This window comes from Cinclus cinclus, chromosome 5, assembly GCF_963662255.1.
Source record: "Cinclus cinclus chromosome 5, bCinCin1.1, whole genome shotgun sequence".
Lineage (NCBI taxonomy): Eukaryota > Metazoa > Chordata > Aves > Passeriformes > Cinclidae > Cinclus > Cinclus cinclus.
The window spans coordinates 64,419,692-64,563,870 of record NC_085050.1 but is presented as its reverse complement, the minus strand read 5'-3'; the positions used below and the strand labels follow the sequence as shown (position 1 = coordinate 64,563,870).

Sequence of the window (144,179 nt, the reverse complement as noted above, 5' to 3'; positions counted from 1 at the left end):
GTAATGGTGCATGGAATGAGTGTCTGAATCTTGAAATGGAACAATAGACTACTGATCTTTAAAAAAGTTTCCAGCAGCAAAAAAAAAAAAAAAAAAAAAAAAAAAAAAAAAAAAAAAAAAAAAAAAGGAAGGCACAGGAAGAGCAATTGTTTGCAGTGTCTTCCTTATGGGGGAGAAGTCATCAGCTGAGTTTCAGTGCAACTCAAAAGACTCAAGGCACAGCTTTAAAACAAAAAAGCAACCCCAAAGGGAAGGAGGAGAGGGCGGGAACACAAAAAAATGCACTATCACACAGAAATGAGGTAAAAATGCAAGGAACACATCACTTTATCAGAGAAAAACTTCTATGAACAATTTCTTCTGCTTATTATTGTTGCTGATCCTTAGTACAGGACTGGTTGATTACAGTCCTACATTTATGTTTACTTTGTTTTCAATCTACAGTTGAACTGTTTTCCCTGCTTCTGAGGGAGAAGGGACTGTTCTCTCCCCGTCTCTGCTCTGGTTTTTTCTGTACACTAGCAAAAATGCCAAACATTTGCTGGGAGCCCTGTTCAAGTTTCAGTACACACTGTTATAAACTGGAAAAAGAACAAGACCAAGACTGGCAATTAGCTACACCTGCAAATATCACTCCCTTACAGCATCCTGCTGTTACTTGACTTCACTTGAGTGTTAATATCTGAGATGTATTACATTTGTATTACTTCTAGATGCTTTTCTAGATTAATCTTATTCTCCTTGATGCACTATTAAATCCCTGAATGGGCTCCTGACAAAGTGACACATCCCACACCAAGCAGAAGTATTACAAATGAAGATGATTCCAAGAAAAGACTGAACTGCAATGAGCTCAAGCACTGGGCAATAAGAGCACAGTGCTAGAAAAGGGAATTGGAATGCAAGCAGCTCTCTAAAATAGGATTTCCCTCTTCCCTATTCCTATTGTTGAATATGGTTTTAAGAAGGGATTAATAGCACCTGATAAATGAAGCTTTATTTCTGCAGAGTATACACACAACCTACACAGAGAAGCCATGACTCACCTATTGCCTTTGTCCTGGATGCCTGGAAATGGTACAGCAACAGCAACTTCTCATCAATTCAGTCCATTGACAGGGACCCCTCCCTTCCACCCTCAAGGTAGCAGCCACCTCCTGCAGTGTTGGATCTCTTTATATAGTAATAACAGGATGGGGCTGCAGGTATGGAGGTCTTAGAGCTTTTATGTCAGTGCATCAGCCTCATTACAGGGTGGGACATGGGAGATGGTGAAAGCTCTCAACATAACTGCAACAGCCGAAATTCTCCTCCTTGCAAGGTCTCTTTTTTAAAGTTTTCTAGCCAATAAGATAATGTTAAAAGCTTACAGGCGTTTGTTTAAGCCAGTTACTTAAGTTACACATACACCTTGTTTTTAATAGTGCTTCTTTGTTGTTAGCTTAAAAACAATGGATAAAGCTTCATTATTAAACTTACATTTTTCTATTATCTTGCTTAACATATTTTCTAAGGCCTACCTCCACACAGCTTAAAAACACAGCCTTATTGTTTCTTGTCCTTGCATATCTGTATTCTTGCATTCTTCCATTCTGAGTTTTGCTTTCACACAGCTTCTATGAGTTTTCTACCTTTTCTATCTCCCATACTGCAGCTCAGTCACCTGCACACAAACAAGCTGGGAAGCTGGTGCTTGGGAAAGCCAGTGGCTGGGAAAGCCTCTGAAAAGCAGCACTTTAACATCAAAACATGACAGGTCTTTCCCTAGAGTTAAAAATACGGGCAGCTGACTGTTCAAGCGACCAGGATGCAAAGAATAAGATAAACCTGAGGCAAGGCCCAGCAGAACAATAAGCATGCTCTCCCAACACCATACAAAGGTGTGGCACTCCTCACCTCCTGAAGATCCTTCTCCAACATGAACTTTTCATTGGAATTATCAGCAGACTGCAATTGATGTGGTACCTAGGTTATTAAGCACAGGCTCTTAGCTCAGTCCTGCCTACCATGACAGAGAGAGCCCAAGTTATATTGCTGGGCATAATTATTCTGAAGAATTGCTTTTTCTCCCCCCCCCCCTCAAATTTTCTCTCTGTTCAAAACACCTGTTGTCTTCATCCTTGAAACGTGGGCCTTAAGCACCAGGAATCTGCACAACTCCACACAGCCCCAATCTTAGCAAAGCGTTTTAACACATCTTGGTTGTATGGTTCTTCCTCAGAAAGACAGAAAGACCCATTTTTCTGTAGGAAAGTGCCCTGTTAGGAAGCTGGGACAAAGCCATATGCTGCTTTATTGCGTGGTGGAGCAGGAAATGGTGCTGATCACACAAACAGGCTGCTCAGCCAGGAAGTGGTGACTACCAGACCCCACAGAAAATTATCCAAGTGAAGAGAAATCGCAGGCTCTGCTTGCAATTTTATGGGTGAGTATCTCTTGTATTTATTGCACTGGACCAAGTTCAGCTGCAACAAGAGGAATGTGACAGATTTCATCTGACAGCCAAGTCTAATTGTATTTTCTGTACAAAATGACCAAAGACAAAAGTGCACAGGTGTCTAGGTAGTCCAGTGATGTGCCATATGGAGGTCTAGATAAAGGGTTTTTTCTGTTGTTAGAGCTCTCCACAATAATCAGGCATGGCCTGCATCCTGAGTAACTGGAACAGAGAGGACAGATCTGAGGTTTTTCTGGACTGGAGAATTAAGATAAATGTCCCTTTCATTGCTTGGACCACCAAATGCAGTGGAAAAAGTGGTTAAAGTTGATCAGGCATCAACTCTGCTGGTAGACACATCAGTGTCTAACCAGCAATAAACACTTTAATGGTGAAATTCCGTTCCTTATTCCAGCATTTATTGCTGATGTTGTAAAAGAAATGTTCACATTAGAAGAATTTTTTATTTACATTAAATTCATGATTTTCCAAGAAAGCCTCCTCTGGCCTGTCCTGATGAGACTTAAAAATACTCTTACATATTTGAGCAAGGAGTATTTGTGTAGTGATGCAGCAACTAGTTCTCAATACAAAATGATCCCTCTTGGAATCCACACAATCTGATTTCTACTGACATTCAAGACATTATTACAATGCTCTTTTTTGACTTTTTTTGCTTGAAACAGAAGCAAAACAAGAAAAGAGGTATCTGACAGAAGTATTTGAAAGCTCCTCTGATTTTTCCAACAAATGAAAAACCAAACTTCTTTCTAAAAGTCTTTCTTCAGACAACCAGAGCTACAAAAGCACTATATGTATTTAATTATAGAAGGCCTATACAGGTAAAAAAGAGTACTTTATTAATCTCAGATTAATATATCCTTTGAGCGCAGTTTTGATTACTACTGAACTATGAAACATGACTATGTTCACTGTGATTACTATGAAGCAGTGCAGTATATCCAGTAAGCCCATATGAACACCAAATGAAAAATGAGAAACACCTCACATGTGCATGTTCATTGGTCTCCTTGTAACTACAGGTAGCTGCCAGATGAGCTCTGGGACCACCAGAGCAATTAATATTGCAATTAATTTTGTAATTACAGGTTATGGAGAGCAACAAATAACTGCTCTCTGATACATCCTGCAAATAATAACTGTGACTATTCTGGAAAAACACAGAAGGAAATCCCTCATGTGCTAATACTGATGGCTGGCATGAGGCAGATCCTCAAGTAGAGGAAGTCCATCATCATGGAGCATAAACTGAACTCTCCATCTTAGAGCTGAAGATAACACCTGGAGTCTTTAATAAACTTCTGAAAACAGCACTGAAAGAAGTAAGAGTCTATTTAAAACAAACAAACAAAAACAAAACAAAACCCCTGAAGAGTTTAGGATTGCTTGAATTAAAAATAAAGTTCATTTTTAGAAGCCAATAATTTGTTTCAAATACACCTATGTCTTTTTTGCAGTGAAGTAACTCTTGGTTTCTGCACAAGTATTCACAAAGAAATAATTTTAAAAATGTACAACACCTGTTTTACCAATCACAAACTCAGATCTTCTGTTACAGTAAAACTGAACTCACTGTTTTTCTCAGCAGAGAAAGTTCATGAACTCTCCATAATTTTAATTACTTAAGTAACACCTACCTCCTTCAAATTAAACTCCTGGAAAGAGAAGGTTCAAGCCAGCCATGTTGTTTGGGCAGAAATTCACTTTATACATGGGCATCCAGAGAATGACTCAAAGTGACTGAAGCTAATCCCAAAATACCCTGCTAGTGACAGGTTTTACAAAAGCACTCTGCTTCCCTTTGGTTCCCATCCCTCTTTGTTTGGCATTTGGATGGCAGAAAAAGGAGACCTATTTCTATCTGCAGAATACACTGTGTTTTCCAGAAACTGTGCACAAATCCTAAGAGACAGCAATAAAAATGGGCTCCAAGTACCTTGAATCAGTTTTCAAAATACATGCAGGATTTTTAGCTGCATGATTCCCATCTATTTTAACTGCTTCATTGCTGCTTCCCAGAATAGGCACACCATGTCAAATGTGTCCTCTGAGCTTGCCAGCATCCACATCACCACATGCCATCATTTTTCAATCATGGATACCTCTGCATTCAGCCACTTATGCTGTGTAGAACAAACAATCTGATTATTTTAAGACCCAGCTAAAGCTTTAAACTGCACTTCACCTTCTCCCACCAGCCTTCCTCATGCTGAGTGGTATTTTGCTTCATTAATATTGCAACTGATTTCTGTAAAATTATCACTCCACATGAGTGAGATGAGCAGCTTCATCACTTTTCTTGGAAACATAATCAGCTTAGAAAGAGCTGGATTCATTGCACCCAGGAACAAGGGGGAGAGTGCACTGCTCCTTTCCAAGTGTTTTGTTAAAATTGAAGTTGAATAGGAATTAGGAATAAAACACAAAAACAAAAAAAAATCTATTTGCTTCAAAGATGTAGAACACTGATATACTTCATTTAAAAATGAAAAGGTAAATATGATTAGGTAACAGAATAAAAATAAAGTAAAGTAACAGTAAAACAGAATAAAGAAATTCATGGGAATACACATTCACACACAAGATATTGGTCTTGCCTAGACAGATCCAAGTTCTACAAGTGTTTGTGACAAAACCTACAATAAAATCACCTGAAACTGAGGTGGTAAGGAGCACCAGCACCCATCTGCCCTCCCAGAGCCAAAGGCAGGCACAAACACATCACTGAGTGGATGGTGGATGGAAGGGCAGATGAGCAGCTTTTCTGTAAAGAGAGGCTTCTCAGAATTCTCCACTCTGGTTCCACAACCAAAAAACCACAAAACCAAAAAAAAAAAAAAATGGAGCTTGCTAAATGTTAGCACACAATTCTTGCAAATGGATGTAGTGTGAGATTACTTCAAACACTAAGACTTCCTCAAAGATTTAGCACTTTACTGGTGGAACACAGACCATCTCCCCACCTAGTTAACAGGAAACTGAGTTTAAAGGTGCAGGAAGCTCTTGTGTTGCACCATGCACCTTGTTGAGAGTGCTTCTGTGGAAACTCCATTTCTGCAAATCAATTTAATAAAATCAAAAAAATTGAAAAATTCATCCAGCATCCATAAACACTAAGTGAGTTATGTTCAATATAATCTTTGTTTTTTCCCAAGCCAGACTCACAGAGACATCAGCTGTACAATTCTCCCCTTTCAGGACTCACATCTAAGCTTTCACCTTTTTGTGAGAGATGCTGGGATCCCCCTCAGAGCTCTTTCACAATGATCTTTAAACAAGGCAGAAAGGTCAACCCAGAAAAACACAAACTGTCCTCGACTCCATGCATGCTGCATTGTTAGCAATTTTGTGACTGAGTAAATGCTGGTAAGGATAAAAAAACAGATTGGCTGCATGGTGCTTTTAAGAGTATAATCTCTTTTCAAATAGCAAAAATATGGCCTCCTTTAAACCACCAAAAACTGATTAACCTTTCACTTGAATTCAGTTTAGTCCTTCATCCAGCAATAAAAATTAATCTGCTAATTTCATTTGTGAGCAATAACAATCTCAGGCTATTCTCTAGGGAACAACATCCACGTTGGTGAACAACTCCATACAGGTAACAACTCCATATTACAGTCAAACCCCTTTCCAAGAGCCTTCCTGGTTATCTCAGCCAAGGCCATCAAAGTCCTAATAACTTCTCATCCAGATTAGATGCATAAATAAATAGATGGATACTGATGGTTAAATCAAGTGTATCTAAAAGAGTACCTCAATTCTTGTCACTATAGGACTTTTCTTTCACAGTAAATTCACTTAAGGTAAAACAAAGAGATTCCAGAAATTAATTTCAGTTATGAGTTCAGTGATGACTTGTGTAATAGAGGGAAAAAAGAATATTTGAAAATTATTTAATAATTGTAGTGTATGTATTCCCAAATAATTCATTTTGTTAAAAACATAATTCATTCCACACATGATATAAAATACTGGAACAGGAAGCATCATATCATGAAAGGTATTAAACCCTCACCAACAGGGGCACTAAAAATGTATTGCTTCCCAAAGAAATGCTTCCTTTTTTCCTGATCTTTGGTGGATATCTGTAGCAAGTTCATCCACACTAGACAGAACCTATAGACACCCTTATTCCTGGGGCCAAGGCACCCTTAGATCAGCCCACAAAACTATTTTCACTGCCTATAGTCAAAATTTTATTCTACATTTTTAATATCAGCTAATATTTATCCTCTCCCTTCAGTCACCAAAGACAATTCCCTCCAGCAATGGAAAATTGCTTTCATCACTGTGCAGGCCAGTCTTGCTACAGGAATGCAATATTTTTAAAGGGCTTTTTCTCAGGAGAAAATGCCACAAGATATATTTATCTCTGACTAATCCATTTCTAATTTTTACTCTAAGATGAAGGAATTAAGAGGCAGATACAGTTGCTGTCCTTATCAAATTAATTAGTATAAATTGGCAGTCAGAAGAGAAAATCCAGCTATAGTATTCACAGATAAAGAAATTTCATTCAAATTATACTCATGCACTAGGTCATTCTGTGGGGCTTCCATGCTACTATCTGTCATTTACCCTCCACTCTACATGCCCTCCTTGTAGGTCCTGCACAGGTTCATTGCACAGGTCACAGCTGGCCTTGCCAAAACCAAGGTGTGAGTACAAAGAGAATTTCTTAATGAGAGCTAGTGCGAGCTCTGATGTGGGAGAGAAATGCTGTTCTCTTTGTGACCTTTTGTCTTCTGCAGCCTAAAAGAAGGATGTCACACAGCCACTGTCCTGAGACTGAACTAGCAAAGATGCTTCTGACAGTACAAGCCACTGTCAGCTCTCATTTCAGAAACTGAACTTCGAGAAAGACGGATTTGGCTTTTATGAGAGGTGTCATTCTATTTAAACTAAATTTATTTTCAGAGGCTCTATAAACTGGCTGAGTGAAATCTTAACTGCATTAACTTTTTAAGATATATTCGAAAAACTGTATTTCATGGAACTGCTGCAAAACCCAGACTTAGTGCCTATAAATCTTCTCTTGAAAAGGAATCCATTCTGACATGTATTATGGAACATAACTTAATAATAAACTCAGACTCTCCAGACTGTACATGAGGTGCCCAGCTGTATTAGTGCAGGCTTCCCGATGCACTATCAGATTAGGACCTTGCATGACAGATTCAATTGGCTGCTTGTGGAGATTAGGGGACTGCAGGTCTTACTTTTTGTAGAACTATTAAGTGTTTAGCCTACTCTTTCCAGCGAGTCTCACCAAAGACATTCTACACTGTCATTAGCTAAATGGAAGTCCCTGTCATATAAATCACTCCATGCTTTTAAAAGTTTAAATACAGCATCTTATTCTCCAGAGTATGGAAATTTGTTATCCTACAAATAGGATAATCCCCTGATTACGGGGGGGGGCAGCAGTCTTGAGACATGTTCTTCAGTGACCCTTGTTTTTCTATGCCCAGGGAATTTCTCAGGTATCAGCCAACGGTGCAAAAAAAAATTGTATCTGAATGTCAGTCATAGCCCATGTGCTTTTCCTAAGTCAAGCAACTTAACTCTAAAGTGGTTGGTCTTTTCCCTCTGGAGTCAGGTTGAGTGATAGAGCAGCTCTCTCAGTTGTGATATTAACATTTCAAGTCAAGACTCAATCCACATTTCCATCTGAGAGACAAGATACGAGACCTTAGGCCTGCAAGCACTGCAGGGAAGTTTATTTTGATTCTCAGAATCCCTAGTCTTTTTCAGATTGGAAGTAAACCAAGAGGCCACAAGCTAAAATTCCTCCTATAGAACACAGAAATACGCTGTCGAGATTTCAAATCAACACAGCTACTCTGGGGAAGAATGCTGAAACCCTGCTGCTTTTGAGGAGAATCCTAGTGAGCATATTCCAATGGCATGTCCCAAACCCGACCAACAAAAATCCCAGTGGCATCTGAGGCTGCGTGCTGACTGCCCATGGGCCAAGCCTGTGGATATGAGCCTCAGGACTGGTCGTTTTCTTTTCTCTGTTTTTCTGAGAAGCTGCAGCAACCTGCGGTGGCAGCCGCAGCAAAAAGCCCCAAAGGTTTGGGTCACTTTCCTTGGTAACCCTTCCAGCCAATGGTGGCACCTGCAAGATGTTGTTCAGCTGAGTGGGTGAGAGTTTTGCTGCGGAACAAATCAAAAGGTTTTTGGGCTACTCCTTTCCACAGGTCACTCAAATCTATTCTTTTAGCATGACTTTAAGGAGGATTCACTTAAGTTGTTTCAAAAGGTAACACTCATCTTGAACTGTTTCCTAAAAGCAGGCACGTTCTAGAGATAGCTACACCATTTTTATAACATTTCTACTTTCTCAGGTTATAGAGGGCATCAGAAGGAAGACTTTTGTTTTCACAAACACACAAATTGACTTTTTGCACGTTCACCTTTCACTCTAAGTTTTTTAACTCCTTTCAATACTGAAGAAGCTATTCAGGAATTCTTGAGAAAAAAGAAATCAAAATTACTTTCTGCTGTGTAATCTCTGCAAATTTGAGGAGTTATGGAAAGTTAAACGTGGTTATAAATGTAAGAAACAAAAGCTAAGAACACTTGTCACTTGCTCCATTTCACTCAGGAAAGAGAAGGAACAATGTTCTTTTCTCTATCAAGCACAATTTTAAATTTCCAAATTTTCAAGTGGTAGGCCCAAAGCTGTAAAACCAATTGTCTCAAAAATGTCACATTTTAAAAAATGGGGGGAAAAAACTCTCTATATATAACACTGGGCAGACCAAACAAATGTCTATTTTAATCATGTGAAATAGAGACAACTGAAATAGTTGACAGAGCCACAGAGTTGTTTATCTGTATTTATTTACAGTGTTCTTTGAAGCAGGAAGGCAACATGGCCATACTCAGAGGTAGTTGTGGAAGACTGGGAAAAAAAAGAAAAAAAAATATACATAGCCAGTAGTTACCACTGAACTGGTTGTGGCAATACAGTGCTATGGGAACCTGGAAGAAAAACAGCACAAGAAACCATTCTGAAAATCTCTAGTACTGAAATTCAAATTCCAATAATTAATCTTATTATTACTACAGCACTTCAAAACTATAGCAAATTCATTTTACAGGTAGTTTGACATTATCAAAAATTGAGTACCTAGTTAGAAGTCTACCATTTAAAATCCACACTTTTAAAGAAAATTATTGAAGGAACCAACAGATGCAATAGATGCAAGAAAATAAAATATCTAAAATAGATGGTAACCTTGAAATGCCATTCTACCTTAACTCACTGTAAAAAGCAACAATTCACCTGGATGGGTCTTTTATGATTTGATTTCTGCTCACTTGTTATAAATGTGCATGTAGGAAGGAAAGCTTCCTCATCAAGTTTTCTGTGGGACAGGAAACCTCTTAAAGGGAGGAAAGGTAAGAGCAAACATCTCTTCTTTCTTCTCACACTCCTCCTAGCACCTAGAAGTCTGGATTAACATCCCATTACACAGTCCAGAAACACACAGAGGTAAAAATAAAATCATACAATGTAGGCAGGAATTAGGTTCACCTGGGTTTAAACTCTGTCACCCAATGTAAAATATATTAGACAGATTTTGGCTTCACTGTAGTCTGTGGAAATGTTCCCATGAATGTCAAAAGGGGCAGGATTAATTTAATGTGATCACTACAATCACTGATGTCTACAGAGGCAAAGAGAAAATGTTCTATAATATTATTCTGTAAAACACAACCACAGCTGTGGTTTCTCACATAGATGTTGAATAAAAGAGAAGTAGCTTCAAATATAATCCACACTCTTATTTATGTCTTAATGAAAAAAATTTGCTTTTGGAGCTAAAATGTTCCACACTTGCCCTCAGCTGCACTGTGGCCTTTTTTTCTGCAATTGTTTGACACATAGATATCAAAGCATTGTGAATAATAGAAAGAGACAAAGAGAAAATCATCTTTAAAATACAGCTGCATGGGGATATTATAAGAGTGATGTGAATCTGCTTATAACATATAAAGGAATGGAAAAATATTATCAACTCATGTCTTATTTGTCAGATCCCCAAGCTATTGTATATCATCCTGAGATTAGCCCAAAGCAAATAGATATACACTTTAAAACTATTTCTTTTTCTCAACACAAGAAATCATTGAAGAAAAAATTAAGCATAAAAATGCAAAGTCTAAAAATTATAAAAAGCAAATTGGAAGGAAGGCTGTACCTTAGTTGACTCTACTTGTGACTGCAGTGCCTAGGGTCAAAAAGAAGGGCTGTTCTCCACTTCACACCCCCAGTCTAATGTCAAATGCAACCCGACATTCTTCCATCCTATGGACATTATTCTGCCTTCCTGCTCTGCCAAGGCCACCCAAACACATTTGAGCTTGTGACATGGCATCTCTGAACCACACGGTGGGGGAACAATTAACAAGTACTGCAGATGTGGCTCCTGTGCAAGGACGAACTCCCTGACCACTGGGAATCATCCAGACCCTCAGCCATGGCAAGAAGCAGGGAGGGAGATCACTGGGCAGCATCACCAGTGGGAGTCATGATCTGCACACCCAAACCAGTTCTTCCTAACCCCATCAGAGGGGTGCCCTGGCCATTTCCCACACCTAGGCACCCCCAGAATTTACCCTTTTTCCCTCTGGTAAGCACCAGGTGCTGCTTGCTCCTCTGAATACTTTGGTACCAGGTCTGGTAAGGCAGGAACACAACTTTACACATCTAGGCCTTAAGAACCAGAGAGGGAAACAATTAATATTTTGTGCACGCTGTGGCAGGTAAAGAGCTGTGCAGACATGGCTTGACTGCATCATTAAATCAACCTACTTGATCTCTTAAAAGACCTTACAATGTCCCCTTCTTTCACTTTGAAAACAGGAATTAAATCACCTCTAGCTTCCTGTTATATTTTCATTGAGCCCAGCATGCTGTACATGAGTTTCACAACATTACCCACCCCTCTGTGTTCAGAAAAAAGGGAAATTTGAGTAGAATTGGGATATAGTGCACATGGGGTTTGGTGTCATGTTTTCAGACTGCACCACAATCTGTGCAGCCATGTCAGAAAGAGGAGGAAAAACTAAATGCAGAAATCTATATCCCCTGTCCAGAAAAAGAACTGAAACTCTATTTGAAATCCTAATCAAGACTAATACTTCATACAGCACTCCACCTCCTATTCATAAAGAGAATAACAATGGTAGAAAAAATTAGCTGACAAATGCAAATAGCACCATCATCTGCCCTTACCCTCTAACAGTAAACATCAAGTTTTTCCAAAACATAAAAAAAGTGCATCAAAGCTGAAAGGCAGAAAACAAAGTAGACACTTAGATTAGAAATTATTTAAATTGAATTCTAAATTAAGAATGCCCAGAAGCTGGCCTGTTTATGATAAACCTCAGGGTTTCTGCATGGCTGGATTCACATTAGCAGTGGAATGATAGCCTCATGTATTCACTAATCTATTACCTTCAAGTTAGAAATGGAATATTGCATTAGCATGCAGAAGGACACAAGCCAGCACTACAGGGGAAACCAGTATTTCTGTTGTAAGCACTGGAAAATCACAGTGCAGATCTGTATAAATAATTAGGTAATGGGAAAAAATGAGCTTGCACTGTTCTGAGGCTCATTTGCCTCGATTAGAATACTGACATTCATTTTAAATTGACAACTGTTCTGAACAGCCAACCAAAGGCCAATGTTCAACACTGTCCTGATAGGAGCTTCTCCTTCCTTTTCTCTCATTTCCCTTAAAAAATATAAGATAAAATAACTCTCACATGTGCTGAAATCTTTCATGCATTGGTGACTTCCAAGATTCAGATAAAATTCAAAAGGTTTTCTGCAGTCCTCCATTTTAGATATATAATTTACTCAGAGTTGCTCCAGTCTAATTTGCAGTTCAGCAGTGAACTATCATTTTCTGACTTGAACCACCTGAAGCTTTTCTTCTGAATAGCAGAAAAAAAATTCATCTCTTGACACCAGTAAGTTTCCTTTGGGAGATGCTCTAAGACATGTTACCAACAGGTGGTCTGGCATGCCACTTGTCACCTGATGCAAGCTTTGTACCTACCTCTTCTCATCATCTTTAGCAGAAATGAGACAAGTCATGACTCACTTTCCAGGCCCAAAAAATCCAAGAGAGTCTGTACTGTCAACTTCATTGCTCTTGTCTCAGCTGATCTTCAGTAGTTCTGCTTTGAAGGACTGCGCTCTTTATCCTCAGATATTATTACCAAAGATGCTGATTCCTTTGTCAAGCATTCTTTATGTATGTAAGTCTTCTGCTCCCCTCTGGTAAGATCATCTTTTCCAAAAATGTGTCTAGAAACATTAATGCAATTCCTGCATTTTCTGCCTTTGGTGGCCAAAACTCTGCTGGCTTGGGCTGGACCCTTGAAGACTGTACAGGAAGCACTAGGATACATTGATGGCCAACTTTTCAACCACATTTATTGTGCCCCAGAATAGTTCAGAATTAAGGCAACTAGGACTACTGATTAACACCAAATCTGGCAAATCATTTTGGCTGAAAACATATTTTGTGTTTAAAACCTTTTTTTTTTTTTTTGACATCATTGAAATACTTGGAAGCATTTAATTCCTAAACACACTGAAGCATAAACACTTCAAAGCAAAAATATTTCTGAAATGCAAGAGTTCTCAAAGACTAGTTTTGTTCAAAAGAACACCATCTCTTCTCTTCAACACCCCCACCCCCTTCCCCAGCCATCTGATTTTTTTCAGCAAAATGTTAATTATTCACTGGGCCCCTTGGGAATCTGAGGGAGAATTTGGAAAAAAATGAGAGAGGGGAGACAGGGAAAAATACTCAGGCCTCGAGGTAGTTGGATTGCTTTGTCCCATGTCAATAAAGGCAGAGTAAAAAAGGCCAAATAATGAGCTAGCCAGTACTGCAGCACCTCAAGCAAGAGAAACTGAAGAGTACATGGGTCCCAAGACAGAGGACCTAAATAAACATCCTGCTGACTGTCCAAGCAGAAAATCTGCTTTGCTGTGAGGTTCCAGGAACTTCACATCCTCTCTGTTGCCCAGACAAATCACTCCTCCTTTCACATAAATATCACAAAAGCAGAGATCCTCAGTACATCAGCTAATATACATATGATATTGTATAATACACACACAGATAACCCTAAATATAGGCCTAACATGCAAATCCCAGGGAGGCAAGCAAACAGGAGATTCCTTGTTCAGAAGCCACTTAGCCCAGCTGCCAGGAGGTAAGTTAGTACCTCAGGTTGGTGCAGCCCATTGACTTGAGGGCAAAATGCTGACTGATTTATGTTACAGCAATCACTCTTTTATTAATAATTCTCAACCTGAAACACTTTCAAACAACATAGTTTGAAGGGCTTAAAACCAAACTGAAATTATTCCATTTTCCCATACTTGAATACCTGGCAGGTGAGCTACATTCATTCTTTCCTGAGGGAGAAAGAGATATTAGCATAGTAAAAATCAGAGATTTTAACAAAACTATCAGATCAGATCTATCTATTATTTTCGGAGGCATTTGCCCTCTCATGCACATGTGGTTAGGCTGGAATACAATTGTTGAAAAAGGCAATCTTCTAGTATCACTCTGCTGGAATAATGTGTACAGCACTCGCATTTAAATAGGCAATCTGTGAGAGTCTGTTCGGTTTTTATACTGAACATCTCCATTCCAGCATTGGCAGAAAGGAAAGGGAATTGAATAACATCAGACATTTTAAATCCCGGTTCTTCAATCCACTTCAATTTCTTCTCCCTTGTCACTTCTCAAAACTACAGTACCTGTTTTCTCTAAAACTTTGCAAGACTTTAGCTCCAATTGCCATCTCCACTGCTGGCTATTAAACTGTGCATACCCTACAGGGGTGTAATTAAGGAAGCATTAAGATTCTCTCAGCAAAGGACAGTTCATTTGTTGCTGCTGCACTCTTTTTTTTTTCAGGAGGTTAACTTCTTGGCAGCCCTTGCATGTCCTAGACTCAATTTGCATCCAAAAGATGGAGGCTAGTGGGCAGGACTGAGCAGTTTATTTCTCACTTCTCATTTATTACCACATCACTTGGCAGTGCTGCTGACCTTCCTCACCTTGGAAACAGGGACCACACACTATTGAGACCATGGGAACAGAGACAAAATCCCTTTGAAATAATATTCCTAATGATAAAAATATTAACAGCATCATGATACTCTTAAAGTCCCAATGTTAAAGGCAGGCTGTTATTTAATCCACTCTCCAACTTGCCTTCTTGTCTCCCACTAAAAGGTTAAAGTACTGGTAATTGTGCAGCCAGACATAACTATTTGTAGTGACAAAGAAAATACTACACTTTGTCTTCTGCTTGGAGCAGCAGTCGCTTCAGGAGGAAGTGCTGTCACACTCTGTCCTGAAAAGAAAGCCATCACAGCTCAGAATCCTCCTGTGTGCCTTACATTGGCATCAAAGGAATCATGCATCATGCTGTACCATTTCACACACCTCTGCCATGATCCTGAAGCAGAAACAGGATGCCTTTAGGAGAAGGAGGAAATTAAAGAACTGGATGCTGAATCATTTGAAACTGCAACCATTAGGAAGTGGTGGAATTAGCCTGAAGTGATGAAATTCGCTGCAGAAGCTCCTTAAGGGGACTTCAACCCCCTTGTGTACCCAGAGGGAGACTTGCTGCCATCACCAGTGCTGGCTGTGCCTACTGTGTGTGGCCAAAAGAATCAGCATCAATAAAACCACCAGGCAGCACCAGCAGCTTCATAAATGGCAGCAAGAGAAGCTGGACAATGTCAGGGCAGCTCTGAGGGAGAGAAGCAAAAACTCATGTCCCACACTGTAATTCCCTGACTCTTCTCATTTAGGTCTTGGGGTGGGATACAAAACCTGCCATGCTTCCTGCTCTTCTCCCCATGCACCCAAACTCCACCTCCTCCATTTTTCACCGAATAACAGAAAACTACTCACACTACTCCAACCTCCTGGAAACAGCTGCATGGCAGATATGGCAGAGAATAACCCAGTAAAGGATGGAGCTCTATGTACAAGTTTGTATTTAAAGTGCTTCTACTTTAAGAGTGGGACAAATCCTGAGCAGGAGAATGAACTACTTGAGAAAGTTTAAGTGTGCCTAGATCCATGATTGATGGGTATGAGAGACTGTTTCATACTCTGGAGTGACCTTATTCATGTTTTCTCCTCTGACAACAATTCCATAATAAATTGCCCTGACTGATAAAGACATCATAAAAAATATTCTGAAAACCCATTCACTAAGCCATGCATCCATGACTGTGCACTAGCTGAATTAGCAGGCAAGTCAGTCTAGTAACAGCTAATTTCGGAAAATTATTAATTTTTCTTTTAGAAAAGCAATGGTTGTGATGCATAGTGATGAATCAATTTTTATTTTAATATGTCTATCATCTGAAAAATTGCTTTCAAAAATACTTTGAAAATTAACTCTTCCTTCATTTTCATTCAATGAGCAACACCCGAGGAGAACAGAGGGCAGAAGGTGATTAAAAAAAAAAATGCCAGCACTGATGTCACTATGTAAGATGAAATTCAGTGTTGTTTATTTATTTGGCCCTTTTCTTGCCCATAGGTCAATCAAGTTGAAACTCCATGTGCAGCATCTCCCAAAAAGCAGCTTTGAATACCAGACAAATCATGCCAATTGAGTTAAAAATAAATGGAAGGAGCAGATAGAGAAAGAAAAGATCACAAACCTGAAGTGTGAGCTGCTCTTTTCAATCAAGAACTGATTTCACAGTTTCCAATTCTACTTCCTTCTACTTCTTAATTTAGCAGGAATAAGAGTTATCTTAGTGGAACCTTTGCAGCAACTTAGTTGAGTTCTCAGAAAAGCAGGAGAGACAACCTACAGACACAGCCTTCTTTGCTATAGTGGCTTTACAGAGTACCAAAACACCTTTTAAAGCAAGAGAACAACTTGGGTTTTATGCTCAGGCAGGCAGCTAAGAGCCAGTGAGTTTTGTGTGAAGAAGTTTTACTGAGCAAAAGCAATATCTGCACATAGTCACTGTTATTTCCTGAATGGCATTTTAAAGGAGGAGCAGAGTTACAGGATGGGTCAGGTTGGAAGTGAACACATTGGGTCATCTGATCCAACCTCCCTGCTCAAGCAGGACCATCCCAGAGCACGTGGCACAGGATTGTTCCCAGATGGTTCTGGAACATTTCCCATGAGGGAGACTCCACAACTTCCCTCGACCTGCTGGGAATGCTCTTCCTAATGCACCCAGGACACCACTGACCCTCCTGGGCACTGCTGGCTCATGGACAACTTGGTGTCCATCAGGACCCACAGGTCTTTCTCCACTGAGCTGCTTTCCAGCAGGTCACCCCCCAGCCTGAAACAGACAAAGAAATTCTCTCCCTCTGATGAATTATCTACATATATCAGTCAGACGTTAGAAATAAATATTTACAGAGTCCTTTATCAAGCCATTACTAGCCTTAGATGATATAACCATCAACTGAAAAGGAACAGCTCCACCAGCTATTATTTATCTTCTTTACTCAAAACTGTGTCTACTGTTTGCTCCAGGAGCATGAAAGCCTTAAATTAAAGGTGTGCTAATAAAGAATAAAATTCCCTGTATTTCCTTAGATTGACATCCTAGAAGAGAACCCTGTTAGGGTCTAGCTCTTTGGCTCTAGATCTTGGGAAACTTAATTCATTACTGTGAGAAATTGCAGAAATAAGTTATTTCTACAGAAATTCCCCCCTATATGCAGATAAACTTTACTGGATTTTTTGGGGTTTTTTTTCTTTCTTGCTTCATTATAAATGCTAAACTCTGTGGAATATACATTGTAAAGCACCAATCAGGCTACAAATTGTTTGCCAAATATCACACCCTATGGACTGGCCACACGAGCACAGCAAGGAAGGAAAGGAGAGTGCTGATATGGCATGAATAATATATGATACATCCTCAGTTCTGTAATCTCAGTATTTGTTTTCCTTTTTACCAGTGGAAGTAAGAAAGAAAAAATTGTAGGATTTAGCAAATGTATATTTTGTTTCACATGAAGTAATATTAAGACTTATTAACTGGACCTGTGGTTTTTTAGATGGCATAGCTGCCTCAAGTTACTTCAGTTTTTGGCAATGCTACAGAATTCCATGGATAAGTGGGCAGTTCCAGAATTTAAGTACACCCCGTCTTCATTGGAAGATTACTGCAGTGAGATAATAAGTAGTTTTATGTTGCTCCTAATTCTCTTTCCTCTCATCCCTACACCTGAGTGTCCTTTCTTTATCAATAGGCAGGAAGGTTTGTGACTAATGTAAACCAAGCAGCCCTGTCTAGGGGGCTGGGAAATAAAAAAAAAATTATAAACCCCAAATAAAACCAAATAGTCCTTCACCTAAAAAAAAACCTCATTCACATATATGACCCTGGATCCCTGCAAAAATCATGTAGATTATGTACCAGATCTGCCCTGAAGGGCTGGGATAAAGACAGAGACCAGGCCTTTAAAGAGAAAAAGATCACAGGGATTATTTCCTTAGGGGAAAAAAAGATAAAGCCAAAAGCATTTTGTCTGCTTTTTAACCTCAAAAATAACAACAACAACAAAAAAAAAAATCCTCCAAAGAAATAAAAACAAACCCCAAAAACAAAAACAAAGCAAGAGCTGGAAGCAATCACCCAGCATGGAAAATTAACTAAAATGCTGGAAAATTATCAAACCGAACAGAAAATAGTCTTATAATGGGAAATGTCAGGCAACCCTAGTAAAAACTGAAGCTTTCCATTCCCACCTGTAATGACCACCACTGCATTCTTAATAGGTAATCTACAATTAGACACAGATGGGGATAGAGATGGTGCAATATTCTGTTGATGCTTGTGGTTATATCTTTTGTTAAACAAAGTGCTCAGGAAAATTAAGGGCACTCCTGGAGATTTCTCCTTTAGCTCTCCAAGATCACCTCTCAAATCAGAGGGCAAGACTTAACAGATGAAACAAACAGTGTAAAGATAAACACTTAATACAGATAATTTGGATTATTTTAGAATTTTGCATTTCCTATTGTTCTAGTGAGTTTTGAGTGATGAGAGAAAGTCTATTTCACATAAGTCTCTTCTCCTATAAATGACAAATGAACTTACTAAGAATTCTATTTTGGACAAAACACAAATTAAAAATAATCTTATGCAAAAAGTGCATGCTGAGAAGTAAAAGCAATTTTTTTTTACTGAAAAAGAATTTAGTAGGATATTTTAGAAAAGCCCTTTTTTGTTTTTAAAATAAATTGCATTGTGTTCAAAATGTTTCAAGGTGGTGTTTGGGTTGAAATCCATACTTCAGCAGGGTTGATATGTAAATATTAAGTTAAACCAACTTGTTTTATTACCCGTAAAATTCCATTTTTCCAATCAATTTTTTTACGTTTTCTCCTTTTGATATCAAAGAATATTAAAATGCACAGTTCTTTAGAACTTCTTTAATACAGCCACACTGTTTTCTGTTTAATCATGAAAACATTGATTTGCTTCTTTGACATTTAAAGGTGTCTTAACTTCTTGAAGAACGATTTTCAAATAGTATTTTCTAGTCTTGGGAAGAAAAAACTAATAGGGCAGATGCACAAATACTCTCAAGGAAGGAAAGATGCCAGCAGCATGTTTTGAAAATTCAAACAAAGATTCGTCTTCTGTCTAAATTAAATATCCAGGAAGAAAAATAATAAAAAAAATGTCCCAGTGTAAGCAAGCAAGTGGACTCTGCACATCCTTCACCTCATCACTTGTTTTTGTGGTCTTTCTGCAAGCAAACCACTAATTACTAATATTCAGAACAAAGAGCTAGAAACCTGAGCTGAGCTGAGCCACATTTAATTCAATTCTGTTCCTTCACTATCATCAGCATAATGGAGTTAGCTTGAGCAGAGGCAAATAATCATAATCATTATTAAAAAATGCTATTTTTTCAGATATTAAGATGTCATACAGTTTAAGATAACAGCAGCTTTTCCTGACAAAAACCCTTAAGCTTACACTACATTTTCCCAGAAATGTGAATAAACTACATGATGAAGAGACAAATTTAAAGAAAATTTATGATTACTAGGACTAGCTAATTTACTAGTCTTAAAACTGATCTCAAAGTGGAGAAACCTCAGTGGAGTTACCAAACTTCAATTTCATAGAACTTGGTTAAGATCAGTCCCTTTTATCCACTGGACTTCTCACAATAAATGTGACAGAATGACAGTTTGACAGTGTGACACAATTTTAACCTGACCATATTTGCTAAACAAAACCCCTGAGGCAGAGCTGAAATAGCATCAATCAGGATATTTTGAAGCTGTGGCAACTCTGAGAGAAGTTAATTCAACCAGAAAAACAGGCACGCTCTCAGATTATCACGTTGCTTTAAGGATATTCAACTACATACAGATATATATATATAGATATATATACACACATATGTAATTGAGGGGTTTATCTTATTTCCATTGTAATGTCTCACACCAATCTGGTTGTTGCAGCCAAAAAGCTCTTTCTGATATAAACCTTCCAGTCTAAAGGAAACTAAAGTCTAAAGGTTGGTTTCATAGATCTACCAACAAGGGAGAAAGCTCCTCTCGAAGAGCAAACAAGATTCCCCCTCATTCACAACACTTATCACAGTTACAAATTATCATATGCAGCTCAGTATTGGCCAACCTTTACAGTGGCATCGGAGAAAATCAAGGATTAAATTAGCTGAATGTATTTTGAATAAGGAAAATCATTCAAATAGAGAAAAGTTGACCTGCAAAGAAGATGCATGCAAAACTCACTGATGTTGATGGAGACAGAAATAATAATGTAGAGGGTGGCAGAGCACTGCAACAGGGAGGTCTTGGAGTCTCCCTCTCTGGAGACATCCCAAATCTACCTGGATGTTTTCTGTGTCACCTGCTTGAGGGGAGCCTGCCTTGCCAGGGGGTTGGGCTGGATGAACTGCAGAGATCTCTTCCAACCCTACCTATTTTGTAGCTCTGTGATTCTGTGATATTTACAGGATGCTTTTATCTTCAGGGCAGTCTCTCTTGCTCTCATAAAGAGGCTGTAGCACAGTGCAGGGTGTGCCTGAGCCTCAGCAGCCAAGGCATCACCTTTTCTGGGCTGACCACAGGAGATGAAGGGAGCCCCAATGCCCGGACAAGGACTGAAGATAGAGAGGTTCTCTGATTAAACAAACCATTACAGATAAAACTCATTTTAAAATGCAGCAATGTGTTTTCTGACTGCAGCTGCTATTTTTTACCTGGAAGCTGGGAAAAGATCAGGCTGTGGCCCCCAGCAGTCACAGTAGATGCATATTATTTGGAATATGCTTGGGATGACACTTTTAGTCACACTTTCTCCCAAAAAGCACCTAATTTACAAACCAGATTTGATATCTGGGTTTGTTGGTAATGCAGAGCACTCCTCCCAAACACCCATGTGGCCCTGTTACAGAGCCTTGATTACCTCTTTGATGCTAGATCTTCCTTGGAGAACTCTGAAATGAAAGTGATGAATGAGCTCCTGTCAGGTGCTATTCCCTGGGTGGCCTTGAATCCATTCAGTTATCTGTTACACTGCCAGCCCTGACAATGATGAACACAAGGCAGGTAGCTGACAACACCGCCACAGATTCCAAATTAAAAAAAATATTAAAAAAAAAAAAAAAAAGGAAAAAAGAGAGAGAGATGAAAAAGGTTTGATTGCCACCATTCGATGCTTCACTCACCCACACTGCTTTCAGAGGAGCTGCCTGGGGAGGGAATTACAAAGTCTGTTTATGCAATTATGTGGAACAGGATATCCAAAATCCCTCGGTTCCATTCACTAAAGCTGAGCATTAGACTGCTCAGGTGCATTGCCTTTCTTTTGTCTCTTTAACTGTCTGTGGCTCACATTTATTGCTGACAGGGATTCCAGTGGGCTTGTCACACAAACAGTGACCACAGAGAGCCTGATGACACTTCTATTTTCGTGTGCCATGGATGTATCTCTGCTAGTCCAGGAAGAGTGTCCCAAAAGGATGAAAGCTAGGAAGAACTGCTGGCCTGGATTGTTGCATTTATGGCAGAGCACAAAGCAGCCTGGTTTTCTCCCTTATCCAAACATGTAAGGAAAGGTTCTTACACAAGAAGTGATCCTCTGGGGATTTTAGAAATTTTTTTTTGTCTCCTGCAGTCACACATGCCTGGTTTCAGACCTTAAAACAAAATGCATACCACTGCACTTCCATTCTAGAGTCACAAGTGCCTCACTCTAAAAAACTTCTGTTTAAACCAGTGTGAAAGAAAACCAGAGAGTTTTGCTTTTAAACTAAAGTATTTTTCTGTAGCATCTTTTCATTTTCCACCCCTGAAGCACATAAAATCCAAAACTTAGAATTGTTTCCCTCCCCACATGTCACTTCAGTGTTTTATTTTAAAAAGTCCAATATGATTATTTCCCATCCCCATCGTGACTCAGATTTCTCATGTTGTCTCTTACATTTTGTACCACAAAAAAACTTGTATTACACTGGAGAATAAGGAGCTGCAAAATAATTCTAGGACAAATACCTTTTCAAACAAATGCTTACACTTGGATTTTGCTCAGAACTCGCTGTTTTCATAAAAAAGTTTAATGAGATCCTTTTGTTTCTTTTCATTTTGCCAGAAGGGAGAACTTTCATAATGTAGGGTTTATCCAATTGATACTAACACTTTAAACAAAGGCCTTTCCTTTTAATCAGACAGTTGAGTTCTTCCTATAGCCATTGAAGAGAAACATCTCAAAAAAAATTTCACCTTAGAAGTAACTTCATCTTAGAAACCTGCTTTTAGATGGACAGATCCCTCGAGGTGCTTTTCTCTTGTCATTTACTACTGAAAGACTGAAAGTATCTGCTGTGGACCAGAAAACAGAGTTTGGTTACTACCAGGTGAGATGCCAACATAATGAGTAATAAAGTGCACAGGCAATTCCTTTGTTTTCTCACACTAAGTACCAAAACTAGAGTTGACTCTCAAAAAAGAGATAATTTATTTCAGGAAACAACTGTTCCTTCATCAAAAAAATTATTGCAGCTTTTGAAAATTCTGTCTTAGAACAGAATGCACCGACAGTAACAGCTCTGCTTCTCCTGTTCATGCAGGACAGCAGTTCAGGCATAGAAAGAAGCACAATGCAGAAAGTACTGTTGACAAAAAAAATTCACAGAGGCAATGCAAAAGATCCAGTGGCAAAATGATCTGTACATTTGCAGCTAAAATTTTATTTCTTTTCATTATTATGTAAATTTAATACAGAAATATATAATGGTTTATATACACTTTTTATGCAAGATTTTGTTATCCTTGTGGTCTTACAAGTTCAGCCCTCAGTGCTTAGAGAAATGTTGCAACTTTCTGCAGCTGCCAAGCTCTTCAAGCCTGGGACAGACTGATCCTACAGACTGCATTATTCTCTCCTATGCCCACAGCAGACACTCAATTTTCTGCACAGATAGAAAATCATCTCTTATTTAAAGTGAGGAACAAGGGAAAAGGCAGCAATCCACCAGATGGGTGCTGCTGAGAACATAGTGCAGAGGAGGTTCACCACTGGGTTAATATCTGGCAGACATTGCTCCAGAGAGGATACTGAGTAAGCTCCCTCTTTATGGCAGAGGTAATCTCGGTGCTCAGACTGTAAGTGAAAGTAGTAAATAGCAAGACTGTAAATAGAAATGCTAACTCTTTTTTCTAGTTGGAAGGCACAGGAGAAATGGCTTTGACTGCTGAGAAGTTACTGGTTGCAGTAGAATTAGAGAACCAAGTTAATTCTGTTCTTTCAGCCTAAAAAAAGGCAACCAATAAATATTTGTATCTGTATTACTTGGGAAAAAAGAACATTATAAAAAAGAGTTACATTTAAAACAATTAAATCTTTAACTACTCAAGGCAATATACTGCAAGCAGTTCCTGGACTTGCCTGATCAGTAATAAGCAAACAGTGAAGATACAGGAAAAGGGAGAAAAATAAATTTTTAATACGGGTTTTTTGAAATGCCAGAACCATAAATAAATGTTAGGTGCTAATGTCCTCAAAAATCACATCCAGTCCTGACACTCAGCATCTTGAAAACGAGTAATGGTTCTTTGGGGGTCCTCCCACAGGGCTAAATCTACAGACATCTCAATCTCTCCTGTCTAATTCCTGAACAAAAACATATCAGCAGATGCTGACAGGAGTAGAGAGCTGCAATTACACCAGGAAATTACACCTGCCTCGGACTGGTGGCACAGAGAAGCAGAGGAACACACCCAAGACTTCTCCTTGCCCATAAGCCAGCCCAGCTCCCTCCCAGGATCCATCCAAAGGGGGGCTCCTCTCTCCCTGTGCTACTCCCCCCAGCTGTGTCCCAAAACTCTCCCTGGAGGCCTCCAGCATTGAAGAGTTCATGACACACACACAAACAGTATTTACCAGCGGTTAACCGTCGCTTTCCAAATATTTTATCCAAATTTCAGGTTCCAAAACTCTTCTGCTCGTTTTGTTGTCAAACCAGTTACAAAGTTCTTTTACAATAAAATAGTGGCAGAGTAAGGCAGAGTTTCACACCCAACACAACACCAATGGGTTTTTCATACTCCCATGCCACAACCTATGTGGTCTGAGGGACTGCTTTGACAAGCAGACTGGAGAAACCCATATAAATTTTCAACAACAAACCTATGTAGTCTGGGATTTCTAAGAAATACAAAACCTTACAACTTCTAAAAATAGTTCTTTTTGGCTCTCAGGGGAGTTTTGTGCTCTGATAATCCACTGAGAGTGACTTCTCCTAAACTTGGGGATAACTGAAGCCTTTATGTAATTCCCAGAGACAAATTAATGTTTGGTGTAAATACAGAACACAGGGATGAATGGCTGTTTCATCAGCATTTAGAAAAGAAATCAGATTTCTCACTTCATACCTCACAGCTAACTTTTAACTTCATATCTTTTCTTTAAAATAGTCACTGAAGTCTGACTAATCCACACCTCTTTCCATCACCTTTCTATCCACTAGTGATAAAAAAATGTCTTCATTTGCAAGTTTTCTGTGAAAGCGTAGAGCTGATGGAAAATGAAAAATGAACTGTCAGTGTCAATACTGGAGATAAAACTTCATCAGCCCCGATAGGACTCTTCTATTTGAGCTAACCAACTCATGCTGACATCTTAAACTCCAACTGCCTCATCCAGAAGCTTGCAGAGCTTCCCAAAACTTATTCTGATCAATGGACCAGATTAGTTAAAGAATGGAGAAAGATTCCCAGCTAGCTGCTAAATTAAAAGGATGATTCACTTCTAAGAGTGCTAGCCTTTAAAAATGAAATTAATCCCTGCAAAGGAAAGGAGAAAAACGAAAGCTGTAGGAAGAAGAGTCCTGCCAGTGCGGAAGAAGGGTAAGGACAAAAGTTGTTTTTACCCATTTCCAACTCCCACTCCATAAAAACTGAATGTAACTCCATCAGAGGGGAAGTATTTAAATGAAAACCCAGGCTGGTAGCACCTCCTGACAGGAATTAATGGAGCAATACATCACTGCAGCATCCTACAGCATCAGCCATCCCATCCCTTGTGCAAGGCCACTCCACACCAGAAGCTGAAGACCTGGGAACTACACCCTGGGCTGTGCAGAGCTCCTTACACCTCTTTCACTTTTTGGACATTGTACATTAGGCTTGAGAACCTGTTTCATTAGCCAGGCAATGATCTGCCTTTGTTTGTGAATTCATTGGGCCTTCAAAGTTTAGTGATCCTTAAAGCACTGCTCAGCAAGGTAAGATTTGGAGACTAAAACAGGAAACTCTAAAGCAGTTTGTTGTTGATGTTGGGGATTTTGGGGGTTTTGTGATGCTTTTATCCCCTCCCTGATTCTCTGGAGCTCTTCTGTCAGAGATTGCATGTGTCTGATTGCCATTTATGCACACAGAGGTCTAACTAGTGTGCTCCTGCTGAGGAAAATCCCTTACATAAAAAAAAAAAAAAGAAGAAGAAAAAGAAAAAAGAAAAGAAAATAAAAACCCACCCTAGAGTCAGAACAAAGTTCTTGTTTAACTTGATGCCCAAAGTGCCCTTCTTTTCTCATACTCTATGTGCTGCTGTTAACTTCTAGCAGAGGAACAGATATTTCAGGAATCACTTCAGAGTTAGTTCCACCATCACTGAAGACCAGTCAAAAGAAACATCCAGAAAGTAATAAGCTGTAAAAAGGGAAATGCACAGAGCTTGGTTCAGGATCTGTTCCTTTCAAATTTCTTTCATCACTTCTGTGGCTGGAAGCATGGCAGGGTGAGAACAGGAGATGACTTTGTGCAATATTTTGAGGTGGTGATGGGTAATCCATATTGCCATCAGTACTAACCTAAGGATAAAAGATTTAAAGAAATGGCAACACAGGGACTCAGGTGTGGGGATTGTGAAAGGAAAGGAAAAGGAAAAAAAAAAGAGAGAGAGAACAGTGAGATTTATCTAAGCCCCCTGGGAGTGCACTGGAAATTTCTGTGATGAAAAATTGAGATTGCTCTGAGTGAGACTTTATTGAAGAAAAAAGTCAGTGTTGTGTAAAAGGAGAGAGGTGAGCTGGGTCACTTACCAGTCTGTCCTGATTTTCCCTGCTCTTTCCCTGAAAGTGTGTGCACTGCCACACAAGTCTCCAAATCTTGCTCTGAAGTGAAATATCATATGGATGGGAAAACTTTTTGGAATTTGATTAACTTGTGCTGCTGTTAGTGTCAAAACCTAAGGCAGTATATGTATGCAAGGATGAGGGGAAAAAGACCCCAGCACAGAAGAGACGTGGCTTATGTGGAAGCATTTAGACAAATACAGCTCACTACAAAAGGCTGTGCTGTCAGTTCAATACTGATACTTGCAGAAACAAGACTCAGACCAACACCAGCTGAGAAAATGCATTATACTGCCCTTATATCCCTTCCATCAGTTCAATACAGGCAAGTTTTACTCCCAGCCTTCATCCTGATCTGGGTGTGGTAGAAGCATTTATCACTGTGGAAGATAAAGAATTGAGTTCTGACTAGATACTCCTGACACTGAGGGTACAGAAGAGCAGAAAAACAGCACCATGAGCTATGAAAGCAATAATGGAACTCTGATACCATAAGCCAAGCATGTCTGAATTTAGTTACTAAACACATACATCCCCAGGAGTGTCTCGTCTTCTGGAGTGTGTTTTAATGTAGAAGCACATATTTAATGTTTCTTATATATTCTCACTGCAGATCATTTTTGTGGTCACAAGAGGAAGGTAAACTTTGCACTGATCCTTTTCCCTTTATACTAGAAATTGTTGGAGATTTGTGTTAAAAGACACCACAACCCTTGGTGTAACCTCCTCTCAGCAATTTTGATGCTCTTCTGCTATATACACCCACTTCCTGAGACAGCATGAAAGCATCTCATATCAAACAATGTCAAAACCAGAAAAACCTATAACCACTATAAAAAAACTTAAAGCTGTCTGGCACTTGAAAGCAATTGGATCCCTTTGCTGCACTACTAGCCATTAGTGAGCTCATCCACAGAGAATCAATTTAGTTTCCACCCTGCCTAACCCACTGAATCTCTCACTACAAAAGATTTTGGGCAAAAATACTTTGCAAAAGACAGCATGGTTAATGCCATGTCACTCTGTGATAAGCATAAATCCACTTGTGTACAAGTCAGCATGAGCTAGTTTTTTCCCATGTATAGCTGGGGACTGCTTGTCATCTTCATTATTTGGCCTGAATTCATACAGTGTTCAAAAGAAAGAAACCCTTTCTTACCCTGGCTGGCAGAATAATGCTGATAGGAAGTTTGTTTCAATTTTGCTTTGTTTGGCAATGTCTGGTGACAAATCAGGACATCTTCTCCCTATTGTTTCCTAGCAGTGTCTCAATCAAGCTGTGTCTAACAACTATAGTCCCAATTTCCCAGATGACCATACAGCAGAAGAGAGTTTCTCAGAAGGTGCTCTCTGTAAGATGTATTTACATCTTCTTCTGACTTACTGCACAATAAAACACCTATTTAAAAGTTCCTGTTTGTAGTAATTTGTCTGATAAACCTCCAGCAATGTCAAGCATGATATCACTTCAGGGAACACTCTGAAGACCCAGAAGAGCATGTTAAATAAACCACAAATGGGTAGAAATTTCTGGAATATGGACTGTAACACTTGTGCTTTCTCTGTGACACAAGAGACTGGCTACCATGTGTGAGGCAGAGCAATAAATACATTAGCAACACATCAGCATTTGGGAGGGCTCCTTGTATTTCCAACTTGTGTTAATATGTTGCTCTTGCTCAGTTCACAGAGTTTTCACAGAGGGATATCAGCTTTTCAAGAGACTCAAAACAGAGGGCATTCCCTTGACCTTGGATCAGTTCAGCAATATAAGGCGTTATCCATTTTTCCATTTTTTCCCAGTAATAACCCATTTTTTTTCCTGAAATCTCAAAGTATACTTGCTGATCAGCAGGCAATAATAGGCAACTTTTATAACTTAACAAACTTTTTTCCATATTCTACATGATCCTCTAGCAAGTTACATTCTTCTTTAAAAGGCTGCAGCTGTCCAGTTATTGGCAAATTTTGATTACACCAGCCAATACCACTAAAGAATTATCTCCCAAGGAAAACACAGAGAGACTAGTGAAGGAAGCTTACAAGATCTCCTGAAGTACAATCCCCAGTCATGCTCTGGAGTCACATCACCAGCTCCTGACAATAATCCTAGCAGCAAACAGGTACAACTCCATGCTTTCCAACTCACACCTCTTCAAAATGCCTTCACTTCAAGGGGCTCAGGAGTCACCCAAGCTCAGGCAGGCAATGGACTGACGAGACACGAGCAAATTTAAGTCACTGGATGTGGTCCTTCAGTCTGCTATTTCTTTTTGTTGCAGAAGATGAGGCACTGAAAAAAGCTCCTAGTGTTTCTCCCAGCAAGCAGACAGGCTTCAGCTGTGGGAGGCATTAACACCCTGCTGTCCAAGGTAATAAAGCATTAACAATTTAAGGAGCTCTGTCCAGAGGCCTGGGGTTTCCTGCAGGGTTATGGCCCAGACCTTTCTGTTTGTTTTTTTTAAACTATTTTATATCCCCTTCTTTTTCTAATCCTGCAATGACTACTTCCATATGTGACCTCTATTTTTTGCAATGCTTAAAGAAATATAGAGAGGTAGGAAAAAGGGAATTGTATCTTCACACCATCTCAATAAGAAGAGACAGATTTTTGACTGAAAGCCAAAATGCTATGCTACAATGCAGTCCTGGAATTGAGCCCAATAGTCAGTTGCATTTCTTCCATAATGTCATGCCTACACATCAACATCATACCCTTGCTGTAGGGAAAGTGGGGTGATAATAAAACTTTCTTCCTCATTCATTCTGGAGATGGGGTTATTAGAGAAAAGGGATGCTGTTCTCTGGGCGGCTGTGAGACAGACAGGGACTCTCAGCATTATGCTGTGAGAATGTGGGTCAGTTGCATTACCTAAAGTGTCTGCAGTTTACACTTCTCAATTAGAAGGTAATCAGAATGTCATTATGAGTAAAAATTGTTGGAATGACCTTTGGACTGTTTTTTTTGTCTTGCAAATCTCCGGAGGCAGTTTGACTGAAGGAATGAAAGGAGAATGAGCTGAGGTAGCCTCATGATAAATAGGAACAATTATCACACTTATTATCTGATAAATAATGTATCATGATTTGCCATTAATCCATGACAAAACACCTACTTCAGGTAAAAGCCTGCAGCACAACTTCCTTTTATGCTTCCCTACTTACTGCCTGATATTTGCACTAAAGGAACACAAAAGGAATATTTACTTGGAAGCAGAGAGTTGCCTCTGCATCCTTGACCTTTTCAATAAGGGAGGATGAAATATGCCCCTCATAGAAGCAACAAATTGATTCTTCTGACTCACTGCTGCATATTAAACTATCAGAGGTCCATTAGAAGAAAAGGCATTAAAGGGTTTGTCTCTCTTGCTCAGAAGAGACTTCAAAGCCTTCACATATTGCAGAGATTATTCTCCTTTCCTTGGGTAGGTGCTCTAAGATATAGGACAGGTGGACCAATTTTATCTAAACTCAGTGCTTGAGCAGCAGAACCCAGGCTCACGAGCAGGACAGCCTACCCTGAACTTTCTCCAGTGACTCCCATGTTTGCTGCTCCCTGACTCGTGCATCCTCACCTCTGCCACAGACACAGATCAAGATATTATTTTGCACATATAAAGGAAAGCTGCACTGATGACCATTTTCCTCAGGGTACATCAGCTGCTTCTGCACAATCACCTCACCTGTAATTGATGCGAGGAGATAAGGGGCACAGGGATGTAGCAGATAATTTTTGTTTCTACCTAATTTTATTCTGTCTGCATGTATGAATTGAAGCTGTTTGCTTTCTAGAACCCCTACTTGAAGTGTTCAGACTTTTCAGCTAAGGATCACCATTCATATTAGACAACCAGTCTTAAGGGAAGCAGCTGGACTCATACCAAACAAGTCAGTACCAAAGCCAGCACAGAACCAGATGGTGAAGTCCTGTCCCTGCCACGGTTATCTGGCATACAGAATTTTTAGAATGACATTCTCTTGAATGAAGTCAGCATTTAAGAAAGAAATCAATGGAGAAGGAAACAAATGAAGGAAGAAGTGGCCTGAAGAAGGAAACCTGATCTGGCCGAGCACCAAAACATGAGCAGATCCTACGTGGGGCATTCTGTGTCTCCAGGGAAGTTCTGTGCCTCACAGCTCACTCACTGATGGGGCTCAGCTGTAGCTGGGATCTTCCAGTGCACAGCATCTCCTGAGAAACTTCTGTCACCCAGATAGTGAAAGCTGGGAAGTAAAGAGCATGAAAAGCCTCTGGTTTTGGTGTTACGTGCACACACGCACACAGAGGAAGCACAACAGTGCAAATTAAAGGCTAAAGAAGTCTTTCATGCAAAGATGATTGAGACAAATAAAAAAAAAAATAAAGTGTATAAAACAAAGAAGAAGGTGCTAGTCCTGCTAAACCGAGAGCTAGGATCACACAGTTTTTAAAGGCACAGTAGAAGGAAAAGCTAGTGGAAATAACTTCTTAACTTCTTAAAACTGAGAACAGCCCCCATCTTGAAGGACTGCAGTGAAGGAAATAAACTCTCCACCTTTAGGAAGGAAAACTTTAAAATTGAAAAGACCAGAAAATTGGAACTCACATTCCAGTCACTGACAGATGTGCAGCTGCAGCAACTTTCACATATATTGGCAAAACCAGAAATAACAACCTGGGCAGAAAAAAATATATGAGTAATATTGCTTAGTAGGTGATGGGAGGTCCCCAAACCCTTTTACCCTGCCGTCAGGATTCCCATCAGTTACACTAGCAAAAATACCCTCCATGATTCATCATGGTAGAAAATATTAAGACACCGAAAGCAAAAATTATAGAACTCGATCTCTTTATCTTTCTACCTATCCTGTATAAGCCACTGAACATTTTTGGATTATTTAAATACTTTAATATCAATTTTCAATGTCAGACCAGGCAACAGCAAGTTCATTCTAGTTTCATCCTTCTCAAAAGTAATGATGCAGGACAGTTGATAATGCTGTTATCACATGCTCCTCTAGCAAAGAGGTTGGAACATTCCCTCAGACACTTTGGTGTTAATTTGAAGTTTAATTCTAAATAGAATATTACCAGCAAAAGGAAATAAAAAGAAACTTTGATTAGATAAACTTACAAAATTATAGGTAGGATTAGACTGCATATTATCCTTTCTTACAATGGACTGAAAATTAGAAGAAACCTAAAATTACAACCTTTATCGTAAGACTAGGACTTGCAGCAGCTCTCTGCTTCAGTATGCAATTCTAAAATGAGACATACCACTTGTTTAAATCATAATATTGTGCTGGAGAAAATATGGCCAGATGCTAGCAGCTGGGCAATGGTAGGTGTTCCCAAGCTCAGCTGGATGTGACCCTCAAGACTGCAAACACTGAAGTAAAAAACAGGATTTGGTCTGATATACCAACATCCACCTGGTACTCCTGACATCATCTGCTCAGCAACCCCATCAGCACAAGCTCTTCCAGTGCCTTCAGGCTGAAATCCTTATTGCCCTTTTACTCCAGCTTGGACAGTACTAAATGGAAAATATCTATACAGATCTAGAAGCACTGCAGGTGACAATTTGCAGCCAATTGCACTTTTTGCTTCACTGGCTTTTTCTTTCCCTGTGGTCTTTTAACCTGCTTGTCAGCCAGTTTGCTCTGCTTTTGGCACAATGTGCAAAATAGGACTTTGAAAAACTTCTGTCCAAGCATGGCAGCTTTCAAATAATGAAGTAATGTGGAACTTGCAGGCAATATTTAATAAATCTCTCTATGATTTTAACTAATATTTCAGGCCAAATAGAATAGATGCCAAGTGTGAGACATGGTATATTTGTGGATTTCTCCCAGATTGCTGATGCAACCCCAACTCTATACAGTCCTGATTTTCAGTGACAGCTTAAGAGAAGAATCTTGAGATCCACAAAGGGACAGAAGGAGCATGAAAGCTCCAGCTCTGCCCCCTCATCCTATGATGATCCATCTCCTGCCTGGGGCCATGCTTGGAGCACAGTTGCCTCCGTTCATGCCTTGTGGATCTTCACAGCCTGGCTGCACTGGAGATCCCTGTGGCTGAGGGTGAAGAATGGGCTGCTCTGAGCTTCATCTCTCATTCACCTTGTCACTAGAAAAATTAGGACAATCAACCTCTCTGACAGCCAAGAAACACCCCAATTCACTCCATCAATCCTGCAAGAGGCTTGTGTCAAACAAAAGCCATTGCTGGGGTTCCCACTCTGGTTGAGAAGAAACCAGAATCTTTCCCTCAAGGAACACCCACACACAAAGCCTGCTGAAGGGGAAAAGATAAGTACAGACCTAATGCAGCAGCACACAAACATAAATATATGATTTTAATGACACTCTTTTCAACATGAACAATAATGATGCATCACAGAAAAACTAATCCCAGATATGTGCAGCACGTAACTGCACAACTGCTTGAGACCAAGCACCTTGGACTTCTCTTTACTGACAAAAATTATCAGAAAAAGTAGATGGAGAAGGGGGCATCATCTGCTTCTTGTGTGGAAGACAGCTGAAAGAAGCCTGATTAATCAGTTAAAATGTTAAACATTTGAGGGTGTGAAAAATTCTGTTTCCTGACAGGATGTGGCAATAAATATACCATTTATGTTGTCCTATGTAGATATATGTGGGTTGTCACCCTCTGGGACAGCAGCATATAAGGCTTAACTACACGTATATATCCTGTCAGACATAAACCATTGAGCAAGCCTGGGACTAGGATTAGATGCAGTCACACCCGGATTCTCCTCTGAGAAGGAGTTTGGAAAGCAAGGCAATCCTTTCCTGAACCTCATGAATCAGCAGGATGGTCTCCTTGATAAATCTTGCCCAAAGGTTCTATTCTGCCAGTGAAATTATGCAGAGACTGCCCTGGTGTCTTCTGCTTTGGTCTTCTAGTGACACTAGTGACACTATCATCACCTCAGCTCTAATTGCTGCTTTCCATTAACTACCTGTCTTACATTAACTGCTGTGTTTTACAAATTAATTTATCTGTTATGTCTATACTGTTTACACCTTGAATCTGATAGGAGTATAGGCCTATCATCACTGGAAACCCAAAAGTCACTATTCTATTATCTCTCCATTTTTAACAAGGCCTACCAGTGTTAGCGCACACTCCCCTCCATAAGTGTATTGAATAATGTAGAAAAGTTGTCTGCTTTTCAGTCTGACTGTAAAAAAAAAAAAAAAAATGCACGGGATTTTATTTATAGAGTCATTGTGGTTGGGTTCATTTTTCATACTGCTCTCTGCATGTTTGTTATCGAAAACAAACTGCCAAAGCAGAGCAGCTGCTGGGTTAAAAACTGTGGAAAGCTTCTCACTTGGGATTTGATGTGCCGTACCCCATATCTCCAAGATTCTAACTAAGCACCTTCCTTTGATTCGTGCAGGTTGTTCTTTTTTGGTACTTGGTTCCAGACTTTGGAAAATTAGGAATCAAACATGTGATTCATACAGGCTGTAGAGCTTGTTTTCATTAGGATTAGTTTTAATTTAAGAGTTTGTATGATTCTATGTATATCTCCCACAATATACGGAGAGCTGCGTGAACAAACTCGATTGCTTCTGTACGTTTAGAGAGCATCTTACTAAAGCACAGGGGAGCTGCAACAGTACCCACACAACACCAGGGTTTGGAAGCCCTGCTTGCAAGCAGAATCCGCAGGTGAAATCCTCTAAATGACCAGAAATGGATTGACTGACGGACCCTTGAGTTGCTGCAGCACAAATTAGCAGCCTCAGAGCCCCCTGTTGGTGCAGACAGCCTGTTGAATTTCAGCACTGAAATTTCAGCACACTACCCAAGTGTGATGTGTTTACGCACGCAGAACACACGCTGCTCCACGTGAAGGGGCAATCTTGCCCTCAGGTGTGCCCTCAGTGCTTTGTAGCAAGGATTTTTCATTGCTGTCTCACACTGTCTTCTGTGGCCAGTAAGGAAAGGAGTCTTTCCTCCTGAATCCTCTCACAAACCCCACACATTTACTCTGAGGGAGAAAGGCATCCAGCATATTTTAATCAATTCCCCACAGGCACTTCTTCCTACTGCAGGTCTGTGGCTCAAAGCACGAAGTTTAAAGGTTATGCCCATCCCGTTTATTTTCTTCAAGAATGAAAACCCCACTTTTATTGCTCTTTTCCTGAGAAGAAAAATGACCTTTGATTGCAGAAAAATATACTTGTTGCACCATTTCTGCTGAGGAGTCAAGTCCTCACTGCTTTGAAGAGGTGTGTGAAGAGCCAGCCTCCTCTTGCTGCTGGAAAGCTGGAATGCCTCATTTTATGCTGCTTACACCAGTTGTTTGCAGCTGCTCCTGATGCTTATACCAGCTAATGTACATTACAATATTTCCTTTTATTTAAGAGAAAGACGTCTTTCCACCCAGAAGCCATTTACTATTCCTCACCAAAAACTGCCATAGTTCTATATGTACCTATAGCTCTAGTTGTCTAGAAAAATAAAACCTTTTAAAACATATAGTATGTCTTCTTTAATAAAATAGTTAATGACCCTTTTTATGGTACTTGGTTTAACTGATGCAGTTCATTATTACTTTAGCTGCTCTGTTCAGAGATGTTCTTCCAACTCCAGATACATTAAATGTTTGGTCAATTAAGTATATTGAATAGCCAAGTATTCTTTAATATCTGTTCACATACTTTCATGTCTTTATTTATAAAATAAACCCCTTACTATATAGGGGTATATGGGAATACTCTGTTGCTATATTCCTTGTCTTTATGTGACAAAAAATGGACACTAGGATATTAAATCTGTGTATTGTGGTAACAGGTTGTAAGAAGAAAATAATTGTGTACTGTAGGGATGTACAGGCTGTGTTTGGCTTTGGTTTAATGACTAAAGTTTTGAATAAACTTTTAAAGGTATCCCAGAGTATAGAGAGCACTTCACAAACACTAATAATTAATGGCAGGTGTGAATCCTTCAGTCCATCTGGTTTATGAAGACAGGTGTCTGTATCAAAGCAGATGCCTGCAGAAACCCATGGACTGCTGGAGTTTGTCAGGACTGCAGGTTCCTGAAGAGTGGAGGTACCCACTGCTGTCATACATCTGCTACAACCTCAGTAACAGCAGGCATGTAAAGGAAATTTAAAGCCTGAGGTCAAAAAAATTTTATTATCTGCTACCCAAAAATTACTTTTATTCCGTGTTTCAGTATCTTCTGCTCTCTCTCCCTGTCCTGTATGACTGCAACACCAGTGGAAAGGGCTCCTTCTCCAACTTGGATTCATAAAAGTGAGAGTTCTCCTCAACTATTTCTCTAGCTGCTGTAACTCACATCAAATTTAAAATTGTATTTTAGTCAGGTTGGCCTTAAAAATCCTACTGGACTTCTCTGAATGTACCTGCACAGATATTTATGTATTCTGCTTTTCATGATGATATGATTTATTCTATATTTCATTTCCGCTTTTACTATTTCTCTCTTCTGTAATCTGGCAACTCCATAAAGCAAGCAAAGAGTAAAGAATAAAAGTCTGTGAGCTACAAAATGTGAAATAATATTTAAATATCTCCACTTAAAAATAATTTTCCTCTGTATGCTCTTCAAGGTGTGGTTTCTGGAGAGCTTGATCTATTATTAGCTTACATTTTAAAAGGAGACTTTTCTTGCCAGTTGCTGGATGGTCAAGAGTTCAAAAGTTATTGACCAACAAGGAGGGCAATAGCACAAAATATTTTCATGTCCCATGACCCCGTTTCAACAAAATGCATTCTTTTTGAGAAGTCCTAAGGATAATAAATTATATGGAAAAATAGACTCATTAAAACCCTGTGGCTGAAAAGAAAGGACCAGAAAGTGCCATAATGATGATAGGTCATGTTTTTACTGTATAATAAACACAGGTTAGGTAGTGGTGTCTAATTTACTTGGAACGCAGTTTTTTGCATATTCAGAACTCAGTTTCTCCACCACGCTAAATATATGACTCCAAAACCTTCTGACCATTTAATCCCAGGGAAGTCCCATCACACCAATTACAATTAATTTGGGGACAAGGTTAAGAAAATAAACACACAAACAAAAATCAAGCAGGCACTACAGCAGCTTTTCTGTGGTCTCTCTTGAAGAGGAAGGGGGAAAAAAGGGAAGGGCTACTAAGGGACTATCAAAGTGAGCAATCTTAAATTTTTAGGGAATTTCCTATGAAGCTCATATAAAGCTGCAAGAAGAAAAAACTGCTGACAGAGAGCACAATAAGGAGCTTCTTGGTTTCCAGTATCAAGGCTTGAGCACTAATGCATCAGCAGAATGGGATGCATTTGATCTTCAGCCAGGGCAGCTGGAAAAAAATATAAAAGCTGCAGTGGCTTGGCAGAGAGGGAACAGTTTGTGGTGGCCTCACATATCACTTTTCCAGGCATCTATCAACTTAAAAATTGTCATTTCCTAATCTTTGCAGTAGCCAAATTAACACTGCCAAGCTTTCCAGGTTAGACAGGAGAAGAAAAGCAGAAAGGCTTCATAACCTACTATCCCAGGGTGAGAATTTATATGACAGGGCTTTTGGCAGAAAAGCATGGCCAAACTATTTCCAGAGGGAGCCAAGTTCATCTCTCAGACTTTGAAGCAGGTCCACAAGAGAGAGGGTCCTAGAGAGCCCAAAAAAAAAAAATAAAAAAAGATTAAAAAAAAAAAAACAGTCAAAGTAATGTTAAGAAAAAGCCATGGCCTTTTCCACTTCCCTCTCTTCATGCAGCTCAGGGTGACTTGATCTTAGTGACAACCCCTGAAACAGGCCCTTAAAATTCTTTCTTTTTCACAGGATTTTCTTTATCTGTGGATGTACAGAAGTTCTCTTCAAGGGGCAACAAGTCCTAAGGACCCTTTGAGTCTGTTGACATAAATTCATTCTGCATCCATAATGCCAGGCAAGTGCATGAGAATCCTTAAATCCACTTACTGCACACAGTCATAAAAATTAGGATTATTAGTTTAAATACAGCTTTCCAGGTGAAGGCACATTAAATGCCAGACTAAAGAGCTTTATATTGACAGCAACAGCAGGATCATAGTCCCTAGGGCTGGGTGTAGGAGTTTGGTAGCTCAAGACAGTCAGACAGATGTCTTCTGCTTCCCACCTTCAGCCATCCAAGTACCTCTGCTAGTTTGCTGTTCCAGCCACCTGTCTGTTTTGCTGACATGACAAGGCTTGCAAAAATGAAACAACTTAGAGGCATACTTTATCCATTTTCTCCAGGACTGGTTTTGTTCTAATAAATAAAAAAGACAGTTTGGTTTATTACATCAGGGGGGAAAAATAAGAGTAGACATTCAGGGAGAATACAGAGGAGAAATCTTACAGAGTCTGGTCAAGACAGGAGAAATAATACATCACAAAGTGCAGCAAAGTAATAACCTGAAATTTCAAAACTCAAAGGCATATTTGGATTTAATCTATGGACCTACATAAGGTCACTAAAGCAAGCATCTCTACAGAAAATTCCTTCCCTGCAGCTTTTCTGCATGTATTTGACACATTTGTTTTTTTTTTTTATAGGATATGTTTTTTCTCATTATTATGAAGAGCATCAGGACTCCCTGTTACTTGCATGGTAGCTATAACTCAGGTGGTTTCAGTGGAGACAGAGCACATAACCATGGTAACAAGTCCAGAGCTGTCTGTTAGTTTTCTTGGCCTTATCCTGTCTGTATAGACATAAGAAGCAATGAATCTGTCATCAGGATTTACTCATCCCCCTCATGGTCACACCTCAATACCTCATAAACTTCAAAACTTGCCCTCACTCTCTCTGAGGCAGTTTTGATGGATCTGTCTCAGAGGTGTGAACTTGAGGAGACAACTGGACACAGGCTTGGTCTGCCTCTCATTACCTCTCTTCACCATTTGTAAGGCAGAGAAAACTATCACTTCAGACACCTGTAGCAGGTCAGGAAATCAAACCCAACTCCCTCTCCCCAAAGCCAGGGTTGTCCCCAGGCTCCATGTACAAATTCCATAGCAGGAGGCTCCCCTAGACCATGGCCAGGCACAAGGATGGGATTCTGAGTTTTTCTGAAGGAGAGGACCCACCATATTTCCATCTTATTAATTCCCACAGGCCACCAGATGTTGTGCAAAGGGATATGTTTCTCCTCCTTTAGCACCTTCTCTCCCACTTCTTGGTCTTTTCAGACACGAAAAGTAAATACACAGCCCCAGCTCGTTCTGCCTCCTAACAAAATTGTAAATACCATATTCCCAGTCATGTGTATTCTCTGACTTGAACTTTATACCGAAGGAGTTTATGTGCCTTGGCACTGCATCTCTAAGGCAGACCATGTGTAGTAATTAATATTTCTCTATTGACCACCTGGGCTGAGGAACCATTATACCCCCTGCAAGCAGCTCAATAGTTACCTACAACAATCCCATTACCAAGAAGCAAGACTTTAGACTTCAATATTTCTCAAATAAAAAAAAAGTATACAAAGGGAATTAAAAATGTCTAAATAAATTAAACTCTGCTTCAGGCCAGCATAAATATAAATAAAGGGAAAAGGATTATCCTCCACATTACCTAAGATTGACTGTCTCAGTCCATCCTCAAGATTGCACCAACTGCTTCCCAAATGTGGTAGCAAAGTGATACGATGAAGTTTCTACCAGAATGGTCTAAATGCACCACTGCTCCTGCAGAGGATGTTCTGCCAGGATTTTCCTTCCATTTCCATGCACATACTTCTCATCTCCTTCCTCTTCTGTCACCAGTTTCACCCCGAGTTCCTTTATGGGTAAATTTAAACTCTCATCGCTGATTCCACACGAGGCAACTGGACTGGGTGGAGGGAGACATGATGAAAACACTTGGAGGACATGTACCCTCCTGTACCTGCAAGGTCATTTCCTACACACCCAGATCATGGACTTTATTCTATCTGTTAAACCAATAGCAGCATTGCTTTGGATTTCCCTTGGGTGAGTGATATCCCCACAGGATCCCCAGCAGTCAGGCAAATCAGGGTGCTCACGTTTGCAGTCTACCAGCTTAGCTGTATCTCTTATTTCAGTAACTAAGCTAACGTCACATTTGCAAGCTCTCAGCAAAATTCCCACATGAAACCAGGCCTTGTCTTCCTTTTGGTCCTCCTCTCTTTTGTTCTGGAGCCTATGACAAAGATTGCAACAGGAGCAGCTGTCAGTGTGAAACAGACTCATTCTGATGTCACAAATAGTAATGAGAATAAGGCAGGGGACTCATCAGGTCTCTTCATGACAATCTCAAGCCTGGAATTGCACAGTCTGACTCAGAGACAGGAGCTACCACATCCATCATTCCCCACCAGCAACACGTATTCATTGGTAGAGAGGAAAATATTTGTGCTGTGCTCCCAGCACTTTGGCAGTAAAAATAAAGTACAGCCGACTGCTGAATACAAATCCCAAAATATTACTTACCTACTACATTAATCAAAACCCATTTATTTTAGAAATAATCTCAGAGAAAGGGAATGCCTCACCTGTAGCCCCAGACAGATGTTCTCTTGATGTAAGGACACTTTGTAGATTTCTACTCAAGCAGGTAATAATATATATGAAGTGCTACATGTGAGTATATTTGTCTAATCTGGTGGGTTCTTGGCTTCTTCATCTCCTTAGGACTCCTTTAGAATTTCAATAAGGAAATAATAAGTAACCCAAATTGATTTTGGTTTCCCCCACCTTCAGTTTCTAAGCTCTTCATTTTCCTTGCAGTCATTATAAGCCAAAAAAAACCAGGCTTGTCTACCATCTGAACTGGGTGGAAACAGGCACCAGAAGGAAAGGAAGAAATGTTTGCAGTTTATTTACACATTTTGGGGGGGGGAGGAGGGGAAGGGTGGGTGAGAAGAAAGGACAAAGTTGTATAAATCAACTGGCTATTGTGAAAAACTGACAAAAATTAGGGAAGAAATGGTAAAATGGCAGCCAGGAGAAAAGCACATGCAGAAATCATACCCTGAGCTACTGCAGCAATGCAGAAACATTCCTGTGCCCTCAGCATAGTAACAGGTATCTCCTGGCACAATTTCTCTTGTTACTTTCAACTAACCAAGTAATCTGCCAAATCAAAAGCATCATCCCCATCCCTAATATCTCATCATTTTCATTAAAACAGCTGACCCTTTCAGGCAGAACTGAAAGTCTTAAATATAACTCAGGGAATCTTGGAAAATTTGATTATAGAATCTCCTCATTCTATCCAAATGATGTAAATTATATGTGGTGTCTTTGTGAAAGGATGTGAGGAGCTGCCTCCACGGCCATTCAACATCATCCAGGCTGGTCATGAGCCCCACACACTGATGTGGAAAAAGCACAGTAACAGCATCAAAGGAGAGGTAGACCAGGGTTGTTGGAAAGGTATTCCTGTTTCATCAGGCTCATGCCATAACACAGACGGGAATTAGACTGACAATGGTTGAAATTCGTGTGCTAGTATTGAGAGATTTGCATTTTCAGCTCTACTGTACACTCATATCATTGTATTGCCTTGGCTTGACTGTGTTTAATTATTTGTTCATACAATAGTGGCTTCATTATTTCCCTGAGAAGTAAGACTGAATTGTCAGTATACATGGCCACATTTCTGTTTATTTCTGTTAGGTGCTTATGCACTAAAACAACACAGTAATCACAGCTTTCCCTTGACAATTGTTCTCCAGCTTTACACAGAAAAGGGCTGGCTGACCACCATCTCCAAATCTTACAAAACATATTTATATTTACAGTAAGCTCACATTCTGTAAAAAGGCATCATAAATACTCTGATCAGAGTAAATGCAATCATCAGCAAATGGCACCACCAGTAGAATCTAGTGCAATGCATTATTATAATCTGTCCTGCTCACTGTAACCCACAATTCATTTTATTTGCTTGTGCATTTTTTTTTTCTTTCAGGCATAGATTTCTTTTCAGCTGAGATCAAAAGCTGGAAAAGGGAAATTAAATGTTTTCATCTTTCATTAGAGATGTAGTAAGAGAGTCTGTAGCTTCCCATTCCTTCTGTGGCTTACTTGCTGCAGGTATTGGCAGTCATTAGCCAAGGATGCAGCACCCAGCCCCTGGAGCATGTGTGAAGTGTTGGGGCAGGGCTTTTCCTTCGGTAGCAGACTGCATATTAAAGAAAGTTCTGCAGTTTCATTAGAGAAGTTACTTCAGGCAGAATTAAATCTACATTACATCTACTTCTACTGAAATCACACCTTTGTTTACTCCCTAAATATGCTTTTCAAATGTGCCTGTTTATAGGCAATAAACATTACTTCAGCAAGGCAGTGCACATTGCCTCATCCCAACCCTTGGCCAACCCAGCCTAAGGGAATTGCATGGCCCTTGTCTTCTTTTGAGATGATTTTGGAAATGCCATCCCCTTCGTTTCAGAACAAGAAAGCTTTGCTAAGGGCAAAGGCCTGTCCTTTACAGTGTACACACCTATCTTTCTCTTACTTTCTAATCTTATACCTAAATGTGCTTTACCTGTTAAACCCAAACTTAGCTGTATTCTCACTTCATTAAAACCATCCAGAGGTAGAGGTGTATCTGTAGCAATCAGGAACTCACTTCATAGTGCTGCTTCTTGGGATTTGCACTCCAAAGGGTCCTTTATGTATTCTTTTCTTCAGAAGCTCTTGCTGCTCTTCTGGATCCCTTAATGATGTGAACATTCTTCTTGGAGTCTGTCAACCAAAAGCACTTTTTGAGTGGCTGCATTCATTACCTGAGGAAAATAAGTTGTGTATGCAACAGTGGAGCCTTCTAAGTGAAACCCTATGTTTCTTTGACAGAATAGACATCTTAAAAAGATAAGATCTGGAGCAGCAAATCTATGTACTCTCCACTAATGACTTGTTTAACATTAGTTAAGGCAGCACTCTGGTGCTCCTCACAAAAACAGGATAGCACTGTAAATAATATGCATAATAGCACTTCCCATTAAAGTTGCAATTATCCTCCGGGTATCAACCACGTGTATTATTAGTCTGTGCAGAGCCATCAAGCAGTAAGGAAAACAAAACTATCTCTAATGCACTCAGCTGCCTCCATCAGCATTCCGTTTTGCCACATTTCAGAAACATTTGCTCTCACATTGATATTTGGACTCCTTAGCATAAGTAAATCCCTGTGAACATACCACACAATTCCTCTGCTTCTTCCCCTTTTTCATCTTTGTCTTTCCTATCCCCTCACGCATGCTTACAGAATGTTTTCTCCTGTGGTCCTACTGTTTGTCTAGGTTGTCCCAATACCAAGCTAATGCCAGATTAGAGTGGGTTTATTTTGGTTTGTTTGTTTTGCCTAGGAAAAATATATCCAAAGCCTGGGCATCTTTAACAGGAATATCTGAAAAAAAAAAAAAAAACTTAATTTGGTTGAAAAGCCCTTTTGACTTGACTATTCCTTGCACACAGTGCAACAACAATGGGCAACTTTATGGGTGTTTTGGGGTGACTTTGTGATAATATTGTATCCCCTTTATGCCCAGGAATGGGTCTTGTAACTTTAAGCTGGGCCTTAGAGTGGGGGGAAGCCAGTGGAATTCTTTCAGCAGTCTGTGTTCAAACACTCATCCTGCCCCGTGTTCTCCCAGCTGTGCTCAGCAGCACAGACAGGGAGTCCATCTCTGCTTTCAGCTTGCTCCTTTTTTTGTTAGCTGAGGCAAGGAGTTTTCCCAGCACTGCATACAGCTTCTCCAGATTTTTCCTCCTAACTTGTCTCAAACAGGGACAGTGGGGTAGACAGTCAGTCTATCTCAGGGTAGAACACGATATTTGGTATCCTTAAACCAAAAGCAGTCTTCTCCTTCTGTTTCCACAGCCCAGAGTCAATGGAAATGCAGATCAGGCTGGGCATTTCTGCACTTTATTAAAGTGAAAAGACCATCAACACTGGGAACATTAGTGATGGCAGAACAAAAGATTTTCAAGCAGTGTATGAAAAGAAAACTAGTCACCTAAATTGAATTTTCAGCCGAGGACCTAAGAGGCCAGATTTAATCATCCACCTCAAATTATCACACAAGTCAATGTTCCCTATTTTTGTCATTGCAAGAGAAAGGTGCTGCTTCTCCTCCTTGCCTCTGAGACTGCCAAGCTCTGCTCTGTCCTGCCATTATGTGGAAAAACTCTTCAGAGAACTTGTGGAGGTGCTCCCAAACACCAGCCCTTGCTTTGGAATCATGAAACAGTTTGGCTTGGAAGGGACCAAAAGGAGCACCATCATTCCAACCTCCTGGTCATGGGCAGGAACATCTTCCTCTAGGCCAAGTTGCTCCAAGCCCCATCCAACCTGGTCTTGAACACTTCCAGGGACAGAGCATCCACAACTTCTCTGGGACCTGGTTTTTCTGGGTAGTAAAGCTGGGCTTACACATACTTAAAGAAAAGAAAACTACCAGATAGGACAAAAGTATAGCCATGAGCAAAGCCTACAAATTCCTGTACACTCTTTAGGAATTAAACAGGAATACATCCTACAAGCCTGATGTGCCCTGCTTGTCCCAGTAGTGGTTAAGGCAGTATAGAACACAGCCTGGAAAAACAGGGTTACACAACTGAATGACCTTAACACTGCTTTTCAGATGTCATTCCATTCCCTTCTGGGACCACAGACTTTGGGGAAAGGACAGAAGATAGGTCTTGGGGCTCCCATGTCCAGTCTTAGCACAGAGAAGGTTCATGGCTATTTTATTTATGCCTCTGTTTTCATGCACAGCTATAGAAAAAACAAGGCATGACATGAACATTAAGAGAAGAATTAAGTGTAAAATGAACAACTCCCAAAATGCAAGCTTGTTTCTCATAATCCCCCTGTCAATCCCATCTTTCCATCCCAGCCTGCTTTCAACTGCCTTGTGTATGGGTTCCCATGACTGTCACCTTTGCCTCTGCAGGTAGGAATTACACCACCTTCTGTATACCATACTGTCAAATGCTTCTGAACATTTCTGGAGGCAAGAGAAGCTCTGCAGATTTTGTGTTGCAGACACAGGCTAAGGGTATTCATGAGTCACAGGAATTGTCCAAGACTGAGAAGAGTTGCATCTGAGGTAAAACACTGAGAATCAGCTGGGAAGTGGAAAAGGAAAGGAATTGTTCCTTCTACAAGAGGTTATCCAGCTGTACATTTGATGACACATTAACTGAGATGCACATGAAAAGAAAATGTTTAAAACACATATTGTTTCAGCTGTGAGGTGTTTTTTTTCCCTGTCAGTGCAAATCTTCAGAGGAAAAAAACACAGATATTTGTGCAGGCCTATGTAACAAATGTGTAGAGCTGGATTTCCTCACTGTGTCAATTTATGAAAGCACGGAGAAGGTGGGAGGGATAATGGGAAGAGAGTCCATCCAACAGCTATAAATGCATGTCTGATTAGATTTATAATTCGCACTCCAAACTCAAATCTGAGTCTGTTCATAAACTAATCTTTCTCCCCCATCCCTCCCTACAGGGTTGGGTCCTACAACAACATAAAAGTCAAGGAATGGACAGGGGTGAATTATAAAAACAGTTTTCACAGAGGACAAAGTGCCTCAGGATGACAGAACTGAGAATGCACTGTGGTCTCTAGAGATAAATTCTCTCATACCAGCTCCCTTACTGTGTCACAGAAATGTTGTTTGCTTGGTTTTAGGTTTGAAATGAAATCAAGAAAAGAATACTTCAATGAAACTCTACACCACTCATGGAAGGAGTTCTCTATAAGAGCCATGCTTTTTTTTTTTTGTTTGTTTTACGAGGAGAGCCAGAAAAATATGTTGGGAATAATGGAAATAACACAAAGGGAACTGAGAATTTACAATATTAAATATATATACATGGGCTTTATGCATATCTCTGCACCACAACTGTATGCTTTAGCTTTGCCCAAAGATGTACTTCGAGCCTGTGCCCAAAGGTGCAAGCCTTGATTCTGCACAGTGCAGGGAGCTGGCATCCTTGGTATTATCCAAGCAAGTAGTTACAAATTTTAAGAAGAGAGGACAGAGAACTGGTCAGACTGGAAGACAGAGCCTCTAGGATACAGGAAATTTGTGGATGCCTCTGGCCTCAGGCACTCTGAAGTTGCAATATTTAAACCAACATAAATCTTCCACTCACTTGTCTGCCCTTCCCCTCTAGGCAATACATCCAAGCGTGGCATTAATATTTGCCACAACTCTGTGATGAAAGGGAGCTGGGTACAGGCTCAGGTGAAAACTCCCAGGAGAGGAAAAAAACCCAACCAAACAGTTTTACATCTTCCTGAATCCATTTCACTCTGCAGCAGCAAAAAGCAGCTCTGCCACACAGCAGAAGGTGGAAAACAGGAGCAGGGAATTTTTCTGCTGCTGCTGCCCCCAAACTGCAGACTGAGCAGCCTCAGTGATAACTTGCAAGACACCCATTGATGAGCCTACCCAATGCTAGCAGAAAAAAAAAAAAACAGAAGCCTCTAATAATTACTTGCTCATTTCTAATAAGTTATTTGTAAAATACCTGGGACTAAATAGATTCAATTATTTTCATACTCAAAGACATTGTAAGTGAAGACTTGTTGAATGGACTTTTTACAAGGTTGTGTAGTGACAGGGTTTTGACTTTAAACTGAAAGAAGACAGGTTTGGATTAGCATCCCAGCTGTCCATCAGTATGAATGAAATGGCAACTGCCTTTGCAACACAGTCCCTCATCAACTTCATCACCAGCATGTCACAGAACCAATCCGAGGAATCCTAAATCACTTCCTGCACTGTAGCTCTGCAGTTATAACCAATTCTTTTTGGAAAGGCTGTTTTCGAGCAAGTCATGTCCAACATTGTCTTTAACAGCATTTTCCTGTAAGATGATAAGGAGGCAGTTTTGCTAATGGCTTTTTACTTACTTTTCATTACTGTTGCTAAGAAGAAAGTGCTAAAAGTAACTCCCATGATAAGAACAGGATGAAGAGTGGGAGGGAATGACAGACATAAGTCTGTTTTCCCTCACCTTCATGAATATCTGCCATTCTTTCTATATCACATTATCATCAAGGGTGCATATAATGTCACCACGTGGCTGAAAAGAACTTCTGTTTCTCTTCCCACAAGTTTTTTAATTCCAAATTTCTACCTGGTAGGTATAGCTGATGAAAGAAAAGAAAGAAGGAAAGAAAAGAAAGAAAAGAAAAGAAAGAAAAGAAAGAAAAGAGAAGAAAGAAAGAAAAGAGAAGAAAGAAAGAAAGAAAGAAAGAAAGAAAGAAAGAAAGAAAGAAAGAAAGAAAGAAAGAAAGAAAGAAAGAAAGAAAGAAAGAAAGAGTTTAAATTTCCTCCTTAACTATTTTCCCATAACTAAACAGATCTCTGCAAAAAATGGTTTCCTGCATCTGGTCTCAAACAGGCTGAAGTAGAGAAGGCTTCAGGGAGCTCTTATAACACATTCCAGTATGTAAAGAGGCTACAAGAGAGCTGGAGAAGGACATTTAACAAGGGTATGTAGTGATAGGATAAGGGGGAATGGCTTTCAACTGATAGAGAGTAGGTTTGGATGAGATATTAGGAACAAATTCTTCACTGTGATGGTTGTGAGACAATGGAACAGGATGTTCAGAGAAGCTACAGATGCCCCATCCCTGGCAGTGATCAAGGCAAACACCAAAGGCTTAGAGCAACCTGTTTGCCAGTGAAAGGTATCCCTGCCCATAACAGGGAGTGTTAGAATGAGACAAGCTTTAAGGTTCCTTCCAAACAAAATTAAAGGCTTTGCTTGTCCGTTTCTTACAAATAATATTAAACAGTGGGAATATGCTAGATGTGAAAAAAGAAATAGAACAAAGGGGGGAAAGGGCCTTCTCTACTGAAAAAGAAACCTTACATTTCAGGGAACAATACAGTGTTTACTCTGTAGGATGCATCATAAACCGTGGTTTTATCAAGGTCTCTTACAAGAATCCCTAGGCAATAAACAATTTGAGGTACAAAATTCTCTCAAAAGCCTTTGCTGCCATCTCATGGCATATTTGGAGAAATCCAGCCCAGCTCTGGCTTTGAGAAATGCCACAGCTTCATCAGGCATTCACAGCACCTTCCTAATGCAAGGACTGCCCCAGTGTCCTTCAGGAGCAGAGCTGGGAGCACCATGCAGTTGCTGCAAGGTGATTAACCACCTTCATTAACATGTTAATTAATACATCCGGATTGTGGGGAGCACAACTGACAACAGGCACCCTGAGTGACCAAGTCAAATAAAGAAAATTGAGGTGGCTAGAATACAAGACAATGTTGTGCTGACAAGCATTTTCTTCCCATTTCCACGCTCTGAAATGAATGACCTAAACAAAAACAGAAAAAAAAACCTGCCGTCATATAGACATATCTACAGAAATAAGAAATGATGCCATTCAAACTATTAAACACTCCAAAAACCAAAATAAAAATCACTAGAGGAAAGAAGGTACTCAAAAATCAGCTGTCAACTTGTATCTAGGATATATGTACCATACACTGCCCTTCCCTTTCCTGCCACTCTGGCATTTATTGGTGTTTAATTAAGATGTTTCTGTAAGGTGCTGACCCACCGCTTCTCCAAAGGACCTCAAAGCATTTTTCATAGCTTCTGCTCTTCTTGGACAGCAGACACCTTGTCAGCACAGCAGAAAACCCAGATTTCCATCCACGTTGCAACATTTTAGTCTCTACTTCAGCCCAGAAGCTGTGGTTAAATGTGCTGGTGAATTAGGAGGATTTCTCCTTTACATATACACACCTCCCTGAAAACTCAGCCCTCACAAAGCTGGTTTTGAACACATTTTCATGTGAACACTCACACCCCAATGTGACACTAAGTCCTGTATCTGCTGCCCATCTGCCCTATGGCACTGACCACAGCTTCAGCAGCATCATGCCTCCTGGTAAAGCCCTACCCACCATTCTCCCAGGCAAAAGGTTTCTGCTACTAGAACACATTATAAACACATTTCCCTGAGAAAAAGCCATCTGTAGATCTTTTCCACTCAGCTTGCTTTACTTGAAGCTGAGACTTGCTATTTCAGTTGTTCCTTCAAGGCTCACTGTATTTTGATAAAGGACACCAGTGGCTGCAAACCCTTTCATCAGAGGCACCGACTATTTAATTTTACAGTTGTGCCTCTTTTCCACAAGGAATACAGAGAATTCATTAGTAATCACACATCAGAGAGGGCATCCACCTGTTCTCCTTTGGCAATTCTATAATTCCACAATCATTTCTTATCAAAGAAACTTTTCCCTTTAACTTCCACCCAGTAATTGCCCATGGCTTTTCTTCCATTTATCTCGCATGAAGAGAGGGAAAGACTAAAAACACAGTTATGTGGAGGGTTGCTCTGGTTTCCTTTAAACAGCAAGACACAGGATATGTGCAGAGAGAATTGTAATTGCAGTCCTGAAACCATGGGAAATAAAACTCAAGGAAAAAGTATTCCAGTCAGCAAGTGACAACCACATAGTACAGGATGAAGTTGGACATGCCAGGTGTCACTGTTCTCTCTCTCTCTATATATATATGTATCACTCCTTCTCTCATTTTTAAAATCCTGTTTGCCTTTTTGTTATTAGTACCCACACAGTAAGCAACATGCTGCAAATTCTGGCAAAATGGACTACTGAAAGGGTTATTCATCCCTCTGTGAGATTGCTCTGTGCAATGAGAGCTACACATTCTGCATTCTGTGACTAAGATACAGTCCCATGTGTTTTCCCTGTTCAATCAAGTGTGCAAAGAACTGTCACAATAGTTCTTGATGCCAAGGAAATAAAATTTAGGGTAGAATGGAAAACCTGAGTTGTATTTTAATGGCATCATGTTTGCACCTGGGTTTTTGTTGTACTCTTGGTATTTTATTCTTTTTTTTAATCCTTATTGACAATTCATTAAAACCTCATCTTCCCTCTCAACAGAAAAAGAAAAGCGAGTTGTTATTGTAACTCTCTAGATAATTGTTACTGAATTGTCAAACTCTTAGAAGTGGCTATATATCTTTCATGTCAGACCACTGGGACTGATACAAAAACATTTCCAGGCTTCTGCAGGGTTTGGTGGTTTGTTGTTTTGTTTTGTTTTCCTCACATTCAGACAAAGATGAAAAAAGAACAAATAAGTCAAAATGATGAATTATGCCAGAAAAATAAAATCAACATTTGAATTGCTTGATGCAAGAAAGACCATGGGGCTTGAGGAAAGATTAGAGCAGCGTCAAGCAAGAACTGAAAGTTATTTAAAAGTGATAGAAACCCTCTAGGATCTGCAACCCCACCATTGTTCCTGCTTGGAAAATCAGTTATCAGAAGCTCCAATTAGCCTTAATTGAATTCTGCCTTAGCAATACCTAGAATTTTAATTGACTGGGAAGGTGATCATAAATCTCTGTACCAAATAGAGCTGGGCCATGAACAATCCCCAGAAGAGCCCAGCAAAGTGCCACAGAGAGGGACCTGCTTATTCTGCTGGTAAGGCTGCCTCTAGACCATAAAACAAACATTCAGATGGGAAAACCCCAGTAGAAAAAGCCAGTCCAGCCAGTTTATTGCTGGGTGCTTAGCTTCTGCTTTAAACACATTGAAACACCCTTGGCTACTGCCATGCTGGGTTCTCTTATGCACATGCTTGTCTCTCACTCTGCTTGCTCCCTTCTAGGTCAGGTTACTTTCAATCTGATATTCATCTGTTCTGGAGATGTGGGCTTTGCAAATAAAACTCTGCAAGGTCACTGCACTCATGGTATTGAGCTGCAATGGTTTTCACATGTTTAATTCCTTGTCAAAACCTGCCCAGTCTCAGATTTAGACAGGAATGACTGAGTAAAAGTTGTGAATTGGGATGATTTTGCTGACTCTGTGAAATTGCTAGTAAAGGAAGCAGGGCAGCTGAGTGACAGAGCTGGAAAATGTATTACAGGGAAGTTAAGCTTGCAAGCAGCTGCACCAGTCAAAAAGGCCAGCAAAGAATATAAACAAGATTGGGATAAAATTGAGATATTTTAATAGACCAAGGGAACTAGACCCAAAGGAAAACCAGGCACCAGACCTAAATCCTTTTTCAGGATCAAAAAGATCCAAAGAGGAAACAGAAAAAACCTAACTCCAGTCATCTCATGTAGAGAGGTGTCCCATCACATAGCTTGGACTCAGGGCTCAGAGAGAGATAGAAGTAAAATGCCAGCAGTGTGCAGAAAGATAATTTCCAGACCAAAATAAAAGGTATTGCAAGGATGAGCCTAGGGCTGAGCTCATTCATGGCAGATATGTGGTACAGAGGCATCAAGACTCATTAAGGCAAAGTTCCTCTTGGAATTAAGCAGAACTGCTACACCAATCAGTGATCAAGAGACAGGAATAATTTTCAAGTCCTCCATGTCATCTCTTCACAACAGAGGGTTTTCCCTTAAAGAACTGGGGCTTTGTAAACTCCTGGCAATGATGCCTCCACATGTCTCACAAATGATGGATGGCACTGTCATCACATACCATCATTGATGGTATGAGTCAGTGGAGGCAACATTCATTTATCATTTATTTTATTAAATACTTATTTATCATTTATTAAATAAATAGGAAAATTGATGCAAGAAGTGATTTGTCCTGTGCCACCTCCCAGGTAAGTAACCAGAAATCAGACCCAAGAGATGTCTGACAGCAGTGTCAGCCAGGATCCACACAACTTCCTGGACACCAAGGAGATGCTCTGTAATAGACAATGAACCCCAAATATCCACACTAAACCTCAATTTTCCCTTTCCAGAAAGAGCAAGGAAGACTCAAAATGGCCATACAAGTGAAAGCTCTCTCTCTTCAAAAGATTGGATTTTAGAGCAAGGAATTTGGCCATAATGAGATCTTTAGGTCAAGACTGCATGTAACATAGCCAGGTGTACTGGTTTTGGGAGCAAATTAATAACCTGTCTCTGAGGTGACACTATGAAGCAGGGCATTACAGTGAAAGCTCTGGAAATGATCAAATTATCCACAGTCAACAGCTGGAAGATGGTCCAGAGTGAGAGTTTGGAAAGTGGCTCAGGGCAGATTGATGTTACTTGGAGCTCTTGCACTCTGAGCATCAGCAGTTTCCCTATATAGCGATTTCATGTCGTTTTTCCACTGTTTTCCTTTCAGGAATCATCAGTAGCAGAAAGAAAACGTGTGCCCTTGTCAAGAATGCTGGATGCTCAGGAAGCTGCCAGTTAGGTCAGCCCCAGGTTAAGAAGACAGACACCCAGCAGGCTGAGCATGTCACTGCAGCAGTGCCCAAGAAACCAGCAAGCCTTCCAGGGGTGAAGTCCCCACCAAGCTCTGTGCCACCACACCTGCACTGCCCGAGGGGCTGCAAAGCCTCCTCCCAGTCTGAAGTCATGGACCTCTCTGTCTAAGGACTAAGCTGAGGATTGGGAGGATGTCTGCAGCATACTCTGTCCTGCACACATCAGAGCAGTCTGTGTTTCATCCCAAACCCAGGGAAGCAGGAGCTCAAGTCCCAGTGGGAACTCCCACTTCACAGCAACAGATTTTGAGGCTTTTATTCATGTTAGCTCAGCAGCTGGTTTCCACAGCTGGAGAAGGGACAATGGGAAAAGCCAGCCTCAAAGCCTGCCTCCTCCACTGGTACAGGGTGCAACCACGATGGGCTGGAGTGTCCACAGAGGAGACCAGGAATCACGCAGGTGGTGGCAGGAGGGAGGGCAGCAGTACAACAGTGCAGCCTGTGAGATTTAAGTGATTTTTCTGACTCTACTGGTCTGCAAAGTCAGCCTACGAAGGAGAAGCAATTTTCTGGTTGTTTTTTTTTTTCCCTGTGCTGCATAGAAGGGTGCCAGTGATGTCCTCGAGCTTCTTTCAAACCTGCCAATTTCTTCCCAGCTTTTCAATGTGTTTTGATACAACCTGTTTCTCTCAGAGGGCTTTATGGAAAAGGGGCAGAGGGGAAGGATCTGAGCTACTCCTGCTGAGAACCCAGTCACTGTTACTAAGACCATGAAGCATATGTTGGGTGTTCTGTGTGTTTTTTCTCACCCCTTCCCTAAATCCCAAAGACAAGTACAAGAGCTATCTCTGCATACATCAGCTGCTCCTTTGAGAATTGAAACATTTCTCTTTCCTCAAGGGAAATATAGCAAATAGTAGCCTTCATACCCGTGGTGTTTCTGATTTTACAAAGACAGGAGGCCATTTGCAAGCTTTTCCCATGTACCAAAAGAGATCCATGAAAGATGACCTGTTTTCTCCTCCTCTCAAATATCTCTCAGCCCTCAAATATATTTATGTGCAGGACAAGCCAAGGCACACAGAAACAAGTCTAACCCACCATACTTTTCAGGACATCATGGAAGCAAAGGGCCATTGGACAAGTGAACTGGGGAAAATTCCTGACAACATATAGGTGGTGTCCCAAGCATGGGAGGGAAGGGCACAGGTTCAAAAGCACCTGCCAGCTCCACTTTCTCTTCCCATCCCACCGCCCTCTTGCTATTCAGAGCCCTCCTCCGGGCAGCATTTCATTGTAAAATATCCAGATCCAAGCCCAGACAGCCTTCAAATATTACTATATGGCTCCATTTTATACAGTGTCTTCTATAAAGCAAGTTATTATTTTTCTGGTGATTCACTCATGAGCAATGGGCAGATTTTCCCATTTGATGGTAACAGCCATAAATTGACAACACAGATATATCAATTGCATCTCCACAGCACCCAAATATAGACCTCTAGAGGTTTGTTGTTGTTTTCCTCAGTGTACCAAGCATATCTCTTTTAAAATTATATCTAGCTTGTTTGATGTCGTGGATGGCCTATTTCTCCAGCAGCAAAGTATCCACTCTGTCATCAGATTCTGAGTTGAAATCAATCCAGGAGTACAATGTCAGTGCAATAATGACACACTTCAGAGGAATAAATCGTTGCTTACCTCACCACAAGAGTGGCTCATGCTGCAACAATTTGGAACACATCTCCCTATAATCAGTACTGTGGTTCCCTTCCCTTCCTACATGGGACTGTGCATGACTTCTATGTATGCTCCCTCTTAAGTGCCCATGGATATTTGATGCTCACCTACAAGGGCTGCATAATGGAGGTAATACATCTTCAGTGAAGAAAAATGACAGTCAGAACGAGAAGACTAAACCAATTCATCACTTAATGCAAAGCATTATTTTGCTGCAAGCAGAGCGTTGCAAACCAGAGGATTGATTACAAACAGGATGACACCTCCATATGGACTGTCTGCTGCATTATTATAAGTAAATACCCATTCATTTTGGAGCCTGTATTACTGCAGAGAGTAGATTATATCTCAGGTACGCAGTAAATATCCCACTGAGTACAGTGTCTCTTCCTAGCCAGTAAATGAGTTTTGTCTCACATAACATGGTTTTGTAAACAAGATAAGGAAACAGAGAAACACCAAGAGATGGGGAGATTTGCAAAAAGTTCGACTGATAGCTGCTTCCATGAAGGACATGCTAAAAATTCAGTGAGTTGATGTTAGAGGATGGTCGAGGCAGGGGAGGCAGTTACAATAGGCTTGTCCTTGCTCCCAGAAGGGAGAAAGCCCTAAAAGGTTTCCCCAGTCCTCCAGATGTCACTGAGACCAAAGCAAACCTTTCTGATTTCAGAAATCTAGTGGTTCATGATGACCAGATCTACTCAGGCATGCTGCAGCATTCAAAAAAAAAAAAAAATTAAATTAAACCACAGCAGTTTAAAAGGCTTCAAACTGCAAAATGAACATCCTGTGAGAAATTTGGCTTGTCTTTATCTCCTTCCCACTCTCTGCTTGTTGATTAATCATCTCCAGGTACTGCTGGAGAACCCCCTGCTCCCCTCAACAACCTCCTAGACAAGATATCATGTTCAAGTATTAAATACTGGATTGTGATGTGGCAAGCACAACAACAGCTGCTGAAAGGAGCCCTGTGTTATTACCAGTTCCACTCTCTGTGCCTGTGCTTAGGGCTACTCCTGCAGCCCTAGGTTCAGCAGTTCCCTGCTTATGTATTTTCACAGCAAAAAAAAAAAAAATCCTTCTTCATCCTCTGTGCTACTCAGCCTCTGGTGGTCTGCAAGGACTCAGGATTATTTGTCAAATGCTCTGCTAGCCTAACACAGATGGTGACAGCTCCTGAAAGTTCATTGAGAAGGGAAAAAGATAAGAGCATCTTTAATCAGTCTTCCATAGATGAAGGAAGGAGTGACATCCATGCTGGGCCATCCTTACCCACATATGTAGGCTGGGGGAAAATGTCACTTCCATGATTTACAGAGGATCAGCACTGCTGGAAGTGTTGCATAACATTATGGTGCTTGCATCTCCTCACCAACCAGGCAACCTGCCAGGGAGTTTGGTGGACAAGGGACATGCTTCTCTGAAAAAAAATAAAGCTTCTAATATTAATTCTGCCTTGGAGGGACTGGGAAACTCAAAGTTTCCTCACATTTTGGCTACATGAGTCCAGATGAGTCGGTGGATGTGCAATAAATAAAATATGTTTGACATAAATGGTCAAGACGTGGGGTTGGAGTTTTCCCTCCTTTTTCTTTTTATTCTCTGGATTTCCATAGCTATGGAAGAAGCATAAAGAAGAGGCACGCACATCTATGGGAGCCAGCTCAGGAAAGATCCTCACCCAGATCCAACATTTTGCATTTCCCTCAGTGCCCACACCTTCCATCCTTCCTTCTCCAAACTGAACAAGTACAAACATTTGAGATATATGTCAAAAAGAGAACCATCCTCAGCCTTCCTACAAAACAAATAAGGACCATCCTGTTTCATGGATAAGGAGGCTGAAAAAGCAACCCTGATTTTTCAGGGCTTTTTCAAATTGGAGCCAGATAGAACTGAAGTGTTGTGGAAAATCAAGGAGATCCTCCAGATTTGCAGCTGCTGGGGCCTCTGCCTTGCTGTGCTTTCCCTCACATATGTGGAAAAATATCTCTAAAAAGCAACAGTATTGTTTGCTAATATTGGTAGCAGAATACAAAGTGGAAACAAAAGCAGCATTTTTCCTTCCTTCTCCTTTTTTAGATTTTCCTTCGCTTCACCAGCAGGGGAAAAGATTTCCCTATGCAGGCATTCACTTCACAGAAAAAGTGAAGATAATCAAGCAATTTTCCTTCTCCAATCAAAATGGCCATTTCTCCTTTGATTATAAATCCCAAACAAAATTACTATTGTTCCACTTCCCTTGAATACATTACCAAAAATGCAATTGCCATTTTCCGGTTGTGTCTGCAGCCTCCCTCCTTCCCTACACATTATTTTCACTCCAGGTCTTTCCAGTTAATTCGTAATTAACTGCTAGTTAGCTGACACAGAGCTGATCTTTCCATTTCTCTTTGGGTTTAGCAAAGCCCTACAGACCATGGCGTGGAAAGTTCCCCTCGTGGTTCTGTCATGCCAGTGGAAGCGGAATAGAAAAATTGTGCTAAGTGGCTGCTATGAGAACAGGGGCAAATTGTAGTAAAAAACAACGTCAGTGTTTTGTGTCCCTACGTGCTGTTTAGAAAGAGACACAAAGTTTGCATCAGATAAAGGATTTTCCCTGCATTCTAGTAAATAAAAATATAAAGGACAGCATACCTCCTTGTTAAGTCTGCCAATGTCACACTGAGGGTTTTGGTACCTGTCCCCCACCCCAGGCTGGACGGCGCCTTGAGCAACCTGATCAAGCAGAAGATGTTGGAACTAGAAGACCTTTAATGCTCCTTCCAAGCCAGACAATGCCATGATTCTGTGATCATCCCACCATGGGAGAAGCAGAGTAGCTGAAGAAATCAATTAGATCAGCTATGCCCAGGGATAAAATGCAAGGCAAGAAGTCCCATCCAAGGCCATACTGAATGGCTAGGACTGCTTGGTAGGTTGACATTTGGGTAGTAGTGTTGACTATTTCCAAACTTCACATCATGCAAGTGTCAGGACATCGAAGGGCATTCCATGAGACCCACTCACCCTCTTGCTGTGTGTATTAGCCAAGTCACAGGAAAATAAAAAGTGACATACCACAAATGCTTTCTGCTCTGCACCCAGGGTTGATGTATGACACAAGTGAGAGAGGCAGAAATAATCCACTGTCAGACAAGGAGAGATGCAATGCCCTGCTGAGACCTGATAAGGCCATGCAGATCTGGCGTGGCACTGTGTCTGTGTGCTCCATTATCTGCCAAACCTAAAGGAAACATTCCCAGTGTAGCAAAGCCCAGCTGTCCATGATCTCTTCCAAGGTAGAATCTTTAAGGAAGCAAATTCTGTAATTCCAAGGAAATCTGTGAAGCCAAACTCACACCGGAATGCAAATAAAAAGTAGTAAAAGCCAGATTTGTCTTGTTATCAACACTGCCTTAAGCACTATTCATATATGCCATAACTAGCTGGCTGAAACATTCTTTGAATTTATTTAAAAACTGGAGCAAAATGAGGATGAGAAATGACAAGATGCCATACATTAAATATTTCTTCTTTCCAACGAAAACAGCACAAACACAAAAGCTAATGTAGCTAGCAAATCCTGCCCATCACATGCACTTAATAGCTTTGTAGTCTATTTATCCTGTCTGCTTAATTAAAGGGTTAATTAAAACTCTCTTCAACCCAGATATATTTTTTGTAAGAAACTCCAGAAACTAGGTGAAAATTGTTCCTTCGTGTCAAGCAGTGGACTTTTTTCTTATTTTTCTATGCAAGAAGCATGAAGAAGAGGCACACAAATCTATGAGATATATCTTGGTCTGTGCCCCAAGAAAAAGATGAAAACAGAATCAACCCCACCACCTGCACCTTGCAGGGGCAGGGACAGACAAAGACATGGCCACTAGATCCCCGTGCCTTCCTTGGAAAAGTCTCTCGGGGACCTCATTTTCTCAGGCAGCACTGAATTCCTCTTGCAAACTTTAGAGAGAAACCTTATTTTGAACACAACTGAAAATACGATTTTCAATCCCTTGCACACCCTCTCCAAATAAATTCCTTCCCCCTGCAGTTTAATCATCTGTTCTGTCAACTTATTAAATTCTCTGTAAAGACAGGGACATCTAGTGCAGGAAATCTGAATTTGTGTGGACACAGGGCTGCACCTGAGAGAGCGGAGACGCAGACTGCAAAATGCTGGTAGGGAGATCACCAAGGGTCACTTGCAAACAAGGCTGAACTACTACCCAGCAGAAACTCACTTATTCACCTAGCAACAAAAATAGAGGGCTCACATTGCACTTGTCTGAGATTAAAAAATTGAAATTGCAAGCAAGTTTGGGCTCACAGCCTATTTCTGAGTGCAGAAGGGGCTGCCAAGTGCCAGCTGAAGCCCATCAAGGTGTGGAGGAGGCAATGGTATATCCTGTCCTTATAATTACACCTGGGACAAATAACTCTGCAGCTGCCACTATGCCCAAGGACTTGCTGGCAGCCCCAGCTTTCCCACCAATTTCCAGGGTGAGCCCAGGATCCCTGCACTCAATGAAGGCAGCCCCAAGCTTTGCCTTGGAGCTACCTGACAGCTGGACAGTAACTGGAAAACACACATAACAGAAACTGCAGCAAATGCCATTTGAAAAAATAAATAGCTGGGATTTCCCAGCACCTCCTAGCCCATCACCCAGACTCCCCAAAGCCCTACCACCCACCACCCACAGCCAAGGAATTGCCACCCCTCCCTGCAAGCAGCTTCAGCAGGGCATTGCCACATCCTCAGACTGAAGATATGCAGCACACAGCAGCACTGATGCTGCAGACAACAAATAAGTGGCATTGCAAATAAAACGTGCCATCACCCATAACCACCATTTCATATCTGATTATTATGAAACATATAACACTTTTTCTTTAATCAAAAATAAGCTGCTGCAGGGTTCACCATCTACCTCATGGAAGACACTAAAGGATTTGGAGGCAATGTCCTGGAAAAGACACAATGCTCACTAATCCATGTGTTTTGGAAAAGCCCCTGCTTTGCCATACACCTACAAGTGTAGCTGTGGAGTCAGCCCAGCTGTGCTGTGCTCACTGAGCCAGCTCACACCAGACATCATCCAATTAAAGTGATGCAAAGCTCATGCTGAAAGCTACAAAACCATATACAAAACCCATCCATGACCTGAAAATGTTAGGCGTATGTATTTGTGACGTTTTTGCCTTTCAAACAGGCCAGGGCTGTGTTTATTTTTCTGTCAAATCCCACCATTTTCTAGCTGAGGAAATAAATACATGCAGAGTTTTGTAAGCAGAGCCAGCTCTGCCCTTTGCTTGACACCTCACCTGGAGATGCAGGGTCATTTCATTTGCCCTGGTTATGTCAGGGTTAATTTTTGCACCAGCCAGGAAGGGTATATCATTTGCATCTGGAATTATTTGATGCCACCTCATCCCATGGACATAGGGTGGTACCATTTCTTCCGTGGTCACATCACCCTGGATTCACACCTTAATTGTGCACCAATCTGCATGCTCTGCTATTAGTATTGTTGTTACCGTTTTTTCTGTTTCTTTGCTTTTTCTAGTAAATTGTTCTTATCTCAACTTTTTGTGCCTCCAGTTCTCCTCTCCATCTGGCCGCAGAGGGAACAGGAAGGAAATGATTGAGCAGTTTGTGGGCCGGGGTGTTTCAGCGGGAACTCTAAATTGTGTGGTGAGCAACCACATGTAAATAGTTTGCCCATCTTTTAACTCTGTTATTAGTGCCTTGTTGCTACTGTTAATTTTCTTATTCCATTGCTGTTCCTAGTAAATTGCTCTTATCTCAACCTGTGATCTTTAGCTCTTTGTGCTTTCAGTTCTCCTTTCCATTTCATCCCAGCAGCAGTGGAGAGACTGAGCAAGCAGCGCATGGTCTGGGACATGTCAGTGGGAACATTAAATTTGGGGAACACCATTCCTAAACCACATCTCAGAACCTTGAAATGTAGTCGGTCTCCATAATTTACTAAACTCTCGGCCATTTAAATGAAGGTGACAACACAGGAGGAAAGGGTTCCAAGAGAGGCCATAACAATGAAGAGTGGTACAACCACGCTGTTCCATGAGGACAACCAAATGGCAATTTCCTATGTTTACAAGGTCAGTATAGCAATTACAGAAGACTCGGTGATAATGTGAACTTGGCTACCACCAGCAGCCAGACAGGCTTTCTGTCTAGAGTGCGTTCCTCTTCTTGCATATGTCTGCCGTGCACTGTACAAAGAATAAGTGCTTCCAGGATTTCTATATCCCGACACCAGTCCGGGATGCTGCCCATTGACAGTCCCCTAAAAGCCCCGAGTAGGAGTGAAAATCAGACCTTTGCTTTGCTAGACTTTGGACTTTGAATGGCACCACAGGAGGGATGCTCAGTTAGGTAACGGATTGCAAAACAGCCTTTCCCCTCCAGGACACACATTCAAGCCTCTCTGTTGTTGCTAATGATCAACCACTCTGGCTTCACTGTGTTAGCAAGCATGTTTTTGTTTCACAGGTTTGCTCTGTGCTGCCTTGCTGCTGGTCACTGGGCTGCCTCTGAGTTGCTTGGACAGTCCTCCCACCATGAATTTTAATGCCCAGGGCTTGTTGTCCATCTCAGGAGGAATTTTCTGCTGACCTGAACTCAGCTCAGTGGAGGGGAAATGGATTTAGTGCTGAAAAAGGTCCTAATTTCCTGAGGTGAAGAGTCCTTCATAGAGCAGTCTGTTCCCCTGCAAAAGACAAGTTATTCAAAACTGCCCTTTGTCCATCCAACAGACAGAAATAGAGATTACCCCAGAAGTACCTTTGAGGCTTTTTAAATATCACATCCATGGATCTGTTGCATGCCTCTTTCACTGCCCTCACCTTGTCAGTCACTGAGTGCATCCCTTCTTTATGTCGAGAAGCCAAGGATATAATATCATCTAAACAATTTCAGCAGCATCTCAGAAGGGTCCTGGGCAGCTCACCAGAGAGCCAAGAGATAATAAAACAAGTATTTCTTTGGACCACTGCTGCCTTGGAGCACTTCTCTGGCATCAGTCAGAGCCAGTCACAGGCTGCCTGCTCCATTGCCACATACACAAGAGCAGGAGATGGAGGTGGCACATGCTCCAAAAAAAGCCAGGTCTGAGCTGTGGTGACACACTGAATTTCAGGGCAGAAAAGCACCAAAACAGGCTGAAGAGAAGTTGGGGGAGACTGGCACACAGCAGTGAAGAGACTCAGAAGACAGCCCTGGCAGGTCCCTGAAAACAGGAAGCATGCCTTGCCAAACAGAGAGATGCTTTCACCCTGCAGGGATCAGCTCCCCGTCAGACTGTCTCTGCAAACTGGCTTCTGGACTTAGAGCTACTGAAAGTCTCAGGGAGAGCATTAATCAATCCCCTGATATCCCTGGGATAGAGGTGAAACTAGAACTTCTTTCAAAAAAAAAAATGAACTAGAACACAACAGAGGCAGAAAGTACAGCTGCTCTCTGAGGAAAACAGCAGATTCACCCAAACTCCAGGGTGTACCCATGGAGGGAAGAGAACCTTTCCACGTGTCCTGAATCTACCCTGGAAGGACAAAAATCTATTCATAATGAAATCTATGTTTGATGCAATTCAAGTAGGGAATTCACAGAGGAATTTGCTATCAAATAAGCAGGTAATTTTTGCAGGGTAGTAAACCTGGGCACAGCCCAGGTGGCCTTTTCCATGACTTGTTTTTATTACCAGGGGCACAGCAGCCCCTCTGGCACATAGCCAGGGAGAGGACATAGCCCAGCTGGGCCACCTGGGAAGTGGCCAGTTCCCAACCCTTGTCTTCATGGCTCAGTGTTGGCAAAACCTTGAGCTTTGCCAGCTCACTGCCTGGAGCAGGGCAGAGGGGTCAAGAGCTACTCAGCCACTTGCAACCTGGTGCCCTAAGGCCAGGGTGGCTGCAGATGGCACAAGAAGCCCAAAACCCCCCCAAGATGGCCAAAAGGAACCGTCCAGTTTTGTGCGTCCAGCAGCACCAAGAGCTTCCCAGCCTGAATTTCAGGCTCCCTGACCCCTGCTGAGGCTGGTCAGAGCTGAGCAAAGCCACGGTCCAAAGGCAGGGTCCAAGTGGGGTAGAGGGCAAAGCCCCCAGAGCAGGGTTACGAAAGCCACTGCGGGTCACAGTGGTAAGAGGGACACTTGCACAACCAGCAGGGCTCGTGACGCAGACACAGCTGGATCCTGGTCAGGGCTGGATGGGCACCAGGATGTGGCAGCTGCCTGCAGTCCTACATCCAGGCAGCCCAACCAGCGTGCCTCCACTGAGCACACCCCCAGGGGAAAGTCCAGTTCTGGGCTTGGCTGCCAGGTCCATCATGACAGTCCTTCTTCAATTAAAAATTTATTCCCTGGAAACTGATGACTGGCAGGTTTCTTTACTGAGACACCAAGGCACCATGAAACCAGGGTAACAGAGCATGCAAAATAAAAGTTTAATTTACTTCCAAAGATGAAAACTAACATCATTTTACATGAGGACTGCAGTGCCCAACCAAGGGTCCTTGGCATCCCTATGTCAGGTCGCAGTTCTCCATCACTTTGCTTTCCAGTAGGAGCCCAGAGAGTAGCAATGGAAGGAAAATTATGTCAAGAAGACTGTCCTTATCTTAGCCTAAGATATCCCAAAGCAGTCATTGGGAAGGAGGATGGATCTTCAGCCTCTTGGAGCATGTGTCAGAGAGCAGCACTTGCAGATCACCTCTGAATGGGCACCAGGGAGGACCAGTGACGATGAAAGATGCTACTGAGCAGCCCACACACACTCCTGTTGCCTCTATATGCCTGTGTGCCAGGAAGTGCATCAGAAGCTCCACAGGGACAGCACCTCCACTGCTTTGGGCTCTGGAAAGTCTGTGCAAATCCCAGCCTCTGCAATGGTGTTCACTCCACTGCCTTCCCATTTCCCTCAGGCTCTGAGCAGAGGCAGGTGAACCATTCATGCATCACAAAGTGTTCCAGGTCTTTCCAGCAGGTCAGGAAAGGGTAGCCCTGCTAGGCCTGACCTTACTAAGGATCCTTGAAAATGATGTCAGATGGTGACCTGATAGCTGCTCAAAAGTTACAGCCACTTCACAAGAATATCCTAAATGGAAAATGTATCCATTTCCGTCTCTCAAAAGGCAGACCAATGGCTAAATTGGAATGTTTGCTAAATGTGCTAAAAGGAAATGAATTTTCCTCCCCTTGTTCAGATACAGGTGAGCATTGCAGCACAAGTGGTTGCAGTGGCTCCAAGGAGAGCTATTCACTGCTTCCCTTCAAAGTCACTAACACACACAGAAGGAAAATAAAATGGCTTTGCCAAAAAGGCGTATATCAGGTCCTTGGAGCATGAATAATTACTAAAAAAATTATGAAGAGTCTGAAAGTAGATTTAGAGAGGTACTGGGCAAGCCAAGACAAAATCTGACTGCCTCATGTAGAAGTCTTGGAAAGCTTGATTCCACAGGCAGACACCTCTTAGACACCTATTTCTAAATACAAAGTACTCTATTCAACCATCCCCACTCTAGCGTATATTCATATCTGAGATGAAGTGACATGCATGTTTCTCTAACAAGATGTCAGAAGTGTCACTATCATTCCCTCTTCCTTAACTGCCTGGAACACTCCACCACCTGCCACCCAGACTTGCTGCTGGGTAGCAAGAGAGATACTGGGATCAAGTGGCAGAGCTCCACTTTGTGAAATGCTTTAGCGACTGAAATGCTTGGCAAACGAGAGCTGAGGGCTTTGGAAAGCTATCTCAGCTATCTACAGCAAAGCTGCCTGTTGTAAACACCTAAATCTCTGCCCTACTTCACCTCAGCTGAACTTGTTTCAAGGCAGCCTCCCTCAAACCTAGCATGTTCCCCCTGTTTGCCATTAGTCCTGGCTCACCACTTCTTCCCAGGTGCCCAAAAGCAAGGTGAGGGCAGGGAGGGGAGAGCAGGAGAGCACTCCCAGCCTGCTGCCCAGGGAAGCAGGAAGGCCCACAGCAGGTTGGTGGTGGGGAGCTGAAGGGCTCCTGGTGATGTGACAGGAGAAAAGGGCATCCTGGGGGGCACAAGGCATCCCACAGGAAAGCATCCAGCACTCCAGGTGACGGCATTGCTTGTGGGAGACATCAGGCGCTGGGAGGTGCGTGCACCAGAAAGTTCAAACCCGCCAGGCTCACAGCCATCTGTGCTGCACAGAATCCAACTGCCACAGGCTTCCTCCTGTTGATCCACTGTGACACTCCAGTGATTGCTGCCCAGCCATCCCCCCAGAGATGGTACCTCCAGAGCATGCCTTTCCAAGCTGAAAATGTTGGAGAGGCACAAATGCCTTCCTGACACAGGGATTACCAGCTGGAAGGAAGGTGACTAAGGAGGTGGAAGGATCATTATCCTCAGAACATTACTAATCCCAAGGAAGGGGAGTTTGAGGAAATCATTGCTTTTATTAGATGCTGAAAAAACTTCAGTCAAAGCCATATTTTTTACTTACAACAGCCTGCTGGTCCTGAGATTTCCACAGCATTGGAAAAGGATTAACAGTCTGGGCAGGATGTTTAAAACACTGGCGTCTCCAGGGTAACATCGGGTCAAAAAATCTAAGAACAAAGCACTTCTCACAGCATATGCACTCTTTCACCTGGACCCCTTCTCTCCATTTGCTCACTGTTCCCAGCTTGTGGAAACATCAGTCAGATGCCCATGGGATAGCTGACATCAACTCTCAAGGAAACTTCTCTCTTTTCGCTAAGTCACATGCACCTAAAATTAATCCCATCTTTTGTTCATTTTCAGAAGGATTTTATTTTCCATAGAAGGCTAGTAGGGCTTCTGAATCACCCCCAAGGAATGCCAAGTAAACATTGATTCACATTTTGGAGTGAATCACCATTCTTCCTAATCCTTGGAACAGAACAATATGTGTGGAAAACAGCTTCATCAGCTGTTCTTTTCTTTCTCTTCTTCTTCATTCCTTTTCTTTCACAAATGCCCTTTTTATTGTCATGTAAGCATGGGCACACATGACTAAGGAAAGCTAACACTCAAAAGAGCAGAGAAAAGCACATGCAGTACAGCAGGAAGCGGAGGAAATAGGAAACTTTCTGTCCTTACTCCTTGGAGATCACATGAAGAGGTGGTTTGGCCTAAACCCAACTACTTGAGTCACCAGAAAAATAAAATTAATAACAAACATATTGCAATGCCATTCATTAGTTACTTAAGGATGCTAAGCTCTCTAGGTGGTGAGCAGCTCCAAGAAATCTGCTGGAACAGGAGGTGAGGAGGATGAGCAGCCAGCTCTGGGGAAAACCCAATGTTTTTTCCATGGGGCAGGAGAGCAGAACAAAGAGCCAGCAGGGTAAGAAGCACCTGAATGCCAGCAAATGCCTGACAGGAGCTGAGGACTTGGAGCTCAGGGATGGGCCTCATCTCCTGAGCAGGGCACAAAGCCAGCAGCTTCCCTGTCACCAAGTCTCCTATCTGTCAGCAGCAAAACCCAGGATACCTATCTCCTGGCCACTACTGTCAGGGATTTTCTTTGCCAAATCCCGACAGAAATGGCAGGGCCATTGGCACAGCTCATGGATTCCTTGGATCACCAGCTACTCTTTCCTTCCAGAAGTATCTAGACTTCTGAAAAGGGGAGAAAAAGCTGGTTAGAGAGGTTCATGCACAACAAGCATAGAAATAAACGCTTAGTCACAAGTTTGCCCTTCTGATAAGGGTGCCCAGATCTGAGAGCAGACAAACCCAGTCAGGTGCAGAGCCCTGAAGGGAACCAGGGCTCCTAATCTTGATGGCAGCCAAGCCTCTGTCTCTCCTGTGTGTATTTACAGTGGAAAGGATATGAATCAGAGCTGAGAGATCTTCAAGGAAGGGTCCACTTGCTTGGAAGCAGAGAAATCCAGGCTCCAGCCTGAGGCAAGGCTACTTCACTTTACAGAAAACAAAACTGAAAATGTTAGTGGGGTACTAATTATCTACCTGTTGTTTAATTATCTTTCTTGGGGTTTTTAGTTTGTTTAACAGCATTTACATTTTGCTTAGCAGGAGCTAAATGAGACCACACATAGCCAGGTGTAAGTTTAAGCACCAGGATCTAGGAGTCACCTTTGAAACTGCAGCTGCCCTTTAAATGTCTTTTTGAAGAGAAAAGCATCATTGAGAGAAAAACACCATCGGTAGAGGGCTTGTGAGACTATCAACATCTATGCTTTGATAACCAGAAAGGAAATGAGTTACAAAGACAAATAGATAAAATTACAGATGAGAATAACAGAATTAGCACAAGCCTCCAGGGATGAAATTGGGATGAAATCAGTCAGAGCCAAGAGGGTTCAAAGCATCAAAGTGGTACAAGGGATCAAACACAACTCTAGAAATGAGACAGAAAAGTCTGAACAAGGAAACAAATCAAGCAGAGGATGGGCAGAAAGAAAAGCTAACTCCATCATCTCAGAAGACTCTAGATATTCTCTCAAGTTGTCTCTGAACCCCTTCCAACAAGTGCCTTCCAAAATCCAGGCAAGAAGAGTGGTACCAGGTGATGAAAGAAAGACGAACGATGCCTCTGCCTTCAAAGTGGAAGGAAAGTTCCTTGCACTATGAAAATTATGGTGAAGAAAGACTTAACAATGACAAATGTGGCTGGAATGGAGAGTAACACAAAGAAAGATGAGTGCATTTGTGGTGGGCTGTATGCAGGAGACAGCAGGGAAAAGTTGGGGCAAGGAGAGGCTTGAGGAGAGAGCAAACAAAAATATTTAGAAGACATGATGTGAAAGAAGCATGTTTATTTTTTATAGGGGAAAATAAAGACCAAGCCCATGAAAAATAGTCTGCAAGATTAAAAGACTGCTATAATGAGGACAAGATCAGATCAACCAGTATTGCCCAAGCCAAGATGCACTTCCTGCACTGGGGAAAGCAGGATCAGCTGTTATGCTTAGGAAAGATAAGCACCTAGAAAGTCAGATATCTTATAACATGCAAGTGAAAAAGATGAGTCCCGTCTTCCTGATGGCACCTTGCATTTGCTTCCAGCCTTGGACGCCAATTTAGCCCCTGGAAAGGCCAGAACTCCCTTTCCCTTGTAGAGGCATGCCTACATATGTGCCCAAAACCAAAACAAACAGGAGGTTTTTGGGAGCTCGAGGAGGTTGTGAAATCTCCTTCACTTGCAGCTTAGAATGAGGTCACATGTCACCCACACAGGCAGCCTGCAGGGAATAAATTCATCCTGACAGCACAAAGAACACAGGTAAGATCCTCTCCAAAACCTGGCTTCTGCTAGGCAGTAGAGGCCAGCTAATGATGCTGCTCAACTGAGACAACTCTTCTGAGGTTGCCCTGGAATGGTCCTTTTTAATGCTTGCACCATACTTTTGAGGATCACCATTCATTCATATTGATCAGTTCTTGAACTGTCTGGCAGCTGCAGAGATAGGTTGTTGGCTCCATCTGGTTAATGTGACAGGAGTAGAAGCATCCTTAGCCTCCCCAGTGCCCCTTTTCCTGGGTGTCCCCCATCCTGTTGGTGCTGCTGGGGCTTGGGAGCCCACCAAGGGAAGGATGCCCCCAGCACTCAAACAAAACCTTCCCCCCGATGATCCTGGGAGTCTTTTCTCCCCTAAATGGTTCTACTATTCTCTCTTGTCTCCAGATAACCACCCTATGCCCAGTAGGCAGCAAGCTGGAGAAAAAAAAAAATCCCTTGAATGCAGGCACTGGAACACCAAAACACAGGGATCAGCTGCTGTGCCCTTAATGCCATCTCCCTGGAAAGGGAAAGACTGAGGAAAAGAGGGTGCTTAAGCAGACCCAGGTCTAATGCCATGCTGCCAGCTTGTCCTAGCTCCTGCAGCAGCATCCCTCACAGAAGGCACCTGCCTCCCCCAGGCCTCCTCGGCAGTTTATCACTTAGAGAATCAAGTATTTCTGGGGGAACAAAAAAAAAAAAAAGGGCGGGGAAAAAGTCACATTTTCAGAAGGAAGCCTGTTCAGTCTAGCTGCGGCCACTGCCCTAATTTCAGCACAGGAATTCGGATTGCCCTTGGCCTCTCGGGTGTGACACAAAGCACTGGAGCAAAGAGGACACAGGAAGCAGGGGGAACAAGTAACAGGAGATCCCAGCAGAGGCACCCCCAGCTCCCTGCTTTGGGGCCCAGCTCCCCCTGATGGGGGTGGCTCCACTGCTCCTCCCCCAGCCCAGCACCCCGCAGGCTCTGTGTGGGATGTTGGATGCTGAGCTGGGCAAGCGCCCTTATCCCCACGTGGTGCTGGGGACGTGGGCAGCAGGATGTGCATGTGTCAGAGAGGCAGCCCAGAGCCTCTCCCAGGTGAGGCATGTTGGGGGTTGGTTCTTTCCCTTTTCCCTCTGTGGAATTTTCCCCATTGTCATGCTAAGATACCTGTTGACTGGGCCCTGGTGACAAGGCGGAGGGGGGGGGAGAGAGAACAGGGAAACCCCATGGGCTCCAAAGAGCCAGAAGAGGAAGCAGAAGGCTCTGGCTCTCCCCATTTCCCCTGCGGAGTTGGGATGAGAAGGACGATCGCCGCCTGTGTCCCATCCCTGTCATCCCAGCGTCGGGAACCATCCTCACTGCTGTCAGACCCTGCCCTGCTGCCTTCTCGCTGTAACCTGCCACCATCCAGCACTCTGCTGAGCACTGGGACCCACACCATGAGCAGAGAGCTCTCTCTCCATCTCTCTCTCCCCCTGGGACAGCTCTGCCATCACCCCCAGCCCTCCTGCGGCTCTGCGGGACCCGCCCGCCCCCAGCACCGGGAACTGCAGCTCAGGGAAAAGGTGCCTGCAGCCAAAAAACACTGGGACTGAGTTACTGTTCTGTTTGTGGGTAATTTCATAGCTGTTGTTGTTCTTGTTTGTCTTGTTAGATATACTAGTAAAGAACTGTTATTCCTACCCCCATATCTTTGCCTGAGAGCTCCCTTAATTTCAAAATCATAATAATCTGTAGGAAGGAAGGATCATTTCCTTAGCAAACACCTGTCTTTCAAACCAGGACAGATTTTGGCCGCCCAACGTGGGGCCTGAGGGCATTGAGAAGAAAGGGTGAAAAAGGAATAACAGTTCTTGAGTTACCTCAGTCTTGTGTTAGGTGGCATCATGTTGTCCAGCTTACTGTGGTTTGGGCTCCATGTGGCCACAGCTTTATCTCTTCCCATTTGCAATCCCTTACTTGAACATGGGTCCTATAACTCAGGCTGCTGTAACTATTATCCAGTTCCTTTTGTGGGTTGATAATGTGAGAAATTCATGGATTTTTAACTTCCTCTGGAAGGTGGGCACATGGATGCAGGGCTATCACACTCTAACTGTATGTTTTTGGGGTTACTTTAATAATGGTACATACTGTGAGGATATGACACCAGGGAAAATTTTGTCCCAACCCCTTACACAGTTTTTTGGGTCTGCTCCACCAGCTTTTGATGGGTTCAAATCTCTTCTAAGCGGTAATGATATCATACAGTGGCTGACATTGCTAATAGGCCTTGTAAACCTGTTCTATTTAACATTCCGAGATGAGGGGAGATTGACTTGGATGACAACCCTGATACGTACCCCAAGAAGTAGGGATTCTGCCCCAGAGCCTGACCCTGCCCCAGAGGTTAAGGATTCTGCCCCTGAGCCTGACTCTGCATCAGAGCCCACCTTAGAGAGGACCCACCCAGAGTGGGTGGGGTTTCCAGTGAAGGAGATGGGCCAGATGCTGAAGGAGTACCTTTCCCCAGCTCTTGAGAAACTCTCCCCCTGCCTTAAAGAGGGAGAACCTGATGGTGCAGCAGTGGAACCCACAGATGTTACATCTCTCCAGGCTCCAGCTGAACTGCAAGGGCACTCACAGCCAGCAGCAGTTGCCCCCATGAAAACGAGAAAGTCTAAGGTGAAAACAAAGCACCTAGATAATAATGATCAGAAAGCAGGGCCCTCACAACCAGCAGGGGAGCCAGAGGTTGAGATCGTCACAGAGTCCCTGTCATACGAGAGTCTCCGTAATCTGCGTAAAGATGTTGTACGATGGGGCCGTGAGGCTTTTACAACGTGGTTACTGCGGGTCTGGGACCTTATGGGTACAGGTGTGCAGCTGGATGGTACTGAGGCAAGGAATTTGGGACCCCTGACCCAGGACTCAGGTGTGGATCACATATTCGTAAGGGAACCAGGCCCCCTTTCCCTCTGGGAGCGGCTTTTAATGAGTGTAAGAGAGAGGTTTGTCCATAGAGAGAGAATGCAGGAGCACCACCATAGAATGCGCTGGAAAACCGCTGAGGAGGGGATCCAACAGCTGAAAGCAGTGGCAGTACTGGAGATACTCTTTGGGAGGGGTGGACAACATGACAATGACCCCGACAAGGTCAGGTGCACAGGGCAGATGTTGTGGAATCTGGCACACCTGGGGCCATCTCAATACACCACATTCACTGCAGCCATTAATGCTGACACCAACCACGAGACAGTGGGTTCTGTTGCCAAAAGCTCAGAAATTTTGAGAGTATAATGAACGGCCCAATGCAGGCTCAGGTCTCTGCTGTGATTAGGGAACTCAAAGAGGAGTTTAAGGAGGAGATAAGAGGAGTGAGGGAGGAAATTAAAAGGGTCAATGCAGCACCAGTGTGAATCCCAGAGTTAGAGCCGAATGTCCCCCAGCTAGGGAGAGAGGATACACCCCACGAGCTGACCTGCGGTTCTTTCTGCGTGACCATGGGGAAGACATGAGGAGGTGGGATGGGAAACCCACTTCTGCCCTGGCAGCGCGGGTGCGTCAGCTCAAGGAGGGAAACACTAACCAAAGGAGCTCCACTAAAGTGAAGGTAGCCTCAGCTTCCCATAACCAAGATGCAGGGTATTACAAAAGGGAGGATGATTTGTCAGATCCCCTTGAGGGAACCTCCAACATGTATGCCCAGGAAGGAAATAATAACCAGTGCTAGAGGGGCCCTGCCTCTAGCCAGGGAGAGGCACGGGAAAACCGGGTCTTTTGGACGGTGTGGATCCGATGGCCTGGCACATCAGAGCCACAAAAACATAGGGCATTAGTTGACACTGGTTCACAGTGCACCCTAATACCATCAGAACATGTGGGGGAAGAGCCTGTTTCTATTGCTGGGGTGACAGGGGGATCACAGGAATTGACTTTGCTGGAGGCTGAGGTGAGCCTGACTGGGAAGGAGTGGCAGAAGCATCCAATTGTGACTGGCCCAGAGGCACCGTGTATTCTAGGCATAGACTTCCTGAGGAATGGCTATTACAAAGACCCAAAGGGACTCAGGTGGGCTTTTGGAATAGCTGCTGTAGAGGCAGAAAACATTAAGCAATTGAACACCTTGCTTGGACTGCCAGAGAACCCATCTGCAGTGGGACTCCTGAAGGTGAAGGAGCAGCAAGTGCCAATTGCCACCTCGATAGTGCACCACAGGCAGTACAGGACAAATCGAGATGCCGTGATCCCCATCCACGAGATGATCCGTGAGCTGGAGGGTCAAGGGGTGGTCAGCAAAACCCACTCACCCTTCAACAGCCCCATCTGGCCTGTGCGCAAGTCTGATGGAGAATGGAGATTGACTGTGGACTATGGTGCATTGAATGAAGTGACTCCACCGCTGAGCGCTGCCGTGCCGGACATGCTGGAACTCCAGTACGAGCTGGAGTCCAAGGCAGCAAAGTGGTACGCCACCATTGACATTGCCAATGCATTTTTCTCCATTCCTCTGGCAGCAGAGTGCAGGCCTCCGTTTGCTTTCACCTGGAGGGGCGTGCAGTACCTGTGAGAGAATTGAGTCAGACAATGGGACTCATTTCAAGAACAGCCTCATAAACACCTGGGCCAGAGAACACGGCATCGAGTGGGTGTACCACATTCCTTATCATGCACCAGCGGCTGGGAAAGTGGAACGGTGCAATGGGCTGCTTAAAACCACCTTGAAGGCACTGGGTGGGGGGACTTTCAAAAACTGGGAGATTAATCTACCAAAGGCCACATGGTTAGTGAACACCCGAGGTTCCACTAATCAAGCAGGCCCTGCCCAGTCTGAGCCCTTGAGAACACCAGATGGGGACAAGGTTCCAGTGGTGCACATGAGAGGTATGCTAGGAAAAACTGTTTGGGTGAACTCTGCCTCCAGCAAAGACAATCCAATTCATGGGGTGGTCTTTGCTCAAGGGCCAGGTGAACTACCTATGATACTGTGCCTGTATCTGTAACTACATGTATGTCTATAATTTGAAGATTTTAATTTGATGTAGCATGATAGTATGGGAAAATTCGGGGTGGATAATGTTCGGGATTAGTTCTTTGCCTTTTCCCTCTGTGGAATTTTCCCCATTGTCATGCTAAGATACCTGTTGACTGGGCCCTGGTGACAAGGCGGAGGGGAGAGAGAGGAGGGAAACCTCACAAGATTCAAAGAGCCAGAAGAAACGAAAGGCTCTGGCTCTCTCTATTTTCCCCCGCGGAGTTCGGACGAGAAGGACGATCGCCGCCTCAGCCCCATTCCTGCCATCCCAGCACCAGGAACCATCCTCACTGCTGTCAGACCCTGCCCTGCTGCCTTCTCACTGTAACCTGCCACCATCCAGCACTCTGCTGAGCACTGGGACCCACACTGTGAGCAGAGGGCTCTCTCTCCATCTCTCTCTCCCCCTGGGACAGCGCTGCCATCACCCCCAGCCCTCCTGCGGCTCTGCGGGACCCGCCCGCCCCCAGCACCGGGAACTGCAGCTCAGGGAAAAGGTGCCTGCAGCCAAAAAACACTGGGACTGAGTTACTGTTCTGTTTGTGGGTAATTTCATAGCTGTTGTTGTTCTTGTTTGTCTTGTTAGGTATACTAGTAAAGAACTGTTATTCCTACCCCCATATCTTTGCCTGAGAGCTCCCTTAATTTCAAAATCATAATAATCTGCAGGAAGGAAGGATCACATTTTTCCGTTCAAAAGGAGGCTTCTGCTTTCCTTAGCAAACACCTGTCTTTCAAACTAGGACAGGGCACAAACCCTCGGGCGGGTTCCGACGTCTGCCGCGCCCCGTTGCTCCCGGCCGGACCGGGCGCTGCTGCGCCGCGGCGTCCGTGGGAGCGGAGACCTCCCCCGGGCCACACCACTCCACGCCGGTGCAAGGAAGGCGGGAGCGGCCACGGGGCGCGTTCTTCCTACCGCAGCGTGCTCCGCAGCGTGAGCCGCGGGAAGGTCTCGGAAAGCGGAGCCCCGCTGGTGTCCGCGGGCGGGCTCGGGGTGAGGGCGGCGGCTCCGGGGGAATTTGTTATTACCTTGTCTCTCCCCCTGCAGTGGTAGTGCCCGAGGTACGCGCGCCTCTATAAGCGCGGCCGCGGGACGGGCACGGGAGCAGGTGCGCCGCTGATCCCGTCCTATGCCTGCCGGTCCCGCTCCGTCCCGCCGGGAGCATGTACCAGAGCTCCGCGCGCTGCCTCTGCTCGGCCCTTCCCGCCCTCTGCTGCGCTCCCGCCGCCGCCTCGGCCTGCCGCCTGCCGCTGCCGCGGCCCCGCTCCCACCCGGCGCTCCCCGGCCCCGCCGCCCCGCGGGCAGCAGCGGGCGGCCCGCCCGCCCCGGGGACGCCGCCCCGCACAGGTGGGTGCTGACCGAGGAGGGTGCGCGACTGCCCCGGGAGCCGTGCGGGGTCACAGCAGGCGGGCGCCCGGCTGCTGTCGGAGCGGGATCTGCGCTTTCCTGCCCGTATCTGCGTGTCCCTTCGCCCGCCAACTCTCGGGGGCTGGAGCGGGCAGCGTCCCGCGGCAACGGCCGGACAGCCCGCTGGAGCTCCCGGCGTTCCTGGCTGGGTGTGCTCCGCCTGAGGGATGGGCTGGGCTGGGTGCTTGGGGTACACCCAGGTATCGGTGTGCTGGCCTGCCTGGTGAGCCCCGGGGTCAGCGTGCACATCCCGCTGTCAGGATAGCCGAGCTGCCTCTTTCTTCAGCGCTGCACTTCGTGTGGGATGAGCTTGGCTCTCAGCGGGGTGTTCTCACCCGGGCAGTGTGTGGGAGCAGCCCGGGTTACCCTCTGGCAGGCAGCAGCAGGCTATCGTACGCTGTGTGTGTGTCTGTGCGGATCCTGCGCCGCTCAGGAATTACATCCCGTTCCTCCTTCCCCACACGAGCTCTGGGAAGTGCCCAGCTGCCCTTGTGTGGCTGTGCCCAGACACCTCCCGGGCGTGTGCCCCGCTCCAAATCTGGATCAGGGCAGGGCAGGGACGCACCCACCGCGCCCAGCCTTGAGCCACCTCTGCTGCCTCTGGCCGTGGCTCAGGATGCTCACCTGGAGCCATTCCTGCTGAAAGCCGGAGCAGCAGGGCAGCAGCCACCTCTGCTCCAGACTGTTGCTGTGGAAGGGGTGATAAACCCAGCTCTTTATCACTGAATGGTTTGGGTTGGAAAATACCTCAAAGGTCGTCTGGTTCCAGCCCTCTCTCAATGGGCAGGGACACCTCTCACTAGACCACAGTGCTTAAAGCCCCATCCTGGCTGGGCTTGGGCACTTCCAGTGGTAGAGCAGCCACAGCTTCTCTGGACGGTATGTTTGAGGCTATATTGCTTATCTGGCACACAGGAGATCCACTTTACCCTACTGCCTTCAGCTGGGGTTGGGCTGAAGTGAGTTCGTTCCCTGTTGTAAAAGCCAGGCTGGGGCAGAGTACTTCCATTCCTCCTGTTGAAGCTGGGCCAGGATGCCATATGGCAGGATTGAGGCTTCATGGCACTACAGGGAAGAGGAGCATATGTATCTGAGAGCTGGCAGAATCGAGCTCATGATTAATAAAGCACTCATGAAGATAAAGGTTTCCAGAGCTTGTGCCAAGTAGTGATTCTCCATATTACTGGAGGCAGGATTTGAGGTTCCCTCTTCTTCCTGGGGTTGCCTGTTGAGAACAAGCAGCTTCTGTCTTGCTCTGACAAACTCTCCTTGCTGTCCCAGATGAGGTTGTACATGTAGTATGATACCATGGTAGCACAGATTTTGTCACATGGGAATGGCACCTGTCAAGTTGTTCCTAGAACTGGGGTTCCAGGGGAGCCATCTCTAGCTGCTGCCAGCCTCTGGTGCCCTGGAGGCTGATGCAGCTCCAGACTGCAGGTGTGTGGAGCCATTCACCTGGCAGGGAAAGCCTTGTAAACAGGGTAGGGCTTCTGGCTGAAAGCAGTGTTGGGAGGTATGACCTGAAAGGAAGGGAAATGAGAATGTTGTTCACCTTACCCAAAAGGTCAGGGCCCAGTACGCTTCTGCAGCCCTCATCTCTGAAGCAAAGCCTTTACTTTAAAGTCTCTGATGGCTCTTTGCTGAGATCCTAGAAGTTCATCTCTTTTGTGCTGGATGATGCAAGGAAAGTTCCAACTTTACAGCCTGTTCTTACATTTAATTCACAGTCTGAACTCTTCCCTTGCCCTTACTATGCTGAGGTACCACCCTTGCCGAGAGGAAGGAACTTTTTGATTTTGAGCACCTTGAATAGTAATTGCTGAGTTGATGTTCCCTGTTACATCACACCAAGAGTATTATGTTTGCAATCCACTGCTACAGTGCAAGCTCAGGAGTCCACTTGTGCCTGTGCCTGCACCAGCACCACAGTGTCACAGCACTGGCTGCACACATTATCCCAGCAAGTTACAGGTCACTTAGCTTGCACTGTAAGATTTCAGAGTGGTGGCCTTGTACTTGTGTTGTACAGCTGGACTGCTGTGGACATGGTTCAGCATTGCAGAAATGACAAAATCGATTTTGTGTTTGGAGTTTTCGAGTTAAGGTTTTTGGCCTCGCCCCTGTTCAGCAGAACACCTCAGTCTGTGTTGTCCTGATTTCAGCACTTTGGGTACAAAGAATTTGTGCTGATACGTAGTCGTCTTAAGCTGGAATCTTCCCAAGGAGCCCCTCCTTCAGCCAAGAACTTTCAAGCCACCTGTACCAGGAGTGAAAGTGCTTAATTTACAGACCCTCTTTCACACCATCTCCTCTGGGTCCTCAAAAGAAGACTGAAGCTCTTTTTCCTTCCTGAAACATGACTTAGTTTCAAAGCTGTCAGATCAGTTCTGGGCCATAGTACAGGCTAGGCTATGCTTTGCACCCCATAAAGAGCTGGATACGCCACGATCCCAGGGATGATGAGATGTAGACAATACTCTGGCTTTGTTGGCAGCTTGGCAGGTGGAGGCTGAACTTAGCCTTTATCCTGCTGTAACAGCTGTAAGCTGCTCAGGGCTTTGCCAACAGACCTTTGACTCCAGCTGTATTACACCTACCTTGTCCCTTTCAGCATCATCCCTCTGACTCAGGTCAAGCCACAAGCAGCCTAAGAGCTTGCTAGTGGCTTCTTGGGAGGGTAATTATTTCCAAACATTCCTTTGGAGTGCCTGCCCCACATGAGCCACGTTCATCCGTGGCATGGCAGGGGCTGTATTCAGCTGCTGACAGCAACCCTGATGCAGCAGAAAACACAGCGGGCTTATCTCCAGTTGCAGCACTTAGCTATGGGTTGTACCTGTCCTAAAAATAGGTGTGTGACTCCCTGTGGAGTATCTATTAAAAGCTCTGTTGATTTCTTTGGGTTTCTACATGGCTGCCTGGCAGCCTTGGTTGTGTGTAAACTGCACCCTTCTGTATCCAGCACAGAGCATGCTTTCATTACTGCTCCCTCTCCCCTCACAGCTGTGTCAGGGTCCTGCTTAGGGATTTTGTGTTTTCCCTCACTGTTAAATGCCACTTCTTCTCCTTCAGCAGTACTTGGCTTCTTGAGAAGAATTGTAAACTGAGAAAGACTGCAGAAACTGAAGCACTCCACGTGGTTTCCCTGGAAAGACATTCATGTGTGTGAGCTCAAGATCACATCTCAGTTCGAGGAACTCCTGTTACTTTAACTAAAAAGACAGACATGAGGAGAAACATCCTATATCTAATGTAAATTCCCATTTCACAGCTTTCTTAGAACTGTTCTGTGGGCTTATACATGCAAAACATACATTAAAGCAAGTAGTTTTTAGTGTCTTTTAGAAGTATCTATTTTCCTAAATACAAGGATATGAAGCTTATACTGTGAGCCTTTCTTTTCCCCCTGAGTATTTTTATTGAAATGTAAGGATGTCCATCTTACTGCCTGCCCCTCTAGCCTGCCATTGTACATCTGTCACCAGCTCTTACAATTGGCAGTGCTGTAGTTCAGTCTGAACATGCAGGTGTGTTGGGTAGCACCCCAAATCTGCTGCAGGATGTGAGCACAAGATGATGATTTCATTCCCTTCCTTTTTTAAGTAACTCAACTTACTTTAGAACCACTGTGGGCCAACAGCAGTGCAACACTGAAGTTCTTTTGCTTAAGATTTCCTTTGCAAAAGGCATTCAGAGTAAATAAGTAAGTTGAGACAACAACAGAACTCAGTCAGCATTACCTGTTGTGCAAGTTGCTGTGGTGCAAGCATTCCTTCCTGCCTGTGTTTGAAGGAGCAAAGCCCTCTCCCTGAGATTGGGTTGGTGAGCTCTTGCACACGTGGTGTAGAAACACCACAAACTCTGCATAAACCAAAGAGCAAAACAGAGCAGGGACACAAGTGCATCCCCATCCCATGGCAGCTGTGACCCCATGTGGGATGGGGGAACCTCCCTGTAGGAGACAGAGGACTGGGTGAGGGCCAGCTGCATTAGCAGGGAGAGCTGGGGGCAGCAGCTTGTGTGTAGGTCTCATGTGGGTAAGATGGCCAAAGGAAAAGGAGGTGGCTGGGACCCAGGGAGGACTGCAGGGAGTGCTGGAACCTGCTGAGCTGGGGCACAGCACAGAAGAGTGAGGAGATAAAGGGAGAAAGGAGGGTGAGGGGATGAACATAGAGATGTGGAGCTGGGAGACACTGCCTTCGCTCCACATCCTGAGGTCTAAGCAGCAGAAATATCTGGTTGCTTTGTGCTCATGACAACATTAAACCCTACTCAGAGATTCCTACTAAATAGTAACCTGAGGGAATGAGTCACCCTGCTGGCCTGCAGGCTGTAGTCTGCAGCCTGGAGTTATCCCAGATGGACACAGGGTACCACCAGGCCATGCAGACTGCCATCTCCATCAGAAGCAAATGCTGCACATGAAATAAGGAGCAGGCGGCATTTGTCCACCTGCTGGGCTCCCTCCTTTGTGAGCAGGGAGAAAGTGTGCTCTATTGTGTTTTCTACAACGTGTGCAGAGTTAATCTTAGCCCTGCTATTCTTGTTGAAAGACTTCTTTATTGCCTTAGAAGACAGCAGCATGATGTCTTAAAGCAGGTTGTTTGCAGGCTGCAACCCCCGATGACAGACAGACTATGAGACTGGACAGGACTAACCTCATCTCTGCATCCTTCTTATTTTGTCTAAGCCTCAGGAACAGGCTCCTGCACAAGCCACCAATGGCTGTCACTGTGTACTGGTTTGAAAAGCAAAACCAGTGATTTTTAATAGGGAAGAGAAAAAAGAAAAATAAAATACATGCAATAATAAAAAATAAAACCAGTGACAGAGTCAGAATACAACCTGATACCCTGTCAGTCAGGGTGTTGGTGCAGTTTTCCTCCAAAGGGTCCAGCGATGATGTGGAAAAAAAAAACCTGGTTCTTCCTCTGGAATCCAGTGGAAAAAGGCTGGCTTTGGTGATCTGAACTTCAGTTTTTATCTAGGTAGGAAAGGCTTGGCTCATCCTCCTGGCTGGAGCATCTCCCAATGGGATGATGTAATCTTATCAGTTATACAGTAGGACTCAATGGCCCATTAACAGAAGATATTTCCCACAGCGATAAGGATGATCACCCTCCTCAGATGGTAATAGAATATGTATCTTGTATTGTAAACCAGGGCACACTGCAACAGAGTACCCAAGTGATGCGATGATCTCTAACGCCAGTTTTCCTTTGTTTCCCTTGCAGTGTGTTCCATGGGAAACAGCACCAGCAGGCTCTACAGTGTGCTCGCCAAGACGCTGAGCAGTGGTGCCGCATCCCAACACCAGGACTGCCTGGAGCAGCTGGACTCAGCACAGCTGGATCCTATAGACCCCAAGGATTTGCTGGAGGAATGTCAGATCGTTCTGCAGAAGAGGCCACCCCGGTTTCAAAGGAACTTTGTGAACCTGAAGAAGAATACTGCCAGTAACCATCGCCCCATCCGGGTCATGCAGTGGAACATCCTCGCCCAAGGTAGGAGATGCTTGTGAGTCCCAGGTATGGCCTTGAGACCAAATGCAGCAATGAAAACCTTGGCAGAGCGAAGGGAAAGGAGTGAACTACACGAGATACAACTGACTGAGGACCAGGGGGAATATTTTGAAATAGTGGCTTTCCTTCTGTCCCATAGGAAAGGAAAAAAACGTCTTTCCTTGCAACTCTGATGCCACAGGTAGACCTGAATTCCTGTCTTAACTGAACACAGTGTATTCAAAAAGCTGTGACCCATCAGTTTTAGGTGGTTGTTAACCCCGGAGAAGACTCAGCCTTTTTCAAGGTTTTATTTGTAAAGTTTCTCTTCAGTTTCTGATTAACTTATTGGTGAACTATCCAGAAATTCAGATCTGCTACGGGAATTCTTAATGCTTAAAAATAATTTTAGCTACTAGTTTTGAATCAAAGCTGTAAGTTGGCGAGTGCAGCAGCCTCATCATAAAATCTTTTGGTGTGGGAAATTTCCCTCATAAGGACTGCCCTAACCTTCTGCAGTTAAGTCAGTTTGAACCCACTTCATTTTATTTTGGCTTACGCTGCACCAGCCATATGTGGAAGTACTTGCCCTTGTGTAGTGGGCAGACGGGGAGGAAGTCTTTCATCTGTAAAAGGAACTTAATTTTTTGGAGTGATTCCAGAGACTTGAGAAGGGGTTCTCACACCTATTGGCAAATCTGGTACCCCTAAAGTCACCAGCTACTCCTGGAAAACCCATGACCTGCATGCAAACTGCTAAAACCTGGAGGATGACAGGCTGTTCCAGCTGTCAGTAACTTTTGTGGTTTTTGTGCCCCCTCCTTGCTAATTCCAGCTCTCGGGGAAGGCAAAGACAACTTTGTTCAGTGCCCAATGGAAGCTCTGAAATGGGAGGAGAGGAAGTGCCTCATCCTGGAGGAAATCCTCGTGTACAAGCCCGACATCTTGTGCCTTCAGGAAGTCGACCACTACTTTGACACCTTTGAGCCGCTCCTCAGCCGCCTGGGCTACCAGTGCACCTTTTTCCCAAAGCTGCATTCACCGTGCCTGGATGTGGAGCATAACAACGGGCCGGACGGCTGCGCCACGTTCTTCCTCAAGGAACGCTTCGAGCTCATCAGCAGTGCCAATATCCGGCTGACGGCCATGGAGCTGAAGACCAACCAGGTGGCCATCGCCCAGACGCTCAAGTGCCACGAAACCGGGAGGCTCTTCTGCATCGCCGTCACCCACCTGAAAGCCTGCACGGGCTGGGAGAGGTTCCGCTCCGCCCAGGGCTGTGACCTCCTCCAGAACCTGAAGAACATCACCCAAGGAGCAAAGATCCCCCTGATTGTCTGCGGAGACTTCAACGCCGAGCCCACCGAGGAGGTGTACAGGGAGTTTTCCAACTCCAGCCTCAATTTAAACAGTGCATACAAGCTGCTGAGCCCTGACGGACAGTCGGAGCCCCCCTACACCACCTGGAAGATCCGGCCCTCTGGAGAGTGCCGGCACACGCTGGATTATATCTGGTATTCCCAGCATGCCTTGAACGTGACCTCAGCCCTGGGCTTGCTGACTGAAGAGCAAATTGGGCCCAACAGGCTGCCCTCGTTCAATTACCCTTCCGATCACCTGTCCCTTGTGTGTGACTTTAGTTTTAATCAGGACCCTGACAGACTGCTGTAATGTCTTGGAATGCCACCTGGTATTGCAGTGTGCGAACTCACCAGTCTTTTTTTTAGAGAAAACCTTTGAAGCTAGATGCTGTTGAAAGATGAGGAAATACTGTTGACTAACCATTATTTCAGGCACTTGTTTTGGAGTTACACTTGCTGTTCAGCCCTCATTAATGTGCAACCTTCAAGGGAAGAAGAAGGAAGCCAGTGCTCTCGTCATGCTCTTATTGCCATGTCAGGGTTTGAAAACTAGAAGGGAAATGAGCTTTATCCTTTCACTAGGCCCCCTGTTTTAAGGATTTAATCCTCTGATGAATGTGGAGGCCTTAGTATTTAAATCAAAACACTTGTGTTTGTAAAGCAACTTGCCCTGACAGAATGCTAATTTTATTTATTTCATGTCAAGCTTCTGCAAGTACCAAAAGGAATGAGGTTCAGCTACCCAGTGAGTGTTCATGGGGGTTCATGGAGATCCAATCCTCCAGACCCAGGAAGCCGCCAACCTTCCCAGAGAGAGAGAGTCCCACAAGGAACTGCCTTCTAGGGGGTCTTCTGGCTGCTCTCCCAGCCGCCAGATGAGCCTCAGCAAGCAATGGCCGTGGCCACAAGTGATCAGCTCTGATCAGTGATTTCATCTCAGCCATTCCAGCTCTGCTTACCAGGCTATCCCAGGCCAACTCAGGGACAGAGAGATGGGAACCATCACATTGCAAATTCCACAGAGATTCCTTTATTATCCAGCAGCTCTGTGAAGGGAGCCAGGAACGACTGCTCCCTCCAGAACTGGGGAAATACTGGGGTTTTTATGGGGGAAAGCAAGGGTGGTACCAAGGGGGTCAGACCAGTGGGTTACAAAGGATTAACATAGGTACTAGGGCATGGTGGGATAGCTCACCACGATAAGAAAAGGTGAGCCAACCTAAGGAGCATCCTTCCAGGAGGGTTGAGATAAGCTAATCACAGCCCACCCAAAGGACGTCCCTCCAGGGCAAGGCCATGGGTGGAGCCCATGGGCCTCCACAAGTGAGATTGTCTTAAATCTTTTTGTGTTGCAATATGAAGGAAGTTTAATGCAGTTTAGACAAAAAGCTGAGCTCATAGTAATGTGGTCAGGTCATTCGTCCATGACCTGAAATGACAAATTCATTAGAAATGTGAGGAAGGCCCCCTCCAGTAAAAGCAGGTGAGGAAACAGAGGCTGACCATGACCTAGAGTAATACCCTCACTTTTCCAGGTCCATGTGCATGTGTCTGTCACATACATAGAGCCTGTAGGCTGTACAGTGACTGTACCCTCATCTCTTCTATGCTTCCCTCTGGAAGACACAGCTAACCAGGGACTATTTCTTCCTCTGCTTTGAGTATTACTTTTCTAAATGGTTTAAATTTGTAATCTTGTCAATCTTGCTATTTCAGTAAAGGGCCAGTCTTAATGCTGAAAGATTTTCTTTTATTTATCTTCAGAATCTAGAGCTACACTGGAACCTGTTATAAGATAAAATTTATTTATTGAGAGGAATTGGTGATCCTGCATCTGATTGGAAATTGTACAGCGACAGTGTTCAGGAGCCTCTTCCTGGGACCCAGGGAAATTGTGGCCAAGCACAGTTGTTTGGCACAGTTGCACAAAGCAGCTGGGCTACAACAGAGGTGTGTTAGTGTAGTGTGTTAGTCCATTAACTCCTGTGATTGCTCATGGGTGACATAGGAATTGCACATATGCATTGTAAACATGCCATTATGCCAGAAAATTGCACAGGAAGAGGAGGGAAGAGGGACAACAGTTGGAGTTGGGCTGACATTTAGATAGTTGAGGAAGAGATAGCAGGGCAAATAAAGCAGTATTTCCATGTGAAGTAGGGTGCACAGTAACTCTTAAATGTTCCAGGTGTTGATTAATACAACTCTTTGAAAAAAAGTAGTATCTCTGCTGCTCTCCTACTCATTTTGCTGTCCTAGGTTCCTGTTGCCAAGGAGGTGACCTGTCTCAACTAGTTGGAGCTTCAAGTTGGCGCTGATGCTTCCCCTTGTTTTCCCCCACCCGTAACCCTAAAAGTGGCGTGGTTGCTTTGCCTTCACAGCACACACTTTCTCCAGCTTGGAATGTCCCAAATTTCACATCTGAAGGGAAGGAAGTTAGGCTTAGCTGTTAAGCTGCTCAGTCTTCTAGTTAGAGAGGAAACCTACTCTGTATTACTGTAAATATTCCCCTTTCCAACAGTTGTGTGGAGCTACAAACCTAGCTAGTCCTGCAAACTGAGGCGCAATAATTCCTCCCTGAAGGCTGCAAAGTGTGCCTGAGAAGGCTGGCCCCTTACAAGATGCAGCTGTATCAGCCACTTTCTTCTAAAACCTCATTTGAAGAGAAGAAACACCACAGGTATGAGCTTTACACAGCCCATAAATTACTGCACTTACATTGTGGAGAAGGGAAGTACAGAGTCTGGTGACTGGAAGTCCCAAATCTCATCTCCTCTTTGAGATCCCTATTCACAGCAGAGACCTGAGCCTGCATTGGGCCATTCATTATACTCTCAAAATTTCTGAGCTTATCGGCAACAGAACCCACTGTCTCGTGGTTGGTGTCAGCATTAATGGCTGCAGTGAATGTGGTGTATTGAGATGGCCCCAGGTGTGCCAGATTCCACAACATCTGCCCTGTGCACCTGACCTTGTCGGGGTCATTGTCATGTTGTCCACCCCTCCCAAAGAGTATCTCCAGTACTGCCACTTCTCTCAGCTGTTGGATCCCCTCCTCAGCGGTTTTCCAGCGCATTCTATGGTGGTGCTCCTGCATTCTCTCTCTATGGACAAACCTCTCTCTTACACTCATTAAAAGCCGCTCCCAGAGGGAAAGGGGGCCTGGTTCCCTTACGAATATGTGATCCACACCTGAGTCCTGGGTCAGGGGTCCCAAATTCCTTGCCTCAGTACCATCCAGCTGCACACCTGTACCCATAAGGTCTCAGACCCGCAGTAACCACGTTGTAAAAGCCTCACGGCCCCTTCGTACAACATCTTTACGCAGATTACGGAGACTCTCGTATGACAGGGACTCTGTGACGATCTCAACCTCTGGCTCCCCTGCTGGTTGTGAGGGCCCTGCTTTCTGATCCTTATTATCCAGGTGCTTTGTTTTCACCTTAGACTTTCTCGTTTTCATGGGGGCAACTGCTGCTGGCTGTGAGTGCCCTTGCAGTTCAGCTGGAGCCTGGAGAGATGTAACATCTGTGGGTTCCACTGCTGCACCATCAGGTTCTCCCTCTTTAAGGCAGGGGGAGAGTTTCTCAAGAGCTGGGGAAAGGAACTCCTTCAGCATCTGGCCCATCTCCTTCACTGGAAACCCCACCCACTCTGGGTGGGTCCTCTCTAAGGTGGGCTCTGATGCAGAGTCAGGCTCAGGGGCAGAATCCTTAACCTCTGGGGCAGGGTCAGGCTCTGGGGCAGAATCCCTACTTCTTGGGGTACGTATCAGGGCTGTCATCCAAGTCAATCTCCCCTCATCTCGGAATGTTAAATAGAACAGGTTTACAAGGCCTATTAGCAATGTCAGCCACTGTATGATATCATTACTGCTTAGAAGAGATTTGAACCCATCAAAAGCTGGTGGAGCAGACCCAAAAAACTGTGTAAGGGGTTGGGACAAAATTTTCCCTGGTGTCATATCCTCACAGTATGTACCATTATTAAAGTAACCCCAAAAACATACAGTTAGAGTGTGATAGCCCTGAATCCATGTGCCCACCTTCCAGAGGAAGTTAAAAATCCATGAATTTCTCACATTATCAACCCACAAAAGGAACTGGATAATAGTTACAGCAGCCTGAGTTATAGGACCCATGTTCAAGTAAGGGATTGCAAATGGGAAGAGATAAAGCTGTGGCCACATGGAGCCCAAACCACAGTAAGCTGGACAACATGATGCCACCTAACACAAAACTGAGGTAACTCAAGAACTGTTATTCCTTTTTCACCCTTTCCTCTCAATGCCCTCAGGCCCCACGTTGGGCGGCCAAAATCTGTCCTGGTTTGAAAGACAGGTGTTTGCTAAGGAAATGATCCTTCCTTCCTACAGATTATTATGATTTTGAAATTAAGGGAGCTCTCAGGCAAAGATATGGGGGTAGGAATAACAGTTCTTTACTAGTATATCTAACACGACAAACAAGAACAACAACAGCTATGAAATTACCCACAAACAGAACAGTAACTCAGTCCCAGTCCCTTTCTGGCTGCAGGCACCTTTTCCCTGAGCTGCAGTTCCCGGTGCTGGGGGCGGGCGGGTCCCGCAGAGCCGCAGGAGGGCTGGGGGTGATGGCAGCGCTGTCCCAGGGGGAGAGAGAGAGATGGAGAGAGAGCTCTCCGCTCACGGTGTGGGTTCCAGTGCTCAGCAGAGTGCTGGATGGTGGCAGGTTACAGCGAGAAGGCAGCAGGGCAGGGTCTGACAGCAGTGAGGATGGTTCCCGACGCTGGGATGGCAGGGATGGGACACAGGCGGCGATCGTCCTTCTCATCCCAACTCCGCGGGGGAAATGGGCCGAGCCAGAGCCTTCTGCTTCCTCTTCTGGCTCTTTGGAGCCCATGGGGTTTCCCTGTTCTCTCTCCCCCCCCCTCCCCCTTGTCACCAGGGCCCAGTCAACAGGTATCTTAGCATGACAATGGGGAAAATTCCACAGAGGGAAAAGGGAAAGAACCAACCCCCAACACTCATCAGGCACACAAACTGCTGTTGTGCAGCTGTAACGTGCAGTGCACGTGTTCCTGATTCTTGCAGGATGAGGACAATGGTCTGCTTCCAAGCAGAGGCTCCTTTAACCCACCTGGGGTTTATGTGGATTTGACTTTCCCCAGACAGAACGGATTTTACAACCAAGGAGACAATGGCCTTGGTAAGTACTCTTACCAGGCACATGCAACATGCCAGCACCTCCTTTGGCTGGAATTTCAGAAAGAGAAATTGTCCCTGGAAGCCAGAAGGGTGACACTTTTGGGGGAAGATTCTGGGCAAGAAGAGATGCAACACTCTCAAAGCCCCACAAAAACACAGACCTTTGAGCCTTGCTGCCATGTTTCATACCAACTAGACACTGACAGCTTCCTTTTTATGGTGCTGGCTGCCCTCAGTTGTGAAAGGGGGTGAGATGCAGTGCTTTTCCATTAGCATTATTTTCTCTTAGGACCTTCCCTCAAATGGTCTTGCAAGGAGAAATAATCCAAGTGCTCATTAATGAATGTCTGTAGTCATCTGCAGCTAAACAATTCTAAAATCAACACCACAATGTATACCTATAAGACAGTATCTTTAGTAGGTCAAATCCTTGCTCACCTACCACAAAAACTCACACCAGAAGCTGGAGCTTCCATCCAGACTCCTTTTGGCAGCTTCTGGAAGAAACTACACTTGTGGTAGAAAGCCCAGACTTGAGAGCAAATATCAGGTCTGTACTTAAAAATAAACTAAACCATAACCAAAAACCCCCACTACTCCCACCAAAAAGCCCATTATTTCATTTCACTTTTTTATAAGCAGCTCCATTTTCCTCAGGCCAGTCAAGGTGTCTATCAGTGTGGCACCACTGCCAGAGCACAGAGCCACAGGCTGGATTATGGGAGGCTTTTTACCAGCAGGAACTGAACTATCATAGCTGCACAATTCCCACTGTCACTCTCACAGTGAAGTATATGGTATCTGTATGATTCTTAGGACATTTTTAATTCATACCCTTGCTTACAACATTAATTCTACACAAGAAACCAAACTGTTGAGAAAGAGCATGATTTATATGATACTGCCATCACTGCAGAATCTCTTCTGAAGTGGAAAGGGCTGGGATTCTTTCATCCTGGACATGTTACAGAAGATGTTCACTGCTTCAACTCCTTAAAGGGTAATTTTGAAGGCAAGGTGGGAGTGGAAAAACTGAAAAGGCTGGGGACTCTTCCCATCTCAAGGCAATTCTGCCTGCTACAGCCCAATGGTGAACCTTCCTGCTGGATTTTAATAAAAAAGATAGACAGGCCACAGAAATTAATTGGTAAATTCCCAGGCAGCTTCAGCCTTTTATTCCAGTACGTGCCATAATTTATGTTGCAGACAGACTCCCTTGGAAAACTTAAATGGATTATTGCTCTTGCTTTGTTTTATGCAGCAAAAGGCTAGCCTGCAGCACTGAAATACTTTTGCCAGCTATAAATATCAGTACACTAAATATTTTTCAGAAGCAGAAAGGATTTTTTTTTCCTATGTAGCAATATGACTCTTAACAGTAAAAAAAGTATTCTAAGTTCTTCTTATGGATATCTTATAAGCACACCAAGGCTAAAAAAAGGCTCCACAGATCCCTTGCTTTCATCTTGAATAAAGGCTGCTTTAGCTTTAGCAGTGACACTCTTCCTTCATTCTCAAGCAAGCTGCAGGAAGAAATGACCCACTTGTTTAATTTGCTGAAAGGCAGAAGCTGCTGCAAGCTTATTAAAACACCGTATCTCCTGGAGAACAATTAGATTTCAAATACATAGTGTCATTTGGATCTTCTTAATAAGCTTAACACCTGCTATTTGAACTGTCTCTACAAGGCAGAACAGAATTGCACATAGCTTGTTCTCCCAGTAACAATCCTCACATGCAGCTGGCATGCTGCACTCGTGCTGAGTACGAACTTGAGGCTTCAAGCACCTTCAATTCTCAACTTCTGACTGCCCCCTGGCTCACTCATGCCTGATCACCTCAGATGTAACTCTCCAAAGCCACAAAGTTGATGAAATCAGTCAACAGAGGATCCCAAGAGTTCAGTCTGCTTTTCATCACGCTTTTACCCCAGACAACCTGAGTTGTGTCAAGGTCCAGAACCCTTCACTGGGAAAGATGTGCAACAGAGAGTTAACAAAGAACCGTGGTCCCTGCAATGGGATTCCCCTTTCAACTTTTCTTATTTTTGATACTCAGACATTTATTCTGAGTTGCAACTCACAATTAAGATCCGCCCCCCCCCCCCACCCCCGTGGATTACCCAGCATTACCCTTTTCATTCTGTAACTTAAAACAATGGGTTTGAAAAATAGGGTTTTTTATCTGCAAAACCAGTGGCACCAAGTCTGTGTATGTCTCAATGCCTTCTGTATAAAGCATACTCACTTCACACATGTTTCATACTACGCACACATCTATGAGTTACTGCTTGCCAAGGATGAGTTAAGCCTGGACCCTTCTACATGAGCCACCAGATTCAGAGACAAAAGGGAGTCCTGCTTTCACACATGTACAAAACAACAGGTTTTTCAATGGGATTGCAAAAGCCTGGGAGTATAGCTACATACTAACTATTTCAATATTCTAGTGTGCCTTTAATTCGTTTCAGATGTTACAAACCTGACCAAAGCTCCCTCATCCTGAGGTCAGTCACATCCTCCAATACCACCAGTAAAAACATGCTAATTTAAGTCCCCTTTCCATTTCAGTTACAGAACATCCTCACACACCAAGATTCTCACAGCACGTCATGAACTTCAGGTAAGCATCCTCTGGCAGCCAGTATCATGTGCCACTCACTGGCAGCCAGGGGAGAGAGCCAAAGGACCATCACTGGTTCTGTGGCAAGACACAGCACTGGCAGTGTCTCAGAGCTGGCTACGAGCTGACTATCCCACAAGTAGTGGAGCTGGGTGCCTTCATTCCTCTAGTTTTTTGCCATTACATAATGAAGTCTTGGCATTAAAAGAAGGTCATCAGCTGGAGATCCTTAACCAATTCCAGGAAGATAGTTTGTCCCCATTTGACTTCCAGTGTATCTAAATTAGGTGTTGGAAAGGTCATAATTACAAATACTCAGGATAGGTATTTCATGCCCTGAGATAGTGTCTCTTTCAGACACAATCAAGTAACAGCCATTTTGAACAAGGTTTCTTACAGACTGGACTTACAATTATAGGTTGAAATACTCGCTTCTCTCTTCCTTCTTTTGGCTCAGGTTTGTTCCACCTGCCTGTCTTTACACTGCTCCATTTCCCTTTACGCAGAACATCAGTGTCTCTCAGACTGACAAATTAATCAAGTGATTGCCCAGCTTCCCTACTTCCCTTCCCTACCTCTTTCTTAGAAAAAAGAAGTCCTCTTCTCTCTCCATTTCCATGTGTGAAGGGGTCCTTGTCCTCTACCCCATGCCAGAAACACAGCTCATGTCTAAGAACCTTAGATTCTTTGGATTGCTGCAAATGGAAGGGATTGCTGCCTTGTATACAATTTTTTATCTGCTTCAGCTTCGTTTTGTTCTTAAACTCCACTTCCCTGCTCAAGAGGATGAAAAATAAGTTTTTCCAGAACCCTTTCATAGTCCCCCACATGGTGGTCTTGCTGTGTGGAGCTATTTCCACTTTTCTTAAACAGTTAAAGGGAAGAATGCTTCTAGGACTCCACAAGTAACCTGGTTCTCAGTATGTCAATTATTTAATTCTGGTGTCTTCTAGCACTACAGAAGACCTCAGCTGCAGACAGCTGTTAAATTTGCTCCTCCAGGCATCAAGTACTTAGACGATCATTTAGACTTTAATGATTTCAAGATTACCCAAGTTCCTGCCCTGAAGGCTTTTCAGGGTGTATCACTAGGAACTGGGGATCCACTGGGCACCTGGCTACGCACAGGCTGCTGTGCCAGTGTGGTGCCCATGAAACCAGGGAAAGCTGCATTTCAAGCCATGCACATGGACTGGAAATATGGAGCTACTATCGGGTGTAGCTGGAGGAGCAGTTAGGTAGTTCACAGAGCCCATGTGTATGCTCACCATCTTGAAAATGGGTAAGAACCCCTGCCAGAAGTTACCTCACCAGCTACAGCAAGCTTCACAGGTATTTAAACAACTGAGAGAGCTGGTCAGCCCTTTGAAGCAGGGAGGAGTCCCAGAATTTCACACTGTACCATCTATATTAGGATGAACGCCTGGAAGATTTCAAACAAGAAAAGAAGGTTAACATGTTAGCAGAAAGGAAGAAGGAAAAAATAAAAAGCACAACAAACACCATTAAATTTTCTTTCTGTATTTCAGTAAAACCTACTTGAATACACTTTGAAACAAGAGTACAACAAAATAGAATATACTTCAAATGTTGAATATACAAACTATTATAGTTCGTTCTGAACACTGGTACTTCCCTCTTAACTTCAACTAAAAAAATTTACAGGTTTAGAACTACCTGACAAAAGCTCATGCTGGGCGTGACCTTTGAAGTGAGAGTAGAGCTGAAACTGAAATGTATGCACAGATGTCAAGGCTAAGTGAGAGAAACAGGCATGGTACAGCAGAAGGCAGAAAACCTGCTGCTACTTTGTCCACGATTAAGAAATTTAGACAGACTTTTAACTACCATACAAAATATGTTACATGTTATTCTATAACAATACTGTGCTAGGTACAAGGTTTTTTAAAAAATTTGTTTTAATAAAAAAGCTTTACACAAACAAGCCATTAGCTTATTTCGAGAAAGGTAACTGAAAATCAGTCTAAGGCTTTCAATTTGAATCTGCTTAAGCTGTATGATACAAAAATCCCTCTAGGCCTCTCTTCTTTTAGAAGCTCTTTAATCTCCTTTATTTCACTTCCTACAATACCTAGTAGCATAGTTTTTCACTTAGCACCAGTTGAGTACTGTGGGCACACAGTAGTAATCGCTGTTTTAAAATACATAAAATGCATCAAATTTGCCATTTGTGTAACAATGAGACTTTCCTCTCCCCCTGAAAACTAAAAACCAAGGCAAACCTCTCACACAGCTCTCTCTTAGTGTTTCAGGTCTTAGTGTAACTTGGTAACCAGTAGCGTAGTGAAATTGTTTGGTCCCTTTTCAGTCCCTCTCTCTTTCCTTCTCCATAGGTTCAGCTGTTTCCCAACTGGAAGAGGCAGTTTTTATCAGCATATCAGTGTGGTTTAATTCCCACTGAAACACGGGAATTTTTTTTTTTTTTCAGTAAGTCTTCAACATGTGCATGTTTATTAACATTCCAAAACTCTCCTTTACGACTTGGTGGTGGCATCCACATCCCTCCCCCAGTCATGTCAGTATATTCAAAACCGTAACAGTTAGAAGTCCGTGCTGGAAGAAACCTATTCTTCATTTCTCACACGTGATGATTCCTTCTGTTTTCATTGTGACAGGAAGGGCAATAGCTGAGGGTGTACTAACTACTACTACGTGGGTCACAGTCTTGCTTCCATCCGCTGGCTTCTCCTCTTTTACCAGCTGCAGTGTTTTCACTTCACATTCCTGTTTCGAAGCGGCTGTGTCTGATTTAACTTCTGGGCCTTTGAGAACTGCACTGATCACCCTGGGAGGAGTCTGGCCAGAGGCCTGCTGAGCAGGAACCGACAGTCTCATTACTGGTGTGCCATGAGCTATGGACACTGGCGTTAGTGCTCGAACAGCCAGCGGGGCTCCCACGATGTTGATACTTCCTGACCCCGACAGGCCCGATTTTGTTTGCAACTGACACTGCGTGAGTTGCGTGGCAGGGATGGTGATGATTTTGGTGGGCTGCATTGTGATTTTGTCTCCATTTTCAGCAGAGGTTGGCATCACAGTAGGGATTGTCTGGATTACTACCTTTGGAGTTGTTGCTGTGGTTGGACTCGTGTTGGTTATTAACGGCGACGCTGCATTCACTGACTGCACTGCCACGGTTGAGATTTTCTGTCCCAGAGAGGTCATGACAACGGGCACTTGCATTGCCACACGAACAGTCCTACAAAATAAACGTGGGTGTTTAGGCCAAAACGCAGGGCACCATTACAATCACAACAAGGACACACAATTCTAAGAGAGACGGGTTTTTAACTGGTTCTTTAAAACACTCAAACCAAACCATAACAAAAAAATGAAAAAGCCAAACCAGCAAGCAAAGAACCCAGCTCTAAATCTTTTGCACATCTAGCAAAACTTAACAGCCCCACTAACACAAACCTGGGAGCTGTTGTTACTGGGACAGTAGCAGTGGTAGTAGAAGGATGAGATGAGGATGTGTCATGAGCTGGTGAGGCAATATTCACAACTCTGGTGACTGCTTTTTCTGTTCTGGTACAGCTTAACTGAGAGGAATTTTTTCCTCCACGTGCAGAGGTTGCTGCTTTTAAAAGGTTTTCTGCAGATAAAGACACTCTTTCCAGGGACTTTTCATCTGTAGGCATTGACAAATCTTCGTTGCAGGACTCATTTTTGTCATCATCTATGACAACTATATTTTTTGGCATCTCCTTAAACTGATATACAAGCCTCTGTCCCTCAACTTTTGCCAGGATTCCTCTTTGATAGTAGTATCTGCAAGGAAAGTACAATTAAGTAGTAAGCAACACAGTGACAGATTTTAAAGAAAATCTAATTCTGTGCTAACAAGAAAACCTGAAGTAATCACAGTAAAATCTACAATGTAAGGAGGTATGGAAAGAAGCTGTCAGAACACACTGGGCAAAGGATCTGAAGGATCTACCTGAAAAAAAATCTTACCTTTCAAATACATACTTCAGGAATTAAAATTGCAAATTTACTGGTAACATAAAATGTTACAGGGACCACAAGACTGAAGGCTAAATCTGCAAAAGGGTGACATTTTTAAAATTTCAGAACCGTTAAATCTCTATGGGCAAAATTAGGAATTAGATTTTAAATTGTAGTGGATAACTTAAGGATCTAAAAGTTTTTTACCTCAGAGCTCTTCCCATAGTCTCATAGTTCATGTCAGGTTTGTTTTTGTGTTTTCCCCAGAGTCTGGAGACAGCTTTTGAATCCACAAGTTTAAAGATTCCCTTCTCTCTCTGAGTCCACTTAATATATCGAGGACATGTATTTTTGTCCTGAAGAAGGTCCAAGAGGAACTCCCATAAGTATGTTGTATTTCCTATAATCAGAAAGCATTTATGTGTTAGAAAACCACTTTTAAAGATAACAAGAAGTTCTCCATATGACCTATGTTACACAGAGGATGTAACCTGCACATATTCATTCATCCTGTTGAGTGAAGTTCCATAAATATTTACATTCTGAAAGGAGCTAATCCACGGGATCTGCTATACAGCACAGGAGCCTGTTCAATCCAACACTGATTCTCAGTTCTTGAAAAGAAATTTGGGAGGTGTTTCCAAGTCAGTACCTCTCTATTCAGCACTAGAATTTCCTTCTCATCCCCCTGTAATTAGGGGGATATAAAATGAAGTCAGGCTAAAGAATTTAATGCACTTTTCAGGTATTCAAGAGGTGCACCATCTTCACTGGAGAAGCCCCAAGAAGGGGTTTTTGACAGTGACTATCAAGAAGGTAACACGGGGTCTGTCTGCATTCTGACCAGACCATATGCAGCTAGGAAGGGGGGAAGAGAACCCAAAGAAAAAAAGCAGATCACATTCCAATTTGTACAGCTGGAAAAGACTCCTCAAGTTTCTGAGAAGGGAGAACCAAGACAGATCCACAAGAATAGCAACCTCAGAACAATCATAACAATTCTTTACCTCCGAGGACAAGGACCAAATTATACTTTTGCATGTGTGTGAAAAAAGGTCATTAATTCCTGAGATTTAATGGCCTAGTGTAGCACTTGTTATGCCATGCAAAGATAATTAAAATAAATTAAGGCAGATTAGAGACCACTGTTGCAGATTTTGAGAAGTCAGCTATCTTTGAAAACCTCAAAGGGTAAAAACGATCACAGGTTCCATCTTCTGGAAAAGCACATCATAGAGAAAGAGTGTACTTTACAATGTGCTCCAAACAACAGCAAGTACTGACTCCAGAGCTACCAAAATACAACTAGATTTCAGAGACATTTGAATAAGACCTATATGAGGAAAGAGTCAACAAGGGAACTCAGGAATCTATAAATCATCCTCGATTTTAGGGAATTAATCCCTGAGGTTTTACTCTTTAGCTCCTTAGAGAATTTCTGGGTTGACCAACAAATGCTGTAGGTCTGCAATGGAGTTTTTGCAAAAATATAAGTGAGCTTCAGAATTAGAAACTAAACAGGAACTTCAAGAGAATAAATAAACTGTAGGACACAATTAAATCAGATTTACAGCTACCTTACTTTGTACCAGAAAGTACCCAGAATGCACAAAGGAAGGACTTCCACCAAGGAATCCCCTTTCCAAATATCTCTCCTTCTCCATGACTTAACTCTGATAGTACTGAACTGTAGAATAATTCCTGGTTTTCCAAAATATGTTGCGTATGAAATAGCCTACCTTTGCAAGTGTTTTTTTTTTTAAATAAGTAACAAAAATTAAATCCCATTAACAAAATATTTTGCAGGACATCAAGAAAAAAAAACATATTCCTTCCAGTGGAAGGAATATGGAATATTCCATATTCCAAATATGGAATGAGATACTTAATCAGAACAAGAGACATATGTAGGTCATTAGAAAGGGCCACAGAAATAAAATAGATTTAAAAGAAAGCAAAGTTCCCAAAAATCACAAAGCAGTACCATCTCCCACTTTATAAAACAAAAAGCTATAGAGCTGAATTCACCAGCACAAAAAGGAGAACAGAGAGAAATACAGGCCTCCTTTTCCAAATTATACAGGCCTCCTTTTCCAAATTATTTGTGCAGGAAACTAGGACCTGGGACAATTGGAAAGTACTGTTCAGGCAATGGAAAGCTGTAATACTAAAATCTGAAATTGAAAGAAAGGTAAGGATTCAAGAAGACTACAAAAAAAGGAAATAATTAACCAAGATATATTTTTAAATATAGCAGATATATGACAAAATCTGTAATCTCCACTGAAATCCACTGCTACACCAAATCTAAAGCAACTGTGGGCACTGCAGGGAAGTTCAATTAGTGTTTGCACTGGTTTCCATGAGCAAACATCTCCATGAAGTCAGTCCCATTCTTCCTTGCCCTACTGACAAACATGATGACTCAGGAGCTGTAGCCAGATAAAGAATTACATAAACAGCAGAGACCTTGCTTTCAAACAAATGTCAAAATAACAGTGGAGCTGACCACTGCACACTCTTTCAGCTAGCGTGCTGCCACTCCAAGTCACTGAACTCTGTTACTCCCAGCTACAGCAACATCTCCAAACAGCTTTCAGTGCACTAAGTGGAGAAGAGATCCAGATTTTTCACCTGTAGCCAGGGGAAGAGCTGACACACTGCACACCACCTCAAAGGTAACCTGTGAGCAAATGGCCCCATCTGTCTTCTTGCTGAATGAGTAGCAGGGGCTTGGAGTCCAAGAAAGGAACCTCTATTTATCAGGAGAAATGTTAGGAAACTGCAACTCTTCTGCACGTAATTCTCCACTCAACCAATATAGAAACACATCATCATTTGTTTTTCCCCTTAAACTAAACTGAACATATTAGTCAAGGAATATATTCCCACTGAAGTTTGTCAATTAACTAAGAAATCATACTTCCAGCAATCACCTTTCTAAATGCTCATGTGCTGCCTCTAGTTGAAAGCAAGTCTTACAGCAGAAGCTTAATAAATTATGTGTGTACCACTGAGTTGATACACAACACAAAAGACATCACAAGCCAATAACCACAAAGTAAATCAAATTAAAAAAATGAGAAAGCCTATTAACTGTGGAGGGAGTACTAGAGGAGACTCCTAGAGCATACATCCCTGTGTTAGATCTGTACAAATAAATTTGAAGACATTGAATTAAACTCTAACATAAAGTCAGTACAATCTCATCCATCCCATTTTTGAAGATGTGTACATTTCCAGTGATAAATACCATGCACATACATAGCTTATTTTTAAAGGCTCAATTAATGGAAAAAGTATACCTTTGCCTTCTCTGGGTTTCTTCTTTATACCTAGATCTGGAGAGCCATCAGATAAAGCTGATTGCTGGGTCTTTGGTTTACGGCCAGCTGCACACAATACATGGGGAAAAAGAGGAATTAATCATATGCAGAGTAACATTTTATAGTTTGCCTTTACTGAACAAGCAGGTTTTTCCCCCTGCTACAGCTTCCTTGCCACAGGTATGGATAAACTTAGATTCTTAGATTACTACTGCACATCCAGCGTAATTATCATTTGGTTGCTTTCTTCATAGGCAGATTTAACTCAATTCCAGACAAGTTAGTGTGCATTTTTATTAACCCTAAGACTCACAGATCTTGGATTTGTATCATTTTATCACTACATTGCATTTGTTTCTCTCTAAATTACAAGTACATATTCCATCTCAGCATGTCTGGAAACTCTATTAAATCACTATTTCTAAAGTTATATAAACTGTATTGATGCCTCTAACAAAACTGCTAGACCAAAGAGAGCAACCTTACCAGGTGCCAACCTCTCATGTGATAGCAAAATGCTTAGGAATCAAACACTGTTCTAAACTGTTTCTCCTCCAAGACATGCCAATTAGACAGGAAAGACAAAAATTTCACAAAGAACACCTTATACTAATTTTGCAAACTGATTTCTGTTGAAGTTAGTATTTACCCTGTTGCTTCATTGCATGAAGGCCAAGTCTACCATCTCACCAAACATATCCATATTTCAGACACCACTGGTTACCCACCACAAAAGTCCTCTTTGAATACTCTAACCTTCCTCCACTTTGTGCTAACATATACAACACAGAAATCATCTTCCTTTATGGCTTGTCAAAGCCCATTCCCTTGCTCTCTCTTTTCCTGATGCAGACCCATTTTTCTACCAACTCACATTTCAGACTCCCATCAATCTGTTTGTATGAGCAAAGAGATCAGACCATCCAATCCATCCTCCCCTGTATCAACTGCACCATCCACAGCAGTGGACAACAGAAGTAAAATTTTGAGATTGCTTCTATGAAAAGCCATATGTACCCTTTTTCTTTTTCATTGGTTCATGGATATCAGGGGAAGTTGGAACAGGAGATACATCCATTTGTTCAGATTCCTCTGTTGATACTTCCACCACGGTTTCTGTGATCACATCAGGTCTCATGGCTGCATGGATAAATTCCGGGGTGGACACACAAGGAGGGACAAAAACTTCCACTACAAGAGAAGAAAAAAAGAGTATCTGATTAAGTTTCTACCTGATTATTTTAATGTACTTTACATAAAATTATTTTAAACAAAACATATGCAATGGTGTAACAAGTTTCTGCTCCAAAATCCCGTCACCTTGAAAATCAATCCAATTCCCCAAAACATTAACACTTGTCAGTACTTCTAGGCAAAAACAAATACCACACCAATATTCTTCAGAGCTAACTCAACTATAATTTAAACAAATTGGAGCTTCATCTTTGATCGTTACTCTGATTTCCATTTCTTACTGTGCAGCTTTCACATTTCAGTTTCACCATTATTTCATCCAACATTTATAAAGCAACTTCAGAAAGGACATCAGGTAAAGCAACCATCAACATTAAGATTTGCTTTTCAGACTGGTAACACTTTGCAACACATTGGTTTTGGGGTATTCTTTCTAAAATAGAAAGATTAATAGAAATACTTTTCCCTTAAAATAACTCCCTATTTTAGCAATTTAAAATGTCAGATTCACAGAACCCAGAATGGCTGGGGTTAGAAGGGAATCTGGTCCAACTTCTTGCCCAAGAATTGGATGCCCCGGATCCTGTACTTTTTAGTATCTCCAAAGATGGAGTTTCCATGGCCTCTCTGGTCAATCTGTGCCAGAGCTCTGTCACCTGCACAGTAAGAAAGTATTCCATGATGTTCAGGGGGAAAAACTGATTTTAAATATGTCATTACTAAGCTATCTCTTCCCAACAACCCCTCTCAGATAAATGATTTTATCTGTAAGTATACTTGCTGCAGGGTGGAGAAATCATGTAAAACTCAAACAAATCCACGGTTTTTAAATATGCAGGCAAATGTTAGTGGCTCTCCACAGAAATAGGTTTCCCACTTTGCTTGTTTTGCTGATTAGTAGAAGGAGAAATGGCTCCCAGAGCAGAGACTGTGGCTGACATACCAGGACTCCTGGCATCTCTCAGGCAGGTAGGAGACTCCATATGAAGCAAGGCCTCTGCAGCCTCAATTGTCTTATCTGTGCAGTGCACATTACTGCCATGAACTGATGCTTCTACTGCAGAAGGATACAAAAAAATTAATGAGAACAGGTTACTTATAGAAGTCCACATGCATCCCGGCACAACTATACTTCTCAATCTCCAGCATGAAAAACACAAGATTATCAGATGTCTTCACACCTTTTATACCTTCCTGTCAACAGAAATATTTAGGGAAGACATAAGACAAGCAGAACTGACACTGTCACTTCCTAGATTAGATTTCTGGTTCACAAGCAAGATCCTCATTTCCATAAGGAGTTCAAGACCTTACAGAAAGAGACTGAGATTTGTCTTCTGCCTTCAAATTAACCAGAAAAAAACAGATTGTGACGAGGATGATTATAAATTAAAGTAGCAGAACAAAGAGGTAGTACCATCTCCAACTATTACCCCATTAAAATCTAAAGGTCACCTATCTTCAAATTCTCAGTCTATTGGAAAAATATATACATATATATGTCTATGTATATACATATATGTAAATACAAGACTAATTTCCAAAACATATATCCTGTTTTAATTTCTGACATTAAAAATAATTGTGAGTTCATTTTAGCAGGCTGGTTGTTAAATAAAAACACAAAGCACAACAAACAGTATAAAGGGTGTGCTTTATGCAAAAACTAAGGGAAGAAGGTAAATAGTTCTTTTTGCAAGTTCTGCAAGTTTAGGAAAACTAATTAATAAAAAATAATGCAACTTCAAGAGAGCACAGTTAAGTTGGATACAGTGCAGACCACAGCACCCTGAACACAGCAGCAACACTAAAAAAACCCCAGCATACCAAGTAAAACTACAATTCTATTCACAGCCAACTCCATATTCCTCACCCTTGTAAAGGTTTTGAAAAGTGGTGACTGCAGGAACACCTGTTGCCCATTATCCACACTCTGGCCAAGGTAGCTGTCTCTCTTCAGTTGCTCTTTCCATTTATGGCCATCTGCTCTAAGCTGAACCACTCCAGTAAGGCAGCCAGCAAGTAGGAGATCTATCTTTAGCCTAAGCAGAGTCACCTATCTCTAGTATCACAGAACTAAAGAGGATTTGGGAATCATTTTCTATGAAAACTTCAAGGCACCTATGCTGTTACTGAAAATGTCTAAGAAATAACTCAAGGTTTGCTTAGTGAAAAGTAGGGAAATATAATGCCAGAATTGCTTCTGACTTGAGAAAACAATGGATACACAGATTCCCTGCAGGCTCACATGGGGCTAAAAGCCTTCCAGCATACTGCAGTTTTGTCAAATGCAGGGATTAAAAAATTGAAAAACCAGCAGATTAAACATACCGACCAGAATCTGGAAGTGGATGAAATGTGGAAGATGCATAAATGCAAAATTACAGGTGACTGAAAGTTCTTGCTGAACCAGGCTGCTGCCCACCTGCTGGCTGGCTGATGGGATTCCCAGCACAGCCTATTAGCTATGGCTGGGATGCTATTTAGAGGGCTTTATCTTTTGGAACAGTAGATGCCTGCTAAAGCTGACATTCCAACACTGCTTCACCCCAGGCTGTGAACAATAAAAAAGTCTACCTAAGAGCACAGGAAAACCAGGAAAGGGTCTTTATTGTGCACTCTGTTCTTTGGATAACCAATGGGACCAGCACGAATTTTTTATCAGGAGCCCTTTCCCCAGCTGCAAACCCTGGATGCTCCCCATGCTTGGCCAAGTGTTTCCTTCCCAAGCAGCTGTTTGGGCACATCCAAAGTCAGAGGCCAACCACCTGCACTGTAACAGAGCAGTCCTGCAGGAAACCCTCTGTGCAAACACTTCTCTTCCTAAATAGAAGTTTTAGTTGCACAAAATTTGATGACTAAGTTTCCCTCATCTACCTGCTGAACATTTTCACTGATTATCAGAATATGGAACAATATTCAGATGGCTGTTAAAACGTATAAATTCTACATCACTACTGAAATTAGAAAGTCCAAATCAGTATTTAGTATGTTATTATTCTAATGCATGCAATAAGATCCAAAGCAGGTCAGCAAAGCTTCTCCAACCAGATAGCTGCTTCTGTGCCATTAGGTTCAGTATATAAAGGACTTTTGTAGAGAAATTCAAACACAGCTGAAAAATTTCAATTGTAAGAGGGTACTGAATTCACTACCTCCTAAATGCCTAAAAGTATACAAAATTTTCCTACAGAGAACCACAACTAAGAGGTACTTAGCACAGGGCAGGAACAAAGCAAGAAAGATAGCAGAGAGCCATCTATGTACTTTTCCAGTACTAGGAGATTCTGCTGAAGGACCAGGGTGGAGGGAAAGTAAATACAATCAGCATGAGGGACTTAGACTGCAAAACCATAACAGCAGAGCAAAGGAGCCACTCGACCTCTCCAATAAGCAACCTTTCAATTTCCAGTAAAAACAGCACTATCTACTCCACAAAAGCCTCTGACGTTTGAAAATTCACGCTTCACAAATGCTTTTCCAATGGGAGCTACTTGGGACTCCACTGGAACTGTTACCTAAAAAATATCAAGCAAAAAATAGTAACACTTATGGCTTTGGCTGAGCAGCACATGCTGTATGTCTATCATGACAGCTAACAAACTAATCTAACATTGCCAAAAGGACAGCTATTAAAACATTTACTAAATTCAGTTCTATTACCAAGTTTCAAATCTTCCCAGCTAACCAATTCCCCTTCACCCAGTACATGGTTTTAGCCTTAGAGGCATTTGTCCACCCAGTGAACATCAGGAGTTTGCATTTGCTCACAGGCAAATGTTTACTGCACCAACACAGTGGGAAGAAAAAAAGAGAAATTTCTATCTTAACACAAATTAATGTAAAATATATTTCTGACGTGCTAGAAAATGTCAAACAAAGACAGCATGTCAGAGTGCTCATATAGAAGATATGATACCAAAAAAACAGATAAAGAAGACATCATAAAACACGAAGTGGGGGAACAGGCTCTCTCAGAGAGGGGATAAGACAAGAAAAAAGCAGGTGGCTCTTCTTGCAGATGACTAGAACAAGTGTCATCAACCAAATTACACTTGTATCACAACAGTCCTCACAGAAAAGATGGGGGGGAAAGCAAAACAAATGAGCAGGATTCCACAATTTAAAAAAGACAACTTCCCAAGTCTTTGATACACAAGTATCACCATGGGAAGAAACATTTCTAATCAAAGACTCAAGTGTTCACCCATTTCTCTAAAAATGCCCTATTCTATTCTATTTATGCTGCCAACCATATACAAGACCCCAAAGCTAAAACAGACTGTACTGTTTCAGCAAACAATATAAGCTGCAGGTTTGCTATATTATACAATCATTTCAGAAAGAGCTGTCACTTGCCCAAATGAAGCAGTTTAAATGGAAGTAAGTTTTCCACACTTTGGTAACTGAGTAACCTGAAAACTGCCATTTACTGATCTAGAACAGATCACAGCTAACACCACCACTTATCTTCCATTCTTTTAAATCAAATCTCATCTTAACTGCTTTTATGAAAGAATCTGAGTCCTTGGCATTTTTTTTAAATATGTCATTAAAAACTTTGATTTACAGAAAAAACAAACCCCAAACAATTTCAGAAAACAAACTCAGATCTAAAGTGCAAATAGGCAACTAGGCTAATCTATCTTCACTGTTGGCCTAATGTCTTCTACCTCCACTTTCTATTCAAATAGTGTGTACAGTAGATTATTCAAGGTTCTCAACACCTGTTACAAAATATCAACCTTGGTAATTAAATCTGTCAGAGCTGTATTTTAGATTTACAGGAAAATAAAAAACAGTGGCAACATATCCATTTGGCAACAATATTTCCCCTTTTAACACAAGACTAACAAAACTAACGAAAACAATTTATGAGACAAAAAAAATGGATTGAAATTTTCAAAATGGCTATATTTTTGCACTGCACTACAGCCCCCACTCCCCCCCCCTTTAACCTGAAGTGCTCTCAATGTCTGTATTAACAAGGTCAACACTTAACTGTAGCACCTGCAATAGCTTACACTTTAATACTATCAGGCAACCAAAGCAACATTTTAATGAAAACGTCACAATTCCAAGCATGGAAGTCAGTAAAAAGTGACTACCTAGACACTAACAAACCTCATAAAAGTTTACTGGTGCTCACGTGCTTGGTTTTTGTTGGTTTTTGTTGTTTTTTTTTCAGCATTTAAAAGCAGCAGTAGAAGTTAGTAACAGTGCTTAAACGACATCTTAATTAAAAGCAGTTGAATTGCCCCTACAGGTAATAGCCAGAAATCTTTCTGTATGCAAAATCTGACTGGAAAAGAAAGCATTCTTTAGTTTACTGCTTGTTTTATGGAGGACATTTATTCAGGAACCAAAAAACATTTTCTTGAGTTTTTCCAGTATTTCCCTAAGCCTGCCTCTGTTCAAGACGCTCAGCTGCACACAATTTAAGGATGATGCCTAACCCACTGCACAAAATCAAAAAGGCAAATCAAAAACAAAGATGAGAGCAACCATCTCAAAACACTTGTTTCTCTGTGAGCCATATGTTATCAGCCCAATATTGACAGAAATATTAACTACAAAGCCAAAACATATCTTCGTAAAGTCATTTAGGAGTTGTTCTTACAACTGGCAATTAAGATAACACTAAGCAGTAACAACTTTGGTCCATCTTACTTCCCACAGTTATTAAACACTGAAGTTTTGTCAACACTGAAACCAGCAGCCATGGGGAAAGGCAACACATAATTATTATAATCCCTTAGGATAAAGAATTCCTCACTTAAATCCACATGGTATCACCTACATACAAAACTAAGTAAACAGATATGGTATCTTGATAGTAGGATGATGGGAATATTAGACATGTGTAGGTATCACTCACTGCAATGCAAATATGGAAAAAAAAGGAATGAAGTTGGACTAATGAGATCAGTATGACAAAGGACATCAGAAAGAGCAAGGCAAATGTAACTCATGATTTATCCAAGGGCTCGCTCTCAAGCAATCTAGTTACAGTGACTTAAAGAGGTGTTGACACAATGATCAACTACTCACACGTTTTCTATTCACAGACAATCAAAAGTAAAAAAATAACTCACTGAAGTCTGCAGCAGTGAGAGTGAGTGCAGAAATGAGAGCTGTTCTACTGGAAAAGTGAAGCTATTTCTCCATCCTAGACCCAAGTATCAAAATGCTTAGGACCTACTTTCCTTCTGTTGCAGCAGAACAGTTCTTCAGTGCTTTGCAGTGGGGTATTTTTGCATGTCTGGGGTGTGGGTCACCCCCCTCCAAAAAACCCTGTGTATTTTTCCACATTAAGTAAAATAAACGATGACGATTATGTGACTTGGCCCTTTCTGAAAGCGTATCTTAACGCACTGATAAACGACAGAGCCTGTACCTTTACCTTTAGGCCTGTAAAAGCCCACAGGCATGCCAATGCAAAGCTTGACTCGCTGAAAATCCACGTGCAGCTACTGCACAATTCGTTACCTACAACACCCTGTATACTGTTTGTGGCTCCAAGGACTACGTTTAGAAGCTGTAAAGGCAAAAGTAAAATCAGATATGGTACAACTTCGGTGGTGAACTGAATGCTTGACACTGCCTTTGAGGTTTGGGTTCGTAAGCCTTGCTCGTTCTCCAGGGCTTTACCACACTTTAAGACAAGTCCTGGGATCGCTGAAGTATCCTGCTGTCAGCCAGATTTAACAAAACGGAAAGAGGCCAAACCACGCATGACTCTGAACGCAACCCCGAAAAAGTGCAACAGCTCGGGTAAACGGCTCGCGTCCCGGCAGCGGCCGGGCCCGGCGGCTGAAAGGTCCGACGGTGCGCAGGAGCGGCCAGAGAAAGCGCGGCACCCGCACGGGCCGGCGGCGCGGAACGGGATTCGCGCCGCCTCACGGGGCCGCTCAGAGGCTCGGCTCGGCCCGGGACGGCGCAGCCGCCCGCCTTTCCCCCGCCCGTCGGGGGCGCCCGCAGGCAGGCGCGGCCACGTGCGGCGGCGGCGCGGCCACTTCCGTGTTTACAGCCGGCTTCCCCCCGGTGCCGCGCGCGCCTCCAGCGCCGCGCCGCCACTCCCGCGCCCGCCGCGCGCCCATTGGCGGCCGGCGCCCCCCGCCCGCCAACCACGGCGGCCCCTCCCCCGCGCGGGGCCCCGGGGGAACGCGCCGCTTCCGCTACGCGGCGCGCGTGGGGGAGGGGGCGCCACCGCCCCCCCGCGTCGCACACGTGGGGCCGCGGCCCTGCCGGCGGCGCCTCCTCCCGCCCCGCCGCCGGAGCCGAGTTTAAAAGGGCACGGGGGGCGGGCGGCGGAACAGCGGGGGACGCGTGCGGGGATGCGGTGCCCGGGCAGGGCGGGCCGCGGCCCCGCGCGCGGTGTCCGCGGCGGCGGCGCTCGGCCCGCCCGCTCGGACGGCGTGGCGGCGGCGCTCGGGGCGAGGAGAGGGCCGGGAAAGGCGGGAGGACAACAGCCTCGCGCACTTCCTGGTTCTCGCCCCAGCCTCCAAAACCCCGCTGAACTCCTCCGCGCGCCCCGCCGCAACTCCCGGCGCGGGGCGGCCCCGGTGGAGCCGCCCCGCGCCGGGAGGCAAGTGCCGCGGGCCGGCCGCTACCAAGGTGATCGCTTCCTGATTGCCCTCCATTACCACCCGCCCGCCGCCGGAGCGCGCCGTGCGCCGCGTCCTCCCCCCTCCCGCCCCGGCCCGTCCCCGCTCCCGCCCCGCGTCGGCCCGGCGCGGCGCAGCTCACCGGCCCGAATGAGGAGGTCGAGCTGGTTCGTGGGTCCCTCATGCACGGACGCCGCCATGTTTACGCTGCCGGAACGGCTTCACATTGACGGGCGGGCGCGCGCAGGGGCCGGCGGCGAGGCGCGCTCCCGCGGGCGGGCGGGCGGAGCGCTCACCCGCCACGGCGCGCGGCGGCGGGAGCGCTTCCTGCGGGGCGGCGCGCGCGCGGTCCTTCCGCCGCCCGCCCCAGACAGGAAGTGCCGCGCCGGCTCCCGCCGCAGCGCCGGGGCCGCCCGCGGGCGGGGGGAGCCGGGGGGAGCCGCCGCCAGCCCCGCGGTGCGGCCTGCGCCTCCCCGCACGGCCCCAGAGGCGCCCGAGGGCAAGGACTGCCCCGAACGCCTCCCGCTCCGTCTCTCCGCAGCCCTCGGCCGTGCGCACCTCCGTGCCCTGGTGACCGCGTACCGGCATGAACCGGACGGTCCTCACCGAGGCGGCCGCTGACGCATTAAGATTTCTCCTTGACGAGTCCCTGGGACGCCTATCTTAGTAACAACTTGTCGGAAAATCTCGGTCCTCCGTGCCTGCAATCCACCTTATCTCCGTTAGAGTAAAACAGGGCTTATTCCCGTTAGCCAGAGGCCCCATCCATCCTTCATCTCTGAGAAGACTGTGGGGTGAAAAAAAAGTTTCATTGCTCTCTTAATTAAAAAACGCCCAAACCACTACCACCGCTTTTTAGGGTTACATCCTCTCTCCCCAAAGAACACCTGCAGTACCTGCCAGAGCCCTGGACAGAGGCACCAGTCAGGAGAACGCACTCTCCACACCCCCCCCCCCCCCCCCCATGTGCTGATTACTATACTATATAGAATATATCTATATATTATATAGTATATTATATACAGTAATACATATACATTACTGATTATTATAAGCGCTGGTACTTCAGAGCTGTGTGCAAAGAGAAGCTGCACCGAGAAAAAAAAGCCAAATACGTCTTAACGCGGAGCTGTGCATGGAAACGACACACGAGTTCCTTCATTAAACCCCACACACCTGAGTAGGCCTGCACTGTAAAAAGCCAAGGACCTAGCAAACACCTGCTGCCTACAGAGCCTGCCTTGAACACATCTTCACAGCTCCATTAAAAGAAGGTGAAAGAGTCCAGCTGCAATCTCAACACACAATCTCTTCCCCTCTCAAGTTTCAGTAGTCTTAAGACCTAGCTCAGAAGGAACAATTTAGAAACAATTTCCCCCAGCACCAAAATCGCAAAATAGTATCCAACAAAAATCAACTCCATCTGGTAAATTCAACACTTCAAACTCTTCACAAATCCAACTCCTCCACTGTAACTCTCAAGACATAGGAATACATTTTTGTGACTAAATATTAATACATAATATTTATAATACACAAATAAAAAAATCAGGCATTTTGTAGACAGCGGTCATCTATTCCTGGGTGTAAGGAATTAAATTTGTTCAGTGCCTCATCAGATAAAGAGCAACACCTGTAAGCAACATCATTCATTCTCACATTCATGATATCTAAGGGTAGGTCTGTCCTAAAATTTTGCCAGTCAAGATTCTTCCACAGACAGAAGCATGGACAAAAAAGGCAACTAGCCAGCTGTGAGGGCAAAAAGCTCTCATGCAGATCTAGCTTTGCCAACAGCAGAGTGCTCCTGTCAGCTTTTGTTATTCAGAGAGGTGGAACAGCAGTACTAACAAGAATTCCTTCCATCAGCATATTTCCACTAGGGGACTCTGCTGTATTCTCCAGCAGAAATTTTCCTAGTGGAGACAAGCCCAAGGACAAGAAAAGGCATTTTAGGTAGGCACACGTTTAAATGTGCAATAAAAGTTAATAGTTGTTCATTGGAACATCCTCAGATTGAAGTGGAAGCTTTACATGGTGTAGTTTAGCAACACCACAGCTCCAGCCTACATACAGAGCACTGCAATAACCATGTTCTTCCGTCACTTTCTCCTGCGTACCTCTTCTTTTTTAAAATTATAATTTACCCACACTTCAAGCAATAAAATACAGTTTAAAAGTTTGTTTAGATCCAGATCTAAAGCTGCACTGAGATGCTAAATGCCTTTGAAGATCCAGACCCATGTCAACAGGAGTTCATTCTAGCACACATTGGAAAAGGTGCACATGTAGTTTTTTTCCTTTTTTGATTGCATTGTAATTCAGTGAAGATTGTTTACTGATTACAAACTGAAATGTGTGACTCATACCCAATAAAGTTTTGCCTGAGATGTGTAAGAGATGAATAAGTACATGCAAGAAATTGGCATTGTGTTAACTTTTGACAAAGACCATAGGTCCAAAATGGAAAAAAGAAATAGTATTAAACATGAAGTTCTTGGTTTAATACCAGTTTCCTAAGTAGCATTTATTTACTACTACAAGCACAGACTTAGCACAATGTTTGCAAGTGCACATGAAATGGACTTGAACAGCTGCACACAAGTGCTCTGATTCTTCCCTCTCTGATCATACACACAGAGAATATCACTGGGTGCCCAAGGGATTCCAATCAGTTGAAAATGAAAAGAATCTGAGCCTGTGCACTTTCAAGATTAATATGGAAAAAGCCACAACAAATTATGAAGTGAGCTGTGCATGCCTTATCTATATTAGCATTAAAGCATAACTGTCTTTAAGGAGGAATGCAATGTTCTACAGAAGTCCTACAGTTTCATCTGTTTATATTATTTCTAGTAATTTATGAATGCTGATTGATTTGTCATGCTAATAAAATCTTATTATTTCAGGGGGAAGAAAAAAAGACTGTCAACAGGGAAAAAGTAAACGTGCATTTAACTTTTTAATCTCTTTTAAAGCCTCCTTTTTAGGCTAACAAAGAGGGCTACAAAATCTACTCAGTGGGTGGCCCAATGAAGCAAGAAATACTTACTGTAATGGAACAGGGCCACAGGAAACTGTAGAAATTTTATTTCTCTGGCATGAAAGAATTTAAAAAGTAGAGGAACAGATTCCCAATCACCATCAGTCTGTCAGACAGAAACATGTTTATTTATCCTAGTTTATTGTTGAGGGATTTTTGTTTGCTTGTTTTTACTGTTAGTATACAGAGACTAAATTTTATGGCAATTTTTTTAACACACAAATTCAGCTGTCAAGACAGTCAGGTAGACCTACATGCTACATTTAACAACTGCCAGGAAAAAAAAAAAACAGTGAAAATGTTTAACAAGCTGGAAAGTTTCCATTCAAAATTATGCTTCTAGCTACTACATTCCTGTTTGTCATAAGCTTTAAGTAACTTCAAGACAAGAGAACTGTATCTCCATATTTGTATAAACACAGGAGTAAAGTATCTCTCAATTCATGCTTTATGGTTAAGGGACATGGACAACTTTGTTCACAATAAAGGAAACGTATCACTTCTTCTCTGCAATATAAACCAGTTAAAATTCATTCTGATTCTTTTGAAAAACTGAGAGACAACTCAAAAAAAAAAAGCAGCTGGATGTAACTAAATGCATCCAAAACAGCAGATGTAAATTCTAAATATGAAAAACTGGTGGGTTTAATCAGATTTGCAGACTTAGAATCATCAATTACCTTAAGATTCTCCTTAAATAGTCCTCAAAACTAATAGAGCATTCAGTACTCCTAGAGGAATTACCATTCTCCACTCCCATAATCTGCTACTCAAAGTTGTGTTTCCTACAACTCTCACAAAATATGATGAAAATATTCTTTGATAACAGACTAGTTTCTCTTGGAAAACTAATTCACAAGAACTGTAGCTTGAAACTCTAAAAGTACAGCCTTCCAATGGCACCTTTTCCTTCCACTGACGGCAAATAATTTACCAGAAAGAAAAAACTGTGTGCATTTAATTACTTCTAGCCTCAGAGGATTCCAGTTGTATTCTAGTAAGACAAAGCTACCCTGGGAACAGGCAATTATCATAAAGCACTTGCTTATTCTTACAGAGGTGAGTTGTTTGAGCTAATTTAAGTAAGTGGAGGGTAGATGGCAATCTACCTTGTGTGGTGGCCCACAAGAAGCAGTTGTGGGAAGACTGAAAGCCATGGGAGGGACTTCACATTGCAAGCAGGTTCCAGGCATAAAAATGAGAACCAGGTTGGAAAAGTTCACAGAGAACTGTTTCCTGTAGGAAAGACCCCATGGCATAGCAAAAGGGACTCCTCTTCCTAAGTGAAGAAGGATTTTTAGAAGTGACAAACTGACTAAAACCCCCCATGTTTTGTCTCCCTGCGCTGTCAGTGAGAAGGAAAGAAGGGCTGGGGGGTGTGGGATGAAGGTGTTCTAAAAGTTTATTTTAGTTCTCATTATCCTCCTTTAATTCTGTTAATAAATTTTTCTTCATACCTTTTAAAGGTAAAGGTTTAAAGGTATAAGGCTGTTTCGCTCTTCAAGCACTTTTCTCCTAATCCTTATCTCACCCTGTGAATTCTTGTTCCCCCTCCTCTGCTTAGCTATAGCAGAGGAAAATGAATAAATTATTTTTGGGGGTGCACTGGCATTTGGCCAGCATCAACCTATCACAGTCTGAGGGCAGTATTTGCAGTCTACACATGATACTGCAATCATAGCAGAGTAACAATCCTGAAATGCCAACTACTTCAAAAAGCTTCAAGTAATTTTAGAAGTCCAGGCATGCCCTGTCCCAAGTGCCCAAATCATATACTAATTTTAAAGTTACAGAAAGGTCAGTTTTGCCCAGGATCCTAAAGAAATTCCCATCTATTACAAAAGTACCTGCTGTCTTCATCAGCAGGCCATCATTGTTGACAGCTGTTACTGCATTGCAAAGGTAAGAATACAAAGAAGCATTTTAACAGCTAAATGCCAGAAAACATACAAGAAAATGCAGACATCTGTTTTTTCAGCATATCAACATAATCATTACCATCCACTGTGGATTCGACAGTAGAAAATGCCCAAACAGCAAAATAACCACCAAGTGTCCCTGGAAGACACAGGGAAATATTGAGGAAAGTGGTCCATCACTATGCCCAGCTCATTTCCTTGACTGCACCACGTGAAATCTAGCCAAAGCCAAGTGCCTCTCACAATCTGCACCTTTGAGTGGACTCAGGATCCTGATGTCCCTATTCATACAGCAATTAATGATTCCAAACAGAAAAGCCAACTGTATCCTCAGAATTTGGCACTACCTCTGACAAACTGAAAAACAGTTAATCAAAATACCAAGTGTCTGCATTCCAGCATTATTACTTGTGCATGCAGAGTAAAAAACTCACCTGTCTTGAAAAAATTAAAAACCCAAACCACCAATCCACAAACTATCAATATTTACATTTCCCTTCTTTATAAGGAAATTCTTTCTTTCCAGGGTAATCTATTAGACAATGATAAATCAGGTATTTGCATAGCACTTGATATGATTTTACAAAATTAACAGTATTTGAGACTGGTAATAGGCTGGCATATAAACTATGCTACACTTGAGCAATTTCTGTGTCCCACATGTATCATTTTGAAGTCCTTAAGGCTTTTCTGATAACAACAACTACCTATTCTGTAAGTCCACTGAATGTCTTTAAGGACTAAATGTCCTGCTCAAACACAAACAGCTTTATTCTCATCCTACAGTTTGTTGTCAACTACAATCTCCCGTCTAATATGCAGATCACCTTTAAAAATTTTTACATTCAAGAGTTTTTCACTATATATCTCATCAATAAACTCCACTTTTGCACTCATACCACAGTGAGTTTGGATGCCCCACTGCATTCTAATTTCAGGTAAAAGTCCCCACATTTTTCAGCTTATATTAGTAAAATGCTGTGCCTGAGTCTTCATAGTAACAGCCTACAAATTCTCACTCCCAGATGCAATTGGAGTTGTGAGTTTAGAGAAAAATCCACCTGTGCATCTGAAGTCCAACCCATAGTCCCCCACAGTAGCAAACTGTTGAATTAGCCTCACATCAGCCTCAGAAAATAAAAATTATGCCTGAAATGTGTAGTTAAATGAGGCTTTATAACAAAATAGTTAGTCTTGTAGCATGCTTTCGGTATGAATGGAGCACTGAATGCTACAAGGCAGAAACCTGAAATCTGGGAAGAACTGGACACCACAACCCTGCTGTTCTGTTACTGTTCTGTTAAAATACTATTGTCCATGGAGCAGTGGTAGAGGTCTTTTCCTTAATTTCTCAGAAAAGGGAACACCAACAAAGATGACATAAAATCAAGTTGCAGTTGCATTTTGTTTCTGAATTAAGAATGTTACTGGAAACAAAGATGTATGTACCCTTGGCCTAACTGCTCCAAGCACTACATAATAGCACATGCAATAGGAGGGGAATAATTTTGCCTCACTGTCATCAACATTTAACTACTAAAAGTGCAATGGATTTCTTGGCAAAACAATGATTCACATGGATGCAGCAGCACTAGCAGCAAGGTGTGAAAAATAAAATTAGTTGACATCCAAAGGACAAAGTCTTAATCCATTAACATGCAGGAGGCATCTAATTCTTGCAGTAGAGCAAGCAAAGTTTTATTTTGTTTATCTAGCTAATAGACTTCATCTTAGCTCTTTGAGGAAGAGACCACCAACATAAAATGAGAATTTAATCAAGCTGATAGAATGTACAAACTATTTTTTTTGTAGTTGGCACTGTCCTCTAAAGCAAATGGTCTCTCTGCATGTGTAAAGTTCTCACTGAGCTGTCAGTGTAGGGAAATGAAATTCAGTCACTAGGGTATGTCAGCACTAACAGAAAGTACACCAGATGCTTGTGTTTACTCATTTTTCCTAAGAGGAGGTTTAATCAAATAATATCTGGCCAGAATGAATTATAACACTGTTTTATCTATCCCTTACACACACATACCATAATCACAAAGGTAAGATTCTAACCAGATATAATACTGAGTTCTTAGTAGATTATATTTAGCTGATAAAAAATTATCTGAGAAACCATAGAGTTCACAGGTTCAAATTTCTATAAGAGACATTAGAAGGAAGCAGTTTTAATCACAATAAGGGAAGGCATAAAGGCAGAAAGAACAGCAGTAACTAAAGACTGGACATAAGAGATGCAAAGCTGATTCCCGTGGTGATAACTGTGTAACTAGTCATCTGAAATTTCCTCTGAAGAAGATGAATTCCCTAAAGTATGTATTTTATTCATCCATTTGTTTTAACTGGGGGAGAGTTAAGCCTAAACTCCCTGTTGATTCAACATCCTCTCTCCATAAGAATGGCTATCAATTTACATGACAATTTCAACTGAACTTCCTGGTCTTTGTAGCCCAATATTTTTCCATCCTGGAAAGGGTAATTTTCAGATCCATATTTTTTCCATGAAGATCTTCCACCCCCCTGTGGCAATAACAGTTTTAGAATCAAAACAGACTCTCAACTTTTACCACAGGGAGGATTTCTTATAGGATATGAAATTAAAAAATCTGGTGACAGTTCACAAATTGAATGGTATTTCAGCTTCTTGAAAATAGCAGTTTTGTTTCATCTTTAATCTTATAGCTGTGATGAAAAAATAAATCCAAAACTGGTACTTGGTGCTCTGATGCTTAATAAAAAAACAGGGGAAAATGCTATTCATACAAGATGTCAGAGCCTCTAAAACAAATAAATCAGGGTCTACAGTGGCAATACTTAAATACATGGCTTAGTCATGGACTGCAGATCTTAGACATGGAGGGTACCTACCCTTTTATTTAACTGTGTTACCTTCCATACTGCTACTATGGTAAATTCCAAAATTAGATTATCCCACTATACCCACATTACAGGTTCAAAATATACAGAATTTACATTATAGACAAATAAATATGTTTGTATTTATATTATATTTAATATTGACAAAAGAAACAACTGTAGCAATTGTAAAATTCAGACTGACTGTTTCTTTAAAGAAAGCAGTTTCTTCTATTTAAACTACAAATACTTTGTTAAATAAATCCTAGAACTGAAGGGCTAATTACTTTTAGGACAAAAAAACTGTGCAGGAAATGAAAACAAATAAAATTGGAGTATTATGAAAAGCTTGTTAAGAAGGATGTGTCTTTTATGAAATAAACATGTTCACTTTTGCAGTGAACAAAATTTTAAGGCTGTAACTCAGTTCTCAATGATCTAAAGGTACCACTCCCAAGACTATCAAACAAAAAGGCAAAGAAATTTAAATATTATGTCAATCTAAATATTATATTTCCCCTTCCAATCATTACAGAAGGTACTCTCTACTTCCACAAAGAATGTCATAAGGTCACCTGAAATGACGGAAATTTCTGTAATTTGTTTTTTTCTAGAAAACTCCTTTTCCTATTCTAACCAAATATTTTTCTGGAATAAAAAAAATGAACCACTAAGTCTTTGTTGTTTGCTGAAAGACACTAGGGTTTTACTTCTGTAGTTAATGGATTAATTTTACAGTTAATGGATTAATTAGAAATAATGATCCTTGATTAATGAATCAAGATAGATTAGTGGGAAGGAGTTTGATGGGGGGAAACCCCCATACTCCACTAGAATGAACTAAAACCTCATGAGTATTTCTAACAATCATATAGTACATTTTATCTGAATTGTGGTTTCAAGAATGTAAGAAGTATTTCAATTAAAAACAACATTGCAGATCCTGATTCTACCCTTGTCTCAGCACTGATTGTCCTTATAGTCCACACAGTGTCAAATCCATTCACAGAACAGCAAACCACAAGTAGAACCATTCAGTACACAGCATAGATCATCTCTTTAGTGTCCTAAGTAAGTTTTCCCACAGCACTTCCCTACAACATTTTTCACACAGGGTACTGATCCCTATCTCTGCAGGCTAGAATAATGCTACAATTTAATAAATTATGAAGCTTTAAATTAACTGCGAAGGAGCCCAAGGCTATTTGAATGTGTGTTGCAATGCTATAAACCACGTAAATCAGTAGTCATTGGAACTGCCAATGAACTGCCACAAGAAAGGGAAAAAAACAGGTCCCTGGCCAAGAGGAAAGGGTGTATTATGTGAAAAGGGATCTTTTACAAGTCTTGCCAAGGATTCTTTAAGATGGGTTTTAGTAATATATTTACCATGCTGCCTGTAGAATCTAGAATCACAAAAGGTACTGAGTCTACTTGTTCTTGGTGCAACAATGATACATTTATCAAATAACATGAAAATTTTTGTACCAATTAATTCTGTCATTTATGAAGTAGAATCCACTGAGACTACTACTACTAGCAATAATAGATTTTTCTTCTAAGATGTACAGAAATCCAACTGTTGCACCTCTCTAAACTGGGAGCATTAGCATAATAAAGGCATGTACTTCAAAAAATTAACACCTTAAAATGCTCTTTAAACATTGTACCTTGTTTACTGTCTTAGCCTGCTTTCTCATTAACAATTACCATGGCACCTGTTACCACCTCTCTCCTACATTAAATTGCTACCTACCCACAGCCCAGTATCTCTACTACAAAATTAAAATTTAAAAACAGCACACCAACATTCAGTGTCCTGCAATACACTGCTAATAATGGTGCGTTACCAAAATGAATATTTCTTAGGGCTTTCATACTTTCTCTCTTTTCTGTATGAGAAATAATTCAGAAAGACTCCTGGCTGTGCCAAAACATGTTGGTCACAACAAGTGTCCCACGAGTCTGCCTCCCTCAGAACAGCCCAAACCAAGCACTCCTTTCACCAACACTGGACATTACTTCTGTGCAAGGACCACTACTCATTGTCATGTATAATTACACCATGAAAACCACATTGGATTAATAATCAATACACAGCACAAATAATACTTAGAAGATGGACTTTAGGAACAGGTGTGCATTCATGGCTTTTAAAATCTTTACTAATTTTAATTTATCCTCCACTGTTTATTGGCTTCTCACTGCCCATTAATTCTTGGATCAAAAAATATTAAAGCAAATAAATATTTGAACTGATTTAAATATATCATTATCATACTAAGTTTTTTAAAAACATCTTAATGTCAAACTGTGAAAACAAAAGCAACACAGAAAACATAAACAAACTACATGCAGTCAAGACACATCTCTTATCATCTCCAGCCACAGACACCAAATGATCAGATCAACTGTCCTATAAATTTTAAGACTATACTTTCAAATATCAAGGCTTGGAAGCACCCTTGGAAGCACATCCCTTTCTTTGAATGGCAGCTTACATAACACAATTTGTATAGAAGAGCTACAAGTTTTAAATTGTAATTTCCCCCAGTTTATTATGGCCATAAAACTATTCTTAAAAACATAGAGTTCATTTGCAGCAGCTTTTTATCCTAAAAGAGCTGTTCCATTAGCCATTAATTTAGCCACTAATCTACAAAAATCTTACAAGAAACACCATTATTTAATTTTTAAAAAACAACTTCTGAATCCAAAAACCTTCAAAGTACAAGCTCTTAAAGGTTTTCAAATATAAATTTAAGTGTAAAGCTTAGTTTGGGAAGAGCATCCTCACTTCTCACTTACCTTAATCTTAAAAGTTTTATTACCATAATCCAAAACTAAATTTAAGAAATACATTATTTCATAACTTCTCTTTACATTTATTAGTTGAACTTCTAATTGGCATACTTCTTTCAAAACACATTTCAGTAAGCTGGAATTTTAAGTATTGTCCCAAAACCTGCATCATTAGTTCATGCTCACCTTGTGAAGTTGATGCCTGTCATTTTTGCTGCAGTGCTGCAGGATAACATCTAACTTGGGAAGGATGTATGAGCAATTGCATCCACTGTTTACTGAGAAATCTACACTGAAACTTATCTAATCTGATGGGAATGCATATAGACTTAATGGGATGCCAAGTTAAGCAGATGAGACAGTTTCTCACCTTTGTTTTGCTTTCCTTACATCATGAATTTAAACTCCAGCTCTAAATTAGGCAGCCACAGGATAGGAGCACATGCTACCCATGTCAAGTGGGTCTCACCAGTTAAGCATGGAGTGCCCAAGAGGACCTGTCCTTAGGAGCAGTTCTACGTACTCCCTACTCCAACACTCTGCTAATCCAGCAGAAATTTAACTCAACAAAAATACAGAACAGCTGAGGGTCTCCTTGCTATTTTTCTTCTTGCAAAATTAGCATAGAGAAGTAAGAGAAGCAACACAAGAGAGCAAGAGGGAAGGACAGCAGGAATCACAGCCAAAGTCAGACGTTATTAGGCTGCTATAGCAGCACAGCTTTTGTTGCCACAGACACTTCAAACATACTTAGGTGCCCCTCAGAACATGCAAACCTCCTGATCACGTTCTTTGCAGAGAAGGTGTACAGAAGGATTTGTGCTTATCACTGAACAGTTCAGCTTTCACAGCAAAGCTCCACTCCTTTCTTCATTCCTGACTTGTTATTTTATAGATAGATGTGTTAATTTCAATCTATTAGGCTTTTTGCCCATAAAGGGACAGCCCAATTCCAATCCCCCTAGCCACCCACTCCTGCAACCAAACCAGCAATAATACAACTCTTTCACCAAAAGGCAGGAATAAAAAGGGACAGACAGGAAGGGGCAAGAGTTGGAAGATGGGGTAAATAGAGCCACGCAGTCCCTATTTCCAGCTGCCCTGCAGTGTGGCTCATGCTGTGTAAAACTGAATTCTAACCAGCTTCCTAGCTCAGCTGATTTTCAAGAACTCCAAGTTTAGTTGTCTAGCGAATTCCCTGTGTAAGTACGTAGCAAAGACAAAAAAATGAAGATCTGCATGCTCATGAGGGAGGAGACACAGTGTTGCAATGCAGCACCCTGAATGTAACGTGACATTTTTACCTGCCAAGGTAATCCTATCACCAATGAAGCCTAAGCAAAACTAAGCTCAGAGGAAAGAGATGTGGACCCATGCCAAGACCTCCATCCCGTGGATACAAACATTCCTTGGGGATTTCTAAAAGTACAAAAACCTAATGGAAGAAAAGAGTTAAGGAAGTCTACCTGTTTCCACAGTTTCAGTCTCAATTTCTTGTTCCTCTGCTACATCTTGCATCAGGTAAGTCTCATCATCATAAACCAGGACCTGAGCAGCGTAACCCTGTTCTAGTCTGGCACTAGGAACTGGTTCCACAACCACTGCTGGGAATTCAGAGACTGGCTCATTTTCCTATAGAAAGGAAAACAAAAAAGGAAAGAAAAGAAAAAAAAATGCTCTAAATACTGCACTACTGAACTCTGCATCAATATTTTTCTCTTACGTTCTTACATTCTTTATGGAATAATGATAATAATTTAAAATGTTTTTAAAGGAAATTTTCTTCCAAAGCAAGAGATAAAAAGAATAAAAGATGGTTACCAGCCATTAGAGGGGGCTTTCTAAATCTCAAAGATATTTTCCTGGGTTTAAGGACTTATAATTTAAAGCACCAGACAGCTTAAGATATTAGAAAAGAGTACACTTTCTAATGAAGACACTCAGCTGTGGGAAGTGTTTCTCCTCCCTCTGCTTGATGAAAGTTAACAAAGGCTTTGACTATGCACCGCAAGATATCTACGTCTGACCTGTGTCTCATGAACACATGTTTTGGGTAAAGTGCATAAGTTATTACAGAAGAACTGACTACTTCAAAGCCTATATGCTCATCTCTACTTATTCAAAGATCAAAATGTCTGTAAAAGTATATATAATGAGTTACAGTGTTGCAGAAGTAGAAGCCTGCCAGATTCTCTTTATTGAAAGCTATAGGAGAGTAGAGTATATTTATTATTTGTTGCTAAGAATGCAAACTACAATAAAATATGCTGTGCTGGCTGACTTTAGAAGAGGTCCATGTATTGTTCTGCTCAACTTGTTCTATACCTCAAGACACATCTGAGATCTTTAAAGAAAGCTTAGCATAGAATATAACTTTTTAAACTCAGTCTACAGTTGCACTGCAGACTTCAAAACTTCCTGCTCCCACTGCTGTGATAAGAAAATCTTCTACTAAAAGTTATTTGAAAAATGTCTGCACTCTTCCTCCTTGCACAACCATCTCAGATCCATTTCATTTGTTTTTCACAGCACGTTTACAATGAAATTTTCTTTCAAATTAAGATAAAAGGTTTCAAGATTTGATAGTAAGTAAGTGCTATTTACTTTTCTAACCTCTTGATTTTTTATTTCATTGCTGTCAAACTCCAGGCTAGGGCCTCCATTGTCAATCACAACTGATGTCATGGTGCATCCCCCGAAGATTCTTTGAGAACTGTTATCTCTCTCGAAGATAGTAATGCTGATAACCTCAGGATATCAAAGGCTTCAATTCACAATCCACTGCTCTTAAACAGCTAGGCAGAGGTTGCTGAAACACAAAACAATTTTATGTTATTTGCATAATTTATACTCAAAAGTCTTCCAGTGTTTATGAAATCTCTTGCATGCTGCATCTCTACATCAAAATAGGGCAATCAGCAAACACTGAGATCTGTTCTCTATAATAAAAGTCAGAATTTGGCCCAACATTTTTAATAAAACCCATCCATTAGAAGGCCACAACAATCACTGAGGTCTGCAAGAAAACAGAACCATCTAAAACACATTGAAGAAAAAAAAAATATCAATACTCCAATGTGCAAACTCAATGAGTCTGCTTTTCAAAAGCAGGAAGCTGGCTTAAATGAAACTAATCTTGCACATTTAGAGAAATGCTTGTTTGGATTCATACAGAGTAGCTGGGCTTCCTACAGGCAAGGTTAAACTAACAAGAATTACAAATGCTCATCTCCCCAGGCAGATGCAAACTAAGCAGGGAATAAGATAAATTTCAAAAGAAATAAAAAGTATACACAATTTAGAAAAAAAATAAGGCTTTTTTTTTTGCTTACATAGGCAGTCCACTTTACATGACAAAGCACAACTCATACCTAACTATATTTCATTTGGAACAGCACCCCCCTTCCCCCAGTTACTACTTTATTTTCCATTCTTTCATATGTAAAGCTAGCACCACTTTCTGATGAAGAAAAAAGTTAAGACCTCCTCTGCTCCCCAGACAAGACTTGGGCTGAAAAGCCTTTAACAGGCATCTCTTGGAGCTATATACACCTGTCACCCTCCAGATTTTCAGAACAAAAAGCCTACTCCGTATCTATCAATTATTGCAAAAGTCTTTAAATTCAAAAATATGTAAAACAGAAAAGCAAATTTATGAGTACAGTAAAATAATCAATCATAAGAAAAAAATTAAGCATCCATTTTATTGCAAAACCTTTTATTCTTTTACAGTTCCCATTGATAGACACAGTAGAAATATTTCTAATGACTCATAACCCTAAATAGAAGTCCAAACAAATTAAACTGCATTTAAATTTGGCAGCACAGAAGTTCCAGCCTGTTTCAAACATCACCATTATTCCTGCAACTCAGACTCGTAGCTACATGAACAAACAGTGCTTCATATGGTACCTCTGCTTAAGCACATCACAAAGCTAATTTCATTCTCATGCAGAATAGTAATGCAAACAAACAATCAATAATAACAAATATTAATGCAAATAAACAATCAAATACTAGACCACATCTGCTGTATATTTGTATTTTGCTTACTATAATCCCACACAGGTGGCCAAGTAACTGCCAAATTGCAGCAGCTGAAAACACTCAATACTGTTTACAAGATCAGGTGCTCTCAAAAACATTTTATTTCTATCTCCTAGGTTACAGAAGGCTTAGATTACTTTTATGCTGATCTATCTCTACATGAATCACAGATTTCCTACAGAAATGAAGCTGAGCAACGCGAGAACATAAATGATAATCCTCATTTTCCAGGTGGGGCAGAAATCCTAGTAAGGACCTTACAGGGGTAAGAAAATACACAGAAGGATGTGTGAGATGCTAAATCTCAGAATTCAATAAAAGAATGGTATCTTCAGACTGAATAAATTGAATAGTGCATGGAGGTACTCAAAGTCTCTATATAACAGGATTTGAATTTCATACTGACATTCAGTCAGCAATGTCTTCAAAACTCTGCCAGGGTAGAGAAAACAACAAGCCAGAAGGTAAAAGAGTTTCAGAAGTATTGTGTCTCTATGAGATACTTTTTGCTTCTCCCTCAAATTTCAACAGGACACTGAATCTATTCCCCATCCTCTCTCTAGCAACTTATTTGATTCCTGTAAAAGGAGAACACTGCCTGGTCACTTCCAGGAATCAGCTCATAAATTCACATTTTCCAAGACTAAGTGAGCCAAAAAGGCCAAAAGACAATTAGACTCAGACTCTTAAAGTAAGAGATGATTCAGATTTGTAAGAGAATAGGCTGTTTCCAGTGATACAATCAGCCAGCACAGAAGCTGGTTCAAAGTACAGCTAGTTTTGAATTACAGAACAACCTGCAGAAACATTAAAAATAAAAGCAAAAAATGAACACGACAAATTTAATTCCACTCTGGATAGATGCTTACAATAAAGCAAAATACAGAATAACATCAGAGGAGAAAAAACAAATTTAACACTTCCAAAAGAAATTACCAAATCATGTTGTTACAGTTCTGACGTCCACTCCTTCCTGGTAGTGGAAAATTCAGAGAAAAACTAGTCCTGGAACATTTGGAAAAACCCTCACAACCACAAAAACATTCTTGCTGTTATTTTTATACATATCTCATGGGAAAACAAAAATAAATCTACATGTTCCCATCACCAAATAATAAAAAAACAAAACCCCAACCAAACTAAAAATTCTGGATCTTGGATACCTTGCCTCAACAGCAAGAAGTTTCTGACTATTTACCACTACAAAACACACAACAAAGACTCGATTTTTTTTTTATAACTTTTACTGGTCAAAACAATCAATTAGAGCCTTCAGAGGCTATAGGGCACTAGTCATAAAAGGGTGCAAAACACCAGTTCATTCACCTATTGAACAGTACATTTATCTCACCTACATTATGTATCCAAGTGTGTGCCTACAAGAAATCCAAACTGTTCTCGTATGCTTCTGGCAGAAAGCTTAAAACCATTGCAAATCACAACTGTGATGAACTCATCCCACTAAAAATGTAGTAAGTTGATTCCCTTGAGCCTAACCACCTATCAAATTAACAGGGGAGGAAACATACAGCTCGACAGAATTAAAGATAATAACTGAAAAAAACAGTGTGGAAAAGATGGTAGAGGAGGTCATCTCTTCTAGGCCAGACTTCAAGTCAAGTTATTTAGGACTGAGTTCAAAACAAAACTCTAAATATAAGTCTGCAAATAAGTTTAGCACACTTTAACTATAAAAGAAACTAGCAGAAAACCCCTCAAAACACAATGCTTGAAAAAAAGACGTCCATACACAAAAACAAGACAAACACACAAAAGTTTGGGCAGCAGTGACCAGAGGCAGCTGCTCCCACAGCACTCAGAATCACCACATGAGTACTTGGAACAACATCCCCCTTTTATTCAGGTCACATCCTAAACCCTGAGGAGAGATTTATGCAGATACCCACACAGATGTAGTACTCCAGCTAGCAGTAGCATCACACACAGCTTTTTGTTTAATTAAAAAAATAAAAAAAAATAAAAAAAAAGTTGGCTTGAAAATTTAGTTAGTTGCACACGCAGAAATGCACCAGCCAATATCACTGCAGAACAGGGAACAGAACAAGGCTTCCTAAGGGCACTAAGGTGTTCTTTCACATGCAGAACCTCAAATACAGCAGTAACTGCCACTATCACTCTGATACATATAAACCATAGCACACTCTGTAAAACATTTCATGCTGACTGAAAAGTCTTTTTAAAGACGTTTTCCCAGATCATATTTACAGCTCTGGCTATCTGATTCACACTGGTATGTGCAGAAGAAATGGCAAATTTGCTTTCTTTTTCTGAAACTCATCAAGTCTAAGAACTGAAAAATTAAGTTACTGAAAAAGCTGTCTGAACAGGAAAAAAAAAAAAAAAACCTAAACTTCTTGCTAAACTTTGTTGCAGAGGTGGTATCAACATTAGGATACAAAGTAAATCTTTGTGTTGACTGGGTCAGGGGAGCATGCAATGCATGCAGCTCCCAGTACCTTACCATTCAGACCAAGCACTAAAATTTATAAAACACAAATCAAAATAAGGGATGGGTAAAGTAGTCCTAGCCACACCATACTTTGTAAGTTTCCATACAAAAAAGCAATAAATTTATTGCTGAATGCACAGAGACTATTACTCGGGATCAAATTAATGATGCATCAAGCCCATTAAAACACTGGAAGACCTCCTTCCGTGCATACATAATTTGATAATCTGAACACCCAAGGTTTGCTCTGAAAGTGCAGTAGCTAAAGCTGATGAGCCCCAAAACATGTAAGCTTATAATCACTCAGAAACTATTAACGTTCTGCAAAAAGCTTTGTGGCTTCAGCAGGCTTCTTCTGGACCTGCCTGCATCTCATCCTATTAGCAGGCTCTCTTCCCACTGCTCTCTATTTAAAGATACCCTGTAACCTTCGCTTCCCTCCGACAGAATCCCATACTTTCCCTTAATTCGTACCACCCCTTTCCAGCGAATTGACTGTTGGTCCTTAACAATCATTTCCACTCCCCCACAAACCAGAGTAGGGAGGAGTTATTTATCATTTTACGCAATAAAGCAGCAGCGACAATTAAATTAAACGGTGAGGATGTAAGTTTAAAAAATAAACTCCAAAAAACACACTCTAAAAGAAGTAGTGTGTAAGAATTCCATAATTAGCTTTGATAGCATATTCTAGAGGTCAAAAACTTGCAAGATTTAAGTTAGACAGCTTCATGAATTTAAAGCCCCTGAGCTGCTTATGAGACTATTGAACATAAAGATGTATGTAACAGTCTAAACTTTAGGCAGCGTCTGAAACAGACACCACTGAAACCTGAGAGATGAAGAGTATGTCACTGATGGCACCACACAAAAGAACCATCCTTTTTCCAGCACCTTTCCCAAAGCAAATAATCCTGTGCACTAGGAGACATGGAGTGAGAGAAGGAAAAGCAATAAGGACTAGACCCAGAACCTGTTTTTAAACTTACAGTAAGGTTGTGTTGTCTTCGCTAAAGAAGTTAAGTGACTAAAGAAAAGTCACAAGAAAGGTAACAGTGACCAGCCATAAGGGGGGGGGAGCAGGCAGAATGAAAAACTGAATTATTCAAGAGGAGGGAACAGATCCAAAAAGGTAACAGACAAACACGAACTGGGCTCACCCAGCACGACGCTTTACAGCCACGGTATAATGAAAAGTACGCCAGACTTGTGCCGTTCATCAGCGCGGAGGGTGCACGGCGGTGGCGGGGACGAGGCACGGCAGGAGCGATCACGCACGACAGCGAGTGTCCGGCACACCCGGGCTGCCATGTTCTCCCGACGCCCTGTGTAAACAAGGCGCTGCCCCTTGGCGCTGCCCCAGCCGCCTCCCCGCTCCGCCTCCGCTCCGCTCCCCGCGCGGCCCGGCCCGGCCCGGCCCGGCCCGGTCCGGCAGGCCACACCGCCCGGGGCTGTTTACACTGACAGCGCCCGCCGCCCCTCCGCCCGTCCGCCGGGCAGCGAGCCCCGGGCAGCGGCACGGCCCCGGCTCCTCCGCCGCGCCGCGCCCCGCGCGAAACCCAAACTGCGGCTGCGGCGGGTGGGAGGTGCCGCCGGAGCGACCCCCGGCCCCGCCGCCTCCAGGCCATCCCACACAGCCCGAGCCGAGACGGCCCCGCGGCCCCTTCGCACGGCAGCTGCCGCCTGTCAGAGCGCCCGCCCGCCCGCCGCGGCGAGAGCCGACACCGCGCCCTTACCGTGGCCGTGCGTCCGGAGGCCGCGTCCGTCGTCCGCCCGGGCCGGGAGCAGGAAGCGGCGGTGCCGTCCGGGCCGGGCCGAGCCGAGCCGGGCCGGGCCGGGCCGGGCCGGGGCCGCCCCGCGCGGGAGGGGCGGGGGCGCAGCGCGCGACCTGCCCGGCCCGGCCCGGCCCGGCCCCCCCCCCCCCGCCGCCGGGCGCGCGCGGGGGCGCCGCGGGCATGCGCGGCCGCTCCGCGCCTGCGCGGGGCTCGCCCGGGCCGGGGAGCGGAGCGGAGCGGGGCGCGGGAGGGCTCGGAGCGGCCCCGCCGGGCAGCGGGCCCTCATCCTGCCCTGCTCCCGCCGCCGCGTCCCCAGCCGAGAGCAGCCCGTGCTCAGGACGCGGGGAGCCAGGCTGAGGGAAGGAACGCGCCGCGGTGTCGCTGCCCCCCCCCCCCCCCCCGCCGTGGGGAACAGGTGCCTGCGCCCACGCCCCGCTCCGGTCCCGCGGGTGCGGTGCTGTTCTCCCGCAGTGGTTCTCCGCAGGAGAACGAAGTGCCCCGCGTGTCTCGGGCATGCAGAACCGATTCCAGGCGGTGTCCTGAAATGCGGGCCCCGGTTCTGCCCCTCCTGACGGAGCGCAGGGGTTTGGAACCGGCCACAATGGTGATCCAGCTCCTGTTGCACGAGATGCGCTGGCAGGCTCTGCTCAGGGAGTGAGTGTGCGACCAGGCTGTCTTCATCTAGCCTGGTCTGAAGTTTTGAACAGAATTGGTCTTCTCCTTTACAAACACTGGGCTTCGACCATTATCCCTTTCTTTGGTATTTCACAGAGATAAGCAGAAGGGCTTTTTCATTATTGCGCTTTCAACATTGCGTTTTCATTACCGACAGAAAGAAACCCCTACATTGCCGAGGAGATTTTCTGCAAGGAAAAGCCACTTGCTGTAAGGAGCTCTAGGATGATGTTTTTGTTTTGTTCAGACCGATTTGGGCCGCCTGTGCCCGGACAGTGCAAGGGAATGATTTAAGGATCTCCCTTCTGACAGGAGCCCAGCCCCTGGGACAGGCAGTTCAGCCGCACACATCTGCTCCTCACCTCCACCTGCATGCAGAAGTACCTCTGCTACATCTAAGTTTCCATCTGACTGCGCACATCCGCTGTTCCTTTGGCACTCTGTGCGTCTCCTGCTTCACCAGCTCTGATTTCCAGTCTTCAGCTTCTGCCTTACGCATGTTACCACCCACTGCTCTACTGCTCTGGCTCCTCTTCCTTATACATTTGAACTGAATGTTTCCTCCCCTCTGCATTTTCAGGGCATCAGCTTCCTTTCCTAAGGAAATTAAATCTTTCAGGAGTCTTTAGGCTCTGGAATCTGACTGACATTTACAAGTCACATACAATTTGAGTTTCCCAGGATAAGTAACATAGGCAGTTATTTTACTCAGGGATGGCACAAACACTTCCCTGAGGTTGAAGGTAGCCCTAAAAAAAACCAGTCCTGTGCCCTGAAGCATGGAAACATAGGTGATTCTTTCTTTCCAAAAACATGTCAGGCATTACTAATAATAGATGGTGCTACCAGCAGCCTCTTATGTAAGTGGCCACTGCTGAGGTATAAATTTACATGAGCTGTGGCTTTGTGGTAAAGCACACACCGTACCAAAATTGAGTGTTTTACCACACACTAACCCTGCCAGACATGTAGTAAAACATACTCTTGGATGTTCTCAGTTACAGATGTTCCTCCTAGTTTATATTAACAAAAAAAATTTCAGTTGTCTCTCTGCTCTTTAAAAGGTAGGAGGTATCACATTTAGGTCTTAAATTTGTCTTTAAAAACAAGACTCATATAGGGAAAAAAATTATCTTTTATTAACAATATAGCTGACATCCATGTTGCTGCTAGAAATTATAGTATTCAGTGTTTACACATTAGAGAATGTAACTATTTTAATAGTCTAGCATGTGAATTGCACCAAAAATATAACAGAGATGTAAAGTTAAAATCTCAATAGTGGATGATAGAAGATAGCAGATGACAGTTATAAACTAAATGGAAGAAAAGGGCAAGTCAAGGGAAGGGTGGGGTATTGGGAGGAAAAGATTAATTTTTGCCAGGCCTGGCAAAAATTGCCTAGTTATAGGCTGGAAATACATCCAGCTGCATGGGAATTTTAGCCCTCAATGACAGTTTTTTTGCAGCTTGGCAAACTTAAGTGCTGTCAGTTTCATCTTTAGTGCTTAATTAGTCCTGACTTGATGTGCTCACTTTCTAGGGTTTGAATGTTGTTGTTTTGTTTTTTTCCTCATTGTTCTTTCCATGGGTCCAAGTTAAAAATCAAGAAAAATTAGAAATCCACTTGCCTCAATCCTTTTCATGGAAAAGAGCAGACAGGTTCACTAAAACACAGACCCACTGTCAGCTGAAGAAAAGCCAAGTAAACCAAAGTTGCTTTGCACATCTCGGTGGCTCCTGCGTGAGGTGACAAGGCCACCACTTCAGGGTGCTCTAAAAACAGATTCTGAGTGGGCCCTTCTGTGAAGGTGATGTTCATTTTCCTGCCACCTGGCCTATGCAGCCCTCTTAGGTTGCTGCCACTCTCTGGATGCCACAGGACATACTGCTGATGCTTTGCACATTGCTGAAGTGGTCTTTGCCAGGTGAGCTCTTTGGGATGAATATTTATTTTACTACATGTATTTGTCACAAAAGCAGTCACTTCGCTAGCACAACTCTGAAACACTTGAGTGGTCTTGCTTTTAAAAAAAAAGTTGATGTCTAAGACCCTACAAAGCCCTGACAGGAAAAAAAAGAGGTGTTACATAGTGAGCTGAGAGCTGCAAGATTATTGCTGGTGGAAAAGTCCCAAATGGAGGTGGCTGTTTTGACACAGTACTAACTGGGACAGGTCTTCAGTACCACTCCCAGGCAGTATTGCAAATGCTGACTCCACTGGATATCCACTTCATACATGACAGAGGGACAAATATTTCCCCAAGTCATGGGATCGAAGAAGGTTTGGGTTGGAAGGGACATTAAAGATCGATCATCTAGTTCCAGCCAGCTCTTTGGAGTTATTTTTTCAGGGATATGTGACCTAATTAGAGTCTGTAAAGTTGTTGGTTCACACATTTCTGTTGCCAAAGATAAATACTGTTGCCAAAGATAAATAGGAGAACCGGTTATGGGACATAGGGAATGGAGCTGTTGCTGAGCCTCATCCCTAACAGGATGTATAAGACAGGTGGACAGCACTGAAGGAAAAAGAAGCATGGAATGCTGATGTGTAGTGACCAATCATGAAAAAGGGCACACAGGTGTTATGCATCTGAGAAGCATATAAAAGGTTGTACTGGGGAATAATAAAGGGCTGATGCTTAAAACCATTCTTGGTGTTGGTTGTGTGTCCACTGTCAAATTACCAGATAAATAAAAGTTCCATCTGTGAAGAATTCCAGATCCAACAGAATTAAGGCAAAGTTTCAGACTTGCTGATAGGTTTCTGTGCTATGAAGACACGTGACTAGTGTCAACTCACATTTACTTACACTTCCTATCTACCCCCCTGATTTTATTCATACTGTAAGCTCCTAAAGCAGCTTACATTTTATTGTAAAGGCCTTTGAATTGCATATTTAAGCCTAATCTTTCCTGAATTCCTTCCATCTCATTTATATTTTTCCCTCAATAATATACAAGTTAGAATAAAACAACCTCATACCAAAAAGCCCAAACACATACCTTCCTTTCCTTAAAGCCACAATGCTACTTTGCTTGTGAAGGGGTAAGATCATGAACCTTCTGATCCTCAGCAGGGGTTGTAACACCATTAATTACGTGGGAGTTATGTGATTCGAGCAGGGGAATAATGCAATGCTGAAACAGACCTGTTTCAGGCAAGATTTTATTCTTGAATAAATTTATTCTGCTTTTAAAAGAAAGAATTACATAGAAATAAAGGATGAAGTGGCTTGTTGCTGTAGGTTAGACTTTAAAATACGGCAGTTGTGATATTTTTAACAAGAAAACATTAGAATCCGTGTGAAAGAGGACTTTACCTCATTTTCACTTAGAAAATACACGGGATGTACATGGCATGTTGGTTTTCTTAATTTAGAGGTAGCACGAAACAGAATGCCTGCAACTTATACATGGAAGCCATTTGGAAGTTGTGAAGAGGAAATTCCATACAGAGACTAACCAGTTTGTTTTCAGTTGTTTTGGTCTAAAGAAAAAATTAAAAATATTTGTCCTCAAAGACATTTTTGTTTTTCATAGCATAATACTTCAGCACTGAAAACTACTTTTCAGTTAGGAACAGCCAAGCTCTGCAATTCACACACATTGATGGTGGTGAGTGAGAATATCGCAGAACTGGTATAAAACACAAGACTCTGGGAAGAGACATGCAGAAAGGGAGTGGGGTAGAAATCAAGCCATTAAAGGTTTCTCATGAAGTAACAACTTCAGACACTTGAAAGTCCCCTTCTCTTTGTTTATATGGAACTGAGTACTTTGTGTAACTTCCTGCTGCTGCCAGTACTTCTAGTAAGCAGAGTGAGACTACAGTGGTTTCATTTCATACAACTTCATTAATAATTTAAATGGTAACAAAGACATTCACGTCCAACCTCATTGTGTTCCCAGAGGCAAGAACTGTCAAGCCTTGAACACTTACTCCAGATTTGGCTCCTTTCACTTTGTAAGACCCTCAGCACTGAGTATGTTGGGTTGGAAATCAGTCACTTGCTAAAACAGTGGAATGAAAAGTATTTGTACTACTTGGATTTTCTACAAATGCTAAATACAAACAATTGACAAACAAGAGCCCCCCCAAAAAAAACCCCTCAAGCTAGTTTTCTCCAGTGGGAGAAAAGCATACATTATTAATTTCTTTCTGTATTGTTCATCTCTGGGTTTTGGGGATGAGGGATTGTTTCTCTGTCCCAGGTATTAGTAATTTTATCTGCTTTTGATTTACTGCTTGATGATGTGAGTTGTCCAATGGTTAATTATGCTCAATTAGCCCTCACTGGAGAATAACATTTCCCACTAACTACTCAGAAAGGAGATGGCCATATGCAGGAAGAAGGAAGCCAGAAAAAAAAAATATCACACCGGGGGTGGTCAATGAACCTCCTTGGGGCTCAGTAACTTAATTATATTATAGAGACAGAAAGAGGAAATATGATTTTGATACATGTTACTGTCTCTCTTCTTCCATTTCCCTATATTTTCCTCTTTAATTGGTTTGCATACCACAGTCAATGCTGAACTGAGAAGAAGCTGCACAGGCAGCTGAACTTCCTGAGATAAAACACAGCAACTACAACGATGTATAACACTTTTCCTATGGCACAAGCAGAACTCACGCATATATTTTTTTTTTTAAGATCTCTAAGTCATGAAGGTTTCTAAATAAGGAAAACTATCAATTAAAAATCAAGATTTTTAGGTAATTAAGAGGCTGGATTTGCATGTGAAATCTTACACAAATAATTAACAGACCTCACAAGGGAGAGTTTTCTATAGCTCAGAAGTTACCCACTTGTTATGCAGGAGCTGTTGGGCATTAATCAAAATCAGCCTTTCAGACCTTGATAGAGACATCATTTCAGCTGGGTAAAATATCAAGAGGAAGTGGAGAACATCAGATAGGGAAACGTCCTGTCCTGCTACAAGGGGAGTCGGGGATGACTCTTTTTGATAGACTTCTTGTACAACATAAAGCACAAATGTGGAAATATATCTGAGAACTGTTTATTGATGAAGAAAGACAAGTGTCTCTACCAAAGGAGGATAGAAAAGAGAGCAGAGAGAGAAGCAGAAGGACAGGAGGTCACCACTGTCAGCTCAGCAGATGGAGCTGCCTCATACATGTGGCAGGTGTTAAGGCTCCCCACATGTGTACAGCCCCTATAGTATTTTTCACCCCATGACAGAAAATGGATTTGTAACATATGTTGAGGCATGCATAAAAATTAAATCAGTTTCTCTCGATAAACCACAAGCAGACCACGCTGTTTCAGCACACTGTTTAATTTCCTGCAGTTCAAGCAAGTAGCAGGAATTAATCCAGCATAGAAACCTACAGGTTTAGCCCTGTTCCCCCTCCAGTGAAGCTGGAGGAGTCAAAATCTCCTGCAGCATCCCAAATAAAGGAGTAATGCCCAGCATGCAGGAGAATCCAGTTACACATGGTGATGCTTGACGCCTGTTGCTTGGGAATGGAATTAACTTCCATCATCCTGCACATCCTCCATCTTGCGCAGCAGGTGAGCAGGGCGAGAACAAAAAGCACCAAACCAAGTAATACCTTTCCAAAGAGCAGAATTATCTCTGTCACAGCAGGGATGGCACTCCATGGAAATGTGCCAACCCATGGGTAACACACAAAGTGAGCTCCAATGTCCTTTTACACAAAATTCTTTCTGTCCCTGTTTGTCTTCCCTCACCCTCTATGTGCCTCAGTCCTCTCAGCTCTCCTCTCAGTCTTTGCAAACCACCCACAGGGAGCAAACAGCTCCCACGGTAGCTGATAGCAGCCACAAAAGTGCCACAGAGCTGCATCATATATTTGCTTATCAGCTGACAGACATTACAAGTAACTTATTTTAGCTACTGATTTCCTCATTCATCACTCAGCTGGTAGGAACTTTTTGTTCCTCCCACCTACCTGGTAATGTAGAAGTTGTGGTGGCTAGTTGGCTCAAAATTTTTGAGGGAAAGAGCCCACCAGGTGAGGAAAAGAATCACAGCACATTCCTACCTGGGTTGGAATTCATTGGGATTTTGTCTTGGTTTGGGGTTTTTGTGGTTTTTTTTTTTCTTTTACAGAAAAACAGATTAAAAATGTAGTATCACATCATCAAAGCCTGCTATACAGACATCAGAAATCTTGATTAAAGTATTTCACTCTCAGATTTTCCAAGTGCTGAGTATCAGCTTGCAATTTGAATTATAATTTTTAGTAACTGCCTTATGTTATGAAGAAGCAGATGAAAATAAAATAGAAATTCTATATCTACATCAACACAGGCAACAAGTAAACCTGAAATTGTTAGATGGACTCTGTTATCTCCAGAATTTTCAGCTTTGTGAATAGCTGCCAGCAGCATCAGGCTGTCACCCTTCAGAGAGGTGAACTACAGGGACTAACTGGCACTAGAGGGAGGTGAAAATCCTTGACAGCTGTTTTCACAGATAGTTGCTGACAGCAAAGGAGCAATGTGCAGTTTGGACAAATTCTGGAATCTCAAGCTTTGGAATCTCTGGCCTGTGAAGTGTATTCATTCTGAAGACCAAATATTTCCTCCAATGTCCTTTAGTCTTGCATTACGTCTTTTCCCTGCTGTGGCTTTGTTCTCCTTAATGAACCATTTCATCAATATCTTTCAACATTTTTTCCCTGGTTCATCACAGCCTTTTTGTAGCAACTCAAAACTTCACTTTTTTTGAAAGTGAAAATATTAATTTATATGGTATGCAGACTCTGTACTAGCAAGACTGAATCAACATTGGCCAGACCTCTGTGAATTGCAAAATATCACTGTTGTTACTGTGACAGAATCAAGTGCTGAAGCAGGCCATGCTGTGCTACATGACCTCTAGCTTCTTTTTTTTTTTTTAATTAAAACAAACTAAGCAAAACAAGGAAGAAAAGAAAAGAAAAGAAAAAGAAACTCTGGCATAAGGCTGTAAAGCACATGTACAGGCTATTTTGGGACTCTCACACTTTTTTGAAATTGAAAGGATGAAAAGCTTTAGAAATCATAGTTTGTGATTCAATCATTCAGGCAGCTGTTCCAAAGGGCAAACATATTTTGCCATGTACCAGAGCAGTTCCAGAGATAAAGAGCCATTCAGAAAAGTCTCCCATTTCAGAAACCCTACTGTTAGATGCAGTTAAAATAACTTCTCTTACTAGGAATTAGTGAAAATGAAGAAATAGAACATTTAAGTGCATACATCCATCACAGCATGTTTAATTTACAAGATAAATAAAGATAGGCTCTTATCCAACAAAATATCAGTCTATGATTTTTATTCCCGTAGCTTTGCCTACAAAAATTGCTTTTAATCACAGAGGCTTTATCCTTTAAGCAGAGGGCTGTGGTTTGTCTTCTTGAAGCTCAGGAGCCTGCTTTTCCCTCTGCATTATTCCAGTTATTCCTAAGTAGGTCCAGGAGCAACAGGCTATATTTTTGTTGGAACACTATTATAATTTGCTTTATGATGGGGGAAGGAGCACGTGTTGCTTTGTGCCATGGGTAGGAATGTCACAATGCTGTCATTTTTCCCTTTCAACATTTTCCAAACTTGTGCTTGAAGAGAAAAGAGTCACACTGTATGAAACACCCTTTCTATATAAATAGTACATAATAGACCTTAATTGGCTCTGGTTTAAAATCATTGCCATTCTGTGATGGCTGCAGTGGGGTCTCAGTATTTTGTCTTAGATGCACACTCGTACACGTAGCACAGTGGAGGGTTGAGAGCACAGTGGCATACAAACATTTTATTCATAATAAATGTATTTTTAATTTCGCTAATACTGAGAAAACAAGGTTGTTTAGCTCTTCAGTTCTTTCTTAGTCCATAAGAATGCCTGTCCATTTGAACACCTGTTGCATAGCCCTTCACAGGGGTTTTTCTCTCTGTGTACAAGTGCTTAGAGCCAGGCTTTGCCATGGCCCAAAAGGATCATGATTTGTACCAGTATGAAATTTTTTACACCAAACCTTCATGTTGTTACACTACCACTACATGCCACTGCCAGGACAGAGCAACACAGAAAGACCCCAGCAGGTTGAATGAGATTTGGGAAGAGCAGAGCCCAGCACACCCAAGGCAGGAGCCACCACTTTAATCCATGATGACAACACCAACCAGTGCTATTGTTTGATTGCCATGTTATAAAGTACCTACTGCTACTACTTGTGAACAGGCTTTCTTCCCAAAGCAGCAGCCTTAAAGTGTTTACTCCTGGATGTTATTGTGCAAGGAATGGTAGCATCTGAAATGTTTATGCAGGGGGAAAATTAGATCACGTGCAGCCAGATATCCTATGCTTACAATCACAAAACCAAACTCAGGAGAAAACATACTGTTATTTTCCCTGTGATCCAATTTAAAAAATGCTAACAGGTACTTGTATGATATTTTGACTTGATTTTAAAACTTTTTGCTTACATTTTAGCATAGAATGTTACAAAGGTATAACTATGCACAGCAGTTTGGATCAAAAGTAAGAAATCACTGTACATATCAAGACAACAAATACATAGAAGGTGTTCTTCTGGCATGGTTTAGTTAAATCTACTGCTTCTCTTAGCACATGTATTTAGGACATGCTGGGTGGCTTGGCTGGATGCTACTCTCTACAGCAGAGATGTTAGTCACAGAAGCATTTCTCTAGGCAGCATAAATCATCTCTTGCAGCACTGAATGCTGGCCATAATGACCAATGTGTGGTAGGACAAACTGCACAGTTTCTTTTATGTCTTCAAGGAAAAGTATGAGGTTTCACACAGGAATCAGCTGGTTGATTGCCACAAATATTTGCATTAAACTTTCCAAAGGCATCTGCACTGCTTACTGGGGGAAAAAAAAAGAACCTGATTTAGAGGAAGCAACAAAAAAATTATGTTTAGCAACAGACACAATTCAGCAGGTCTTTTTCTTTGCAAACATTCAAAGAATATTGTAAATCTGCCTGCAGGTTACCAGTTAAGTAAATTACAGAGTACACACAGCACTGATGTGTAAATCATGCTTATCTGATGGCTTATGGAAACTTGCTGTGTTGCCATCACCGAAGCCCAGTTTCAAGGAATCCCTCATGTTCATTCACATTGCTCAGGCAAAAGTGAATTCCCCTACATGCTGGACTTCTACAACTAGTTACATGCTTAACTTTAAGCACAAAGTAAACCAATTGTTTTTGCTGAGATTACTGATACAAGTAGTTCCACAGCAGCATCAATTTGGGCCCAATAACCAGACCCAGTGGAATGGCTGAACATCTTTGCTAAGGCATGCTCTGACCATCAGCTTAGGGCTTTATCTGAGGATTTAATCCATTACTATTTCCTCTATCCTTTCACCAAATAATCAGTAATTTTTAAAAAAGGTTAACTAGATAGTGATTTGATTCTCACATCAACATTCTTTTAATTTCATTTTCTTTGCCTTGAATTCCTTAAAAAGTATAATGTGTTTTAATGCAAAGTCAGACTTAAGCTTCATGCTCCAAAGTGTTTGCAATCAAAACATCCAAAAAAAAAAAAAAAAAAGGAAGAAAGAATTATTTCCTGACTGGGAATGCAATATGGTTCTAGACTTGTAAATTGGTTAAATGACAACCAGTAATCTTCCAGCACCAAGTAGTAAAATATTTCATAAATCTTTTTTCCCCTGCCAACAAGATCAAATTAAAACTCAGTAAGAGGCCCTTTTATAAACTTATGTTGCTATGCTCATATAAAAAGTAATTTTTTTGTCAAAAAGAGTTCAAGCAGTTTAAGCAGAATTGAGTGGACCTGCAAACTAGCAGGAGATTTATCTATTTTTCCATCTATTTTCAATTTGTTAAATCAAAGATGTTTCCCACAGTTTGCCTTCCCCAACTCCCCCACCTTTTCAGTTACCATCTCTGCCTTCATTAATTGAGTCAGCTACAGAGGGTATTTTTTTGTCTAAATCAAAATCTGGAATAGCAACAATTTGTAGGGTTGTCAGATGTTTACAAAGAAAAAAAAAAGATTCCTAACTCAATTGCCTTCTCTATACCACAGCATTTCTGTGTTTCAGAGCAGAAAGAATTTCTTGGTTATTTGTTTTTCTGATGTGGTACCCTCAGGTATCCTTAGCTTTCAATTTGAGCAAAAATGAAAGCCTTGAGAGGCACATGCTTGCAAATTTTCCAACAATAAAAAAATAAAGCCACATGACAACAGCACTAGCAAATAGAAAGAATATTATGTTCTGTATTTTTCATTAGCACAAATTGAATGTGCAGAGAGACTAATAATGAAAAAAATTATTTAAAATAAAACAGTCCAGAGGGCTATTGCTTTATTGTATAGAAAAATAATCCCAAATTCCCGTTGCCATATATAATTTAAATCAAATATCCAAAGAACATTTTTTGCCTGGAAGAAAGCTACAACTCTCAGGTTTTTATCCAGTTTGCACGGGACTAAGATAAAGCTATAAATAAATACACAGCATGACAATTTATATAGGATTTGCCCCCTAGCCGCTAAAAGATGCCAGCAGTGGTTCTCAAAAAATAAGAAATACTTCAATAAAGTTCTTTTTTGCTGAGAGCAGAAATATAAATTCACCATAACAATGCATGTGCACTTACCACATGCTGCAATTGCCACTAACTGAGAACAAAAATAGGTGAAGAGCAGAAAATCACATGCTGCAACTGTACTGTGTACCTTTAGGGCTCCTTAGGAACTTCTTCAGTTGTCTCCTCCACCTCAGAGACTGAAAATGGAGACAAAACACCAGTGAGAAACATTGGAAATTATTTTTCAACGACAAATAATCAAAAAAGTTGTTTCCCTTAGTCCAAAGGATCCTTGGACTAAAGGGATAGAATTTACAAAGCTACATTAGGTATACAGACATTTTTCCTTTTAGGTTTTTAAATCTAATTTTCAAAGAGTTTAGAGGCCAAACTCTTAAACTCCTGCTTAAAATCCCCACAGTGATGATTTTAACACACATTTTTCTTCGCATTCAATTACATCATTCAACTTCAATAGCAACATGAGATTGTTTATGGTTGCATCAAAGCACTGCAAGCTTTATTCATACCACATGCACTATATTTTTCTTTACACCAATGCAATTTTAGAAAATTCTGTCTTTCAAATCAAGACAGATGTTGGAAAAAATGTGTTATAAGCAGCACAAGGAGAGTTTCTTGTTCTTAATGAAGCTGACATCCAGCCACTTACTAAGCAGGGCACTGAGCTCACCACACTGCCACAATCAAATTTAGCAACCTACTTCTACTGCTCAGCACATCCCTTCAAAATGAGATTTTCTGCTAACCCTGTGATGCCAAACGCAGCCATCACGGGCAGCCAGACTGCATCACTTGGGTTCTGCATGCTCCTGCAGCTGGCTCAGTGCACACAGCCTCCAGCACTTCACTGACACAAACATTTCAGACCCAGCTGGACTCCTGCACCCTCTGAAACTTGCCACTACTCCCCTGGCTCTTTGAGTCTGTGTCACAAATCTCTTGAGCTGCTGAGGCTACTCCTTCCTTGTCACTAAGTTTTCCTCGTAGGCAGAAGCAGCTGCAACATCCAAGACTTTACTCACAGTTTTTATGAATGAAATTAGAAAGATAATTGTCTTTTCTTTCCATTCCCCATCATAAACGAGGGTGAGCAACCAAGGCTCACAGAGCATGAAGTACCTGCCCAACATATATGCTTGAAGTGGCTGAAGACAGCAGGATCTATCAGATGATTAAATTTTATCATGCAAATAAAACTTTGCAAATGGAATTCCAGGGAAATTTGCCTCTTTCCTACCGTGGGGCAGAAACCTACAAACTGGAGCTATTTTCATGTATTTAGACATAGGCAAATATTCTATAGTGTATATATTGTTTCTTGCAGATACTGTTGCTTTGTTTTCTGATTTCTGTCAGATTCATAGGACATTACATCTACACTCCACATAACCTTGGAAAGACATCATGGGTAGCTTTAATGTAAAAATACTCTAGCATCAGGCTGAAGATTCAAGCTGCAATTCCATGATTGCCAACTGGCCATTTTTCAATACTCCTTTCAGCATAAAGCAATCTGTCTCAATAAAAAGCCTGTAATAGGTAATATTTAGTAATAGGCAGTCTGCCTACAGATATACTCTGCAGGAAGACTCAACACATCACCCAGCAGTTGCATGTTAAATTTTACTTGAGTAAATTCTCTTGTACCCTGTTATTCCAGCCTTCCTGTCAGAGGTCCCCATCATCAAACTCTAACTGCCCAGCAGGAGGTTTGTCTCTGACTTTCTTGTTTCATCCTTTACTAAGCTACATTAAACACAGCTAAGTGAACAGATTCTTTAGGAGTTCAATAAATGCAGAAAATAGGAGTTTTATAGAACTAGCATCCCATACCTTTCCTCAAATATCACCTTAAAGTGATATAGTTAAATATAGTGATATAGTGATACAGTGATATAGTTAAATATAGCATATTCTGAACATCAATTATTTCACTTTACTTTTCAGAATGCTTTCTGGATTTTGAAGAAGTAACAGAAAAAGAAATGCTCAGGAACTGGCACTTTTACCTTTATAGGGAAGAGCTATGTAATAAAAGTAGCACCTTTGAAATTTGAAACTTTAGATATTTTATAGCAAGCAATACTTGATGTAATGCCATATATTCACTATGGTAACAAGCTGCTGGGTTTCAGTTTGTAACATCAAACATTCATCTTATATTACCAAAAATTCTTCCTCTGGCTGACAGAATTTAATATCTTTTTTTTTTTTTTTTTTTTGGTGAGTGTTTTATTTTCTTTTGCACTAGGAAGAGTAGACCAGTAGGCAACTAGAGGAACCAACATGGTCTTTTCTGGTTTTTAACAAAACCTCATTTCCTTTTGATGGGAATTGTGTTTATTTGTCATCTATATTAATACCTGCCTCAAAACCAAACATTAACCACTTGTACTGAAAAAAACTGCCTCTGGTCTGAATTATTCCTTTGGCTATCAAAAAGGCAATCTAATGCAAAAAAAAAAAAAAAAAAAATGGATTCCTGCCAGGGTGTTCATCCATGTCTCTGTGGAGTAGCTGTCACTGCCTAAAATACAAAGGGTCTTGTGGCAGGCATCATTGCATTTTGAAAGTCTGTGTCTGTAGAATGGGGGTAGTATGCTTATATACAAAATTGCCCTTGGTTAGGGCACAAATCCCCTGCTGGTACTTGTATTCAAGTGGCTTCCCAATCCATCCCTTGAGCTGGAGTTCCATAGGAGCCTCCTGTCCTGGTGCCTGGTGCATACTGTCCAAGTGTCTTCTAGTGTTTTGGGCACCATGAAATTAAGGAATTTCTCCTGATGGCTACCCTGAGCATTTGTTTGACACCAGAGCAAATCTCAGCCTATTTTTTTTGGTGGTTTGGACATGTCTTGCAACAAACACTCTGCATTCCCTTCACAAGGCCAGCACATTTTCCCCTGCCCAAGGGAGTTCCTGTGATCCCAGGGCAAAGCCAGATGAATGATGCCCTGGCAAGCTGAGAATGAACCCCTGCCTATCTCAGATTTGGGACTGTCACATGGGTCCTTCTGCACGAGGAACATCAGACATACTGCCTGAGTCCCTCACATCCTCCCCTACTGATCAGCTGGAAGCATTATTTAGTTTAGAAACACCTCTCCTTTGTGTTTCCCTGGATGTTAGCTTTAACCCCAGGACTATTCACACCCTCTCTGTTTTTGCTTTGTTTCTTGGCTTTTTTTTTTTTTTAATCTGCATGCATTTCATATTTTTTTGATCCAGTTTAATCTCTTGCAGTTGCTCCATGTAAAATTCTGCAGTAACACCCTATTTCATACAAGATATTTTAATCTCTGCCTGGTACAACAGTGACTCATTTTCCATAATCCTTGGATGAAGGATTTTCTGTCTGTTCAATTATTGCAAAGTTGTTAATAAGCCTGTCATGAACTCTGCAGAAAATAATGCATGAACTGAAATCACTCCTAACTTTTGTTAGTTCAAATACTAAATATTTTTCAAAATATTTCAAATTTTTCAGAATAGTTGTAGAGGAATTACAGCATCTTCACTGGTTCTGTGGTGTTTCCTGAATGATGATTACTTAGAAAACCTGAAGTCCCTGCATTTCTTCATACAGTGATGATTATGATCCATTTTGTCTATTTATGCCAGATTTCTTACAGTTTCTACAGGCTGTAACTGAACAAAACAATCTGAATTGTGCAACTGCTTCTCTGCAATGAGGACACATGGTATTTAATATTACACTTTCCACTGAATGCCCAGCTGGTTTATTATCCTTATAGAACAATACCACTCCAGCTCTGTAACATCTTCACCAAAACACCCACTTGCAGCATTCCTGCCAAATGGATCTCAGTCAAGTGATAATTCCATCCTGACCCATACAATTTAAAGCCTGCCTGAAATTACTTAGTTTCCCTTCATATCCACAGAAGTGGGGTTCATTGGGCTCTTTCTTAATTCTCTGGGGAAAACTTCCCCCCCCCCCCCACACACAAATCCTTCATCAAAAGCACTGGAGTTAAATGGCTTCATAATTTTCCTGCTTCATTTGGTGTGTTGTGCTTCCCCTCACCCTAGTAGGACATATTACTCTACAGAATATGCACAGTATTACTCTACAGAATATGCACAGTATTACTCTACAGAATATACACAATATTACCCTACAGTATACAGAAGGTTTCATACAAGGTATTATACTGGTAGCAAAAATCTCAGCCTCCGTGTACATTATTAGATTTTTTTTTTTTCTGAACAGTTGATGCTTCTTTCTTAATCTTTTTCATTGGTTATTTGTCAATTTGCAGTTTTCTCCTGGGATAAGTAGCTGCATCCCAGTATTGCTGGCTGCAGCTTTCTTCAATTTTGCCAGGCAATTTATATGTGCACCATAGCACTTACAGGTCTGAATTAAGAGCTTAACTTTCCTGTGATTTCAACAAAAGACAATATAAAACAACTTGAAGCCTCAGAGGAATCAAAGTAATCACATTTACCAACTGTAGTCAAGGGGCTTTGCATATTGCACCAACAGCTGCTGCCAAAGGACTCAAGGATTTGGACACACCAGGGATTTTGAGGGCAAGCATCCCCAAGGTTAGTTAGAGCCATGACATAGACCCACTACACAACCATCAGTCTACAACATCTGTGCAGTACCCGTTGGGAATCCCAACCCAAATACTTCCTGCTCCTGCCCAGGAGAGCTACAAGCACTCCCAGGCAGCCCTTAGCTCCTCTGCTTTAGGAGAGAACCCTTTGGAGAAGAAATGCATCCACCCAGATTGCACTTGCAGGAACAGAACATGTCTGGGCAACATTACACATGCACCTAAAGCAGTACCAAACCATTTCTGTTGTGGAAACACATCTGGCTTGAGTTGAATAAGTACAGAAAAGGAAATTGATTTCACAGACAAAAGAAAACTGTGGATTTGTTTTGAAAGCTTGTGTTTAGTTGTTTGCTTTTTTTTTTTTTTTTTTTTTTTTTTTAAATAAGGTAGCAGATTTAGGAAGCTCCACTAGCTTATTACCACCGAAAACCACTTCTTATGTAAAGCAGTAATTCCTGCAGTCTGTAAAGACAATTTTTACAAGTGCTGAACTTGCAGCCCTGAGACTGAGTGCCAAACTAGACACTCCTGTGCACGTACAGTAGAAAACAGTCCAAATACAGGGTGATTCTACATGCTCATGATGATCAGTTTGAATTCTGTGAATATTTGTGAGCTCAGCATTCCCCCAGCAGAACAGAGTGGCAAGATAAGCAGGGGCTTGTGTGCCCTGCATGACTGACTCATCTTTGCTGCAGCTCATAACAAAAAATAACACACCCAGATTGACTTTCTCCTGCTAATAATAAAGGAAGTCCCATGCAAGTGCGTTGACTTCCAGAACCCAGATGCTACTGCTTGCATAGCCTCTTCCCCCAAAGCCTTCAAGCTTTAAAAACAAGCTTTCCAACTATCCTGAGGCAGTTTTCATGCAGAATCAGCCTGGATTTTTGTCTGGGATGTAAAGCTCTAGTGCAAAATTTGGCCAGCTCACACTGGTAGTCATGTCCTACCACCTAGTAGAAAACATGCTGTAAGATGACCTTGAATCAAGGAGGTGGAAGAGATATAAACTCATTTGTATATTATATTTTTTAATCTTACTGGATTTTAAGCTTCTACCTTGTATTTTTAAGTGGCTTTCTGTTTTCCTTGTTTACAATAGAGATGAAGAAGACAGCTGCTCCAGATTTTAAAATGAAAGCTGTATTCGGTCTTTTCATTGCTTGGGGAGAAGAGGGGAATTCCTTCCAGCAGGACAGAAGTTTTATAACAAGACCATGCAAGATAACCCAAGCCTTCTCAGGAGTAAAGCCTACATTTCTTCCCTCAGTTTTGCATTTCCTTACCAAGACATTTAAAGCTAACATATTTTTGATTCTAATGCTAAGTTTTTGATTCATTTAAAAGTCATCTTTCCAGTTAGCAAAAACAACAACAAAATTTAAACAGGCACTTTTAAAATTCTGCAATTTTTGAAGATAATTAAAAACACACTTTTCTGAGTGAATCACTTTACTTAAAGCAGTATCCTTTCATATGATGATTTTTTTTTTCCTAGGCAGTCAAGATGAGGCTGGTATCTGTAATGCCAAACACCAGGTTCAATTACTTTAAAAACATTCTTTGCAGAAGAATTTGGTTTTATAAAGCTAAAATAATACAAGTTAGCCAGCATGATACAAATGGAATCCACGTGGAGCACGCAAACCAAAGCTGAAGTACAAAACAAGGCTTTGATATTTCAAGCTGCCTATAACATAAACCAATGTCACACACTAAATCCAAAGGGGGAAAAGGGGGAAAAGTCAAATTGAATAATGAAATTAGAAACAGTATTTTATTTACAGTCTTTTAGAGACCATCTTACATTAGAATGTGATGTTTTGTTTACAGAAAGCTTCCTCAGTCAGGTCCATTGAAGGTCTCAGGATGTCCCCTAAAATGTTAAGATAAGCAGAGCAAAATATTCGCCGTTTCTTTTCATAGTTTAAACACCTGCTAGTGGATAACTGGCAGTGGAGTAGAATTGAATTTTTAAAAGTCAAATTCTGTCACGTTTGGAAAGTAATTCAAGAATTTATTTGAGAAAACCTGCAAAATTGAGCGCAAGAAGCAGGGGTACTTGGCTCACTCAGATCTAATCCAGGGGAGAAGACAAAAGTAGCAGCAAGAAACTGTGATTCCCTTTAAGAGCAACCTCACATATATTGGTTCCATCAGCCTTAGGGAAAATGGAGATTGTCCCAAATCCTGAGGTGGTGATGACAGCTAAGGTTCCATGCTTTCACCAGAAGCCACCTGTCACCCCAGGCATGGCTGTCTTGGGTTCTCCACCTCCTCACTCTGTTCATGTGGGCTCAAACCACATCAGTAGGAGCAGGGGGAAATAATAATCACTGAGGCAGTTTGGAACAAAACAGGCAAAGCTGTGCAGCTGCCTCTGTAACATGACCAAGTGCCTCGGGTGCCAGGAAGGTCCAGGGAGCTCAGCATGGAGGGCTTGCAGATTCCCACCAGGAGCATCCCATCACCAGGAATGTCACTCAGGACCATCTGAAATTCTCTCTCTCCTCCTCCTCTCTGGCATTTTGTTCAGTGAACATTTAGAATTCCAACCAGCCAGAGCAAGTTACCCAACTTACTGCTTGCAAAGGGAAAACACTTAACACCAAAACACTGGACTTAGAAAGGAAAAAAGGTACTGGGCAGTTGACCACAGACTAATGCTTCTCTACAACACTGTGAAATCAGCTCTTGGAAAAAAATAAACTTTTTAGTTCCAAACAGAGTCAAGGAAAGAACAATTACTTAGAAAAACACAGATTATTTTTCAGCCTGATCGTTCCCATCCTTGAATACACAGGATAGGAACTAGTGGCTGGCAGCTGATGAATTGTTTGTGGAACTGCCCTGGCCTGATCATGCTGTTACTCAGACACAACATGAAGGCAGCCTCAAGCTCAGCCCTCCCTCACTAGAGCCCATGGGCATCAGGAGTTTAGTCCCTCTGGCATTCCAGCTATTCCATAGGTTGAACACAAACCAAAGGCTCAGAGCCCAAGGTCTTTGGGAAACTGATGAACAAAGGAAAGCTGGGATTTCTAATAAACCTGCCACTATACTAACATGACATCTTTTCCTTTTTGCAAGACATCCACAAGCAACCCAGACAAAAATCCATGAGGTCCAGCTGAGAGCCTAAACTATGGCATTATGGAGCACATTATTAAGAATAAAAATTTTCATCACTCCATACAGAAAGAGAAACATGTTCAATCAGCCGAGCACATCACAGGTTGTTTGTGCCTGATGTGGGTCACTAGTTCCCAAGAAAAGCCTCATTAGTTCCTACTAATGACCAGAAGACTCCCTTGAAGAGGGTTTATTCTACAATTGATTGTTAAAAAAGATTCAGAGATGCCTGTAATGGTCACAATAAAAGCATAAAAGTGCATGTCACATTAATCCAGAATAGTTTATAACACCTCGTAAAATTTCAAGAATATTGTTTTATATTCCGTGGAACTGTAGCAATGAGAAGCAACTCACATTGTTTGTTTCTTTGTTTGCTTTAAACATAGAGCCATCTTTAGTTACTGATTGGAATGGATCACAAAGAAAACTAGCACAAGTTAATATAAACCATGCATGTGAAAACCTTAATAATTTGATGTATTAAATCTTTCAGGAGTTCTAAAAAACTTCTAATTAAGACATTTTCTTAAACATTCCTCGTACAAAAAAACGCAGCAAGTTTTATCCATTTACACAGCTTTTAAAGGTGTAAAGCTGCTGTTTGAAAAGGATGTTTTTCTCTTATTTGGGCAATAAATTAACAAATTAATAAATTGCCCAAAAACTAACATCAAAATCCCCATAGCTCCCATTCTGGTTTGAATTGCCACTGCAGGAAAACAGTAAGGGGTGCCTGTTGCTGTCTTTTCTCTAAAGTAGGAGACTAACAGAATTCCTGTGGTTGTTGTATTTACAGGAAAATTTCAAACACAGGTAATACCACGTGCAGTAAATTAAATGCTAACAGATTTTGTTGTCCAAAGTGAGTTGTTGCTTTCCAATTTGTATACATACAGTTATTTTAAGGTTCTTTTTAAGTCTTGACAATGAGCTGTTAATACTAGTTAAAGCAGTGCATCTATTTTCTCCTTAATAGTGACATTCATTTTGGCATTATTATTCACTGTATGTCCTTCTACCTTTTTTGAGAAGCTATTTGCCCCCTTGTTCTAGAATAGACAAATAGGAAGACAGTTACTTTAGGCACTTTTCCCTCACTTACTTGTTTGTACTCCTAGCTGGGAACTTCTAGGTTTTTCTTCCATTTTACTAAAATCTTCCTCCCCAGCTCAGTGCACACTGTAGAATTCTCCTTTTAGCTAAGCTGATCAAAACTGAACAGTCTCTCCATGTACCAAACCCCATGTTCTGGGGTCTTCAGAAATTTTTTTTCTAAATATTGTTCACTTTCTTCCAACAGAGATTTTCCAGTTATGCTATGATGACTCATCTAAAATTCAGTTTCATGAAGGAAAAACAGGAGGAAGAAGAAGAGACTAGTGGCCAGTATATGGCAATCACAGGGATGTAAGTGCAGCAGTTCAAGAGACAGATAAAAGAAAGTGATAAATGTGAAACAGAAATACCCAACAGAAGTTCCAGATCCAGATACTTCCCTTGTAGTGTAATATTTATGTAATTCTTAGGGCCTAATTTAGCTAGATCAGTCTATCATAATCAGTAAAGAGGAAGAAGTCCTCATTACTCCATCTCACACAAATAGATGACTGGAAGGATGTGTCTGTTCTACTGAGCAACGTCATTCTGAAAGCCTCTCAATAAGTATGGGCAACTGCAAATCACTCTGAGGACTCTTCAGTAATTTTCTAAGTACTAACAGTGTCAGTACACCCAGAATTTGGTAACTTAACAAGCCAAGCCAGCGTGCACTGATTATATCGGGTGTTTTTGTCTGCTTGGCATCACTGTATGATGGGGTCAGCAAAAGTCCTGTCCCAAAAGCAGCAACTCCTGTCCAGAGCAGCCTCCATTTGTTTCTCTAGGCTGCAGACAACTGGCATTGTAGTGGGTTTGAAGCTTAGCATGGAAAACACTGGCACATTCACACACTAATCTCCCCAAACCCAGTCACTCACTCATTTGGCCTTGGAAATGACAAAGAGGAGACCATGCCCTTCAATATTTTCAAGATTAGAAAAAAAAAAGCCTATGCTAGAAGAGTCAAGAAGAAGTCTGAAAAAGCACAATTTGGGGCTAATCGATTCTGTAATTTCAGCTGATAATGCCAAAACCTCAAGCCTCAATACCAGAGTTGGAGAAGAGTTTTTGGCGGCAATCCAAACACCAGAAGTCACAGATGCAACAACCTTGCCTAATCCAAACAGCAGTTTGCCAATCTGTGAAGTTAACAGTATTTGGTTTGTCCGAAGAAAAACTCAATTTATGGTCCCAGACACAGAGAACACTAGAAGAACAAGAATTGAACCAGCATTGATTGGGCAGTAACCAAGAGTGACAGCTCAAGCAATAAAAAGGTAGAGAAAATTAGAATTTAGAGGAAGTTAAAACATTGGGAACAGAGTAATATAGTTCAGTACGTATTTTGGTAACAGTATTTCACAGAATTCCAGATACCAGCAGTGGATTGTAAATTGCTTAACTTGAGGCAAGGAGAACATTCCAAGCAGGTACAATTGCTAACTGTCTGAAATGGAGATTATCCTGATTAAGTATTAAGCATCTACCTCCAAGGCTGGGTTGGTTTTTGGCTTGTTTGTTTGATATCTGGAGTTTTTTTGGGTGGGTTTTTTTTGCACATCCATGTATAATCATACATTTACATTATCTGTATACAGGAACTGGAGACAAGCATCCCTTCACAACTTG

At 42.2% G+C, this 144,179-nt stretch overlaps 2 protein-coding genes across 10 annotated transcripts; one reads left to right on the top strand and one right to left on the bottom strand.

Annotated features, from left to right (window-relative positions):
• The first annotated feature begins 72,434 nt into the window (after nt 1–72,434).
• NOCT (nocturnin) lies at nt 72,435–79,942 on the top strand. The gene is made up of 3 exons (XM_062493952.1): nt 72,435–72,707; nt 78,005–78,274; nt 79,107–79,942. The coding sequence occupies exons 1-3, from the start codon at nt 72,524–72,526 to the stop codon at nt 79,940–79,942; spliced, it is 1,290 nt and encodes a 429-aa protein (XP_062349936.1). The 5' UTR covers nt 72,435–72,523.
• A 9,005-nt stretch (nt 79,943–88,947) lies between these two features.
• Nucleotides 88,948–122,470, bottom strand: ELF2 (E74 like ETS transcription factor 2). Of its 9 annotated transcripts, none has more exons than XM_062493104.1 (9): nt 122,418–122,470; nt 116,778–116,973; nt 115,631–115,796; nt 96,875–96,988; nt 95,755–95,928; nt 94,717–94,803; nt 91,619–91,811; nt 90,881–91,234; nt 88,948–90,662 (listed from the first exon to the last, which is right to left on the bottom strand). In XM_062493104.1, exons 2-9 carry the CDS (start codon nt 116,847–116,849, stop codon nt 90,035–90,037), a joined length of 1,788 nt encoding a protein of 595 aa, XP_062349088.1. In that variant the 5' UTR covers nt 116,850–116,973; nt 122,418–122,470; the 3' UTR covers nt 88,948–90,034. The 9 variants fall into 9 exon arrangements, with proteins under 9 accessions (XP_062349088.1, XP_062349089.1, XP_062349095.1 ...); XM_062493105.1 differs by lacking the exon at nt 122,418–122,470 and adding an exon at nt 121,842–121,978; XM_062493111.1 differs by lacking the exons at nt 115,631–115,796; nt 116,778–116,973.
• Nucleotides 122,471–144,179: the final 21,709 nt, after the last annotated feature.

Excerpts from the sequence above, each read along its gene's own strand:
- NOCT (XM_062493952.1), top strand. The coding sequence starts at position 72,524 with ATGTACCAGAGCTCCGCGCGCTGCCTCTGCTCGGCCCTTCCCGCCCTC. Across the intron at positions 72,708-78,004 it reads GGGGACGCCGCCCCGCACAG|TGTGTTCCATGGGAAACAGC; the intron begins GTGGGTGCTGAC and ends TTTCCCTTGCAG. Across the intron at positions 78,275-79,106 it reads GTGGAACATCCTCGCCCAAG|CTCTCGGGGAAGGCAAAGAC; the intron begins GTAGGAGATGCT and ends TGCTAATTCCAG.
- ELF2 (XM_062493104.1), bottom strand. The coding sequence starts at position 116,849 with ATGACATCAGTTGTGATTGACAATGGAGGCCCTAGCCTGGAGTTTGAC. Across the intron at positions 95,929-96,874 it reads GAGAGATGCCAGGAGTCCTG|TGGAAGTTTTTGTCCCTCCT; the intron begins GTATGTCAGCCA and ends CTTCTCTTGTAG. Across the intron at positions 91,812-94,716 it reads GAAACCCAGAGAAGGCAAAG|GAAATACAACATACTTATGG; the intron begins GTATACTTTTTC and ends TTCTGATTATAG.